General features: G+C 49.8%; 1 protein-coding gene across 4 annotated transcripts; it reads left to right on the top strand.

The window, feature by feature from the left end:
• The first annotated feature begins 61522 nt into the window (after positions 1-61522).
• On the top strand, positions 61523-140206 carry CHST15 (carbohydrate sulfotransferase 15). Of its 4 annotated transcripts, none has more exons than XM_046654418.1 (8): positions 61526-61717; positions 105236-106301; positions 107017-107356; positions 109161-109307; positions 112262-112418; positions 127917-128073; positions 135988-136135; positions 137906-140206. In XM_046654418.1, exons 2-8 carry the CDS (start codon positions 105756-105758, stop codon positions 138094-138096), a joined length of 1686 nt encoding a protein of 561 aa, XP_046510374.1. In that variant the 5' UTR covers positions 61526-61717; positions 105236-105755; the 3' UTR covers positions 138097-140206. The 4 variants fall into 4 exon arrangements, with proteins under 4 accessions (XP_046510377.1, XP_046510374.1, XP_046510376.1 ...); XM_046654420.1 differs by lacking the exon at positions 61526-61717 and adding an exon at positions 62270-62362; XM_046654419.1 differs by lacking the exon at positions 61526-61717 and adding an exon at positions 62760-62819.
• Positions 140207-142584: the final 2378 nt, after the last annotated feature.

The following is a 142584-nucleotide window of genomic DNA, read 5'->3' as shown; positions in this document are numbered from 1 at the left end:
AGCCCCCGCCAGATCTGAGCTCTGTGAGGGCAGGGCTGCGCCTGTCTTGCTGCCCTTGTGACCCCAGAACCTGCTATGTGGTGGAGACTCGTGCAATGAGCGAATAAATGAAGGTCCTTGTTTTGTTCAAATGCCACGCTTTTAGCAAAGAAAGTTTTGGTTCTGTTTCAAGAGGATTCCCTAGCTATTCATCTTTTAAATGATAAACTTTAAAAAAATAATGGACACTTTGTTTTTGGTTCTTGGTTCAACATAAAATTTGACTTGTGGAGGGCCTGGCCCAGGGGCGTAGTGGTTAAGTTTGCACGCTCTGCTTCGGCGGCCTGGGATTTGCTGGGTCAGATCCCAGGCATGGACCTAGCACCACTTGTTGAGCCACACTGTGGCGGAGTCCCACATAAAATAGAGGAGGATCAGTACAGATATTAGCTCAGAGACAATCTTCCTCAAGCAAAAAGAGAAGGGTTGGCAACAGATGTTAGCTCAGGGCCAATCTTCCTCAACAACAAAAAAAATTATATATATATATATATCATTATCATATATCAAATACATCATATATTAAACATCATATCAAATATATCATACATCAAATATATCTATATATATGATTTGTTGAGTTTCTGGAATCTGAATTTGGTTTAGTTTCTGTAAAAAGTAAAACTTCTCAGTCAAATCAATTATTTGTTCATGAAAAAAATAAGTCCACACCCAGCAGTTTGGTTAAATTAACCCCCCCACCACATCCCCCACCCCTGCCCTGGCCCCGGATCTGGGGCCCCCCCAACATGATGTTCCTACAGAGCCTGACATCAGCCAGCCCTGGAGCACGAGAGCTGCCTGGGCCCCTAACGTTCCGTCTGCATTTTCAAATGATTTAATGCTCTGGAGGAAAATGCTTTGAAAAGAACGCCTCGCCCCAGCTCTTGTGCAGGTTAGTTTAGCTTAGTAATTAGCAATCACAATATAAGCTGGGATAATTATCCCCAAAAGTCAAAAGAAAAACACAGATGTTTTTAAAGCTGCACAGTCGAGATTTTGCCTTTCGGTTGTAATAAGTGAGCATGCGAAATGAACGAGATGCTGGCTTTTCCTGGGACTTAATTTCCAAGGTAGGCTAAGGATAGCCCTGCTGCTTTTGAGAAGAACCATTTTCCCTGGGGGGCAGTTGGGGGGGGGCGGTGCCCATACACACATGACAATGTTCAAAATCTAGCAAGAAGCAAAAGGGGCCAGACTGAATACAGGAAGGAGATTCCCCTCCTGGGACTGGGTGAGAGCGTCCCCATAGCTGGAAACTGTGGGATGCTCCTCTGTGCTGGAACACAAAACGAGAGGGGTGTGCTTGCGGCTTGGCGTGGCTGGGACATGCCACACAGTGGTCAAGAGTGAGGTGGGTCTGGGGGCTGGCCCGGTGGCGCAGCGGTTCAGTTTGCACGTTCGGCTTCAGTGGCCTGGGGTTCTCCGGTTCCGATCCTGGGCACAGACCTACGGGCTGCTATCAAGCCATGCTGTGGTAGGCGTCCCACATATAATGTAGAGGAAGATGGGCACAGATGTTAGCTCAGGGCCAGTCTTCCTCAGCAAAAAGGAGGAGGATTGGTGGCAGATATTAGCTCAGGGCTAATCTTCCTAAAAAAAAAAAAAAAGAGTGAGGTAGGTCTGGACAGAGGCATCAACACCCCCAGCCAGCAATGACAAGGCTCTGGGCTGCTTTCTCTGGGTTCCAGACCTCTCCCAGGGTTGCCGTTCTCATTTACTCATCATGATTTTTCCCTAAATGTGGGAAACTGTTTACCAGAAAGGCCTTCAGCAAAATAAACAGGCAACCTTGTTTCTGGAAATGAGTAAAAAGATCAGATCATTGGGGAGATAGAGAAGGTGTCATTGAGTGGGGCCCCTGGTTGGATTGGGTCCCTCTCTTTTTGCACTGGGTCCTTCCTGCAGGCTCCATCCTTGGGAAGAAACAGAGCCAGGCCCTGGCCCTGGGTCAGCTCACGTGGGTTTGAGTTTCAGATTTGCTACTGGCTCACTTGGGTTTGTGGGTAGACCCCTTTCAGGGCCTTAGTTCCCTCAACTGTAAAAGGGAAGCTGGTTTTGATGGATGTTTTCCATACTGTGTTCCACGGAGTTCTAGTTCCAAGAGACTTTAAAAAACAAAACGGAGGGAAAAAACAAAAGGACCTAGTGGACGACACCTTTTCCCTATGGCCCCCAGGGGACATCTGGTGATGTCTGGAGGCATCTTTCGGCTGCCATGAATTGGGGTGGGGGTGCTACTGGCATCTAGTAGTAGAGGCCAGGGGTGCTGCTAACATCCTACATGCCCAGAACAGCCCCACAAAAAAGATTTATCCAGCCCCAACTGTCAGTCGTGCTGAGGTTGAGAAACACTGCCTGAAGGTCCCAGAACCTGTCTGAATACTACAGGCTACGAGCGGTCAAGAGAGCCTCTTAACTTTGAAGACAGAATTCCTTAAATTTATGTGCAGGCAGAATCCCTGTCGTTTCCCCCACTAGTGATGGGATTAGCGTTCCTTAGAACACACTCTAGGAAATACTGAACCAGACATTGACTGATGCCCTCGGATGCTGTCCTCAGTGAACAGAAATTCCAGGAACGTTGTGGGGCTCCTGACCACCCGCACCTGTGCGAGCATCGCTCAGAGGAAGGGTCCAGGAATTGCCAGGGGAGTTGAATCAAAGCTGGTCTTAGTGTATGTTCTCTGAAGCAGAGCCTGAAAGAGAGAAGCTTGCTGGAGAGGTTTATTGGAAAAGAGCTGTGGGGAGCAGAGTGAGGGAGGCGGATGGGTAGGGTAGGAGCTCAGCGAGGGTGTGGTCTCTGCTTCCGTCTGATCCCACAGCTCCGGAGCACGGATTGTATCACAGTGTCAGAGTGACCTTGAAGCAGAGGCCAGTCTACCAGTCTACTGTTCCCGCCTCAGAGTCCATCCAGCATTGGCCTTGGTCTTGGGGAGGGCATGGCCTCCCTGGCCAAGGTCAGTTCTCCGGAGAAGCGGGAGACTCTGACGTGTTATCCGCCACCCCTCACAGCTTCTGGGGGCTGACTGATGCGCAGGGAGAGGGCACCTGGGTGGGGTACCAACAGCGTCCGCTGCTATGCAGCATAGCGTGAAAGTGCTCAGGACTCTCAACGCAGGGAGCCCCCCAGGCTGGAGGAAAAGCATATCTGTGCTTGAGTGACCTGCCTTTGGCACTCGGCTAGAACTGGGCGAGATGTGGGGGTCAGCCACACTGCGCACTCCAGCGCATTCGCAGCCGTAGGGAGGAGGAAGCGCGTCAGGGGCAGACTTGAGAGGCCACTTCCCCTAGTGGGAGGACACCGGACTTGAAGGCAAAGATTCTGCCATCAGGGAATTTCTAATAGTGGCCTTATATCCCTCCATATGGATTTACTCTAATTTTCACGAGCAGTAATTTATTCTTGGACATTTGGGGTATTTTTTTCCAGATATTTTAATAGTAAAGGTAACAACACAATGAATATCTTTGTGTATTCAGCTCTGCCTACATCTTGAATAATCCCCTTGGGATAAAGTCTTAAAATAATTGCTGGGTCGAATTTACCCACGTCTTAAAGGTCTCTCCTACACGCTGCCAGATCGCCCTTCGGAAAGACCGTGCCGATGGAGCGCCCAGTGTCAGGGTAGCGAGGACCCATTTCTCTGACCCCTCATCTGTGCTAGGTGTTCTCCTTGCCAACCTGTTAAGAGAAAAATAACATCCTGGTGTTTTAATTTGCTGTTACTGTTTACCGGTAAGACAGCATTTTCCCCTACGCTTTTTGACTGCTTGTGTCTCTTCTTTTCTGACTTGCCCACCGTGCTCCTGCGTATTAAGCACTTTGATGTTAGGGTATCAGCTTTTGGGGTGAATGTCGTCCCCACGTTTCCCAGTTTGTTGTTTGCCTAGTTTTCCTTTTGTTGGAATCCAGCTCTGAAATGTCGACCGTCCAGGGAGAGATGGTTTCCCGGGAAGCGTCCACTGATTGAACTTTCCAGTTAAGGAATTGTTTCCCACCCCATCCGAAAAAAAAAAAAAAAAGAAAAAAGGAAGCTCAGCTAGAACCAGAGAGTTCGATGGGGAAGAAGTTCAAGGGGTCAGAGTGTTTCCGGTTCCTCATTTCACAAATCGTGCTGCTAGTTGCCCAATGTAGACTGATTTGGTGGTAACTCTCGGCACAGTCTGTGCGTCACCCCACGCACAGGATGGCTGAGGATGTTTTCATTTCGTTGGGTGATGTGTCCAGAAGCCCCACGGTGGCCTCTGGGGCCAGTGACGAGAACCCTGGTCTTGGAGTTGGGCAGCCCTGATGAGCTCCTGGTGCCATTTAGCCCCGCTGAGCTTCCTGTTTAAAAGATGGGCTTTTACGCTTAGCCTGTAGTGTGGCTGCGGCCATCCAGCGGTGGCCCATCTGGACATTGTCCTGCCTGTGAGGCATTTGAAAGGACTCGCCTTACCCCCGAGAGTGATGAAACACGGTCTGAGAGATCTTTATTGATGCCCGTGCTCTGTGTGTGGTGATTCAATGTCCTCTCTCTGTCTATAAAATATAATCGTTTATTACGGTGCTGAACGTGGCCACCACGTCCCCCTCTCTGAGCAGAACCCTGGGTCGCACAGTCCACAGGAGTCCCTGCCAGCTGCAAAGTGGCAGGAAAGGGACCACCTCAGTCCGTTCGTGTTGCTGTAACAAAATACCACCAACCGGGGGGCTTATAAGCAACAGAAATTTACTGTTCACAGTGCTGGAGGCTGGAGGTCTGGGATCAGGGGCCAGGGGTCCTTGAGGGCCTTCTTCCTGATTCACAGCCTCACCTGCTCACTGTGTCCTCCCCTGGGGGAGTGGCCGGGAACTCCATGGGGTCTCTTTCACAAGAGCGCTAACCCCATCAAGAGGGCTGCACCCTCACAAACTTAGCACCTCCCAGAGGCCCTACTAGGAGCATCGCATGTGGCGGTTAAAATTTCTACATATGTATGTGGGGGGACACAAACGTTCAACCCAGAGCGGAGGCCCTCTAAGTCCCCACTTTGCAATCTCCTTTCCTACAGGAAATGGATAATTCAACAGGAGGACCTTTGTCCCCAAGTCACCACAAACCTCCAGCTGGCCTGTAATAACAGTAGGCTGAGTACAGCTGAGCACCCCTGGGCACCAGGCGCCGTGCTCGGTGCTGCTGAGGCAGCGTCTCTACACGCCTGCGACTGTCGCTGCGGAGCCACACCCAGCTCTCCCTTTGAGGACGTCCGGCAGAGGACTCGGAGACCCACACACAGACACGTGTGTGCACACAATGTGTACACACACACTTATGCACTCTCACTCAGACACACACATATGCACACAGTCACTCGCATTCTCTCACACACTCAGACACATTCACTCACAGTCTCACACACTTACACAGACACACATACACACACTCACAACACACACGCTGATACTCTCACAGACACACCCACACTATGGCGTCAGAGCCCATTCTGTGCCCATGGACACACCCAGAGTGCTGGGCTGGTTCCTGACCGTCACATTGAGGCCCCTCCGGAAGAAGGTGGGCAGATGGGCGCCCTGCGCCTGTGAAGGAACCATGAGGAAACTAGAGGCGTTCGGCTGGGAGAAGAGAAGACTCAGAGAGGCCCGTGAGCGCTCTTCACATAGTGCATGAGCTTCCCCGGGGAACACAGTTGTTCCCATTGCCTTGGCCAAAGACAAAGGACGACTATGCTTCAGCAGAGGATTGTTTCAAGTTGGGAGGGCCAAGGGGGCAGAGCGGCGAAAGAGAAAGAGCAAAGAGCATGGAATGGGAGGTGGGAAGCCTGGGTTCAGTCCTCTGCTCTGCAACTTACTTGCTGTGTGCCTTTAGGCGAATCACTTGCCCTCTCTGGGCCTCTCCTGTAATTTGAGGGAGTTGCACTGGTTGATTTTACAGTCACTCCAGCCCTTAAGGGCTACAAATAACCCTTTGCTTACTGATCCCACTACAGTCACCCACAAAGCGGATGGGGAGGGGGCCGGCCCGCCTTCAGCAGCTGCCAGGCCCAGATCAAACCTCCAAGCAGGGGGTTTGGAGGGATGCTATTTATGCCTTTCTGGGTTTCAGAACAAAACCCCAGAAGCAGAAACCACTTACTTCTCAGCCCCCAGAAGTTTCTTTCCAAGGATGATGTGTTAACCAAAGACGGCTGCATCAGAACTGAGATTTTTTTTTTAAACTCTCCTCTGTAAACCTCCATGCCGGATATGGCGCTTGTCTGCTGCAACTCTGAGACTGCAGCTTTAAACAGACATCCTCAGGGCCTCAGATTTCAGCGGAGGCAAAATCCACCAACAGCCACAAGCAAATGGGAAAATTTAAAGTTTCAGAAACTTACATTTTAAAACTTACAGTGAGCGTGCAGCAAGTTTATGAAAACACTCCACGGTCTGACTGGTCCACCCCCCTGATCCTTGGACTAAATTGATGCTGGTAATGCGCCTGCCATCCGGCACGACCTCTGAACAGTTTCTCCAAAGGTCATGATGTGGGTTACAACCTGCCCCTACCCCAGGTGACCCAGAGGGCTGGCTTCGGGGATGGGCACACGCCCTGTGCTCAGAAGGGCCGCAGGCTTGGTTTAATGTTCGACGGTCACTGTCTTAAAAGTATTAATAATTTTTGCACAAGGGGCTCTGCGTTTTCCTGTTGCACTGGGCCCTGCAAATTATGCAGCCTGCCTGAACACCAGCACACACACCCCAGGCCGGCACTGAACTGACGGCAGAGTGCTAATTTCTGGTCTACAGCCATTCAGAAGAACTAAATGTTGAATTTTGGTTTTATGACCACAAGACTCAGCCACCTGCCCTGTCCTGACCAGGTGTTCAGCACAAAGGAAAGATGGATTTTTTTGCCCAGAGAAATAAAATCAGGTCTATTTCAGATACAATTGTTCTCATATGAAATTTCAAATACAATTGCCAAAACACGTACAAACTTAGTGGGGCACCTGTAAAGACCATAGGGAATTCTCAAATCCCCAACACTTGAACTCGATGACATAGATCAGGTGAGAACACTCTGGCCCGTGGGCTGAACCTGGCTTGCCGCCCCTTTTTGTAAATAGTGTTTTATTTCAGGGCCGGCCCAGGGGTGCAGTGGTTAAGTTTGCACGTTCCACTTCAGCATCCTGGGGTTCTCCAGTTTGGATGCCAGGCATGGACCTATGCACTGCTTGTCAAGCCATGCTGTGGCAGGCATCCCACATATAAAGTTAGAGGAAGATGGGCACGGATGTTAGCTCAGGGCTAATCTTCCTCAAAAATAAATAAATAAATAACATTTTATTGAAACACAGTCACCTCATTCATTGACCAATTGTCTATGGCTGCTTTCAGGCTACGATGGCAGAGTTGAAAAGTTGCAAGATACTGTAGGACCAGCAAAGCCTAAAATATTTACCATCTGATCCTGTACAGAAAAAGTTTGCCAATCTTGGTGTGGCTATCAGAATTGCTAAATTTCCAGAATACGCTAGCGAATTTCCGAAAGCATAGCTTTTAAGAACAATGTTGTACCGTTGGGATAAGGAATGATTACTTAGGCATAAAGATTTATAAATTTAATTATGTTAAAATAAAAATTTTGCATGGCAAAAACCACCATCAAAAAGGTTAAACCAAGCAGCTGTCTGGGAGAAAATGTTTTCAAAACACTAAACAGAATGTAATTCAGATTACGTGAAGAAATCCTGCAAATCTGAGAAGAGTAGGAAAAATTGGGCAAAGGATGTGTACAGAAAATTCACAGAAGAACTAAAAATGGCCAAAAGCATATTAAAAGATGCCCCCCCCATTTAATAATTGGGAATATGCAAATTAAAATGAGATGCTGTTTTTCACCCAGCAGATGGGCAAAAAATGTTAAAGTCTGATAGCTTCACATGAGCAGGGATGTAGGGAAAATAGCGGGCATACACACTGCTGGGGAAGAAAAAATTGTTACAACTGCTTTGGAAAGCCATCTAGCAGTGTCTAGAAACCTCTGTTTGCGTTCTGTGGGTCCTCTTCTGGATCCTCTTCTGGATACATAAATCCTTGAGAAACTTTCAAAGACATGCCAAGAAAGCATGTGTGACGATGTTCACTGCAGCAATGTTTATAGCAGGGGGAAATGAACCAAAGGGAGTACCCACAGAGAATGGACAAATTCAGCTACTTCATTTCTTCTCTTTGACATTTCTTTGCCAATTTCGTAACCAAAGAGGCAATATTTGGTAGATGTAACACCTTCCACTGGACATCCTTGCCTCTCTGTGGCTTCTTCACCAGAGTTGATTCACAGGTCATAGGGGACCTGGGCCTGTGGACTGTGCACACAGGGATGAGTGCAGAGGTTCACATATGGATGAAGACAGAGGACACCTCCACTAAGTGGTCAGAGTGGTCTGTTACTGTGTCTGGGGGGATGGTAGAGATCCAGAGTGCTCTCACCAGGCTCCATGGTGAATTTGGCCCTAACCAATCAAAGCAAGGTAGTTGACCAGAAGTGCACAGATTTTGTTACCCATGGTCTTGAGTTTGAACTCCTACCCCATCATTTACTGTGTGTATGGCCCTGAGCCCCAGAGCCTACCCATTGTAAGCTATATTTAGAAGCTCCAGTTTAAATTATAGGAGTTCCAGAAGAATATAACAGAGAAGAAATATTTGAATAGATAACAGCAGATAATTTTCCAAAAATGAACAAAGCTACAAATCCTCAGACCAAAGTGAAAACTGTGAGAACTAGGTGAAATAAAAATAAATCTCTATCAAAACACATTATAGAAAACAGTAGAATGTTAATGGTAAACAGAAAATTGAAAAATCTCCCAAAAAGCTAGGGCAAGTTAACTAAAAGGACCATCATTGGACTGACAGAAGAATTCTCAACAGTAACCATAGTTTTTGAGGACAGTGGAGTAATATCTTATAAGTGCTGAGAGAAAATAATTACAAACTTAGAATTCTATATCTAGCTAAAATGATAAGTTAAGAGGGAGGGGGAAATAATGACATTCAAAGACATAAAGACTAACACAAGCACAACAGACTCTCATAAAACACTTTCAAATGATGTAAATAGGCAAGAAGAAAAGTAAATACAAGAGAGAAGATATGCGAGACATGGTGTATAAGGAAAAAAAGTCAGTGGGAACAGAAATAGATTTAAATGTTTGTAAATTTGGTTAATTATTTGACTGATAAAAATAACACAAAATCCTACTTTTGTGCTTAAAAGATAAGGTAAAACTAAAGCTTTAATAAACAAAAGTGAAGTAGAGTGGTTTTCAGGAATAGTTAAAGCATCTTAATATTTGTGATGTGCTTTGAGCAAGAGTGGAAATCTACACGTATTTTTACTTTAAGAAAATTTGTAGTTCAACATGTTTGTTTAAGATTTAAAAGTAGGCACCAAAAATGTTAATAATTTAAGCAGAGCAAAAAGAAGGAACTACAGAATACTTTATCAGAAGGCAGAGAGGATGGGGAAAAAAAGAGAAAAATAAACATACAAAAATACTAGAAATTAGTCTAACTGTATTCATAATCAGTATAAATTAAATGGACTAAGATCACTTATTAAAAGAAATATTGTCATATTGGATAAGAATACAAAATCTAGCTAATATATTGTTCACTAGGGAAGAAAAGCAAAATAATTGCAAACTTAGAAAAATCAAAAGTAAAAAAAGTGGGAAAGAGTATGCCCTAAAAATGCCAACACAAGGAAAGCTGATCAGCAGTAGAGATGTCTGATCAAAGAGAATTGAAGGCAAAAAAATGATCAGGAATAATGTGAGAGTTACATAATAAAAAGTAACAATGCCTCAGGAAGATGCTACAATATGATATATATTGAACTTTAGAGCCAAAAAACGTCTTGAGATATATAAGATAAAAGCTGAAACACAAAGACAACTTGAGAAATCCACATTCACAATCTATTAATCAAGAAGGTAAAAAAATTAGCACAGATATTGAATAAAGTTTGATTTTATGAAAGAATATATAAACAACCCTGCAGCCAAAATATATTTATAACTTATTTTAAGGATGTATGAATGGTTGTAGAAATTTATCATGTGGTAAGTCTTGTATAAAATCCCAAAAAATACCAAAGAACTAACATCATACTAACTCTGTCTCTGAACACAAGCAATTAAATTAAAAGTCAACAGTAAAAAGACAAAAGTATGCTTGGGAGGTTTAAGATGTTCTGCCAAGTAACTCATGTATTAAGGAGGAAATCTTCTTTGAATTACAAAATATTTAGAACTGAACAAGAATAAAAGGATGATATATAGAGATGGTGTCAAGATGGTGGTGTAGGCAACTCTGAACTCACCTCCTCCCATGGACACAATGAATTTACAGCTACTCTCGGAACAATTCCCTCTGAGAGAGAACTGAAAACTGGATAAAAAGAACCCCCACAACAGAGGACAGTGCTGACTGAAGTGGAAGAGGCAGAAACTCCTTTCTGGAGAGAAAAAAGCCACCTTCTAGCCAAGATGCTTCACAGCTAGCTGGGAGCAACATTAAGGTATGAAGCCTTCCCTGGAGGAGCAGGGGATCTGAGTGGGGGAGTATAACCACAATAAGCATCTTTTGCACTCAGCACAACTGAGACAAGTATCATAATACCTGGCTTTGCTGGCTATTAACAACAATGGGGAATACCTCCAGAAAAGCTATCGGACATAAGCGGGGGAAGGCTGCTCTTAAAGAGCCCAGGCACAAATTCACCCATTTCAGAAAGCAACCTAAAATCACCAGAAAGAAAGGTACAAAGTCCTTTGGTGAAAAGAGATTCACCTGATAGGCTCTGGGTGCATCTCAGTGAGAGGTGAGACCTCTGGTCTCTGAGACCACTCCCCCAGGGACTGAGACATTGGTGGCAGCCATTATTGTGACCTGTTCCATTGTGCTGACACAGACACTGGCAGATGTCACTGGAGTTCTTCCCCTGGCCTGTTAGCCCAAGGGTCTGCCCCACCTGCTAGAGCACTGATTTAATCCAGCTCAGCCAGGGCAGGCAGCCTGCCCTAGGGACTGGCCCCACCCAACAACAAGCCCTTAGGCAACTTGTGGGCCCACCTAGATGGGGTGCCTGGAACCTCTGCAACCATGTGAGTGGGTCTGCCTCCATGGGGCAGAATGCGCACGAAGGGCAGGCCTGTGTGGGTGGAGTCTGTGGAGCCTCTGCAGTGGGGCAACTTCAGTGAATTGGGGCACATGCATTGGGCAGGAGTGTGTTGACAGGGTGTATGACCCTGTAGGTGGTGTGGCCTGTCAGCTGCAGCAGACTTGTGCTTCTCTAACAGCCACATAGGAGATCAGCTCAATCTTCCAAAGCCTGAAACAATTAGGTGCTCCTATGCCTGGGGCCAGTCCCACTCAACTACAACCCTGAGAGAGCTGACAACAGCCTTGCAGGCCAGAGGCCTACAGCAACCATAAGCCCCTGAGCCTAGCAACCAGCCATGCGGGGGTCTACTCACTAACAGAAAAACTACAATAGGAATGTGCTGTTAGATCTTGCAGCCAACTGTGCTGGGGCTCCCCACACCCAATAAAGTAACTGAAAGGACCATAGCAGCCACATGCAACTGAGCATTACAACCAGCTGGCCAGGGGGACAGCCTAGCTTCTCTGGGCACCTGCGGCAAGAACAACTCTGCTGTAACAGAAGAACATCCATAGAGCACACAGGATACATTCCTGGAACATTTGGAACTGGTGATGAGAGGGAAGCACACTGCTGGGCCTCATAAGACATCTCTTAGATAACGCCACATCACCAAGATTGGGAGACATAGCTGACCTGCCTAATACAAAGATATAAGCACAAAGAGGCAAAAATGAGGAGATAAAAGAATATATTCCAAGTAAGGGAACAGGACAAAACCCCAGAAAAACAACTAAATGAGAAAGAAATAAACAATCTACCTGACAGAGCATTCAAACAAAGAGTCATAAGGACACTCACTGATCTTGGAAGAATGGAGGAACTTAGTGAGAACATCAATAAAGTATTGGAATATATAAAAAAGAACCAACCATAAATGAAGACTACAATATTGGAAATGAAAAATTCACTAGAGGGACTCAATAGCAGAATAGATGATACAGAATAATGGATCAGCGAGCTGGATGAAAAACTAGAGGAAATCACCCAAGCTGAACAGACAAAAGTAAAAAGAATTAAAAAGAATAAGGACTGTCTAAGACACCCGTAGGACAATATCAAGGGCACTGACATCCATATTATAGGTGTCTCAGAAGGAGAAGAGAGAGACAAAGGGGCAGAGAATCTATCTGAAGAAATAATAGCTGAAAACTTTACTAACCTAGGGAAGGAAAAACAGACATCCAGGTACAGGAAGCACAGAGTGCACCAAATAAGATAAACCCAAAGAAGCCCACACTAAGACACATTATAATAAAAATGTCAAGAATTAAAGATAAAGAGAGAATCCTAAAAGCCAGAAGAGAAAGGCAACAAGTTACATACAAAAGAAACCCCATAAGGCTATCAGCTCACTTCTCAGCAGAAACTTTACAAGCTAGAAGGGAGTGGCATGACATGTTTAAAGTGCTGAAAGGAAAAACCCTACAGCCAAGAATACTCTACTCAGCAAGGTTATCATTCAGAATGGAAGGAGAGATAAAGAGTTTCCCAGACAAGCAACAACTAAAGGAGTTTATCACCAAGAAACCAGCTTTACAAGAAATACTAAAGGGATTTATTTAAGTGGAAAAGAGAAGACCACAACTAGGAATAAGAAAATTATCAAAAAAAAAAAAAGCTATAAAATCACTAGTAAAGGCAAATATTCAGTAAAGGTAGCAGATCAACCATCTATGAAGCTAATATGAAAGTCAAAAAACAAAAGTACCAAAATTATCTATTTCGATGATAAGAGGGTAACAGACACACACACACACAAAAGAGGTTAGATAGGATATCAAAAAACATAAAATGTTGGAGGAGGGGAGAAAAAGAGTAGAGCTTTTAGCAAGAGGTCAAACTGAAGAGTTCCTCAACTTAATATTGATTACTATATAGGTAGGTTATTATATATGAACCTCATGGTAATTACAAGCCAGAAACATATAATAAATTCACAAAAAATTAAGAGAAAGGAACCCAAATATAATACTTAAGAAAGCCATCAAACCACAAGGGAAGAGAGCAAGAGAAGAAGAAAGGAACAACTGTTACAACACCCAGAAAAAAGTTTAAAAAATGGCAATAAGGATATTTTTATCAATAGCTACTTTAAATGTCAATGTACTAAATGCTCCAATCAAAAAGCATAGGGTGGCCAATTGGATAAAATAACAAGACCTGTATGTATGCTGCATGCAAAAGACATGCTTCAGACCTAAGGACACTCACAAACTGAAAGTGAAGGGATGGAAAAAGATACTCCATACAAATGGCAATGAAAAGAAACCTGAGGTAGCAATACTTATATCAGACAAAATAGACCTTAAAACAAAAACCATAATAAGAGATAAAGAAGGGCTCTCCATAATGATAAAGGGAATGACCCAACAAGAGGATGTAACACTTGTAAATACACACAAAACATAGGAGCACCTAAATGTGTAAAGCAGTTATTAACAGACATAATGGGAGAAATTGACAATAACACAATAATAGTATGGGACTTTAACACTCCACTTACACCAATGGATAGATCATCCATGCAGAAGATCAATAAGGAAAACATTGGCCTTAAATGACACATTAGACCAGTTAGACTTAGTAGACATATACAGAATGTTCCAACCCAAAACCACAGAATACACATTCTTTCCAAATGCACAAGGAACATTCTCCAGGGTAAATCACATTTTAGGCCACAAAACAAGTCTCAATAAATTTAAGAAGATTGAAATAATACCAAGCATCTTTTTTGACCACAATGGTATGAAACTAGAAATCAACCACAGGAAGAAAATTGTAAAAGCCACAAATATGTGGAGATTAAAGGAAATGCTACTGAACAATGATTGGGTCAATGAAGAAATCAAAGAGAAATAAAAAAATATCTGTAGACAAATGAAAATGAAAATACAACACGCCAAAATTTATGGGATACAGCAAAAGCAGTTCTAAGAGGGAAGTTGCTAGCAACGCAAGCCTACCTCAACAGAGAAGAAAAATCCCAAATAAGCAATCTAACAGTACACCTAAAGGAACCGGAAAAAGAAGAACAAAGCCAAAAATCATTAGAAGGAAGGAAATAATAAAAATAAGAGCAGAAATAAATGAAATAGAGACTTAAAAAAACAATAGAAAAAATCAACAAAACTAAGAGCTGATTCTTTGAAAAGATGAACAAAAGTAACAAGCCGTTAGCTAGACTCACCAAGAAAAAAATAGAGGAGGCTCAAATAAATGAAATCAGAAATGAAAGAGGAGAAATTACAATGGACACCTCAGAAATACAAAAGATTATAAGAGAATACTATGAAAAGCTATATGCCAACAAATTGGATAATCTAGAAGAAGTGGATAAATTCTTAGAATTACACAATCTTCCAAAACTGAATCAAGAAGAAATAGACAATTTGAGTAGACCAATCACCAGTAAGGAGACCGAAACAGTAATAAAAAATCTCCCCAAAAATAAAAGTCCAGGACCAGATGGCTTCCCTGGTGAATCCTGCCAAACATTCAAAGAAGACTTAATACCTATCCTTCTCAAACTCTTGCAAAAAATTGAAGAGGAAGGGAAGCTTCCTAACTCATTCTGTGAAGCCAACATTACCCTGATATTGAAACCAGAAAAGGACAAACCAAAAAAAGAAAATTACAGGCCAATATCACTGAAGAACAACAATGCAAAAATCCTCAACAAAATACTAGCAAATCGAATACAACAATACATTAAAAAGATCATACACCATGATCAAGTGAGATTTATACCAGGGATGCAGGGATGGTTCAACATTCACAAATCAATCAATGTGATACACCACATTAACAAAATGAAGAATAAAAATCACATGATCATCTCAATAGATGCAGAGAAAGCATTCTACAAGATACAGCATCCATTTATGATAAAAACCCTGAATAAAATGGGTAGAGAAGAAAACTACCTAAACATAATAAAGGCCATATATGAAAAACCCACAGCTGATATTCTCAATGGAGAAAAACTAAAGGCTATCCCTTTTAGAACAGGAACCAGACAAGGATACCCATTTTCACCACTCTTATTTAACATAGTATTGGAAGCCCTAGCCAGAGCAATCAGGCAATAAAAAGAAGTAAAAGGTAGCCAAATTGGAAAGGAAGAAGTTAAACTGTCACTATTCGCAGATCACATGATTTTATATATAGAAAACCCTAAAGAATCCACCAAAAAACTTTTAGAAATAATAAATGAATATGGTAAAATTGCAGGATACAAAATCAACATACGAAAATTAGTTGTTTCTATACACTAACAACAAAGTAGCAGAAAGAGACATTAAGAATACAATATCACCTACACTTGCAACAAAAAGAATAAAATACCTCAGGAATAAACTTAACCAAAGAGGTGAAAGACCTGTACACTGAAAACTATAAAACATTGTTGAAAGAAATAGAAGACACAAAGAAATGGAAAACTGTTCTCTTGGATTGAAAGAATTAACATAGTTAAAATGTTCATGCTGTCTAAAGCAATCTGCAGCTTCAGTGCAATCCCTATCAAAGTACCAATGACACTTTTCACAGAAATAGAAGAAAGAATCCTAAAATTTACATGGAAGAATGAAAGACCCACCAATAACAAAAGGAATCTTGAGAGAAAAGAACAAAATTGGAGGCATCACAATCCCTGACTTCAAAATATGCTACAAAACTATAGTAATCAAAACAGCATGGTACTGGCACAGAAACAGACACACAGATCAATGGAACAGAAACCAGAGCCGAGAAATAAACCCACACATCTACGGACAGCTAATTTTTGACAAGGAAGCCAAGAACATACAATGGAGAAAGGAAAGTCTCTTCAATAAATGATGTTGGGAAAACTGGACAGCCACATGTAAAAGAATGAAAATAGACCATTATCTTACACCATACACAAAAATTAACTCAAAATGGGTTAAAGACTTGAATGTAAGACCTGGAACCATGACACTTCTAGAAGAAAACATAGGCAGTATGGTCTTCAACGTTGGTCTTAGCAGCATATTTTCAAGTACCATGTCTGGGCAAGAGAAACAAAAGAAAAAATAAACAAATGGTACTACAGCAAACTAAAAAGCTTCTGCACAGCAAAGCAAACCATCAACAAAATGAAAAGAGAACCTAACAATTTGGAGAAGATATTTGCAAACTATATATCTGATAAGGGGTTAATATCCAAAATATATAAAGAACTCATACATCTCAACAACAAAAAACCTCAAAACCCAATTAAAAAATGGGCAAAAGATCTGAACAGATATTTATCCAAAGAAGATATACAGATGGCCAACAGGCACATGAAAAGACGTTAAACATCACTAATTATCAGGGCAATGTAAATCAAAACTACAAGGAGATGTCACCTCACACTCATCAGAATAGCTATAATTAACAAGACAGGCAATCAGAAGGGTTGGAAAGGATGTGGAGAGAAGGGAACCCTCATACACTGCTGGTGGGAGTACAAACTGGTGCAGCCACTACGGAAAACAGTATGGAGATTCCTCAAAAAATTGAGAATAGAACTACCATACGACCCAGCTATTCCACCACTGGGTATTTATCCAGAGAATGTGAAAACACGAATGCATAAAGATATATGCACCTCTATGTTCATTGCAGCATTATTCACAGTAGCCAAGACTTGGAAGCAACCTAGGTGCCCATCAAGGGATGAATGGATAAAGATGTGGAATGGAGTACTACTAAATGAAATCTGGCATGGATTGTGACAACATGGATGGAACTTGAAGGTGTTATGCTAAGCAAAATAAGTCAGAGGAAGAAAGTCAAATACCACATGATCTCACTCATAAATAGAAGATAAAAACAACAACAAACAAACACATAGTAACAGAGATTGGATTGGTGCTTACCAGAGGGGCAAGGGGGAGGGAGGAGGGTGAAAGAGGCAACTAGGCTCATGTGTGTGGTGATGGATTATAATTAGTCTTTGGATGGTGAACATGATGTAATCCACACAGAAATTGAAATATAATGATGTACATCCAAAATTTATATAATGTTATAAACCAGTGTTACCACAATAAAATATATAAATTAATAAATAAAGAAAAAACATTAAAAAAAAAGAATGATATATCACAACTTGCAGGGTGTAGGAAAAGCAGCACTCAGAGGAAAATTTATAGCCTTAGCTATGAACGAGTTCAGTGTTCAACTCAAGTGTCTAGAAAAAACTTTGAAATGACTAAAAATATAAAGAAGAAAATGACAAATATAAGAGCAGAAATTCATAAAATAGAAAACAAAAGAATCAATTGTTATAGTTGAGAAACATATGAGCAGAGTTCTAGACTTTATTATGCTTTTTTATCGACATAAATAATTTCTTCAGTAAATGTAAGTACTGTCTTCCCTATCACACAATATATTCTATGCTTGTTTTGTTCACCATTTTATGTGCCTTTGACCAAGTTACTTAACTAATCTGAGCCTCTCCTTTCTCATCTGTCAAAGGAGGGAAAAAAAAACCCTCACAGGGCTGTTGCAAGAAACAAAAGATGTAATGTACTTGGAGTTCTTGCACAGTTCCTGGCACAGGGTGAATAGTCCATAAACACAGGGAGGTGTAATTATGAGTCATGGACTTGGCTCTGACACTGGAATGTAACCTGCCTGCCCAGCAGCCCCCACCTCCATCACATCCCCCCAGCTCTCTGAAGGGTAGCACTTCACTCTGCTGGAAGGCACCAAAGAGCCAAGCTTGAGTGGGAAGGGGAAATCTGGCAAATGAGAATGTTAAGGAGGATCAACCAGATGATCAGTGCCAGGAATGAGCCTGGACTCTGACGAGGAGGCCAGTGCACCCATCCCTGCCCCGCCCGCTTTGTATTCCTTTGGCTGGAATTCTCTTCCCCCAGATCTTTGCACGACTCCCTTCTTTGAACATATGGGTCTTGACACAACGTTACCTCCTGTTCTGGCCATATTTGCCTGTTTGCCCCAGATCCACACCCCTCCTCCTCCTTCCTCTGCCCTGCTGTATATCACAGGGCCCTGGGGGAAAATGCGTTTTCCAGCCTTGCCTGCCCATTGGCTCTCGGTGAGGTTCAGCTGTTGGGAGGTATTGGCAGCAGACTGAAGGCAGGAGGAAGGGAGAAGCCAGGGTATTTCTAGTCCCTTCTCCCCCTCTGCCTCAGGGACCATCTCCAGCAGCTGTTCCATCTCCCTGTAGTCCAAATTCTCCTGGGCAGTCCTTCCCTCTGTGGTGCCCCTTCCTGTGCTCTGGGACACTACTCCTTCCTTTGGTCTCTCCACTAGGGTTGGCAGCCGCTGCCTGCCACTGCTAATCTCTCGTTGACTCACCATCCCGTTCGTCCTTTCTGCCCTTCTCTGTGTTTGTAACCAGTTCTCTATATTAAAATCCTTCTCTTAAACTACCTGGTATGAGATCTGCTTTCTCGGTGGGCTCGATGTTAAATATCTAGTGTCAAATATCTGGGCTTCTGTAACTTTGCAATTACTATTACAATTCAGCCAATTTGGAATAACTCAAAGTTTTGAATTTCGTTGCCCAGAGCCCTGTTAATAAAAGTCAGAAATCATTGATCCCTTAGAGTGCTTTGTTCCGCTGGAAGGCTATTTGTCCTGGGGAGCCGCTGTCCCATTAGGTGCTCCAGCCTGTGCACTCATTAGGAAGAAATGGAACAGAGAGACCATCACTCAGATCCAGCAGTGACCTGACAATGTGGGCAGCTCCCACAATCCGTTCCAAATACCGACGAACACATAATTACAGCGTCAGAGGCCAGCAGACCTCAGCCAAGTTCATGGGAACCTGCCATTCCAAGCTGTCTCCAGCAGCACAGGGCAAGGCTGGAGCCTTCGCATTTTGAACTTTAAGGCAGCTACATACCAAGTGGTCGTTTGCCTGCGGGTGCTCCACAAGCGTTAGAATTCTTTTGAAATATGCATTGGACACAGCATTTAGACAGCGTGTCTCACCCCATTGCCACTGCCTGCAGCTCAGAGCCCCCTCACTTCTGGTCCAGACCACTCCCCAGCTTCCTACCAGGGCTCCTGCAGCCAGAATGCACCCCCCCACTCTTCCCCCTCCCACCCACCCTCCCCACCGCCATGAGCATGGCCTTTCCAAAGTGCTTGGAGGGCTGAATCACTCACCCGCTTGATACCCCTCAATAACTCCCGGGTGCTTTCAGGATCATTTCCTGGCTCCTTCGCTTGGCACTCAAGATCACCGCCTGGTCTGCCCCTGCCAGCATCTCTGGCCTTGACTTGAGCCATCCCATCTTTACGTGTGCCTTACACACCGCAGTTCTCGAGGTTTCCCCACTTTCCTGCTGGACTATCCCTGCTCTTGCTGTTCCTCCCGCCTAGAATATGCTTTCCTTCCTTCTTTGTCTGACACGAACTCATTCTTCTTTTTCTTCAGTTTTCAAATAAAATATTTGGTGTCTGAGAGATATAAAGAATATCCTACCAAGCTTAAGAAATAAAGTATATCAACTCAGTCAAAGCTTTCTGTAGCCCGTCCTAATCCCATCTCTCTTACTCCTTTCCCCCAGGGAACCACATTCTGAATTTGCTGTTCTATCAATCCTGTAAGACCTTCATATGTTTACAATGAAGGTATGTCTGCATCCCGAAGCGAGAGGCACTGTTGCTTAGAATATTTTAAAACTGTATATAAATGGCATCGTACTCTATGTGTGGTCCTATGACTTACACTTTTTGCCTAATATCACGTTTTTGAGATGTTCCATGTTTCTGCATGTGGCCTTAGTTCACTCATTTTCAGCATTGTATAATATTCTATCATGTGTGCGTGCCACCATCTGTGTGTCCACATCTGTTCTCTTGTTGAGGGACATTTTGCTTGTTTTCTTTCTTTTTTTGCTATTACAAACCTTACTGCTATGAACACTATACACACGTCTACTTGTACAAGTAGACCCCAAGGGCATCGTGCAGAAGCGGGATGACGTTACAGGGCAAGCACATCTCCAGTTTTACTAGGTATTGTTGTCAAGCAATTTGCCAACATGTTTGGAGCACTTTATATGCTCACCAGTGGCACATGAAGAAAATCCCTTCAGTCTACATGGTGGCCTAAACTTTTTAATGGCACATTTTAAAGATTTTTGACAACAAATGGGTATGAAATGGAATCCCATCGTAGTTAGGATTTGGTGTTTCCCTGACAGAAAGTGGATGGCCCTGTTTCCCCTTGTGTGAAATGCCTGTTGGTAACTTTTTTTTAATGATCTTTTTTGGTGAGAAAGATTGGCCCTGAGCAAACATCTGTTGCCAATCTTCCTCTTTTTGCTTGAGGAAGATTGTCACTGAGCTAATATCCATGTCCATCTTCCTCTGTTTCACATGGGATGCTGCCACAGCACGGCTCAACAAATGGTGCTAGGTCTGCGCCTGGGATCCAACCCTGCAAACTCCGGGCTGCCAAAGCAGAGTGCGTGAACTTAAAACACTTCACCACTGGGCCTGGCCCCATTATGTAGATTTTTAATTTATTCTCTTCATTGGGTTAGGTAAATTACTATCTTTTTCTAGATTGCTAAGAATTTTTATCATGAATGAGTGTCAAATTTTATCTAATGCCTTTTTCTGCTGTTAATGAGATGTTAATATACTTTTCTTTAATTCTCTTAATCTAGTGAAATTAACAATAATTTGCTAATAAACTTCTTCACATTCTTAGGATAAACCCAACTTGACGATTATGCATTATTATTTTATAGGCATTGGTAGATTTGGATTGCTAATATCCTGTTAGGACCTTGCATGTAAACTTGTGAAAAATGTCAGCCAAGTGATTTTCCTTCTCATACTGTCCTTCCCTGGTTTTATTATCAAGGTTATACCAGCCTCACAAAATGGTCTCTCCTTTACTGTTCTCCAGAAGAGCTCTTGTAAGGTTGGAAGTAGAAGTTTGGTACAATTCTCTTATAAAACCATCTGGGCCTAGCAGGTGGGTTTTCAGCGGGTCCTAATCCAGCTCATTTAGGGATCATAGAACTACTCAGGTTTTCTATGTCCTCTTGGGTCAGTTTTGGTGAGTGAATTCATTAGGACTTAAGACTAAGCTCAGGTGTCATATCCTGCAGGAAGCCTTCTGTGACCTCCCCCTGCCCATATGTACCAAATTATCCTCCATTTAACTCTTGCATAGCATTGACATTCATTCACTCAAAAAATATTTATGGAGTGTGTACCATATGTATGTTTCTAGATGTTTGGGAAACAACAGTGAATAAAACAGGCAAAAATCCCTGTTCTTACAGAATGTATATCCTAGCAGGGGCAGGTAGGCAACAACAAAAAGAAATGAATGAATTATATGATATACTGTAGAGAAAAACCCAAAGCATCAAAGAAGGGGTCCCAGGGGCACCGAGGCAGGAAGGGCTGCGAGTTGTAACCCAGCAGTCAGAGAGGCCACTGTGTACATTCTTTCTATCGACTGAGTATCTACTAGGTCTTAGGTACTAGCACTATGTTGGAGAACTAAACAGATGATGTTCTTGCTTTTGTATTTATATCTTAGTGGGGAGACAAGTGAAAATTAAAAATCAAATAAATAAAAATTATAGCTGTTGATGAAGGAAGTCAAGGGGCGCTTTGATAAAGAGAATAGGGGGATCCTGCACTGAGTGGGATGTTTATGGGAGACCTTTGAAAGGATGGCCTTGAAGTTGGGACTTAAAGAATGAGAAGGAGGTGGTTGTGCAGAGAGCCATATTGACGTGATTGGTGCCGTCTTTTCCACTAGGCTATGAGCTCCTTGAGGGAAGATACCATGAATTATTTATTTGGGGGTCCCCGACCTGGCACAAGGCCTGGCACATTGTAGGTGCCTGACAAGTGTGTGACTGGGCACACCACACATTTTGACAAGGAATCAAATGTAAGAGTTGAAAGACATTTGAAAGCCTATATGGGCCAGCTGGAAGGATCAGAGTTCATAAAGCAAATAGCTGACATCCATTCAACAAGTACGGACAGTGCTCGGCGCTGTGTGACAGGTTGTGAGGGAGACTGCCCCCTGAGGTGTCACAATCTAGAAAGGGAGGTATACTGGGTTTTTTCTCATTCAAGACAGAGTCTAGGCCTCAAGCAGCCCCAGTACAGAGAGGCTGGTGTGTGGGATGGCAGCAGGCCAGGAGCTGTGCCCCCAAACAGTCAGCGTTGCACAGCCCGGGTGTGCGTGGCCCATGGGATGGAAAAATGGATGTGATGTGAGAGCTGCCCTGGATCCTCTTCGGCCCAGGCCTTGGAGACAGATTTGAGCAGCAACCAGACTCCACTGGAGGATGAGCCCACAGGGCACATCGGCTGGGTTCCTTGCCGACGGCAGGACATGAGCCGACTATGTTGAGAAGACAGCCTCTGCAGGCATTGCCCTAGCATCTAGACCCTGCTTCCAACATATTCAAAACCACTGGGGATGTTCTCCGGGCCATCCAGCCATTTCAACTGTGTAAGCATTTCTGCCCTGTCTCGGGGAGTTTGATAGGATTAATGGGTTGATTTGCACTCTGAGAGGGAGAAAAATGTCCTTCTCTGGGATGTGTCATCAAAACAGTGACAGCATTTGGAATTAATTGGGCAGGTCCATGTTTCTTCATTTCCTAGCAGTGCCCAAGTGGCATTTTCTGCTAGTTTGCTACATGCAACCCTTCTCAGAGGGGTCAGAAATGTTTTTATGTGCTTGGGTGTCTGTATCATTCGGCTAATGCTTCACGAGGGAAGCTGACATTTGGAGGAATCAGGAAAACAAGCTTTAAAAATACTTAAATAATAACAACGCTTTGCTTCAATATTTACCTACACTTTGTAAGCGTGGATTTCTGAGACCTTAGAACCTGCTAATTTCTTCCAGATGCTGTTCGGTAGGTAAAATATATATTGAAAATAACATAAGTCTTCTGAAACAAAAATTGAAAAGGAATCTCCAGCTGCTATAAACAAACTAAGTAATTGACAACCTAGGACAGAATCTAAAGAATTACAGATGTACGGGGTCAAGCAGGTAGCTTCTCAAATACTCTAGTTATTAACTGTCATTGCTCAGTCAAAACCTCTTCTTTGCCCACAAACCACCTCCTAATTGCTACCGGAAGCATTCGGGGCCACACGAATGCCCTGGAAGGCTGGGAGAAAATCCATCTGGATCCTCTCTCAGGAGGGACCTTTACTGCCCACCTCATGCTGGGCGCTGTAGCCCCCCACCCCCGTGCCGGTTCTCAGAGGCTCTGGGCTCTGGCACTTTCCTGGCTTGACTGGTAGAGCAGCAAGTGAACAGCAATGCCATAATAAGGGACAGTCTTCAGACAAACCTTCAAAAGAGAGTCTATGATGCTTTTCTTACTTTTTCCAAGTTTTCTCCGTTTTACCTTGCAACCGCTAACAACTGATCTCCTTAGGAAGCTCATCTGCCTTTTCTTCTACCTCAACTTAGTGGGAGCTTTTGACTCCTTAAAGAGTTTTATAAAATAGTCTTTATAAATGAAAATTAAACCAACAAAACTCTGTCCCTCTGTGCAGAGTCAGGATCTTGGCTTCCCTTCTTCCCTGGGCTCGCCGTTGCTATGCCCTTGCTATTTTTCAAATCGGTCTTCAACTTCACCGTTCTTCAGCCGCTTGTCTTGGTCAGGGTTTGTCAAACAGTGTTACCCCTTTCCTCTGATGGGGAAACTAAGGCCTCAAGAATTCGGTTCCTCATCTATCCTTGCTCCTATTTTCTCCTCTTTGTCCATCCCCACTGCCATTGCTGTAGATCAGACGTCACCATCTTGTCATCTTGCACTTGGAGTCCACAGTAGTCCCATCCCTGGCCTCTGTGCCTCCAGCATTATCTGTCTCCGTTCCTCTGTGAAGGACAGCCAAGGAGCTGTCCTCACTGCGGCCACCGCAGCCCACGTTTCTTCCACAGTAGCAGATGGAACTCCGTGTAGTAATCAACCCAGGACAGGAGGGCAGGAGTGGGTCTCAGTCAGAGCTGTCGCCTCGTTTGTCTGCACCAGCTAGACATCCAGAAAGGGCCTCAGTGAATGGTTTGAACTTACATGTAAGCAAATGCAGAAGAAAAATCTAAAGATGGAATGAGGTTCTCAAGTTTCCTTGGCTAGTTGGGGGCGGTGCTGAGGGGAGAGACCAGGGCCCCGACTCCTGGTTTAGGACCCTCCAGTCCCATTGTGACTCCTCTTCCGTTCCCTTGGAGCTGTGTGTTCCATTATCTTGCTTTACTTTTCATGAAGCGGTATTTGTCAAACATGTGCTTTCTTTATTTTGCTGTTAAAATCCGGGGATAGAATTAAAATGTTTTTTGCACCCATCAATTTATAAAAGGGCATTTAAAAAGTGATTGGTGGTGAGATCATGATGCTCTGGGTGAAGGGAAACCCCACCAAGTGCCTGCCTCAGAACTTGCCTTTACCTGCGACTGGGCCTAGGAGACGCCCGGCGGGGGCAAGGCCTCTCTCCTCTCGCTTCTGAGAGTGTAACTCACTCAGCACCCCTACCCCAGAAGCCAGATGCTCCGTGGGACACCTGGCACCATGGCCCTGAGCCGGCATGACTCTGGCAGTTTCGGCAGGCCTGCAGTGTTGCTTGCTGTGGGATCACCAGCTGGCCCTCCTGCCATGCTAGCCCCTGCCCCATGGCCCAGGATCCAGCATTGCTCCCGCAGGTAACCACAGCCCCATCCTCTCCCTCCTCCCCAAGCTGGCTCTGTCTAGGTATTTCATATTGGAACAATGCTTTTCTTTTTCCTTCCAAGATGACAGATCGGGGGATTAAACTGACTGGTGGTTTGGAAAGTCTACCAATGTTCAAAATATGTAAAAATACTCCAGCAGGTTTCAATGGTGCCGTTTCCTTCAAAACCAAGCCGGGAAGGCGGTGGGCGCTACATAAACATTTGTGCAGTGCATAACGAAAACGTCAAACCCTTGAACCACGGGCAGGAAAAATGATCACATGGTAGCTGAATTCTGAATTCTCTATTTTAGCTTGTTCTGGCTTTAAGAAAAGTGCATGTGCCAATGTTAATGTTTAATATCTAGGAGCTTCCAAGTTTCAGCCTGAGGCTAACTAGAAATATCAGTGGCTCTGGAGAGATTTGACAAAGTGACAGCAGAAAAGGGGAGGAATGTCTTCCGCCCGCGGGTCTGCAGGGAAATCCCAGGATGCTGAGTGAAATGCTGTCAGTGATGGTGTTTCAAAAGCCTTTTTCCTTATTTAATTTTTTGTGCTATTTGCTTTCCTCCATTATCTTCTGATTTCACTCTCATGACTTCCAGGCTCCCATCATTCCTCCTTATTTCCTATTTTCTGGGTTCATTTCAGTCCCCCAGAGACTGAACTGCACAGTCCATTTCTGGCTGTGGTCCAGGGAGCATGGAGGGGCTGGGAGAGGAGTAAAAGAGAAAGCAGAAAGCCACAGAGAGGAAGGGGGACAGGAAGAAGAGCTTTCTACCTGCTCCCCCGACGTCCGAAGCGGGGGTCACTGGGGCCTCCCCCTGCAGCAGCTTCAGCCCCACACGCAGTGGGGCCACAGTTGGGAGAATGTTACTGGCCTGGCATTTGATGTTCTGGCCATGAGCTCCCAGTAACTGTGCACAGACTCAAACCCTTTCCACACCCTAAGGCCTTGGTATGCTCCGCATTCCTGGGTGGCTGCCTCAGTTTCCCCGCTCAGCACTCCAGGTCTTAGCCTCCTCCTGAAACCTGTCCTGAGCTGCAGGCTTCTTGGCTGGAACCTAACCAGTGTCTTGGCGCCCCTTTGGTTCTTCTCCACTCCCCGGCCTGGGCCTCCTTCACAGCAGAGTTACTTTCCAAAGTCCCTTTAAATGTTCTTCTGACCCCAGGAGACTAGTTTAGGGCTCTGAGGTCCCTGTGCATCTCACACTCAGGCCCATATTGTGTGTGTGTGTGTGCATACTGTGTGCGTGTGTTTGAGGCTGCCAAGTCCTCCTTTTCTCCATCCTTCCACTTCCAGGGAAGAAGCAGTGTCCCCAGCATGAAAGGAGAGAGCTGCCACCTCTCTCAAGTGTCCTAGAGATAAGGGGGTGCTTGGCACGGGATGGCTTCTCTCCCAGCGCTCTGGGGCAGGGGCAGAGACCAGCATCTGCAGCACTTGAGTCCTGGTCCTGCTACTCCTGTGTGCGTGTGACCCTGTGCAAGGTTCCTAACCTCTCGGGCTCAGATAGCACACCTGTAAAGCACCACACTGCTGACAACCTGCTTCTCAAGGCCTCTGTGAGACGAGAGGCCCTGGCTGTGGACGGCACCGGGTCACTGTCTGCCTTCCAGGCTGAGCTCCTGGACAGCCACACAGAAGCTTCAGCTCCTCCAGCCTTGGAATCAGGCAGGTTAGTCACAAACAGCTTCCCCTTTGGAGACTAGGAATGGCTGTTTGTAAACAGAGAGCTGAGAAACGGTGGCCCAGCGCTCTCAGAGCCGAGGCAAGGCCCTCAAGAGGAGTCTGCTGGGCCTGGCTGTCTCCCTCACTCCCTGCGCCCCGGCACAAAGGCCTGGATCCCGGTGGCGTGGGCCTCTTTCTTTAACAGTAAAAGGGACCAGTGCAAGTGGGTGGAACTCCTTTGAAGAAACACATCCTAAAGTCCTCGGTGCTTCTGGAACCATCCCGGGAGGATTTGTGGGGTGACTCAAAGTTGCAGCAAGAGTCATAATTGGAAACTCTTTTATTACATTAATTATCCTCTTGGAGATGAGAGCAGCGGCTTCCCAGGAAGCTTTTAACGTCCTGCATTGCGGCCTGGATAGCTCAGGGCTCCACACGGAGGGAAGGAGGCTCGTCAATCATACAGGGCCCGAGGGTGGTGGAGGCGGCTCTGGTGGGAGCCTGGGGACTGACGGTGGAGGCTCAGACCATAATGCACCGGGAGAGGGAGGAATATGGCTCGTCTCCAGGCCACCCCTCCTGGCTTTGCACCACCTAGGCTGTGCCTCCCCTGGGGAGTGAAAAATAATCATTTGAGTAGTGAAGGTTGAAAGCAAACATAATTGTTGGGAAGCTGTGCAAAATGGGGCTAGTTAATGTGTGAAACGGAGAAGGAAGGCCTTGTTTCCCCTGGCTTGCCAGGCCTCCAGCTCACACGTGCTGATGCTGGAGTTTGGGTGGTTCGTGCTGGAAAAGCCGTGGAGAGTGTCTAATCCATGCCTTCAATTTATGGATTAGGATGCACAGAAGGAGAATACGACCCTCCCAAGGTCACACAGCAAGTAGGGAGAGAGTAAGATGTCGTGGAATAGAGGGGCACACAGAGGGGCTGCCTGGGGGGAGCCTGGGAGGTTGGGTGGGGAGAGAACTCGGTTTACCCCTTCTAGGTTTTGTGGCATCACAAACCTGGGGCACTGAATGCCTGCTGCTCCTCCTCCCAGGCAGCCCTTTAAGGGCAGCCGAGACCCCCAGGGCTTGCCTCCTGCTTCCACTGAGCCTGCCTTGAGCGTTTGGGAGGACCGATGAGACAGGAAGAGTGAGGAAGGAGGTGGGCGGGGTGGGTACAGCAGGGAGAGGAGACAGACAAAGGATGTGATGGGCAGGCCTGGGCAGAGGAGGGGGCCCACCTGCGCCCACTGCAAGGGGCGGGTGCCGCATAAGCATCTCTGGCATTCACTGAGCACTTTGCCCTCTCTGGGCTGTGCCACCCTGTCTGGGTAACAAAGGGCATTGGACCTCCTGGCACCCAGACTCTCCTGGGCAGGCATTCACCAATTCCATTCTCTGGGGGTTCCAGATGGTTCTCAGCCCCTCCAATCCCACCCCTGCCCCCAGGAAGTAGAGAGCTCACTCTTGACCCCCATCTCCCCATCAACACCCCCATCCCCACGAGGAGGGGAGGGAACCCTGCATCAGCCCTGGGTGTCAGAGTCAGAAGCGTTGATGCGCTTTCTGTCCACCGTGGGGATTGGCCTCAGTTTTAAACACACACTGTTTAGAAATTTTCTGGGTGTGTTTTTAATCGTCTTCAAGCGGTGGTAAAAGCTGAGCATCCTGCCCTGTGGGAAACACTCCGGGGCTGGCGGCCTGGGCAGAGCCTGCTGGTGCTGCTTGGGCCTCCTCAGCCACCTTGAGGCTTGCTTTGTCATCTCTTTCCCCAGAAGAGGAAACCGAGGCCCGGAAATGGCAGCAACTGGCCACAGTCACAGGGTAGTGGGTGGCAGGGCTGGGACTGCAGCCCAGGTCCTTGGGTCCCAAGCCTTTCCCTACACCTGAGAAACATGGGGCTGGTAGGCCCTCCCAGAGCCTCTGACAGCAGTCTGCAGACACTGTCCTCGGCCTTGTCACCACAAATGACTCTCAGTCCTGCTGGCTGCCTCCTACTACTCTAGGACCAGGGCTTCTGCAGCCCCACTGGTCTCGTGGGGTGGGCGAGGCTGGCCATCCTACTGCCTGGCCACGGAGGCCCCATGATGGAGCTTGGGAGGCTGGAGGCTGGGCTTGGCTCTGTCCTGGGAGGGGAAGATGGCGGCAGAGGGAGTGCACATGAGAGCTGCTTCTGGACAAAGGACTCGGGCCTTCCTGAAGAAATGTAGCCACTTGGTCCTACTGACTATCTGAAAAAATCACTGTCTTGCCTAAAACCCCCAGAGGCCTTTCTTTCTCCATTGTCCTTGGATCCTGGACTGAGTCCTCAGCATGGCCTGGGGGCTGCACTTAGGGCTGGAGCCTCCTCTGTGCCCGCACTCACCTGGCCCCACCGGGCCCTGAGTACCCAGCCCCACCACTCCTTTCTGTGCCTCTGCTGACCCCTCCTCTCCTTTGCAGCCCAGCCGTCTGCACCTTACTGAGAGGGACAGAGCCAGCAAAGCAGCATGCAGCTCAGAGGAGGAGACCGAGGGCCTCCAGCCCGCCCTGCTGCCATGGTCCTGAGGGTGGCTCTGCTGGGGTTTCCTCCCGGCCCTTGGTAAGGCCAATGTCCAGCCAGGCATCCTGATGTCAGGGAGCCCGTGAGCGCCCCAAACCACAGCTGGCCGAGGCCATGGCTAAATCCCCAGACACGAGAGCCTGTCAGGTGAGGGAACAGGAGTGGTGACCGGGACCTTACAGGGAAGAGGACAAGATGAGGGCCTGGGGAGGGCTGACAGCTGGCCAGTGCTACAAGGAAGGGCGGCTGGAGGGCTTGGCGTCTGGGAATCTTCCAGGGGGTCATGCAGGGGCTGGGGATATTGAGGCGGATGATCATTTCAGGGCTGGAGCAGCTGCGGGGGAAGCGCCCTTTGGGGTCTGCCGAATGCACGCTGTGCAGATTGGATGAATCACCCGGCATTTATTTCTGCAAGTGGTTCTGCTGCTGGATGGGCCTCCTGGGGTGAACTCAGGGTACGGTGAGGCTAGCCCAGCCCTGACTCACTGGCTCACTTCAGGCCCTTGGCACTTACTTAAGAGAACGTCCTGAGGGCCCGGCCTGTCCAAGGAGACAGAGTTCCCCAGGGCCAGGGTGCCTTGGGCTTCTCCATCAGGGTCCCAGGACTTGCTCTGAAGGGGACGCCTTGGGAGACATCACGGATGGCAGGGCTGGGAGATCTGTCTGGTTGCTGCGCAGTGAGAACCTGTGCCACACTGTATGGCCTTCAGCGATCTCTGAACCTCTCTGAATCTTAGGCAACCTATTTTAGAGAGAAAAATACATTGATGTTTGGGTCTGCTCAGAAGAGAACATCGCACCCCATTCCTCTTGGGGAAACTTCTCTCCAGTTACTGGCTCTGGGGGTACTGCTGAAGAGAAATTCCGGTCTTTGATGGCATCTGAAAACACTTGGCACAGTGTCGGCCATGAAGGACTTGGTGAACACAGCAAATGCAGGCAGAGCTGTCCTTTTCTCTCCACTGGCCCCTCCTCTGTCCACATGGGGTCTGGGGAGAGGAGGCAGAGCTTGACCCTGCACCCACTGAGGCCGGGGGCCACAGCGCCCAGCAAGCACCGCATGGAGGAAAGTGTGATGGAGGGGCGGAGTTCTGACGTCCAGTATGGATTTTGCATCCAGCTCACCCTGCAAGGCTGCCTCTGGGCTTCCTGTGCTTTATCCTGCCCCACAGGGTGAGCATGGAGGTCTCAGGTCATGTCTGGTGTCTTCGCCGTAAGCATCTTTGCTGTAGACATCTTTGCTGAGGGCATTTTCCCCGCAAACAATTTCGCCGCTAATTGGCTGCCAGGCAATTTTGCCGTAAAAGAGAAAATTACAGTTGACAGATTGGTTTTGTTTCTCCATCGGCTGCAGTACTCCCATTTCTCTATTACAAAAGTCTTAGCTCCACAGTCCTGTAGAACTTTGGAACGTCCATGAGCGGACGTGTGACAATACGCCAAGAACAAACAGCAGTGGAGAAGACTTTTCACAGTGCAATAGTGTTAGAAATATGCATCCTAGTATTTGACACTCTTCCTTCTCTTAATGGAGGAAGAAATTTTAGCGAAAAAGAAAAAGTGTGATGGATGCCAAATGAGGAGACAATCAACAAGCAAAAAGAAAATGTACAATACTATGAAAGAGACCTGGAAGACAATTACTTAGGGACAAACCACAAAAGGAGATCAGTTGCTTACACAGTGCTGCCGTGACTCTACACACATTTTAAATGTATTCAAATATTGTGCATTTATTTCACAATAAAGTCTTTTTAATTTTAGCATTAATTTTTCATGTTTCATTATTTTTTTTAATGTTGCTCTTTTGTTTTTCGTTATTTTATCTTTTAGGGCAAAATGACCTTACAAGCTAATTAGTTACACAGGGAAAAGGTTTGGGGCAAAGATGTCTACAGCAAAGACGCTGATGGCAAAGGTGCCCAGGACTCTCTCAAGCACCTTCCCGAGGCTCTACCCCGACAGCTGGCATCTGCTGCTGTCCCAGAGTGTGGACTGGATGCGCGTAGGGGTGACGGGGCAGGCAGCCTCAGGGCCTTTCTCGGGAAGGCTGGGGCACAGACGTTGCCCATCAGCTCGCTCTGGGGAAGAGGCTTTCGTGAGTGTGCTCAGCTCAGAGACCAAAGGCAGACCAGGGCTCTGTAGCTAAGAGGCCACACAGCCAAACTCAAAATGGGAAATAAATTTGGTGCCTGGCAAGAATACCACATTAAAGGGTAATTTTTCTCCTGTTATAAATCCATTAGGAAATTAAAAATCTGGGCTGTGACTTTAAAATATGGAATAGAATTTTCTCCAGTGTCCCCTAGGTCATTTTTTTCCTGAGTAAATGCTGAAATCTAATGAATCTAAATCCCCTCATTGAGGGTAATGGGCCCAGGGGTGGTGGCTGCTCCTTCGCTGTTCACTGACTTGCAGCTAGGATCTTATTTTCAGAAACGTTAATGTCAAATCTGACAGTTTGCCCTGGGCTGGAACTGAGAGCTGTGCTCACAAGTGTTAAGAAACACCTACTGCGTGCCAGGACCCTCTGGGCACCGAGCCGGGGAGCGGAGGGGGAGGGCAGAGAGCCAGGCGGCTCAGAGATGGGTGAGGTCCGCTCGGATGCTCCAGCCCACAGCGGGTTTGGGAGACAGACAGGAGAGAGACAGTGCAGAGAGAGTGTGACAAAGGTGCATGGCAACAGGGCAAGTTAGGGTTCACCCAGGTCTAGTTAGTCTCCAACTAGGGATGTTAGTATACAACCAGGACTAGTTAGTGTACAGCCAGAAAAATTACTGTATATCCAGGGAAGTGAGTGTACAACCAGGTCAAGTTAGTGTACAAGGACAAGCTGGTGGATAACCAGGATAAATTAGTGTCTCCGGAGTGTGCAACGGAGACAAGTTAGCGTATAATCAGGGAAGTCAGCACATAACCAGAGAAATTAGCGTACAACCAGGTCAAGTTAGCGTCCAACCGAGGAAGTTAGTGTACAACAGGAGAAGTTAGTGTACCACAAAGACAAGTTAGTGTACCACACGCAAAGCCTCTAGCACGCCACCAATGCAGAAATCAGGCTTTCAGCAAAGCAGGGTCTGGAGGGTCGTGAGCTCAGGGGCTGGAGCTGGAGGTAGTGAGAGGCTCTGCAGGTCCGCACTGCGCTCCACGGCTCTTCCCTCAGCGTCTGCGCTTCCAGTGCGGCCGGGTCAGGGAGCAGGAGCCGCTCTGCCCCAGGGGCTATGCCGTGGAGAGCGGCGGGGAGAGCAGAGCAAAGGCCCGCCGGAGGCCTGCAGCCGGGGCTCAGAGCCCGCAGACGGCCACAGAGCTGCGTGAGCTCAGGCTCAGTGACAATCTTAGAGCCAGGAAACTGCAGTCTTCTACTGATGGCAGAACCCAAGAGGCACACGCAAATGTATCCAGGTTTTTGACCAAAGTGATTGAAATTTTAAAACTCACGTCCTCAGGGTGAACATCACTGACCTGAGGTATTTGATTGAATTTGACACACATTCTCCAACCGTGCTGATGAGTGTGAGTGTGCGTGTGGGGTGTGCATGTGTGTGCGGTGTGATATGTGTATGTGTGTTCAGTGTGTGGGGGGGTGTGATATATGAGTGTTGTAGTGTGTATGTGTGATGTGTATGTTAGGTGTTGTAGTATGTACTGTGTGTGGTAGTGTGTATGTGTGTGTGTTGTATGTGTGCATATGTGTGGGGTGTGTGTGGGGTGTGTGGTATGTGTGTGTGGTATGGAGGGGGTGTGTGTGATGCGTGAGTGTGTGGTGTGGGCTGTGTGTTGTAGTGTGTACATGTAAGTGTGTGTGTGGTGTGTGTTCTGCATGTATGTGTGTATTGTAGTGTGTTGTGGTGTGTGTGTTGTGGTGGTGTGTGTAGTGTGTATTGCAGTGTGTGGTGTGTGTGTGTGGTTGCTGAGTTTTGAATAAGTGTAAAGAGGATGCCAAGCAGTGAGGGTTTTAAGGAGAAGGGGAGCCTGAGCTGACTCCAAAGATGGGCGAGGGCACTGGAAGCGGGAAAGCCAGAGCAAAAGGACATCCTGTTTTGACTCCCAAATCATATAAGTCCTCTCAAACTATTTTACACAACTTGGTTATATTTAAGCCCTATCAACAAGGAGACATCGCCTTGGCAAGTGTCCCACCAGTGGCATCAGAGGCTTAAGAATGTTACGAGGAACTTGCAGATGTGGTTCCTGAACAGGGAACCACACAATCAAATAGCCGTTAGGAGACCAAAATTGTGGTCCCAGCTCCACCCCTGACTGGCAGTGTGATCAGGCATAATGAGCTCTTGGGTCTCATTTTCTGTAGAACCTGTAAAATGAGGAAGTTTGTCTAGACACCAGTGAATTGTAACCAGAGTTTAAATCAGAGTCACCTAGGATGCTTTGTCACAATGTGGACGCCCGGATCACACACCAGATCTACCGAATCAGAACATCCATCGTGGAGCCCGAGGAGCTGGATGTCAAATAAGCTCCACACGTGACTTTAGTCACAAGACCGAGCTGGGAACCGGTTATGTTAGACTCGCCCCACTCCTGTACAAACAACCGCCCACATTTCACTGGATCAACACGACCACAGTTTGTTCTCTGCCACATCACAATCCACGCAAATGCACCAGCAGCAATGCTCCAAGTGATGATCCGGTCACCCTGACTCATTCTATCCTATGACTCTGTCATCTTCAATGTTCTCTTAACTGCGTCTGTGGTCTCGTTGGGGGTCATCTCCAGCCAGTGAGCTGGAAGGGGAAAGAGCATGGAGGATCCACGGAGCGTGGAAGGCTTTGATGGGCTAGGCCTGGAGTAGTGCACATCACTTCTGCTCACATCCTTCTGATGGGAACCTGTCACAGCAGCCACATGGACCACCAGTGCAGGGCAGCCTGAGAAATGTAGTCTGCAGGAAGATGAGAAACTGGGTTTGGGAAACAGTGCAGTCTTGGCCACAGCACGGGTAGGAATAATTGCTAAGATTCTTTTTAGCAGCAAAGTTCCTGAATGTTTGTCCCTTTTGCAGCCACAGCCCTCGGAACAGAACCTCTCTTTCTAGTTCAGAGCTCATTTCATTCTGCCTCTGGTTTCATTTGTGTCAGTATCCACCCCAGATGGTACGCTCCCTGAAGCAAAGACCGTGCCTTATTCATCATTCTTTCTGTTCCGCAAAGCACCCGGCACACTATTTTGTACAGATTATGCACTCAATGTTAATAGGCAGATGACTTAAATGTATTATTTTTAACAAACTTGTTAGCCCCAGAGGGAGGGCAGGGGCCCCAGCATCTGCACACCCAGGTTCTCTCCTGGCTCTGACTTTTACTGAACTGCGGGGCCCTCCCCAAAGCTTAGTTTCAGTAAAATTGGGCAACCACAGGACCAACCTCACAGAGCCGTTGGGAAGATTAATGAGATAAAGGTTATGAGGTGCTGAGCACAACATCGGGGTCAACAGTGGTACCTCCTTTCGTCTTCACATGGGTTCGTGCCATCCTGAGAGAGGCTTAGCAGAGGTCGCATCCACAAGCAGCAGGACCCAGAGAGATCAGCTCCATCTTGTATTTGCAAATGGCCTGGAAGTTTAGCACCATGGAAAGTAATATCTAGAATGTTCTATATTTTATCCAGAGAGTTCAGCTGACTCTTGAAGTCCTGGCAGGATGAGAGACAACACAATTGTCACTATAATTCCTTACATTTATACAGTACTTTGTGGTAGTCGAGGTCTTTCACGCGTAGGTCAGGGTTCAGCTAACCTTTTCTGTAAAGCGCCAGATGTAAGTATTCTAGGCTTTGCAGGCCACGTAGTCTCTCTCACAACTACTCTACTCTGCCAGTCTGGTGTGAAAGCAGCCACACACAACATGTGGACGAATGGGTCTGGCTGCGTCCTGATAAAACTTTATTTCCGAGGACAGGCCGCAGGCTGGCTTTGGTCTGCTCATAGCTACAGCAAAGGTTCAAGCTTAGTCATTGGGGTATCATGTGACTCTTCTTGTTGTAGTTGTTTGGACCAGGGATGACAGTGACCCAAGGCCAGCCAGTCCTTTGATTGGCCAAATTCTTTTCCTAGAGAACAGGAACGATAATGTAAGCCCCTGAGGGTCAGTCCGCCTCGCTCATCCTCTGCCCCAGCGCTCACAGTGCCTCGCAGATGGCGGGCACCTTACGGCTATTTATTAAGCAAAGGGCTAGACCGAGCAGCCCAGAGCCGAGTCAGTGTGTGGTGGACAATAAAACTGTGGGACCATATATACTTGTCGCAGATCAAAAAAGAGAAAAAAGAGAGAACTGGAGAGGAGAGAGACCAGTGGTCTAAGGAAGAGACGGGCAGACAGACAGAGACAGAGGGAGATAGACACAGAGAGATTTTGAATCCTAGTGACCTCCCAGCTCCACCTGAATTCTGCTGATGCTGAAAATGAACTCCCCCCCTCTGAGCCCCCTGAGAGGGTTTCTGTCCCTGACCAAGGCAATGGTGTGGCAAGGAGGAGGCTTCATCCTTCTGAGCTCTGTCCCAGGACTTTCTCTACTAATCGACAGTTCTCAACCCTTTGTATCTCTTTTTCCATCAGAGAGCAGATCAAAAAGCTGGGGCTTCTCCGTCGTGGAAATGGACACCAGCTTTTCTGAGAGAGCGTTAAGTCGGGAGCATTCTGTGTCTTCTACAGAATTCCTGACACCTGGTATCTCACCTGGATTCCATCTTCCCAGCCTTGGGGGTTGCCTTTTCTGCCTGCAGAACTCCTGGGGGTCAGAAAGCACCTCAGGCTGCAATGGCCTCGGCTCCATCCACATCCGTGAATGGAGCTCATTCCACAGCTGTACACACACACACCCCCTTTCCTGTTTCCCATCACTGTCAAGCCTACCCCTCCTGGGTCTCCTCCTCTCTATACCATCAGCATCTTAAACGTGAGGCTTCTGAACAATTCTGCAACATTCAGGCAGTGTTCCCAGTTCCCCCTCATTTCCTCCTATTGTTTGAAAGGAATGTGTTTGATGCCATGTGTGCGTGTGTGTGTGTGTGTGTGTGTGTGTTTGTAAATGAGGAAATGGCTGCAAGATGGTCTGTCAGGTTTACAAGTGAGGGGAAGGCAGTTTTAAATTCTAATTCCTGAGGAAGAAACCAGGAGGGGAGGCAATCCCACGTCCTCTCCTTCTGGGTATTTTTAATGCATTGGAAACATATTTGCAGAATGTTCACTATACTCAGCCCTTTGCCAGGTGCTGAGAAATGCATGGGGGAAGACAAGGAAAATAAGACCTGGACCCAAGTCTGGGGGAAGCTGACACTTGGCAGGTGATGAGGGCCGGTAGGGAGAAGAGCTGACATTTGTCGAACACTTGCAGGATGCCTGGGACCGTGCTAACCAAGCCCTTCCGTCCCTGCCACCCTGGGAGGTGGGATCCATTTCATTGATGAAGAAGTTGAAGCTCAGAGAGGACGTGACACAGCTCCTAAGTGGGGAAGCCATGATCTGAGACCAGGTCTGCCGTGGCTAGCTCCCCAGGCCAGGCTGACTTTGAGAATAAACAAACCTAGCAAAAGAAACATTTGCTGCCCACCAGACAGGAGCTGGGCATGAGGCAGCTGCCAGACCTGCAGGTGCAGAGGAGGATTCAGGGAGTAACCGGGGCTCCTGGGATGAGGAAGCCCTGACCGAGATGGACAAGTGGCCGGTTCTGTGTTCCAGAAGGAAGCCTGGGATCTGAGTTGGCTGAGAATGGCCATCCCAAACAAGTGGCTCCCAGGAAGGAGCCCCTGCCCAGGGGTCTGGGAGGCTGAGCAGAACCAGTCCTGCTCTGGGGACCTTCCTTATGGCCTGAAGGGGAACTTGACCCAGCACACTGGGCTCCCCCTCCACTGCCCTCCCCTTACCTTCTCCTCACCTCCGCGCCCTAGCCTCACCTTCCTTCCTCCTTTCAGGCAAAGCTGACGGGATGCTGTGTGATGCTGGGTCTCCCTGTGTCTGGGATGAGCTTATATGTGAATCTGTTTCCTTAGGACCAGAGAATTGTGCATTTTACAATGTGACAAGAAGAGCGTTATCTTTCTCAGATTTACGGGGCCCAGTCTTGTTAATACACCCGAATGGGAAAGGAGATTGCTTGATGCCACCTTCAGAGTGTCAGTGTGCACCAGTGGGCTCACCCTGATGCTGGGAAGTTAAAAAGACGTGGGTAGATGGAATCCCAGAGTGGGCCACAGCTCACTTACCGGGAGGAGTGAGGAGGTAGGCCTTCCCCACGGCGCTGCTCGCTCGCCCCGTGTCCCACCAGCCCTGCATAAAGCCAGCCTGGCCTGGGCAGTTTGGGGAGCTGGGGCCCAGCTCAGGCTCTGAGACAAAGTACCTGTGTGAGCTGGACAAACTACTCTCTTCTCTTGGCCTCAGTTTCCCCATCAGTTCAGCGGGGCCGTTTGACAAGATAGTGGCTGCACATTAGAATCACAGGGGAACTTTAAAAACATGACGCCACCCAGCTCCAGGCCCGGAGATGCTGACTTAATTTGTTTGAGGTAGGAGCTGGTTATTGGCGCTTTTAAAAATCCCCCCCAGCAGATCCTGACGTGCGGCCAGCGTGGAGAACCGCGGGGCTGGATGACGGCCAGGATGCTCTCCCCCGGCTCACCAGGGGTGTGGGTTCTACGCCTTTAGAAGGAGGAACCAACCTATTTGAAAATCAGAACTGTTTTCACTTCTGACTGTCTTGTCTTTTTATTTTGCTGATCAAGTCAGAGAATTTGTAGGTACCCTTATCGAGATATTGGCTAGAGCGTGCACGTAATTATAGAGTATCTGAGAGGGGGGCCCAGGGCAGCTGGCGCTGTGGTGCCCCGTACGGTAGTCACTAGCCACGTGGGCCAATTTAAATTTAAACTGATAAAGATTAAAGTTAAAAACTCAGTTCCTCAAGTGTTCAATAACCCCCATTGACTAGTGACAGCTCAATTGAACAACACAGGTAGAGGACATGTCCGTTATCACAGAAAATTCTACTGGGCAGGGCTGAAACAGAGGCTAGATCGTAGTCCAACCTTGTCATTTTATAGATGGGGAAACTGAGGCCCAATGAGGCTAAGAATCTTCCTCATGGTCTCAGTGCCGAGTGAGGCTGCGAGCCTGGGCTCCCAACAGTCACCCTGGCTCCTCCACGCGAGGAGAACTGGGGAAAGAGTTTGGACTTTTGAGACTGGAGGTGTCCTGATCCACACATTTTCCTTCCTCCTATCCGCCTCCCCCCACTGAAATGTCAGGTTCCATGTCTGCTCGCCTCTGTCAGCGCCTGGCACATGCTGGGAGCTCAAATGGTTGCTGACTGGATAAACGAAGACCAGGAAGGTGGATGGAGTCATGCAGGGAGCAAGCAGAGAAGGGGCCACAGCAGGAATCTTTCCAAAGGCGGGTGGAGGAGAAGCAGGATGAAAAGGAGCGGACGGAGCTGCAGGAGGCAACCTGAGACAGAGAGAGAAAAGAGAGTTCCAGAAGGAAGGTAACCATCAGTGCCTAATGCTGCCAAGAGACCAAAACGGGGACCCAAAGTGTAGGGGGCATTGAAGGACAGTCAGGGGCGCTGAGGCTGAGGGCTCGTGGGGCTGAGGCTATGGCTGCGTTTGGGCGGTCTGTGTTTGCTGACTCTGGGTCGGTGCCTGGCCGCGTCCTGTCCTTCAGGACCTTCTGTGCCAGGTTGTGTCCCAAAGGACATCCACACCCTTGCCCTGGGCCCCTGTTCACAGAGGTCACACAGTGGCTGGGCCCTGTGGGAACCTTGCCCATGCTGGTCACCCACACAGGTGCTCCTCCCACCTTCTTTCCCTGCTGAGCCTGGAGTCTTCCCCAGGGGAGGGAGCGGCCTCCTTCTCGAGCCTGGGCCTCTCCAGGCAGCACCTTGGACCGACGTTCTGGGGTCTGTTTCTGAAGCTGCCACAGCCAGGCGTGGAGGTAAATGGATTTTCCTCTGTGGTCCCCCAGCTCTCAGCCACAGAACGTTGGAGCTCTGAAGCATCTTTACAAAAGGGTGTTGATTTTATCAAGTGTGGCTCAGAGCCAAGTCTGTTATCTGAAGAGATGCCTGTGCTGGGCTGCTCAGAAGCAAAATGCCCCTCTCTCTCAGCATCCTCCTTCTCCGGGCCCAGCCCAGCCCCCGTCCCGGAGCCCCATGTGCTCATCTTCAGGCTGAAGGGAAATTTCAAATGGAAGGTGTTTTTAGGATAACCTTGAGTGGTTTTTAAAAAGTGCTATTTCATTTTCTTTTCTCTTTTCAAATTCTCTGTGGAACATATGACTGTGAGGGTTTTTTTAGTATTCAGGGGGCTGAGCTAGGGGCAATTAGAACAGTCACTTAAAATATTCCACCCCAGTGTTCTGAAAGCGGTGTGCTAATGGTGATCGAATTGTCAGTGCTGGCAGGGTTCCCACCAAAGGGAGAAAGAAGGGTGCAGCTTTGCCGTGCTGAGCTCCAGTCTGCAAGTTGGGACAGAAGAAATAATGATGGCAGGAAGGTGCCCTCGCCCCTGCAACACGGTCAAGACGTTATAAAACACGACAGCATCCTTTGCATCCCTAGGGGTAGGTGGGAAGGGAGTCATGATCGCTCTCTGAGAGGCAAGCCCTCTGCATCCTTAGGAAAACTGCCCGAAGTGCTCCGCACGTGGACTGAGGGTCAGATGGCCACCCCGTCTCCTCTCTCTGCTGATGGCCTTGCACCTGCTTCCGTGAGAAAATTAGAGCAACCTCGGAGATGCCCACAAGCTCCCCCACCTCCCACCTGCCCACCTGTGTGCTTTCACCATCAGTCTTCTCTCCTGGCACTGCGGATGGAGCCTGTCAGTGCCCAGCTAAGGCCAAGACCCCGCACCAGACCCCATCTTATCTGGCCTGCTCTAGAGACACTGCAGGAGGAATGTCCCCCTCTGCTCCTGCATCAGTCTCCTTTCTCTCCGGGCTCACTCCCATAGCATCCAGACATGCTGCACTTTCTGCCCATAAACCAAACTCCTCTCGTGATCCGGTCCCCCTCCCTCTGCTGCCCTCTCTGGTCCTTCCCTTCACAGCTACACTCCTGGACAACAAGGTCTCTCCTCGCTGTCTCCAGTTTCTCTCTGCACAAACTTTGACTTTGCCCTGCCCGGATTTAGTTTCTCTGTTCGCATCTGTCGCTACCGAGCTATGCATCTTCCATGTTTCTCTCTTTGTCAAATGCCCTCCTGCCCCAGGAATTGATGTCCCCGAGGACAGGGATTCAGTCTGCTTTATTCACAGCTGCCAGCTTAGTGCCCAGAACAGTGCTGGTATAGAATAGGGGCTAAACGAATATTTTTTAAATGAACGAATGGATGAATTCATAGATGACAAACGCTTCCACACACATCAGTGAGTTATTTCACTGGATTTTCACAAAACCTCCTGAGTTTGGTCCAGGTTGGTCTCATTTTGCAGAAGAGGAGACAGAAACAGAGAGGTTGAGTAACCTCCCCATGGTGACTGGGTCAGGATGGTGGCGGGTCCAGTTCGTGTCTCTGACTCCTACTTCATTGCTCCATCCTTTACCCCACAGCTGCTTCCAGCAAAGGACCCCCACTTCTCTTTCTTTAGGGCCCTGATGGGAGGGGCGTCCTGTCCTCCAGCTTTGCAGATGGGCCCAGAACTAATGAGAATGAAGCCAGGACTCAAGTAGCCCCTGACCTGCATCAACCCCACAGCCTAATGCCTTAGAGCTCCCCTCCCCATCCAGGGCTGACCCTCCATTGCCTCCCGAACTTTCCTGATTCAGCAAAACATGGATTTGTGTGATGCATTGGTTAAGATATTACATTTGGGGGTGTAATTATTTCAAAGGCAATTAGGTATTCAATATCTCTTATTCTGCCTGCCAGTAGGAATTAACAGGAAACCTTTCAATCAGGGACAACTGCAAAACAATTTATGGCCCCAAAGATAATCAATATTACCCAGCAGAGCTTTCTTCTGTCTTCAGGAGGCTATTCATTTCTGGCACTTTCAAAACCAGAGGGAAATGCTCTCTTTCCATTTTCATCAGAAGCCCCTGCCTGCAGTCCTTACGTGCAGTCTTTAAAAAGACATAGCAATCTGTATGGCTTTTTCTGACTGTGCATCTCCATGTCACATTCCAGGGTGCTGGGAGTAGGTCTAGATAAACCTGCCCTGTGGACAGTGAGACACCATCATGTTATTAGGAACAGTAGTATCAGGAACATTAGTATTAGGAACACTGCTTTGCCCTGAGCCTAGCGACCAGGTTTTCTGGGGCCTGCAATGGGAACATGATGCCACTAGGTGTGTCCTAGAATTCCCCAGAGGCCATGGACCTGGCATCTCCGAGGAGAACCCCTGGAGCAGCTGGTGCCATGTTCTCTCCCCTCTGCCGTGCAGGCCCAGTCCCAGGGCTGGCCCCTGCCTCAGTTTCCCTGCCCTCTCAAGGACGGGTGACCTTCCTGCTTGGCAAGGTCCCTGACATCCTGTCTAGCTCCTGCCAGGCCCCTCCCCAGGGTGAGAACTATGTGTGTGGGGGAGAGGGGACACAAGGAACAAAGGCTTATTGTTGGGTCTTGCTCTTTCTGTCCTCCTGCCATTTTTCTGTGTTCACACCATGTTCTGTTCTTAAGTCCACAGGAATTATGCGAAGGGAGTCTGGAATAATCACAATCAATGGAATGGGAATATTTTTCATATGCTAATAGGGACGGGGATCTCAGACCACAATTTACATATAAGAGGGTAAGGGAGACTATAGGTCAATAGGTCAGAGGTGGAATGCAGAGAATGTTCTAGAACAAAGGGCCTTTTGCGTTGGCTTCTTGGATATGAGGATCTGGTTTCCACTGGAACCAATGTAATTTCTGCACTTCCAGTCTTCACCATCTGCAGAAGTGCAAACGTCCCACACCTTGGTTTATCTGTAATGCCGGCCGCATAGGCTGCTGTCTTGGAGACACCGTGGGAGTTTTGACAGCTGATGGAAAAATTACCGCACAAACCCCTCTCCGGAAGGGAGAAGAGGGACCGATGAGCCTCAAGATTTGAAGTCAGAGGTAAATGGCAAGGGTGTCTCTATGGTCAGCTGAGCTCGAGGGTGCAGGAGAAATCGGAGGAGCCTTGGGCCTCCATTGGAGCCCCCCATTTCAGTTTGTGACAACGTGGACTCAGGAGAGTGCAGCTCAGCTGGGCCAGTGCAGAAAGCATTTGTGAAACAACCTATTTAAACAGAACACAAAGGTGTAATAGTTAATCTATGGAGGAGAATAAAATTTTAAGAGGCTAAAAACCACAGTGAGAAAAGACTCATTTCTAACTACAGACCAGGGAGCCCATCCCTCCAGCCCTTCTCTTCCCCTCACATCCCCCTCCCTCCATCCCACCTGAATTCTCTGCTTTCAAGCCCTCCGAAGAGCCACGCTCCTCCCCTCTACCTGACACGGATCTAACTCTTACAAGAAAGAGCCCTCCATGTTACAATTGGGGAAACTGAGGGAGAGTGACTGCCTCAAGGTCACCAGTCAGGCAACGGCAGAAGCACCACATAAACCCGGGGATGTGGGATTCCACGTGCCTCGCCCAGCCAAGGCTCCTGAGAGGTTCTGGGTAAACGCCACACGAATGTCCCACGAGTGCCCTGAGCATCCGGTGGTCCATCGACTCAATGTTGAATGAGCATTTAGGACACTGTAGGCACTGCCCCAGTCTGAGTGGCTCATCTGAATAGCACACATGAGACCAAATGCCCTAATTCTGTGACCCGCTCTGTTCTTCAAAGACCTCACACTGGCACTTCCTGGGCTCTGGTCTGAGATGTCCCCCTTGGTTTACCGTAAAGGAATAAGGAGGTGGCGACTGTGGTTATGTGGTTGTGTTTTGAATTAAACACGCTCTCCTGTGACCGTATGTTGACAAGTCAGGCACAGCGCTGTCTTTGTGGGCTGAGAGACGATGGGCATTGTGCCCCTGCTGGGAGCCCTATTGCGTTGGCTGTCTGATGTCTTCTAGGCCGTGGCACACTCTCAGTGGCTGGATGGGCAGACCGCTCCATGTGTGCCCCCCAACCCTGGTGAAGTTTCTTTGCAAGGGTGGAGAGTGGCATGGATTGGTGGGCCCCCAGTTCCTACCAGATTCCAGTCTTTCCTGCTGCTGACTCCTGAAGCCCCATTTTGAGGAGTCCTTTACAGTAGCCCATGCTTTTTGCCCAGGCAGCGGCTATCTGTCTACCTGTCCACACATCTATCCACCCATCCACCAGACATTTTCCACCTGTTCTCCATTGCCTCCAGGATAAGGCCCAGACTCCTGATGCAGCAATTTAGGATGATTTTGCTTGAAGTAGTAGAAGGCCTCAACTTAAACTGGCTTAAACCATAAAGACATTTGTCGTCTCACAACCCAAAAGTCCAGAGTGGGGTGTGTTCTTTACAGGATGTCAAGGTTCTGGGCTCATTTCTCCCTGATCCCATTGGCTCTGCCCAATCCCATGTGTTGGCTTTGTCCTCAGACTGGAGGTGAGATGGCCACAGCCACTCTGGGCATCATGACCATACATAGACACGACACTGTCCCAAGGAAGAAGAGGAGCCCTCTCTTCTTCTGTCTCTTTTGATGGCCTTTGCTTGTGGATTTTCTCATCCCTAGGAGAAGCCATGAGCCAACCATGAAGACGGAATTCGAACCCAGCTGGCTGTCTCAGTGGTTCTCACACCAGGCCAGACTGGTGGAAAAAGACCGGCACCTTCAGCCGGTTCCTGGAGGCCAAGTGACGGTCAGCTGACACAGTCGTTGCAACAAGCCCCTGCCTGAGGACAGCCCGGTCCTCTGAGTCCCTCTCCCCCCCACTCCTCCCCAGTGCCTGGCATCACCCAGTCAGTCGTTAAAGGACAAAATCCAAACTGTCTGTCCACTGGCAGCTCTCCTCCCTGCACCCCGCCCCCTCCCGGCACTGGCCTCCCTGGGGTCTTTCCAACAGTCTTCTCGCTGTTAACCTTGAGTTCGATTTTCTTTTTGCTCAGGAAGGAAGACAATCAGCATAACGGTTCCCTTGTGCTAAATGTGACACCCGAGACAAGGCTACCAGCTACCAGCGCTGCCTGCACGCTCCCTGCCCTATCCTGGTTTCCAGCAACGATGACGAACAGCCTCAGGCCCCAGCCCAGCATGCCTCCTCTGCCCCCAGAACAGAAGCAACGTGGGGTGGGGGAGATCCCTTGGGCCCTGATGCTGGAGGACCTGGACTCAAGCCTTGGCTTGGCCTCTTATGAGTTGGCTGAGCAGGGGTAATCTCTGGGCCTCAGTGTTCTCACCTAGGAAATGGGGACGATAATCTCATATCTCAGACTCAAATGAGAAAGTGCTTTGCACACAGGGGAGGGCTGTGCAAATTTGGGAGTGGGGGCCAGGGGGCTATTCTAGGACTGGAGGGGCCAAAGCCTTTGACTCTGTGTCAAGGAAGAAGCAGGTGCTGAGGACCGTGCCCACTCCATCCTTCTTTAGTTTTCTGTAAAAATAAAAGGGGGGGTGGTGGTTTCATCACAAAAGTCTTCTGCAAATAGAGTTGAGAGGAAACGTCAAGAGTCAGCTGCCCTGGAGGGAGAGGGCAGAATGGGAATCTTTCTGTGGGTGGCTTACCACTTGCCCCCAGCACCCAGTAGGCAGCCCCACCTCCCGCCCTGAGACTCTACTGCATAAAAGGAAGGTCTGAAAGCAAGCATCATTTATGTATTCATTCAACAAACTTCACAGAGCACCTGTGGTGTGCGAGAACCTGTGTTAAGTGCTGGAAGCAGATAGGGAGGAGTCCAGTGCTGGTGAGGCATGTTGGCTGTGGGTTTGCACAGACAGACTGCCCCTCGGCACATGGGTGACCAAACAAGGCACAGAACCTCTCTGAGCCTCAGTTTCCTGGTTTAAAAATGGGATCAATAAATAGTGCGTACCTCAGAGGACGGACGTGCAGAAAGCATTTAGACAGTAGTCAAAAAATGATAGACGGAGGGCCAGCCCCATGGCCGAGTGGTTGAGTTCTCGCGCTCCGCTTGGGCAGCCCAGGGTTTCGCTGGTTCGGATCCTGGGCGCGGACATGGCACTGCTCATCAGGCCACGCCAAGGTGGCATCCCACATACCACAACTAGAAGGACCCACAACTAAAAAATATACAACTATGTACTGGGGGAATTTGGGGAGGAAAAAAGCAGGGAAAAAAAAGAAGAAGATTGGCAACAGTTGTTAGCTCAGGGCCAATCTTAAAAAAAAAAAGAAATGATAGACAAAAATAATGGGTAGGAAGGAGATGACAAAGCTCCCCCCGTGGGGAACTCACAGCACAGTACAGAAGTGCAGGCTGGGAACATGAGTTTCACAGGGGGCCTGGGTGGGGGGCTTCTGGAGGGGGTGACTCTTGAGTCGTGTGAAAGAGGGAAGGGAGACCACCAAACCTGGATGGACGAGGCCTCTGCCGCCGTCACCACAGCCCTCCAGTCTCAGGGGTTTGACGCGTACGATTCATTTCATGTTCCTGCACAGCCAGGTACGTTGACAGACTCGACATCCAGGTGATGGAGGCTGCCTTGACCGGGGATCCACCATCTCTCCAGACAGCACGTGGAGAGCTCTCACCTGCTCTTCTATGCTTCAGCCGGAAATGACGCCCGTCAGCCTACTGTCAGTGCATTGGCCAGAGCTCTTCACATGGCCCCCCTAACTGCAAGGAGGCCCAGGCTGTCGGGGGCACAGGGACACTCGGCCAACAACAGATGTTCATGCAGAGGGTGGGGGGGGAGTGCCTCCCAGGCTGAGGGAGCAACAGACTGCAAGGCCCAGGGATGAGGGAGAAGTGCGTTTGGGAAACCGCAAGCAACTCGGGGTCCCTGCAGTAATGAGAACATGGAAGGGGGTTGAGGGCTGGAGTGGGCATGCGCTGGGGAGCACTGGCTATGGTGGGTTTGAGGGCACGGCTGGAAGCAAGGAGATCCCTCAGGAGGCTCTTGACGGAATCGGGCAAGAGGACTGGAGGCCTGAGTTGGGGCCATGGCAATGGGGCAAGAGAGGAGGGGACAGTTCTTTGAACGGTCAACAAGTGGAATCAAGTGACCAGCTGGAAGTCGGGGAGAGGGGAGGTGTTCAGGGCAATTCCCAGCCTTCTCAGCTGCACCGTTCCCTGAGATGGGGATCAGGGGGGCTGGGGCAGTTTTGGGGGGCAGTGAGGAGCTCAGGGGTGCATCTGCCCAGGACACCACATTCCAGGGCTTGGGAGACCTGCGCTAAAGAGTTGTCAACCCACCTCCGGGGGCGCCATACCGAGTACCACCCTCCAGGCTGCACCGCCCTCCTTCCGCAGACCCCCACTGGGCACCACTCGGAGAGGCAGGGAAAGCAGCCGGGGCCTGGAAGAACAAAGGGGAGGCTGACCGAGGAAACAGCACACTGTCAGCCCAGCAACTGGAGTTCTGAGCTGGGGATCAATTCCTAATCAGGACACACCCCATCCCGGGGCAGGGGACACAAATCGAGGTGCCAATGACGGCACGTGGAAATATACTTTTAACACAGAGCCCGGTCGGGCACATCACACCAATAGCATGCTCTGCAACTGTTGAGGTCATTGAAACATGATTACGCCCCTGGGCTTCGGCCTTTGGGCTCTGGAATCCAATACGCTGAAAAACTCTCCCTCCTGAAGCTGCCATCGGCCGGCCTCCAACAACAGGAGCTCTTCACAGGAGCGTCCGAAAAGCATCCTGCGTAGCTGAACAGCGGAGGTCGTTTTCAGCGCCCGAAGCCCTTTGCCGTCTTCTCTGCTGCGCTCTGGCTCTTCAAAGGCTCCTTTCAAGTCACCAGAGACCCATGGTTCAGCCTCCCGGGAGGAGACCTGTGGCCCTGAGCCTCGAGTTACTTGAAGAGGAATCAGAGGCGGGCTCTTTGCAAATCAATCAATACTTGCATTTTATTCTGGCCATTTCGCAGATGGTTAAATAGAGGTGCTGAGGCGTTAAGTCTTTCGCCTGGCTCACCCAGTAAAACCGTATTAGGGGGAGAATAGGACCCAGAAGCCCTGCTCTGGCTTATGAAGTCATGGCTGCACCGGCCTCTGCAGAGAGAAGGCACAGCCCCGCTAGGAAAATAGGGGAAGAAGCTCCACCTGAATGATCTGGCCGGAAGCGGCAGGCCTGGGAAACACAGCCACGCTTGTCCGAGCCTCTCCACCCCGTAGAAAAGGCCCGAGAGCCTTTCATTTAAACAGAGGACTATTCAACAATAAATATGTCTCACACACGGCCAGGGAAGTTACCACAACTGGCTCTTGCCCAGCCTGCCTGAGTCAGCAGGAAATTAGCCAAGGGGCAGAAAACCTCGTGTTCTGTGGGTTTGGTGTGTTGATATTTTTTAAATACCGGGCTGGGAAACAACGAGCACTGAAAACACAGCAATGAGGACTGAACGCCACCACCCTTGTGGGTCCCCGATCCTGGGAAAAAAGGGGTCAGGATCCTAGGGAGCCGGGAGCCTCCTGCGGGTGGAAGGATGGGGGGAGTGTCAGTCACATGGGATTTGGGAAGGGTCCCAGGCAGAGCTCCCTCCACGGCTGTTTCCTTATCTGTGAAATGGGTTGAGTAACGTCCACTCCTGCGGTGACGTCGTGATGTTCTGCTAAGCAAAGAGGGTTTTATAGGGAGAGCATACGCCTTGGGTGAAGTCCTCCCCATAAGAGGTAGGACTTCTTAGCTGAATCCTCAGGCAAGACCCTTTCTCTCTCTGAGCCTGCTGCTCCGGTTTATAAGGTGGTGCATTTCTATCTCACGTGTGGCTCTTTGAGAGACAGATATGGGGGCCCAAAGGACTGATCAACTCGGAAAGTGTCTGTAAATCATGAGGCCCTAGATGGCCGCGAAGGATGCTGTTTCGGTGCTGTTGTCCTGCGGCGCTTTACCTGGGGCCGGTTCTGATAGAGGTCTTTCGGCCACACGTGTGACCTTGTTCATTTGTGTTTGGCTTTCCACCGAGACTGGGGACAGTTCCTTCATTGGAGCTCAGCAGAAAAGGACTGGTTCTGTCCGTCCCTTCACATAATTAATATTCCAAATAAGGATTACGCACTTGCTCCTATGAATACTTAATTCTTTAACTCTTCAAATATCAGCTCAGCTCTCCAGCTGAACTGAAAGAAGAAATAATTGTTTTTACAACATCCCCCCTGGAGAGGCCTCTGTAGGCCCTCACCACAGCCCGAGAAGTCATGACTTAGTTTGTTGACAAGATGTGTGATGCAAATGTCGGTGGTTCCTGAAGGGAGAGAGAAGTGCAGCTCAGCTCCTTCTGAGGCACATATCGAAGGAATTGAAGTCCTCCCTGGGGCCCCTGTGAGGCAGGAAGGAAGCCCTGCATCAAGGCGGGTTTCAGATGCGCTCCCGACAGGAAGAATAGTGCTCAACGCCCAGGAGTCAGAGGCCCAGTGGTGGGGACGTCGTTGGCAGAGGGTTGAGAAAGAGACTTGGTTTCATCTGCAGTGTGGACCCCGGGGGAGCGCCTGTGGGAGGCAGGCAAGGACCAGGACTCAGGGTGAATAGGTCCCCTCTCACCTTGGTGTGAAGACCATGGGCAGCCCTAACTCTAAAGAGGGACACCAGTCCTGCATGCACTGCAGAGTCCAGAGGCCTCTTGGTCCGGGAGACGATCTCTCACTTCTTGGCTTCTTGGGTCCCGTCCAACTCCTCCCTCCCAGAATTCTCCCTCTCCTGGGACCCACCAGAGGCCAGATGCATGACATCTACTGTGATACAGTCTGGCCTGGGCCAGGAGTAAACAAGAAATGACAAATGGTCCTGAGGATTGTCATATAACATTGCCATCTGAATATGCTCACAGTCCTTGCTGGCATGTGCATAACTATGCAAATCAGGGGCCAGGTGACTGCTGACCTCTTAGCCTTACCCCAGCCCGCACAGGAACAGCTTAGCTGAAGCATCTGGAAGCCATTGGTACAGAGCTACAGAAGGGCTAGCCCATGGACATCTCTCCTGCAATCTTACGAGGTTGGCTCTCACTGTATTTACAATTTTTTTTCTGATTTAGTTGCCAATTAAAGATTTTTTAAAAAAAATTTGGGCTATTTCACACTAAAACTCAGGTTTCTGGCTCCCATGCCCCATCTAGCAGGAGCTGAGACCCAGCCGCTTCCTTGAACGGGTGTGTATGTTCACAGTACCTCAGACCCCACCGTTTCCCACTGGCCACCTCTGGTCCCCTTCATAGCGCCTGAGCCTGAGGGATGGGCATAGCACCAGCACAGTGACTGGCATAAGGCTGGTGTGGGACAAACACCCTCTTCCCTGGTCTCTACGCAGCGGCAAGGCTGGGAGAGCACCCTGTACTCCTTGGGGGAGACTGGTCCTTCTTCCTTCCCTCCCCTCACTTGTGACCTCACTACAGCCAGGCGGTTGGCTGATCTCCTTGCTCCACCCATGTCCTTAGGAGGCTGGGGCAGGTTGGAGACCAGGCCTCTGGAAGGTGCCAGGAGGACAGGAGGCCTGGCCTCACCATTGACCAAGAGGGCCCATACCTCGGTTCTGGATGGATGGACCAGCCGTGAAGCCAGCCTCTTCCTGGTTCCACTGATGTGGCCCATGGGTTTAGGCCCCCAAGTGATGTCTTAGCTGAGCACCCTCCATCTCAACCTCCTCAAATGCTCAGGAGGCCTGAGACTAAGGAGGTGACAAAGCCACCTGCAGTCTCCTCTTAGACCTGGGGAGGGGAGGTGGAGGGACAGGAGGAGAAGGGCCTTCACTGGCCATTGAGTTACAGTGTGCAGGGCTGCCATGCTCTTTCCCGGGGCCAGCCTGGGCCGAGGGTGGGGGTGTGAGCAGTGCTTCGGGGTCTGAGTCTTGGGGGGAGGGGTGGGAGTGGGATTTAGAGAAGCAGGTCAGGGGCCCAGGTAGGGTGAGGAGCAGAAGAGGAGCCCAGACTTTCCTTCCCGGGAGCCTCTCCCGGCTGCTCCAGCTGTTCCTCTCCACCCTCGGGCCCCTCCCCTAATCCACACCCCCTCTTAGCCCCCAGACTCACATACAGTATACCCACAGTCACAGACTGGGACACTGCAGGGTGGGAAGGGCCTCAGAGCTCCTCCAGACCACAGGGGTCGTTAGGGATGCTGGACGGGGCATTAAATACAAGGGAGCTGCTTACTGGGAAAGTTTTCAGAAGGATTTAAAGAAAACTGATGTCTTCTTAAAAACTCTCCCAGCAAGGAAGCCCTCTGGGGCCCAGCCCTTCCATGCTGCCACTTGCTAATCTCCCTGTGAACAGGAGAAAGCACCCATCAGGGCCTGGCTGGAGTTTAATCACTTTGTTTTAATTATATTTACTTTTTGATAATTTTTTATGGCAAATGACAGTGGTTTTTCTATTTATGATGAAAATGAAAAATCTTTTAAAAATGCATTTTAAAAACTCTTTTTATCGTGGACACTTCCAAATTCAAATGAGAAACAGAGATGGGGGCTGACATCTCACACTCCAGCTTCAGCCATCAACACCATCATTGACCCACAGTCGGAGTCATTTCTCTATAAGCCCTACTCTTCCCACACTCCGTTACTGAAGCAACTCGCAGCCACCTTACAACTTCGTCTGTCTACATCTCAGAGTGTAAATTGCTTTTATATGAGTGTATTGAAAGAATGTAGTAAGTAAATCATTGTACAGGGAGTTCCAGATAAAACAAAAATCCAAGGGAGGCCTGGCTGACTGGGGGTTGGAGACCCTCACCAGGCCAGTTTCTTATTGGGTGCACGAGATGCCTGCACCCCAAGAGGAGGCAATGACTTGCCCCAGCCAGGCCTCCGCCCCAGGCCTGGCACAGGCACGGCACTTTGTCCTTCCTACCTGTGTCCTTGCAGACTGTGGGGCTCCAGAGGGCAGGGCTACAGTCCTGGAGGCTCGAGTGTGGTGTCCGTCAGCCCTCGCAGGAAATGTTTGCTGAAGACGCGATGGCAGGCGGGAGGAGCTAGCCTGGTGGACTTCCTAACACAGGTGTATGGTAGGCTGAATTTTAAAAGACCCGCATCACCTGTGGCCCCAGTGTCATGCCTATGAATATGCAGGTTACATGGCAAAAGGGACCTAGCAGATGTAATTAAGGTTAAATAATCAGTCGACCTTAAGATAGGGAGATTATCCTGGATTATTGATGTCCTGGGTGCTCCTTGCTGGGCTCGATGTAACCACAGGAGCCCTTAAAAGCAGGCAGAAGAGAAAGGCATGGGGGGTCCAAGAGCGAGCAGGACTTGAAATGCAGTTGCTGCTTTGAAGGTAGAGGAGGCCACGTGAGAAGAAATGTGGGTGGCCTCTACGAGCAGAGACAGAACCTAAGCTGACACCCACCGAGGAAACGGGACCTCAGAAACCAGGGAGAAGTGAGTTCTCCAACAACCTGAATGAGTGTGGAAGCGATTTCTTCCGCAGGACTCACGGGTAAGAGGCCAGCCTGGCTGACACCTTGATTTTATTCTGGTGAGACCTGGAGCAGAGAACCCACCAGACTTCTGGGCTACAGAACCGGGAGGTAATGAATGGATGTTGTTTTAAGTCACTAAATTTGAGACAATTTGTTACACAGCAATAGAAGACTGATACAGATAGTGAGCAAGTCACTTTCTGTCACCTCCCATGATGGGTAATAAAGATTCTAATGACACTTTGGGGAGGTCACAGTCCTAAGAGATAAGCCAGTCTGTCCTTCATGTCACGAGCAGGGCTGTGAGGCCCAGAGAGGGGAAGGGGTCCACCCAGGGTCACAGTAAACAAGGAGTGGAGCCGAGGTCAGAACCAGAGCCCGGGGACTTGCATCCCATTCACCAAGGGCCCTAGTAGCTGAGCAAGGCTCTGCCGGGTAGGGGAGGCCCCTGAGCAGGGTGCTCACACCCTCCTCGCACCACCACAGACACAGCCACAGCCACAAACACACTCACGCTGGATTTTGGTTTTTGTCTGTTTGGTTTTTGTTTTGGCTTAAACAACAGAAGTTTCTTTTCTCACAGTTTTGGAGGCTGGGAAATCCGAGATCAAGGTGCCAGCAAGGTAGGTTTCATTCTGAGGCCTCTCCTCTTGGCTTACAGGCGGCTGCCTTCTCGCTGTGGGCTCACAGGACCCTTTTTTGTGCATGCTTGTAGAGAGCGATCTCTCTCTTTTCTGGTCACCGATCCTGTAGGATTGAAGCCCCACCCCAACAACAACAAAAACAAATCTAATTGGTCACCATTGGGGGGTCCTGGGGAGCCAAGGCATTATTTTGAAAACTGTCAATAAAAGGAAAGAATTAAGCACTTGTCCTGCCTCTTCTTTACTAACTGTACCACAAGCCAAGAGAAAGTGGACGAGGAAAAGTTTACTTTTATTGGAGACTTCCAGCTAATAAAGGAGGAGAGAGCAGTGGGTTTTGGATCTAGGAGCATTGTTAGCTATTAATATCCCCCAAAGAAAGACAACCAGACATTATGTGCTCCTGGTGGAAGCACACATCACCATCCAGCAAGGATTCTTGCCCAAAATATCTAGCCTGAAACCGAGCAAGCCATACAGATCTAACGACCAAGACAGAAATGGAGGAGCGTGTTGAACAACACCATGGGAGGCAAGCAGCAAAATCCAGACTCGGGAAACTAGAGGACAAACGGTCTGTTTTCTTCAACACATGAATTGTAAGGAAAAAAGTTAAAAGATGGAAGGGAAACCTATAGACTAAAAGATTGTAAACACGTATCAACCAATGGCAAGGTGCGCACTTTATTTGGATTCCAATTCAAAGAAGCTGTAGAAAAAAGGAAAAATTAATGACATGTATGAGACAAATGGAATTCTGGATATTCACTGGATATTTGATGATGTTATTAAGTGATTCTTAGATGTGATACTGACATTATAGTTATGTACAAAAAAGGGGTCCTTATACCTTTTTGAAATAGATATTGAAAAGTTTATAGGTGAAATAATATGATATCTGGGATATGCTTCAAAATAATATGGGAACAGTGAGTGAATGGGGATAGAGATGAAACAAGATTGGCCGTGAGCTGGTACATACTCCTCACGTTAAGCCACTGCGGTGTACAGAGGAATTCATTCCGCTCTTTGCTCAACTCTGTTGGTATTGAAATTCTCCATAATGAACATTTTTAAACGGGGCAATGGGACAAAATTTAGATAACAATATCACCCTGTTTGAGTATGGATGTTATGGATGCTGGCTAATTCTCAACAATGATAGAAAAAAATATTTTTAAATCTCTTTGTCAAAATGTAGTATACCATCAGATAAATAGAAATAAAATATATAATTTTTAAATGACAAGGGGAAAGAAAAGGTATAAGATCCTTAAAAGTCCAGTAAAAGGCAGAAGGGAAATACAAGAACAACACAATGAGAAAGCTTTCCTGTGCTTAGGTAGTTCCAGGTGATTCTGTTTGTGTAACGATCCTGTATGTTTGTAAATACAAGAAAAATGGAAGCCCAGACACTTGACTGCAAGGAGAAGGCGAGATTTCAGTGGGAATAAAGACTGACTTTCATCTTATAAAAAGTCCCATCTTTATGACCTCATTTAACTCTTCTTTTAAATTACAAAGTATAATTGGCATATAATGTTATATTAGTTTCAGGTATACAAGATAATGACTTGATATCTGCATACACTGCAAAATGACCACCACAATGAGTCTAGTTAACATCCATCACCAAACACAGTGGAAAATTTTTTTCTTGTGATGAGGAATTTTAAGATCTACTCTTAGCAACTTTCAAATATGCAATATAGTATTATTAGCTATAGTCACCATACTGTGCATCACATCCCCAGGACTTATTTATTTTATAGCTGGAAGTTTGTACCTTTCGACTCTCTTCACCCATTTCACTGCGCCCCCCCGACTCCCCGCCCCCGGCAACCACCAATCTGTTCTCTGCATCTATGAGCTTGGGTTTTTGTTTGTTTGTTTGTTTCCTTTTTTAGATTCCACATGTAAGTGAGATCATACAGTGTTAGTCTTTCTCTGTCTGACTTATTTTACGTAGCACCATGCCCTCATGGTCTATCCATGTTGTCGCAAGTGGCAAGATTTCATTGTTTTTTATGGCTGAATAATATTCTATTACATATATACATATATATATTTACATATACACACACACATATATATATATCACAATTTCTTTATCCATTCATCCATCAATGGACACCTAGGTAGTTTCCATGTCTTGGCTATTATAAATAATGCTGCAATGAACATAGGGGTGAATACACCTTTTTGAACTAGTGTTTTCGTTTCCTTTGAATAAATATGCAGAAGTGGAATTGCTGGACCATATGGTAGTTCTATTTTTAGTTTTGTGAGGAAGCTTCATATTGTTTTCCATAGTGGCTGCACCAATTTACATTCCCACCAACAGTGCACAAGGGTTCCCTTTTCTCCACATCCTCGTCAACACTTGTTAGCTCTTGTTTTTTTGATAACAGCCATTCTAACAGGTGAGAAGTGAAACCTCATTTGGTTTTTTGTTTTTAATTTTTTTAAAGATTGGCCCTGAGCTAACGTCTATTGCCAATTGTTTTTTTTTCCTTGTCCTTCTCCCCAAAGCCCCCCAGTACATAGTTGTATGTTTTAGTTGTAGGTCCTTCTAGTTCTGCTGTGTGGGACGCCACCTCAGCATGGCTTGGTGAGCGCTGCTAGGTCCACGCCTAGGATCCTAACTGGGGAAACTCTGGGCCGCCAAAGCCAAGCAGCAAATTTAACCACTCGGCCACCGGACTGGCTCTCTCATTTGGTTATGATTTGCATTTCCCTGATGACTAGTAATGTAGAACATCTTTTCACGTGCCTGTTGGCCACCTGTACAACTTCTTTGGAAAAATGTCTATTCAAATCTTCTGCCCACTTTTTAATCAGATTGTTTGTTTTTTTTGCTATTGAGTCCTTTATATATTTTGGATATTAACCCCTTATCAGATATATGATTTGCAAATATTTCTCCCATTCAGCAGATTGCCTTTTCATTTTGTTGATGGTTTTCTTTGCTGTGCAGAAGCTTTTTAGTTTGATGTAGTCCCACTTGTTTATTTTTGGTTTTGTTGCCTTTGCTTTTGAAGTCAGATTCAAAAAATCATCACCAAGACTGCTGTCAAGGATCTTGCCACCTAGGTTTTATTCTAGGAGTTTTATGGTATCAGGTCTTACACTCAAATTTTTAATCCATTTTGAGTTAATTTTTGTGTACTGTAAGATAGCAGTCTAGTTTTATTCTTTTGCACATGGCTGTACAGTTTTCCAACATCATTTATTGAAGAGACACATTGGGTTTTAGTGTCATCAAAGCCACTTCTAAGGAGCTGACTTTTCTCTCGTTACCCTCCATCCACGAGATAGTCCTTGCAAATGGACACCAAGTTTTCATGATGTTATTGTCGCAGAACTCACTCATCTTTTCAGAACCACCATGTGTGTTGTCCCTGAGCCACTTTGGGAAGCAGTGTGAAGGGAGCAGATGACCGTCCAAGAGCTGAGGAGGGAGACAGGCCTGGAGAGGAGGCAGGACCGCATCTGCAGGGCCTTGGACCCTGCCCGACTCTCTTGTAGGTGCAATGGAGGCATCCTGGGTGTTTAATTATGGGGCTGACCCAATCAGATCTCCATGTTGGACAGATCCTGCCTGTGTGTGTAGAAAGAACCAGTTAGTGGAGGTCAAGGAGAGGAGGCAGGGAGAGTAACTGGAGGCACTGCAGGTCCCAAGGGAGAGAGGAGACAGGTCTGAACTAGCACTTCTCAAACTTCAAAGGGCATCAGAGGAGCTTGTTAAATATACAGAGTCTCAGGCACCAACCTAGAGATTCAGATTCCTAGGCCCTCCCCTACCCCAGACCTACTGAAATGGAATCTCTGGTATTGAGGCCCAGGAATGTGCATTTTTATGAGGAAGCTTCACCCTGAGCTAACATCTGTTCCAATCTTTCTCTATTCTGTATGTGGGTTACTGTCACAGCATGGCCACCAACGAGTAGTAGGTCCTTACCCAGGAACCAAGCCTAGGCTGCTGAAGCAGAACGCACCAAACCCAACTACTAGGCCACGGGGCTGGCCCCAAATGTGCATTTTTTAAACCTCCCAGGCTTCTAAGATGAGCCAGGATTGGGAAGAGGACGGTGGCTAACTGGAGGTAAAAGAGCCAGGAGCTAAGGATGACACTAGGGCTTCAGCCTCAGGCACCTGGGCAGGTGCGTGGTGGGGACACTCACAGAACTGGGGGTTGCAGGGGGTGAAGCAGGTCTGGGTTGGACCCAGCAGCAAAGCCAGGCAGAGAAGGAGTGCAAATCACCAACAGCCGCTCGGAGCCTCCGCGTGTGGGTGTGTCATCCCATTATCCTGCCAGGCATCGCTTTGTAACATTTGACTGCATGAAACGCTCAACCAGGAAAATGAAATTTATTTAGAAGGCTCAGGTATTTCACATCCAGTGCGGGCGATGCTGCTCTAAATTTACCAAGTCAACAGCTCATTTTTGCTGTCGGGCGGGTTGTAGATCTTACGACAGAAGCAAGTGAAAACACTATCGGCCGTAAAGTTCATCTTATTGGCGAAGTGTCTATTATGCAGCTAAAAACATCCAGTTAATAGGTGCTGCCCTTCAACAATTGGTAGTAACAGAGTCTTAGCCAGTGACAACAATGACATTATGGCTCTTCCATCACCCATAGGTTCTTTGTATTGCCAATTACTGGCCATACGTTCACTCTTGGCCTCACATGCTGCAGAACGAAGAGGTGCATCATTCCGACAATACTGTCACTACTAAAATCACTCAGGGTCCTCATGTGATTTCCCTTCAGAGGTGTCTGCCTGTGCTGTTAGGATCCCCAATCTTCATTGGTGGGGAGGACATCTGATGTTAGGATATAGTGAAAATCATATGAAGTTAAGTCTGGCAGACAAGTCACTAATCAAGCCAGGAGATTCCAACTGGGTCATTCACCGGACATGTACTGGGCGTGTCCACTGTGCCAGGCTCTGAGCCAAAGGCTGGGAATGCAGAGACACCCAACTCCGTTCCCCGCCAAGGGCTTCTGGTCCCTCAGACTTCTCAGGAGGGAACTCCGAAATAGAGTTCTAAAACCTTCAAGCTGGGGCAGCATCTTTGGAGTAAGTGAACTGCCCCACAGAAGGATCAAATTAGAGTAGACAGCTCTCATGTGAACATTCAAGCCTGGATGTTTGTTTAAAACTGGCCCCGCTCCTTTCTTCACTGAAGTTTAGATGGAGAGCTGAAATCTGCAGCTTTAAGGAATTTGTTATTATCCTAAATCCGGTTGAGGTTTTGGATCAGGTATAGGAAATATTCACAAGAACCTAAATTTCACGTTGATTTGTGATGGATTAGCATACCAAAATTGGCTTAAAGTGCACTTAATGGATGCATTACTGCAGAATAGATCTGTCTAACCAGAGTATTTCTAAATTTATGAAATTGAAATGCACTTTAGGTTACCGAGCAGTCTAAATTTGTCAGTCCCAGGACTGCAGGCAGGTCGTTGCCGGAGGCAGAGGTGGCAGAGATTTTAAGCTAGGTTCACTGAAACAAAATTTGAGAGCCTGTACACTGATCCCCAAGGGCCCCCTTGTACCTAGGGGCAGCCCTTCCCAGCATAGGAAACTCTGACTTGAGCCCCCGTCCCTCATGTTGTCCCCTTGGGCACCACCTCAATAAGGTGAAGGTGAATTGAAACCTCATTCCAGTCTCTGCTAAAGTGTTAACTGAAATTAAAGCATTAGCCGAGAACTAAGGCCTTTGGGATCCAAAATGGTTTTCCTTCAGGGCATTGCATCCTGATAGAAGGCTCTTGGAAGACCCCTAATGTTCTAATGTCCGGTCTCAACCAAGGGCAAGGGTGTTGCTATTGAGCTGGGCCCGAAATGAGTAATGCCCGAGGCCTGGCCTTGTCTCCTTTTCCCCTAAGTGGTCTGGGGGCCCCACTTTCAAATTATTGGCCCAGTTCCTAGAACCATGATTCCTATCCCTTCACCCCCTAAAACGGACTTCCTACAGCAATTCCTCTTGAATTCACAGCTTTACAAAATGCCCAAGCTGCAGCTTTCGAGGTCCCTTCCCTCTCTGCTTGGGGGAAACTGAGGGCCAGAGAGGGGCTCAAGGTCTCAGACACAGATGGTGGCAGAAGCAGAACCTGGGTCTTCTGAGCCTCAATATTCCCACGCATCTACCATGTATGCAGCATGGAGAGCAAGGCAAGCTGTGTTGGCCCCTCTACTCTGGTCTCCCTGTTCTTACATAACAGGTGTGCCCTTGAACCATTGACTTGAATTCATTGGCACCAGCACACCAATGGTATAGGAGTGGCCTTTGGTCTTTTCCCCTGTTGGTTGGTTTCCGAGCCTTGGTCTCCTTGCCTGAAAAACGCAGACAAATAACATTGGCTCACAAGGTTGTTGTGAGGGTCAAATGATGTAGCACCTGAATGTGCTTAGCCGAGTGCTTGTCACGTGGTGGGGCTCTGCAGGTCCCCATCCTTAGGGAGGTACAGAGATTTAATCATCTTAGTGGCTCCAACATTCACTCCAGTGTGTGGCACAGAGCAGGTGTTCAGGGAATGTCTGCTGAAGGAATGAATGAAGGAATGAATGAGTGAATGAGTGAGTGAGTGAATGAATGAGTGAATGAATGTGATTTAGGGATCATGGCAGGTCCTTGTTCTTCTGGTTTTCTGATGTCCTTGCACTGTCTCTATAGAATCTTTAAGTAATACTTGTTTCCTCATTCAATTAACCAGTTAAGAAAGTTATTCTGTCACTGTTATGTGCAAAATTATTTTCAGTAAGTTGATTACCAATAATAGATAATATTTCTGAGTTCTTACTGTGTCCCAAGAATTGTGCTTAGTGTTTTGCAAACATTTTGTCATTAATCACCAGCCCACTGAGGGAATGTGTCTGTCAGCTACTGCCACAATAATGCTGTGTAACAAAACTCTGGTGTTTAGCGGCTTACAACCAGCATTTCCCCCCTTGCTCATGTGTCTGCAGTTCAGCCGAGGCAGCTCTGAGTTCAGCTGTAGATGGGATGACTTGGTTCCAGTCCACAAGTCAAGGTCAGGTCTGCTGTGTGTTCATTCTAGAGCCTCACTGAAGGAGGCAGCAGCTGCTCGGGACACGTTCCTCTCATGGGGGACCATCAGAACACAAGAGAGCAGGCCCAGCTCTGACTCAGGCCTCTGATTCTGTCACATTCTCTAATATCTCATTGTCCAAAGCAAGTCACACGGTCAAGTCCAAAGTCAAGGAAGGGGGAAGTACATTTCATGCACTATGAGGCTGAGACAAGGGTGAGACATGTAATACCCCATGGGATCAATAATTTAGTCTACTGCTAAGTAGGTGTATTTTAAGCCCCAAACTGAGGTACAGAAAGGAGAAGTGATGTACCCAAGGTCACAGCTGGTAGGCGTCAGAAGTAGTATTTGAACCCAGGCAATTTAACTCCAGAATTATGGAGGCCTAAGAGCATACACCTGGGGAGGGGATATTTGTTTTCCTAAATTATCTGCATTTTTTTCACCCATCAGTTGCCATTGTCATGTTGGCACCGACATCTCTCACAGTTACACATCCATCTGTCCATCCATCCACTCTTCCACACGTCTGGCACTGGGTGTTCTCTCGACTCTCTAGAATCAGAGGCTCAAGTGCAATTCTTGGGTAATTTTTTGAAATTGATGTTAAGGGGAAACATCGCCCTCCAATTCCTCTCAGGCACGTGTATAAATACCTTTGGAAAGTCCCTGGTGGAATTCGTATCAAAGCGGCACCATGATTTTACTTAAAAATAATTTGCTCCACGTCAACTGTGATTTCTGACACCTGAAGTTGAAAGTGATCTGGGTGGGCCCAGCGCCATCTCCACAGCGAGTCGTGTTTACTTGGAGAGGGTAGAGGAAAGACGGCGGTATGTGTGGCCGTGGAATAATGTTCCACACACCCTTACAGGAGGGGATTTCCTCCTCTGTGTTTCCACAGAACCTTCCCCGTGTTTGTTTAAACCCGCTGCACACTCTGGTCTGACAGCTGCCTGGCCCAGGGCCTTCCCTGCAGACGCGTGTACAACCAAGTCTCTTTAACAGCACCCTGCACTGTGTCCCTCATGCAATTACTTGAATCTATAAACCTCGCTGAAAGGCACGCTTTTCTTGGGAGCTAATAAATAAGCCCCAAAGCCACAACATGTGTAAGACCTTGGAAAATGGCATCATCATCTATTGGGAATTGTGAACCCTGCAAAAAGCAGCTCATTGTATTTTCAGAAAAAGGTTTTTGTTTAAAAAAAATAATAATGAACGAAAATCACCAAGTGGAGTCTATATGGAAAAAGCAATCTAGTCTGCGATTCTAAGGCTGGTCTCTTTGCTGCATTAATCTTTCTTCACAGATTTCATGTAAGAGGCATTATTTGCAGGAAAATAAGATACAGTTTTGAAGAATTCCCCTCTCATCCCAGCTTCGCATCTGTAGTTATAAGCCTCTGATTGTGACCTCTGCGTTAGTTGCCATGGATGCTGAGCAGAAGTTTCCTGGACCTTAGGGTGGGTTATAGTTTCTGGGGGGTGAGATGAAACCTCAAGCCATAAAGAACACGGTTTTCAGAAAAAGAGGACGGGGGAACGCCACTGTCAGAAAGCCAGCACTGTCTTTTAGGAAGCACTTTCAGCTCCACTTCTGGTTGCTTTGAGGACAATGATGCTCGACAGTGGCCACGGGGTCTGGGCAGGCAAAAGGTTGTGTGACTGAAGACAAGGAATTTTTTCTGTCCCTTGGACCTGTTTCCTGAGAGGCTGGGCATGGCGCTCCTTGAGTCGAAGCTTTCCCAGCTCAGTGTCTTTTCTTTAACTGATGGCATCTTCAATCCAGAGTCCGGGGAGTCGACCACTGGTACGGCTTCCCTGACCTCGGGCAGCCTGGAGATTTCCTGAGCAGCCGCCTCCGGGTCACTGCGGCAGGGCTCCGGGTCCCGCCAAGCCTGCCCTCCCGGTCGAAGCAAACAGGCTGGCCGAAGAGCCCGGGAGAGCCTTCGCGGGATGCAAAAGCACTACAGAGGGCGCAGAACGCACCAGCGCCGTGGCCTTGAATATCAATGTATGGGCTGGCTCCAGACCGCCAAGTTCCTTAAAAATGTCTCTGGCAGACTTTGGGGTTTCGGTTTGCTTTCTATTCCGAATCACCGCATCACACAAACCGTGTTTACTTGGAAGGGGAGGGGGCGGGGTCCAAACCCACCGCTCGGCGCACACGTCTTGATCTCACATTCCAGACTCGAGCTGATGTGTGTCAGCGCGACATGGGGCGGGGGGAGGGTTCTGTTCGGATGTTTCATTCGCCATCGGCACGTCACTCCCAAACTTTTCCTCCCTGTGCTCGAGGAGTCAGGTTGACGCGCCCTGGATGCAGGGCTCCAGGCGCGGAGCTGGGCGCGCTCCCGCGGAGCCGGGGCCGCAGAGGCTCCCGGGCTGGACTCGAGCTTCTCAGGTACAAGTTGGGTGCCAGGCGCGGGAGTAGGGCCGGCGAGGAGCGGTGGGTGGGGGTCTGGCTCCGGGCCCCGGCGTCCCTCCGCGCGTTCTGGCCGAGCAGCGCCGGCGGCGGCCGGGGCTGGGCGTAGGGAGTCCGGGCCGGCGGAGGCTGCGCGCAGCCTCACTCCCCGCGGCGTTCCCGGCGCGGTGGCGGCGGCGGCGGCGGCCCAGGCAGACAATGAACTTGCGAGCGCGCCGAGCCGAGGCAGGTTTGGGCCCTGCGCCCCTCGGCCCAGTCTCCCCGAGGCTGCCGCGGCCCCCAGCGGGGGAGCGTCTCCTCGCCGCCGGTCCTGGCCGCGCTCCGGGCTCCCTGCGCGCCGGGGATCCCGCGGGAAGGGCTGCCAGGCGGCGGCGCCGGGGCTCGCACGCCCCTTCCCTGCCTCGAGAGACTGCCACCGGAGCTGGGGGACAGGGGACCGGGTGATGGGGTGGTGGCGCTGCGGACAGCCGGAGGCCGGCGGGGGGCGCACACCGCGGGGCACGTGCGGGCCGGCTGTCCATAAGAACGGCCCCAGGAGTCGGAATCCCGGCGCCTCGCGCCGCCCCGCTCTGGAAGCTTCAGGCGGAGGACGGACGGACCGACCGACAGACCAGTGCTTTCACGGTGTGAGCGCGCGCTGAGGGGGAGGGCGGGAATTCCCCTGCTATGCGCTCTGGTCCCCCGCGCACTTAGGGGAAGTTTCCAGACGCGGCCCGGGGCAGGTAGGTGGGCATCTGCTACTCTCTCCTCGACTCTGGCTCCCGAACCCCGGCTGCAGTCCCGCGGCCGCTCTGGGCGGAGGAGGCGTGGGGAGGGGGGTCCCAGGCGCCAACGCCTGTGGGACCGGATTCCGGGATGGGGGACCGCGGGGGCGGGCCTGGGAGGAAACGGGGGCGCGGCCCGGCCCGGAGCGACCTCAACTTTTGCTCTCCGCTCCCTCCTCCATCCTCCCCGCCTTCCGCCCCCTGCCCCCTCCCGACGCCCGGCCGCGGCTCCGGAGGCGGCTCGACTCGAGAGTTGCCGGCGCTTTCCGGCAGCGGCGTCCCCGGCCTGCCCGGGCGCGGCGAGCCGAGCGCGGCAGGTCTGAGCGGCGCCGCGGTGGGGAGCGGGGGCTGCGGGGCGGCGAAGCTGTGAGGAGCCGGGGTGGCAGCCCCTGCGCGGGGGCGACGCTGGGGATCCTGACGGAGCGCGAGGCTGTTGGGTTGTGTGTGCGGGTGGAGACGACGTGGTGCCTGTGGGCGGATTGGGGGCGGGTCGTGGCGCACTTGGCCCCCTTGCAGCCCCCTGGGATCGCGGGATGGAGGCTCCCGGGCAAAGGGAACCTCGCCTTTGGAGGAATGAATGAAGAGCTGTGGAAGCGCCTTCCGACTCCTCTGCCGAACGGATTTGCCGGCGTGCGCGCGTGTGTTTAGGATTCGGAGCCGCCTGGGTCCTGGGCGCGGCTGCTTGACCGCCCCGTCCGGTCCTGGTGCCCACGTTGCCCACCCGCCCTGGGCCCCGGGTGTGCCCGCGAGGCTGGAGTGGCCGGTGTAGACACTGAAGACTGGGGCTCGGCTGCTGGCTGCTGGCGGCTGGACGTCGGCGCCTGGCGTAGGGAGTTTCGAGAAGGAGGCGGCAAGGCTGGGGCTGAGTCCCGCTCCTCTGGCCTCCATTTTTCCTTCCCCCGGGGCCCTTCGCCGTATTCACTTTGGGTGAGTTAATGGCACGGAATTTTCAGGATGAAGTTGTATCTCCGGGAAGCCCCGGGACGCCCAACGAAGGGAGGTGGCGCGCCGCTCGCTCGGTGAGCGAGAGGAGGGGCACGCTCTGGTTCTGGGTTCCCTCTCAGTGGCCCAGCCGCTCTTCATCAGCTGTGGTTCCTATGAGGGCAGCCGCTGGTCTTGGAGCAGAAAGGCAGCCTGAGGGCATCTGCCCCCCCTGAGGGGCCCAGGAGGAAACCGAGGGCTGCAGATTTGTCCAGAGTTCCTCTAGGACCCTCTCACACCATTCTCCATCCCTAACTCCCCCCACAACCCCCCTCCTCGCCAGCGTTGCAAGATCAGGAACCCTCCCTTCCAGAGCATGGCACTTAGTAATTTCACGAACTGTATGTTGAATCAAGATGTCTTCACTGGTACATAAATACATGCAGATCCTGTATGATTTTGTTTAAAATAGCATGGGAATAAAAATGCCTTTTAATTAGGTGGTTTTTATCAAATAAGTTTTTCTCTCCAATACTCCTGAAAGATTGGCAGGAAAATGTTCTTCTTGCCTCCTCCTGGATGGGGAAACTGAGCCAGCGAGGTGGGGCGGCTTGCCATGGTCTCTCTCTCAGTGCATAGTTGAGCCAGCAGTGGAGCTGCCCGCCTAGCCTTCCCTCCCGGGTCTAGCTCCCCAGGAGAACCCTCTCAGGGGCCCCCTGAAGGAAATTGAACATGTCTTTGTGTCTTTTCTCTTTCCACATTGCATGACTGCAGCGAGCTGGCTTGTGGCTGAAGCAAGCAGGGTTTCTTCGTCCAAGATATTGTGTGGGGGCGGTGAGGTGGGTCTGCCCACAGGGGATCACACCTGGGCTTTGGTTTTCTTTGATGGTTAGAGCTTGTGATGCCTGAACCAGTGTGTGGCCCGGGATCCCAGCACGGTCACTGGCTGCTGTGAGGGCTGCTGTTTCCCCACCTTTCTCATCCTCTGTTGCTGCTGCTCCTGGCCAGGAGAGGTGAGGCATTTGGTTTTCCACATGCCTGAAAGAGAGAAGATTAATCCCTACATCTGGAAGAGGCAATGTTTGCAGGACAGGTTGGGAAGTGGACTCTGCTTATTTGATGTCTGGAGCAGAGCAGAAAAGTAACTCTGGGTTAACCAGCTGGGCCACAGGAGCCCCAGGCCCTTTGAACATGCACTAGCAGAAGCTTTAGATCAGTGCTGGGCCATGATTAGATTGTGGTTGTCCAAGGCCTGGCTGAAAGTTGCACTTCCTGGCTCAGGGGGATCGGGAGGGGAGGGAGACTCTGGGGCTGCCCTGAACAGGTGAGGGCATGCCCTACCTGAAGGGGGCAGCTTTGACTCAGCTGCAGCCAGTTGGGGAAAAAACAGACTTGACAGGTCTTATTAATTTTCAGGAGAATTCTCAAGCCTGGATGTTTAAGCATGGACTCAAATTCTAGAAGGAGAGTAGAGGGTTAGAGGTCAGTGTGCTGCTAGGAGCTCTGAAGCTGGGCATCTGGCCCTGTGTTTGTATACCAGGAAGGGTGTCCCACTTTCAGAGATGTGACACATGATAGGATGTGGGGAACCACCTGCTTCCCCCAGGGCTGAGGGTCGAAGAATTGATGGGTGCCCATTGTGTCTGTGGCCATGTGCCAGGCTCCTTCACATGCTCGTGTGTTATGCATTCATTCAATAGCTATTTGATAAATTCCCAGGATGTGGAAAGTGACACTCTGAATAGAGCTTTTCATATAATTTCATTTACCAAATAGATTACGCAGTTGAACGTCTGAGGATGATGCAGTGATAAGACAGACATAGTCCCAGCCGTCGTGGGAGAGGACAGATAAAAAATGCCTATACCGAATGGACAGATGAAAGTAAGCTGCATCAAGAGCTGGGGAGGGGGCTGGCCCTGTGGCTAAGTGGTTAATTTTGTGAGCTCTGCTTTGACAGCCTGGGGTTTGCCGGTTCTGATCCTGGGTGCAGACCTATGCACTGCTCATCAAGCCATGTTGTGGCAGCATCCCATGTAGAAGAACTAGAAGGACTTACAACTAGGATATACAACTATGTGCTGGGGCTTTGGGGAGGAAAAAAAAAAGAGGAAGATTGGCAACAGATGTTAGCTCAGGGCCAAGCTTCCTCACCAAAAAAAAAAAAAAAAAAAGCATACCTTTAAAAAAAAAAAAAAGAGCCAGGAAATACAATAAGTGATAAGGCAAGGAAAAATGCTGGAGGCAGGTGACTGTGAGAAAGGAGTCTCCTTTTACAGATGTGGAAATTGAGGCTTAGGGTAGTGGGGTGACTTGCTCAAGGTCACACAGCCAGTAAGTGGAAGTTCAGCCCAGGTTTCCCATCTCCAGCTCCTGGGCCTGCTCTTTCATCCCACCGTATTGGGCTGGAGCCTCTTGGAAACTCCCAGATGAATAGACACACTGTGGTTAACAGCTCTCGCTTTTCCTTCCCTGTGTCCAGACCCCGTCCCCTTCCCCATGCCTCAGCAGGCGCAGGATTGCAGAGATGCCATTTGGCACCCATTTATAGGAGAGAGGAGTTTCCTTAAATTCTAAAAGCAGAAACTGCTTTTAAAAGTAGTAGCTGGCACGGGGGTGTCATTTATGTGAGCAGTCATTCAGTGGCATCTCTAGGCGTGTGTGTTGAGAAGTGACGCTTTCAGTCCTGGTGAGAAGAGTGCTGTCTCCCCTCCCCTCCGGTCTGTGCCTTGGGATGCTCAGGAAGGCGTTAACTGAGTTCAGCAGCTGACTTTGTCCCTGTCCGGTGAATAAAGAGACGTGTGCTCCCTTAGCCGACAGGTTTGGGGAGACGAGCGTTTTGGCTTGCGCAGTGTATCTCTTCATTGTTCTTAAGTGCTGGGTCTGCCTTCCTTCCTGAGACACTCCTCTTTTCAAGTAAAGCATGGGGACAAGAGGACTTATGCGTAGACGTGTGTTTTCACAGCATGAGATGGAGCATAAAGGTGGCAGTTATCTGGTTAGTGTATCCGGTCTAGATAGCCGGGAAGAAAACGAAAGGTTTTGTGTTGATTTGGGCCAGTATAGAGTTTTGCTTTTTTTAAGTCCTAGGGTTGGGGAGGAAGACATTTGGCTATCACAGCCATCATTTGCTGGGTCCCTACTGGTTTCCAACCAGCCCGGTGCCAGCAGGTCAGACAGGTGTCCCCCTTAGTCTCAGTTAGAGGGCAGAGAGGCTGACTGAGTTCACACAGACCAAACTTAGCCGTCTGGTTGGATGTACGGGAGCAGGGATCAAGGATGACAGAGGAGGCAGGAGGGAAATGGGGGGCGGGGTGGAGAATGACAATCTTGGCTCCGGAAGGGGAAGGCGGGCGTGAATCAGCAAGTGGTAAATTGGGGGGAGGTGGCCATAGAAAGCAGGTTCTCAGTCTGCTGATTTCGAAAGGGTTGTGCAGGAAACTCCAGCAGCATCTCTTTCGTGAGCAGCAGCTATGCGCAGTCTTTATGTGTTCCCCCAGGTGCAGGCCCGGGCCAGGTGCGTGGGGGCAGGGAGACGGCGCTCGGAGCCCGGGGCAGCACTCAGATTAGTGGGCGAGGCAGAACTTGGAGGAGTCAGAGTTACATAATGCTGCTGAGCGCGCTCTCAGCAGGAGCCCCGGTTAGCGGTTCTGAGACTGGAGCAGTCTGGGCCGACTTCACTCCTGGCCTGAGAGCTGCTGTCCTCTTCATGAGCTGATACCTGCCAGGTGCTTGGAGCCGTGCCTGGTGTACAGTGAGTACCCAGTAAACCCCAGCTCTGTGGTCTTCTTTAGCTCTAGAGCTTATAACCAGGGCCAGGAGATATCTCTGAACGCCCAGAAATTGCATGGACAATTTTTTGTGTAGATGTGTATATTTCTCGGGGGGCGTGACTTCTAGCATATTGTTCCTCAGAGGGCTTTCAGATGCCCAGAAGGCCAGGAGCCCCGAGACACCTTTGATTCTTGTCAGGTGTCCTTAGGCTGGTTGCTTCCCCTCTCTGGTCTGTGTGTTCATCTGTGCAAAGAGAGGCCGCTCTCCGAGACCCTCTCAGCTGACGTTGTGGACAGGCTGTGGGTCAGTTTGGCTGTGCTCCTGCTTGACGTGATTAAGCAGAGACAGACCAGGCAGCTCTCGCTGGAAACGTGTTGGGGTCACTTGCTTTTGAATGTTACATTTTGAGCCCCACTCTAAGCTTCAAATAGTTCTGAGTAGGTGTACGGGGGTCTCCTTGCTGGAGCAGGCTCTCCCTGACACCTATTTTGATTTCTAGAACTCATCCTGGTCCAGGCCTTTTGGGTCTCTGAAGAAAGCGAGGCTGGCAGATCCTCAAAAGCAGAGAGTGTCATTATAATGGAAACCTGGACACTTTCCAGAATTGTGTTTGTGATGAAAATATTGAAACAGGGAGCCTAGTCACTCAGGTGCCTGGAAAGTACCCTAACATGGGCAAATAATTAGATACAGGCCAGGCACAATTATTTTTCTCTACAATATGCTGGAACCTGGTGGTTACACATTTTCTCTTGAAATGGAATATGCGCCTGCTGGTCCATTTTGCTCCCTGTGGTCAAAAAGATAGTGTTGTGGCCTCTACGCGGGAGGAAAGGCCATGAGAAGTGAGTGCCCAGTAAACACCAGCTCTGCGGTCTTCTTAAGCTCTAGAGCTCATAACCTCCCAGGGCAGCCCCTGGATCTCAGGGGAAGTTCTGTCCTGCTCTTGCTGTGCCCAAGGGCCTGGGCCCGTGGCACCTTTGCTGAGGTTGGAAGCTGCATTTCAGAATCTGAGAGGTCTGTGAAGGTGCATTAGTGTCTTGTGGCTTGTTGAAAGGGGTCTGGGCGTCTCTGCTTGCCTTTCGTGACACCTGCTAACTCACTCATGCTGATGGAAGTAAGTTCAGCCAGCACTTCATACTTCCAGTCAAGTGTTTGGTGCCAGCCACGCCGATGTTCTTGTCACCTGGGTGTTGAGTCCCGTAGACCCTGGGAGGGGCAGCGTAGGTGGTGGACTGAGCCTGGGTACCACGCTGACCAGACTTTGAGTGCCTCCTGTGTTTCTTGTTCCGTTACCATGACCTTGGGCAAGTGGCTTAATTTCCCTGTGCCTCGGTTTCCTCATCTGTAAAATGGGTTAATAATCTCTACCTTGTAGTGTGGTTTGCATATTAGAAATAGAAAATTTAGGGTTCACAGGAGCTCCCCACACTGAACTCCTCTTTCCTGGCCAAGTTCTGAACCTATGGAGAGAGACAGGAGGAGGAAGATGGGTGGAGATAAAAATGTGACATTTGTTCCCAACTGAAGCTGATGTTAGCAAACGTGGCTGACCCGTGGGCACTATAATCCTGAATTGAGAACTGGGCAGTTAGACTGACTGACCTCCCCACCAAGTCACAGGCAGAATGGGAAAGCCGCAGCCTCTCCTGGGCGCAGCCCCTCCCTCCCTCGGCAGCCAGCAGGGTGAAATGCCTACGCTGTAGGGAAAAGGGTGGGCTGGGCTGCACATGTCCAGGTCCTCCTACACTCCTGGGTGGTGTAGACGCCAGCAGAGTTACACAGGTGGAGCTCCCTCCGTGTGGAAGGAAACATCAGGAGTGGGCTAGAAGGGTACACGACTGACAGCGAATACTAAGCATTGAGTCCAGGGCCTGGCCCGCAGTAGGGGGTTGACAAGTGGCACCTATCAGGTATGCAGCTGATAGGGACAGCAGGGCGTTGAGGTTAGGCAGTGAGGCCTTCCAGCTCTGTGGTATTCTCTGCAGAGCATGGGGGTGATTAGCCAGACTGAGATAATGATTACTGGGGGACCTCAGGCTGCCTTCTAACTGTAACGGAATTGCAATTCACAAGGAGCGGAGGTACTGGGTGACTAATGGCCTGAGCTGGGAGAAGCTTCTCTGCCTCCTTTTGGTTCCCCAATACGGCCTGAACCTTTGTCAGCCCCTTGTCCCCCCTTCCCCTCACCACCTTCAGGAAGCCTTTGCCAGGAACTCTTAGCATCTCTCCGTGTCACCTGCCCCCATCCAAGTGTTGCCTTCTCTTCTGCAGGTCTGCAGTCGACCTGGAACCCATCCCATTTTATACCACATTCCAGGTTCCTGGGTGTGGTCTGCTCGTCCTGGCCTGGATGGGGAGGGCGTCTGGGGGCCCATTCATAGCTGGATCCACTCACAGCTGGACCCACACATGGTTGCGAGAGACTGCCATTTGTTAAATGAATGCACTGATTAAACATTATTCTTTCAAAAACCTGTTTCTCCTGGAGAAAGGACTGCTAGAGATTTCAAGTGGGGCTCTGGGTATGCACCCGGAGGACAGAAAAGCATCCCCAATTTGGTAGCACAGTACAGGAGAGTTAAAGATGGTCACCAAATTTCTGAAGGAGTCAAGAGCCTAATGCGGTAACCTTGGATTTCCCAGTCTCAGGTCTCTGGGCTATTTAAAGGTAGTAACCACAGTTTTTTGTATCTTGAGAGTCTCAGGGAAAAATGTTACGGACATTTGGTTAGTGTTTCAGGAATATAAGCGGGAGCCGTCTACGCTGGCAAGAACTGTGGGGGCGCGAGTGCTTCTTATAGCTGGTATAAATAGCTTGTCTTTAAGTTCCGTGCTGCTTTGTTTGGAATGTAAATATTTGCATTAAAAATATAAAGTATGTCCTGGCGTGTATTTATAGGGACCATAATTTCCAAACCAAAACTCAGACTATTGGTCTACAGAGGATTGCTTCCTCTGATTTGTGGACCTGTTTATACAAGGAGTCTTCCAAATGTACACACACAGAAAGGTATGTGCTTTGTGCACCTCAGGGATCTCAGGATTACAAGAAAGCGGGGTAGCCCTGGGGAATCCCGGCCAAGCGGTTTGGTTTCCTAACATACACTTCTGATCGTGGCAGCTGTTAAGTTGCAGCCATGCTGGGAGGGAACAGTTTTGGCCAAGGTCCCCGGGGATCATCTGGCTCCTCTGTCCTCAGTTTCCTGGACATCCAGGTTGGGGGTTGGCCGCAGCTGGCTCATCTCTGGGTCATGTAACCAGACGCTTGATTTCAGAATTGCTGTTGCTCTAGGAAGATGTTGAGAAGAATGGGGGATCCCTGTCCTTTCCGTGGTCTGGTGGCGGGAGCAGGAAGTTCTCGTTTCTGGTTCAAGGTTGAACCCTGAGGGCCTCTGTGGGATGTCTTCCTCCATCAGATTCTTGGGGGCAGTTTAGCTCTTTAATTTTCCTGTGAAGAACAGCGCAGGTTTGTCAGAGAGTTGCCAGAGGCAGAATATCACCTCTTGTCTGGTCTCTGCCCTCTTCTCTGGAGTGAGAGGCTGGGGGCTGTGTCAGACTGGGCCAGGGCCTCTGCTCCTGACATTGTGTGTGTGTGTGGCGGGGATACGGGCTTGTTCTGGAGACTCTCTGGCAGTTCCCGATGGAAACCCTCTCTCCCAGGGTCTCAACAAATGCAGAGTGGAGATCATCTGGTCTATTGGAGATGGCCAACCTGGTTGAACAGCCAGCCCCAAATCCAGGCTCGTCCTCCACCTGGCGATCCTCTGTGTCATCACCGGGTGAAGGGCAAATGAGAGGGAGAAGGTTGGGTTCTGGCTGCACCTGGGACCCCCAGCTCTGGCCTCTGCTTGGCTGGTACCAGGGCCTCCGTTTTCCCCGCTTCCCAGCCAGTCCAGGGCCCTTCCCTTGGGTGGGGCCAACTCCTCCTCTGCCCACTGCACACTGTTGCCTCGGGACTGGGACTCGGGAGGTAGCAGGAATCCTTCCTTCTCGCCTCCCCCGTCTCCATCTTGCAGAGCACGTGGCGTCCTGGCTCTGGGAGTGTCGGGCATCTCTCTGCTTGGATGCCTTTCCTTCCGTGGGGTGGGCATGCTGAGTCCCACCCGGAAGAGGAAGTGAAGGCAGCCGAGGGGAGAGGTGTAGAGAGCCAGGTTCTGACTCCCATGCTGCCCCTGAGGCACCATCCAGCATTAAGTATGGAGCTTCCCATCAGTGAACATTCCTTATCTGAAAGAAACATTGTCTGGGCTTAAAAATGAGTCCTTAAGAAGGACCATCTTCCTGTGTGCCTCGGTGCTCTTGAACTGTGGGAAACACGATTGCCTTTTCTGTGGTCATCTTTAGCCTGACCCACTAGGATGTGACCCTCCCTTATTCTCTGTAACAGTTCTTAATAAAGATAATATGTTCCAGAAAGGCCCCGTCCAGCCCTACATCAGGCCAGTAATCCAAGTGCACTGTTTTGAAAGTCAGAGGAAGTGGCTGCTTTTAGGACATGCTGAACTTACTGAGAAAATTTGTCAGTAGGAATAAATGAGAGGATGAAAGGACGCTCCCATTAATGAGAGCGGGATCGGCCTATTTGTGTCCTAACTTTGAAAAGCTATTTATATGCACTCTATAGCAGTTTCTGTGAGAAATTAGATATGGAAAGATGTACAAAAGAGAAGAATCGGAGCTTGGCAAATGTGACCTCCTCATCAGAAATATCTTCTAGGCAAAAAAAAAAAAAAAAAAAAATCACATGCCCAGAGGTCAACAGTTGAAAATCCAGGCATCCTTTGCATTGTACACAATTTGGCTCAGGGAATAAAAATAATCTATTAAAAAGTAGGTGATCACTCAGTTGCCATTTGAGTGGTAAAAAATAAATTTGCTTTTGACTGTTAAAGCTGAAACGAATCAATAGAAAAATGCAGGCCTGCCCACTTTTGAGTGGGCAGTTTTTTTGGTTTATGGAAGAAAGAGATTTGCCCACTTGAAAATCAGCTTTGTTCCTTTGGACCAGTTATGAAGCTGCACAACTGTTTAGGGAGATATGCATGTATGAGTGTATATATTTATTTATTTTACAAAGTTCTCATCTGAATTATTAAAAAATGATGCGACATTCTTTTTGCCCATTCAATGTATTCTTTTTTAAAGTAGCTCTATAGAGATATAAATCACGTCACCATACAATTCACCCATTTAAAGTATATGATTCAGTAGTTTTTGGTACATTTACAGATATGTGCAACCAGCACCACATTCAATTTTAGAACATTTCATCATATCAGAAGGAAACCCTGTACCCTTTAGCTATCAGCCCCCTATCAGGGCCCCCTCCCCCAGCCCTAAGCAACCAGGAGTCTACTTTGTTGCTTTATTCTGGACTTTCATATGAATGGAATGGTATAATGTGTAGTTTTGTGTCACTGGCTTCTTTCACTCAATGTGATGTTTTCAGGGTTCATCCATGTTGTTGTAGCAGGTGTGAGTACTTCGTTGCTTTTTATGGCTGAATAACATTGTATTGTATGGATGGACCACATTTCATTTAGCCGTTTGTCTGATGATGGACATTTAGATTGTATCCATCTTTTGGCTCTTAGGAATAATGCTGCTATAAGCATTCGTGTACAAGTTTTTGTGTGGACGTATGGTTCCATTTCTAGGATTATATTTTATAAGATTTTGTGTGTGTGTGAGGAAGATTGGCCCTGAGCTATCATCTGTTGCCAATCTTCCTCTTTTTGCTTGAGGAAGATTGTCCCTGAGCTAATATCTGTGCCAATCTTCCTCTATTTTGTATGTAGGATGCCACCACAGCATGGCCTAATGAGCAGTGCATAGGTCCGTGCCCAAGATCCGAGCCTGCGAACCCCGGACCGCTGAAGCGGATCGTGCAAACTTAACCACTATGCCACTGGGCCAGCCTCAATTTTATATTTTACTTGCTCTTAATAATAAGATTCATTTATTTTTTTACATGCTCTTTTCTTGGCCTTGGAGAAAGCTTGACTCTCAGATGGGGTTATGATCCCCCTCTGAATTGTCTGAATTTTAGAGCTTGGAAAGGCCTTCAGGGAAACATAGTCCAGCCCCATTTTGCAGATGAGGACACTGAGGCCCAGAAAGGCCACACAGAGTCAGGATTGAATCCTGGTTTTTGGAGTCAGTCTAATTATCCTGAACGTTTTTTCTAAGCTCTTAGTAAAACCCCAGGCCACCCTCTTGACTGGCTTGGGGCAGTAAATAAAGGCTGGTTGGGTGGACAGATGGCGACCGCCTTGGCCGAGCCCACTGTTCTGTCCCCTTTGACCTGACACAGGCCGGAGAATGTCTCATCCTCCAGCAGCTGCCAAACAAGAATTGCAACTTGTGGCGCCAGTGCCTTTCTAGCTCTTTCTCCCTGCGGCAACGGGAGGCCAACGCTTATCCGGGGAATAATTAAATTAGGAACCAATTTAGAGAGTGAAATTTTATCTGATCTGGCTGAGCCCATAAACAAGGGGCTGTGATTGTGACTCCAGGATACATTATGAAGTTGTTTTTTAAAGAATGATGCTTGGCTAAAGCATTGGAGGAAACATGCGGGCCGGCTGGGAGATCTCCTGGGGGGGTGTTCTGCATGGGCTGAGGGTGCATCCCAGAGTGTTCAGCTGTGTCCCCAGACTAGCTTCTTAACCACTTTGTTTCAAGGTATCATTTGAATTCTGATAGAAGACTTTTGTACTTGGGATGTTCTCGATGCTTAGGAAAGCTCATCTGTTGAGATCCTCGTGGGTCAATTTCATGTTGTTGTCATCGACATCACAATGTACCTCTACAACTGTAATAAGAAGTCAACTTTGCCAGAAACTCCTTGACTATGAATCCAGGCTGCTGCACCGGAACCCCCGTGGAGCTCTTTGAAAGAAATGCGCACACTCCAGTCCTACATCCAGTTCTTTGGGGTGGGCTCTGGGCGTGTGCGCGCGTGCGTGGGCACAAGTGTGTTAAACTCTTTAGCTAAGAACCACTGATGGAACTTAGCGGTGATTATAATCCTCTTCTGAGGGCAATTCCCAGTTGTTCTGTGGCAAAGATGAGGGACAGACAATCTCACAGTGATCTCAGCAATGAGCCTCTTTTGTCCTCGATTTGTGTTGGGACTTCGAGTGACTCTGGGTTTCTTGACCCGTTTCCCTGGATGTAACTAACATACATTTTCTATCACTTTGCAGCATCTGTGGGGATTTAGGTCTCTTTTCTGTCTCTGCATGAATGGCCCCACCTTCATCTCCACCGCGGCCCAGCCAGAGGCCCAGGAGTTACCTTTGGCACTTAGCTGGTCAGTGCAGGAATTATCTCCTTTCTGACTCTGCCACTAGAAGGTTATTTGTCCCTTTAGGAAAGGGAGTGTCTTATTCAAGGTTATATCCCCAGGGCCTGGCCCGCAGGAAAGAATGATTGGGTGGATGGATGGATGGATGGACGGACAGATGGATGGGCAGGTGGACAAATGGGTGAAGGGAAGAAGGACAGGAGTGGACAAGTGTACATTGGGTAATTGAAAACCTCGACCCATAGTGCAGTTATAGCAAGGGTCTTACTGGGAGGCTGGTTCATTTTCCTGTCCTGCCCTGCTCCGCTTTCAGAGCTGGGGAGACTGCAACCTGCACAGGTAGACTGACTTGCCCCCGATCCTTTAGTTTCATTAATAAAGAACCCGTGAGAGCCTGACCCTTCGACTTCTCCAGCTCCTCTTACTTAGGCTCTGCACCTCCCTTACGAGTCACCCTCCAGTGTTTGAGGACCTGCCATGAGCTGACACTGTCCTAGGAGCTGGGAATCTAGGACAGAGTCCCTGCACTCAGGGTGTGTGTGCTTACGGGGAGAGACAGACAGTGGACAAGTTCACAAATATCAGAGAACAGATAGTACTAAGAGCCATGCAATGAGGAGTGACTGGCTGGGTGATCCAGGAAGGCTTTTCAAAGGAGGTGACATCAAAGCTGATCCTTGACTGACAGGTAGGCACCGCTGCCTGAAGCTCAGGAAGAGCATCCCAGGCAGGGAGGACAGCCAGTGCCAAGGTCCCGAGAGGGGACCAGTTGATGGGATGGGACCAGTCATGCTTGGGAGAGCTGGGCAGAGGACCTGGTTCATAGCGCACTTGGGTTGACGTCCATTCTTTTCTGTTCCACATCCTCCAGATGATCATTTCCAGCTCCACCTTCTCCTTGTCTTGTCTGTGAGTGAAAACACTTGTCCAGTGCAGGCTGGCCCACAGCTGCTGCAGTTTCAGAAAACATGGCTGGAGGGAAACAAAAACCCCATCCTCCTTGTCCGCTCACTTAGGGTTTGGCTTGTGAGCAGGAATTATTTTTACATAAGCACGTGCTTGAGGGGAGACATCTTGGAGTGGGTAGCTGAAACCCCACTCATAAAAACAAGACTGAAATAGTGCTGTGAAATCCCAAAGGTGAGCACACGGCTGATACCTTGAACTTGGTGACAATTCCAGGGAGCTGAGTTCAGGGAAAGGGGACCTTTTGGAGAAGGACTAGGGCATTGCAAACTCCTATGCTGCTCTGGCCCCTTCCTTGAGCTTTGCTCTCCTGCCCTGGTCTTGACCGAGTCACAGCCCTTCCCCAGGACCCGACTTCCTCCTGAGCCCTCTCGGGTAGAGATTCTTCCTCTCTCCCCATTGCTACCCCCAGGTGTTTCTCCCTCACCGTCTGTGAGAACCTCAGCTCCTTGAGGGCCCTGCTGTTCACTGTCCCTTTTTTGCAACCACCTTCCTACTGCCTATGTAGTGGACCCCCAGGTTGCCTCCCCACCCCAGGTCCTGCCATCACACAGGTACCTGTGGTCTCCATGGGAATGGCCTAGTTGGTGCTCTCACTTCCTGGGTCCTCTGCCTCCTCTCTCCTTCAGGATACTCTGGACCATGTCTGCACTCTGACGCTCCATACAGCATATAGTCAGTCCATGCTAATGACATGGTAATGACCGCCTTTCTTTCATGGGAACCATGCCCAGGGACCAACTGGCCAACCTGACACATAGTAGGGCCTCAATAGCTCACTTCCATGAATTATTTTCATAAACTTTAAGTCTCTTTCTGTTCCTCCCTGGACATCCTTAATGGAGTAACATTACAAAGTTTTCCTAATAAATGTTTATCAGTCTTGGTAGCAATGTCCATCTCCTTTTCATGATGGTTATGATTGGTTTTTAAACTATGGACAAAATATAAATTTCTCTGTGTTTTAGTAAATGGAGAAATAAAAGAGAAACAATGTTTTTTCTGAATAGCTGGATTTCGAATCACTCCAGATGTTCTCTCAGCATCTCTTCCCAAGTCCATGCGGGGCCACCCTGCCTGGAGGCTGTAACTGCACTGACGTGTTGAAAACTTGCCGAGAGTCCCCTCAGTCTTTCGGCACTCCTGGATGCTGCCTCGTAATTTTATTTTGAAATAATTTTAGATTCACAAGAAGTTGCAAAAATAGTACAGAGTTTCTGTGTACTCTTTAACCAGCTTCCCCAAACGGTAACCTCGTACCAAACCGTAGAACATTATCCAAACCAGGGAACGCACACTGGCACCATACCGTTCACTAAGCTACAGACCTTATTCTGCTTGATTTCATTAAACCGAGGGATCCGCAGCACTTTGGAACTATTTTAGAATTTCATTAACTTCAGTGTTGTGATTTGTCTTTAGATTGTTTTTGGATCGCTTCCAATTGGCCATCAATTAAAATTAGTTTCCATCGCATCAGGGAATGCTGGAAGACCCATGATTCATGTATTTCTCATCTTCCATGTGCCCACGTGGTGCTTAGTGGGTGTGTCATCCCTGGGGTGTCCCCACAGATAGCCTTCTTCCCCAGATCTGAGAGATCCCTGGAGATAAGACGCCACAGAGAACAGTTTGGTGTAACAGAACAGAGGACAGGAAATTGGGAAATCTGAATTCTGATGATAGTAAGCAACATTTGAGTACTTGCACTAGCTTTTATCTACATTATTTCATTTACTCTCAGCAACCTGATTAACATCCCTATTTTACAGATGTGAAAACTGAGGCTAGAGAGGGTCGCCCTGCCCACTCTAGCAGCTTGTGAGTGGTGGAGTTGGACTTGAACCTAGGGAGGCTGACTTCAGCCTTTGGAGGGCTCCCCTCCTTGGTTCAGGCCTGTACACTTCCGGTCCCAGTTCTCACTCACTGCTCTGTGTCCTGAGGCTGCTCACTTGACTTCTCTGAGCCTCTTTCCTCACCTCAACACGAGGGGCTTGGGTGAGGAGGTCTGTCATATCCCTCCCATTTCTGAGTGCCATTTCTTTTACTGGTGAAAATAATTAGACCACTAGACATAGAAACACTCAAAGAGCCAAGTGAAATTTCTACCCTGTCCCTTGAAGGTGCTTTTAAGGTTGGGAAAATTTCTGCTGCCTAATTTGGTTTGATGGGAGCCTCAATTCCAATTGAATTATGCTCTGGTGTATTTTAATTAAACCATCTGCAAACTGATTTCTTTAAGATAAAAATCCCCACGCAGCGGGCTGTGTCTGAACCGCCACGCTCAGCTCTGGTTGGAACGCTGCTCCTAATAACCAGACGGCGGTGTAAACCTGCTCGCCGTCAGCCTCATGGGCAGCATTAATTGTGAGATGCCACCAGAACAAGATGCAAGGGCGTTATCAGCAGATCCTTAATTGATTTTGCATTCTCCGCAAAGGAAGGTTAAAATTAAGCTTGTTTGTAAGTGGTGTTTAAACTGCGACGTCCTGGGGGCGGGTTGTAAAAACCAAGCAGGGCACTGTGGAAGGGCTGAATTTTCTTTTCACGTTGTGGAATGAGCCCATCGCTCAACTCAGGCAAAGATTTTCCCGTTTAAAGGGGCCGGGAGAGCGTGAGCTTCAGGTCATAAATTCCACTGAAGGGGCCTCCTCTCCTGGACGCTGGATGAATGGGTAGTCACATTAGTGTGATAAATTAAAGGGCCCCATGATTTTTAAATCATCAGGCAGAACTGCCTTAGAGAAGATACTCTTGGGGATCAGAGTTCTGACAAATGGGCTCGTGGAAGCTGCCTTTGATACCTTCACTCCTGGTCTAGAGTGGGAGATGCTGATTCTGAAATGCTCCTGGAAAGGTCCCTCCTCAAACCTGTGATGAGCTTAAACTCGAGATGTAATGCTGTTTTCTGAGTATGTGTTCTTCCGCTGTGACATATACCGGGAAGAAGAGAAGCTCTCAGAATGTGATTTCTCTCCTTTTAATCCTGTTTATGTAAATATTTAGGTATTTCCAGAATTGGCTATATAATTTGCAACATGAAAATGTGAGCCGCTTATTAAAAAATTATTAAGAATTTTAAAACAGGACAGCAGAGCATTAAAGCAAGTGCGAGGCCCTTCTGAGTGCTGGGCAGCTGTGTAAGTGCACAGGTCGCATCCCCTGGAGCCTGCCCTGGGTATCTTGTATGATGTTCATCCTGGACCAACTTGACCGATGGCAACTTGTGTGAACAGCAGATTGTGGGCACCCAGAGGGCAAGGCTGCAGCTACAACCCCGTAGTGTGCTCTGAGGGGTCTGGCAGGGTGCCTGATCCTGTGCACACTTAGGAGAGACTTGCTGAACTGAACTGGCTCATGGAGTGACTGTCCTGGTCTGTTGATGGGATTTTCTGTAGCTTTCTCAGGTTCCAAGCATCAAGAATCTGGAAAAATCTACATCTGTGCCCTTCAGAATGGACAGGCACAAGGACCAAAATTCTCTGATGAAACCCACTGTCTGATAGCTCAGCTTAGAGAAGAGGAGAAAACCTGAATACAGAACCCTTCTAGATTTTGTGTGTGTGTGTGTGTGTGTGTGTGTGTCTAAACCTAAAGTCCCGGTGATTTTTCACTGCAAAATGAACACAGCTGACATAGAGTGATTATCCAGCACCTCTCAATTGTTGGCGTGTATTTCTATTTGTGGCCCCGTGTCTCAGTCCTGAGAGGGGCTGCCCATCCTCTCTCAGCTTTTCATCTCTGATGTCCACTGCCTGTCCACTGCTCTGCCCTCCCAGCTGAGTGGAAGGCCCCTGGAGAGAGTCCAGGATTTCAGGGCCACTGTAGGTCACCCTAGTCATTTCCCAATCCTGGAGAAACCCTGTGTGCAAAGTGAGAGGGGTGGCACGGTGCATCTTGGCGAGGAAGCCGACTCCAGCGCCTGGAGCATCCCTCCTCTGGAGCAAGTGGCTGCGGGGCTTGGAAGGGCCGGTTCTCCTTTGTGTTAAGTCTTTGTTCTCTCCCAGTGTGGGCAGCAGGACTTGTACGGGCTCAGTGGGTGCCTTTTTCTCTTAGAAGCCAGCAGAGAAGCAGAAAGTAGCATCTGAGACTGGCCGCCAAAGAGATGGGAGGTTCCAGCGAAAGAGGGCCCGGCCTTTTCAGGTTTTAAATTGGCACTGGGGATCTTGAATGAGGATTGAAGTTACTTTTTATTGAGGGGGAGTATGGGGATTGCTGCTCTGCTCAGAATACATAAGGGAAGCAGCCCAAGTCGGATCTCTTCAGAGCCGTGTCTCTGGGGGGTTCCTGTGTACTGCCACTGGACTTTCCTCCTTTTGTCCTCAGTTTGGACAGAGGTCATTGGAGATGTGAGCTCAAAGGGAGTCAGAACGCCGTGCTCTCCTTTCATTGTCACAAGTTGATGGGTCTGAATGGGGCTGTGAGCTCGAAGAGAAAGAAACCTTCTTTATGCCTCCTGGCTGCTGAGAGGGAGCAAGTCAGGAATCCCGCAGTCCTGGAGCCCACAGCTGCCCCGGTGGAGCCGAGACCATGAAGGGAAGTCTGTGTTGTACCTGGTTGTCTGGAATTAGATCCTCCCCTTGAAGGGCGTGCTCAGCCAGTCATTAACTCATTCAGTAAATAATGAGTGTAGCACCTTCTTGTGCAAGCAAAAGCTTGTTTTATGTACTTTCCCTGTTAAGACACCCACAGTCATTGTTTTTATTTTGGAAAGAAAAATAATAGGAAAAAAGCCCACAGTATTTTTATTCCCTGGTGTGGGAGTCTGAGATAACTTAAATAATATATCTGGTTTAAAGCTGTGGGGGGAAAAATGTCAATACACAAACAAAAAAAGATAGGGAGAAAAAGAAACAGACAAGATGAATGCACCAAGACAATCTTGCCTTCTGCGAAACCTCATCAGCTCCGAAGGGGCAGGGGTCTTAGCTGTCTTGTCCACCCACTGTGCCCTGTGCCGAGCACAGCCACACTTAGTGGGATCTATTAATGGATGAGTCAGTCAGGTCCTAGCGTCCTATTATGGCCTGTGAGTTGGTATTCTTGGACAATGGCCTCAAATGGAAGAAAACTATAAAGATATAAGAAAATAATACCATCACATTTGAGCTATCATGTCCAGGACTTAACTCAGCTAATCTCTCCTCTGGCCCTGAGAGGTACGTGACTTGATACTTGTTTATAGAGGGGCAGATCAAGCACAGAGAGGTTCAGTAACTTGCCCAGGGTCAACCAGCTCGAAGTGGCTGGGCTGAGATTTGATTCTAGGACTTGCCCCATGGCTGTACTCTACTCTTTCTATGCTATAGGGGATGTCAAGGAGGGAGAGGAATGACATTTATGGATAACCAGGTATTTGAGATGCCCTGGTGTCCCCACTCAGTGAGCCCTGACCCACAGAGGACACAGACAAGGACATAAACACTGGTTGCTGGGGAGTCGGTGGTGACTGAGACATGCCGAGGCCCTGCCTTCGTGGAGCTTAGAGTCTAGTGGGTGGACTGGGTATAAATGCGTCGTCGAATGGTCATTTGATTTCCATTGTGATGAGTGTGATGAAGGGAGACATGGGGTGGCGATGGTGTGTGAGTGTGCTTGTTGATGCAGTGAGCCAGTCTGGCCCAGGGCAGAGTGGTGTTGGTGAGTTCCAGGTGGTGATGGAGGAAGCTTGGGGAAGAGGAGGGCACCAAGGAAGCTCTGGGCCCAGAGGGGAGGGAGGGAAGGTCCTAGAAAAGCTCCTGGAGGGGCACTCTTGCAGATAGATGTTGGGGAAGTGACTGTGGTGATCGTGGTGAGCATGAAGGTGGGGCTGCCCCAACCCCAGGGAGGGTTCAGAATGTCTGGAATCCTTGTTGCTGGGGACTGGATTGATTTCACAGCCACCCCCTCCCACCACCCTGGCCCCCAGCATTGCGCCCTGGTGGTCAAGGTGGCCCAAACTGTTAAGTGCCACCTGCCCGCCACCTGGATGTGAGTTGGACTTCCTCAGGGGACACTTAGGATTCCTGAGATCTATTTATTTTCTTTCTCTGTTGGGAGAGTTGAGAAACTGAGGAGACTTTGTCGGGCTGCAGGGTGGGTAGTCAGTGTCTTTCCCTCCCTGGGGGTCCTGGCCCTCTCAGACTGCAGTGGGAAGACCCTGGGATCCAGTAGCAAGTTACCTGTCATGGGGTGGGGGGCGCAGCAGCAGAAACGCTTGGACTTGCTGTTGACCCAGCAGCTTCTGCCCCAGAAAGTCTTCTATGGGAAAGAGGCTAAAAGAATGCATGACCCAGCCCTGTTAAAGCCCCCGCCGCAGACCGCTGCTCGCCCAGTGTGCCTGGCCTTTAGGTGGCTGCCAAGCTGAGCAGGCCCCGTGATGTGGCCGGGGCTTGCAGCTTCGTGGCCAGGTCCACCTCTGGAGGAGCCATTTAAGACCCTAGAAACCCATCGAACCTGGCAACTGGAGGTCATTAGCCGTCTGACTGCGGGCTGGGTGGTAAAATAAGCTCTAAGTGGTTACGAGCCCTGTTAACCATTCTAGAATGCACGAACAGAGGCGGCTTTGGTTTGGCACCTCTGAAAGGAGACGGGCGTGGATCTGATGGGAGAACAGTCGCCTTCATGGTCCAGGCGAGAGGGCTGGATTGCACTGGCACAGTCATGCCGTATCAAATAGCCCGCGTGCTCTCTGCTTCTCTCTGGTTTCTTACAGGGCAGAAACTTAGCACCACCCGTCCTAGCTTTCTTTTATTAGGACCTTTGTTTTTTCTTGGAGTATAACGTACATTAGAGAGCCCATACCATACACGTACAGCTCACTGGATTTGCACAAACAGAACTCACTCGTGCAACCAGCACCCAGATCAAGTATCCGAACAGCACCCCAGAAACCCCCGGTTCCGTTCTGCTCATTGATGAGCCCCCAACCCCAGGCAGGGGAACCAACATCGGGACCTCCACAACCGCGGCTGGTTTCGCCTGTTCTTTGTGCTTTACAGAAGTGGAACCACATTCTCTTTGTGTCTGGTTTCTTGTGCTCAGTGCTGTGTTTGCATGGTTCTTCCCTGTGTTGCTTGTAGCTGTCATTTATTCATTTTCATAGCTGCATTGTAGTCAGCCATTTGACTGTGGAGGGACGCCGTGCAGCTCTCGGGTTTCAGCTTTACAGTTAGTGCTCTGAGCAGCCTAGTGCATGACGAGCCTGGGGATGCATTTCTGTCGGGCACAAACTTGGGAGCAGAATGGCCGGTCTAGGGGAATGAGCGTGCTCCACTTGCTTCACCAGGTGCTGCCAGTTCTCCAAGTGATCGCACCAAATACAGTTCCCACCAGCAGTAGATGAGTCTCCTGGAAGATGAAATAAGAGCTGGGAAAAACCATACCGTGGGGCTGGCTCCTCTTTGCCCCCTGCCCAAAAAAGAAAGGCCCCGGAGAGTAACAGCTGACCCTTCTGCAGGTTCCTGTTGAGTGGATGACCTGGGAACCGAGCAGAGAGAAGGTCCCTATGATGCACTGGGAAGATGCCCCTGTCCCTACTGGGGTTCTGCACCCCACTGTTCATGTTTCACTGGAAACCAGTCCTTGTGCCTGATCTTGGAGATGGGGATTTGTTGGTCTCTGGGAAGAGCCCAGAATCTAGCCCTTTGAGTGTCTACTTGCATTGAAGTAAAGCCTCGGGGCTGGCCAGTGAGATGAAAGGGGCTGCCCGGGTTCCTCTCTCCTGGGGGTGGGGGTGGGGGCAGGGAAGTGGGGTGCCACTGTTGTGGCTCAGTCTAGAAAGATTTTATTTGCAAATCACTCCAGTCTCAGGACCATCCGGTTCCGTAGACTCCCTTCTCTGTGCAGCCTGACGAGCGGTCCTTTCCACCCTGTGTTCAAGGTGGGGAAAGAGCTTTCCTTCCTCCGAGGCTGACGTTCTGTGTCACGGGGCTCAAGGTGGCGGGAAGAGGCAGCTGCATTTCCTGAGCGTCCCTGTGTGTTGACAAGAACTCTGTGCGCAGGTGTGCTGGCCTCCCTGTGACAGACAGGAAACCCAGGGGAGAGGACGCCAGCCCTGAGTGCAGAGCCCCCTGGGGCCGGTGCTGGCTGAGTTTCAAGGCCTGTGCTCTGCCCTGGCTCTGTCAGATTCCTAACTCACAGCAGTGGTGATGACTGGATAAGGGTGAGGTGGAAGGAAGGAAAAGCTGTGGCCATTAGCCTGAGACTTAAAAGTCACCTGGAGGATTGCCAGACTGCCTCCCGGGCCCCCAGAAGATCCAGCAGATCTGGAGCAGGGCTTGGAAGCTGTGTTTTATCTAGTGCCGACAGAGTCTTACATCAATTTGGGGCAACAGTGACTTCCCAGGGCCTTTCATTGGGAGGCCGGGCAAGGAGAGGAATGAAGGAAATAAGAAACAGATCTTGCCCGCAAGGAGCTCGTGGCCCCAAGCAACCCTGTGCAGTGGACCCTTCTGCCACGATGGAGATGCTCTGTGTCTGTGCTGCCCGTAGGGTAACACGAGCCACACGTCGCCAGGGAGCACTTGAAATGGGACCAGTATGACTGAGAAACGGAAGTTTTAAATTGCATTTGATTTTAATTAATTTAATTTAGGACAGATAGTTCAGTGGTTGGAAAACTTTTAAGAATGTTTGGAGCAACTTGGCATATAACCTTCCTCGTTCAACTGTACAGTTTATGAAATCTAAATACAGATCAGGTACTTGTGATGAAAATTTAGCATCCAAATTGAGATGCACTGTAAGTCTAAAATACACACTGGGTTTTAAGACTGTATGAAAAAAACAACGCAAACTATTTCATTAATAACTTTGATCCTAGATACGTATTGAAATGATAATATCTTGGCTGTGTCAGGTTGAATAGAATATATAAAATGAACTTCATCTGGAACACGTGAACTTGGGTATGTGATTCACACCCTCTTCTGTTGGACACTGCTGCTCTGAGGGGTCTCCCTTTCTTGCTGGAATTGGACCCAGAGTGCCAGAGACTTGGAGGAAATGAGAGACGATGGCCCTACCGCCTGGCACTGTTTCTCTCACCTGGGAACAGGGTTTCCAGCTGATTACACACCTGGTTCTGCGCGTGACCTCGAGGGTACCTTGTGCAATGAGGGGAAGCTCTGTCTTTCCTGCAGCTTCTCTCCAGGTTGTGCCTTTAGACATGAGCATCTGCTCTGATACTCCAGGCTAGGAAGAAAGCACTAGAACATGCACGAGCGTGTCTCACTCCGGACTGCACTGCAGGCACACAGGAGTGGGACGTGACCAGCCACCGGGCAGAGTGAGAACTCACCTTGAAACTGAAATTTAAATCTCTACCCCGATGGTTGGAGAGCCTCTCCAATCACTAACTTGCAGAAATGTGGCCCAGGAAGTGAAATGGTTCCGTTTCTGCTAGACGTTGGCCCCCCGTTTCTGGAGGGCAGTGGGAGTCGGGGGAGGCCCGTGGAGGGGTGGCGGGCGGTGACTCAGGTGAGCACATTCGTCTGTCAGCAGATACTCTGGTTCAACAGCTCGCCAGGTGTCACCTGCAGCGGTTAGCCCGTGTGATGCGTCGTCTCCTCCGCCTGGGACTCTGGATGCGTCCCCCACTGGTCCCCGAGCTCTGCCAGACACGGGCCTTGTTTAGTTCACCGCATGTACTGACTCCGCACTCGGGCCCGGCACACGGTAGGGGTTTCGTGAACTTGTTGAATGTTGGAGCAGGCCGTCTTAATCTGAGGGTCAAATGTGGCCCTTCGGGGTGGGGGTCAAATATTGGCCTCCCTGAAATTGTACCCGCAGCGGGTGGGCAATGAGGGCCCTGGCAGGCAGTTAGGAGCCTCCTGTTCACATTGTGCTTGATTCTAAAGCCCTGAGAGCAGGTTTCTCTTTTTCTTCTAAAAACTGTTTCTAGGACGACACTATAACTGTTATACGTTGAAAACGAGAAACCTTGCATCCATGCAGAGCATTTCTCTCTCCCAGGCTCTCCCTTGACCGTCCTCTGTCATTTGCTCCTGATAGCACCCCAGGCGACGTCAACCCCGGGAACAGGTTGGGCCACATGTCCAGAGTTGGAACAGCTGACGGGCACAGCAAGAACTTAGATTTGGGGGAACTCCCATCTTGGGTGACTCCTCCACGCTTATTATATCCCACATTTAATGCACCCTACTGTATAGATCCTGGTTGGTCGGCCTGGGGAAGAAGGAGCTGTCAAAGTGGAGGCTGGGAGAGAGGTCTGTGCCCCTCATGGAGGAGGATTGGGGTCTGGCGGGCAGGACGAGCCTCCGTGCTCAGGGGTCCTCAGCAGGAGCTCGTGGATGGGCCCTGGACCTGGTGTATCCGTCCTTTGCTCTGCCTCGTCTGTTTAAAGTCAGTGGCTCAAATTGCTACAGTTAGAAACCACAAACTCACGAGTCCTATGGACCCACCGTCTTTGGTTTTTGGGGAAATGCCTGACTTTCTACAGCCTTCCCCAGGCCGTAGGCCCTGCCCACCACTTGTTCATGTTTCTCCTTCCATACTCCCTGACCTTGATGTCAACATCACAGCATGGGTGGGGGGCACTCGGTGACTTGCCAGAGACCCTGGACTCCACTGCCCCAAATCCCGCAGGACCAGCCTGACTGCTCCTGCGCTGTTACACTGTTCACATTGCCTCCGCCCATTTTCATCCCTTCCATGTGGCTTATGGCGTCCGAAAGCAGCTAGGATTGACTTGAACTTCACAAGAGTCATGTTTCCAAGCTCTGTATGGTCTCTGTGGCCTTGGTTTGTACTAGAACTGAACCTGCAAAATTCAGCTGCACCTACTTCTCCTTTCATTTAGGATGCCATGGGCTGTGGGAGCTCAGATGGGATGTTGGTTTGTGGGAGTTTGCACCTTCGCCCAGCGGAGCCAGAAGCTCAGACTTGCCGCCTCCTCGGGAGGGGCCCCTGGGGCACGATGCTGCGTGGGATGTCTCTGCAGCGACACAGGATGGCTCCCCACCTCTGAGGCAGAGTCCCGCCCTGATGGGTCGTGTCCCAGTCACGTCTGACTGCAGCTTAGCACAGAGAGGGACGCGCTCAGACCCGTTCACATGCTTTCTTCCCAGCTGGGATTATCTCCTTGCTGTGTCTTCTTTGTGTGCTTGGGGCCCAAAAAATCAGACCTAACATTCTAGAAGAAAAGTGATCCTGTTCTTATCATTTGCATTTGTGTCTCTTATTAAAATGGAACTCTTTGCAGTTGTTCGCAAGACAGGGTCTTATTTTAGAAATAACTGTTTCCTCTTTCCGATTCTTTTTTTTTTTTCTTTTTTTGATATTTAAGAGTAGAGATATCCAGGCAGGTGATAGGAAAGCAGAATTTTTTATAAGAGCCTAGCGATTCTTTTCACAACAGGCTTAGAAGACATTAAAATGTATGTGTTTTGATCTTCTTTTTCTGGAGTAGAATATGAAAGATCAGTTGTTGCAACAGACAGCAAAGTAATTCATTTCTGATGCATTTCAGCGAGCCAGCCTTCTACCAGAGGCCAGATAGAGACATGGAACCCGTGACACAGACCAGACCAGAGACAGACCCGACATGTTTTCTAAACACAAACCCCGAGACGGGTGGTCGTAGGAATATGGTAATGATGGTGATAAACATAATGAGGACAGCTACCGGCTGTTCCAGCACTTACAGGGCCAAGCTCCTTGCTCAGCACTTCCCGTGGATTATCCCAGTCTTCTCAGCAGCTCCAGTAGACTAGACGTTTTTATCCTCATCCCATTTTTCAGAGGAGGAACTGAGGTGGGCTTGGGGTCAGGCCAGGGAGCCAGGACGAGAACCCTGACCGTCTAGATGACCATGTGCCCGGAGCCACCACCCTATGCCCTGAGGGTCGGCACGAGGACCCCCTTGCGACAGGAGACTGGTGTCCAGCGCCCCTGGGCTCTGCCTATGACCCAGAGAAGGTGAGAACTGGAGGCAGCACTTCCTGGAATGAGCCATATGCTCATTTTTTGCTTCAGTTATTTCACTAATTGAGGCAGAGGTTCTGGGAGTTGTGACATTAAGTATCTGGATAATTGCCTCAATATATCATTTTCATTTTCCTTGTTTAGACACAACCTTTAATGAAATTTGAAAACCCAGCTCTACTTGGGGAAATGATATTATATTTCTAACTTTGCCCAAAGTGCTTGATGGCTTAGGCTCCCGGTTATAAGCTTAACTGCCCAACACAGCATCCTCCAGCCGCCCTGCTGAAGCTGTGAAGAACTTGAATGTGAGCCTTGATTTGGGGCGGATCGACTGACCTGTCCTCACCTGGGAAATGAGGGCTGTAGACAAGATGGGCTCTCAGGGGCCTGGTTTTGGGTCTGAGGTTGTGTTCTGGTGCCTTCCATACACATCTGGAGGGCAGGACAGAAATTTGCCCCCTTCTGCCTCCCTGAAGGGCTAGCACTGATGACTGATGGATCGGTCTCAACAAGTAGGGAGGGTGCCAGCGGTTTCATCGAGTGATGTGAATGTGAATTACCGGCCAGAAAATATCCATAGAAGATAAATATCTAAGAGCTTCATGCTCCCTTTGAAAAATGTTTCTAATTTCTTCTTTGAGATCCTCAGAGAGTTTTAAAGAGGCTTGAACTATGCTGCTTGCAAGTGTCCGGGCGCGTCATCGGGTGCTCCAGCACAAGTGCAGGATGTGGCGTCTGGGGTGCTGTTGTCCTGTCACTCGTATCAAGGCCTGTATGCCTAGCGGTGCTCTGGGAAGCCCAGCCGGTTACTCTGGGATGTACAGACAGCTCCTCTGTTCCCCTGCAAAGCCCCCTTGCGTGGGTCAGATCCTGGCTGGGCAGGGGGATGAATGGAGCAAAAGCAGGAGGTTGACCCGTGATGTCTGCTCACACAAGCCCTGCTGTCACCTAAAGGCCCTGCGTGTCTCAGAAAGCTGTGAGGGGAGCAGGAAGGGGACAGGGAGAGCAGCCCAGAGAAGGAGCTGCCCCCCCTCCCTCCGCCACCTTGCTGACCCACCCCTCAGGGGCGGAGGTGACTAGCAGTCCAGGTAGGAGTGCCCCTCCCCCAGGCTAAAATGACTGACTCCATCTCTTTTAGACTATAAAGTGAACGCTTTTGGCTATTTCTGGGGGAAAGCATCTTTGGAATTTGTTCGTAACCATTTATTTTTGCTCAGGGTTTTAACAACTGCAAAAACGAGGTGAAAAATCTTAGAAAAACTGAGTCAACCAAGGACGGGCCAGTGATGTCGTAAACTGTTCTGTCCTCAGAAGGTGAAAATCATCCCTGCGTGTGAACGTTTAGAAGAAAGATCAGTCCAGATTGCTCTGTGACAGGGTAAACTTGGTTCTTTCAGCCAATTTCGTAAGAGGAGGAGGAGTGGGCGAGGCCTGGAAATAGATGCAGAAGCAGTGACTGGACGTGTCCTGGCCGTGGTGGTTCGAGTCCCAGGCCGTGTGCGTGTCAGCTAAAGAGGCTTGGGAAGCATCAGTCTCTTCCTTCCCATTTCTGCCCTTCCTCTGCCTCTGCTGGAACAGAGCTGGTTGACGCTCAAAACTCTTCCAGCCCCAGGACTCTACAATGCCATGAATAACTTTCTTAACCCCCAAATTTAGTTTCCCCCACCCATAAAAACCAGTAAGTCCCTCAGATTTATTAAATGGCGGTGCTCATTAAATTACACACGTGATTGGCATTTTATCTCTTCTGACATATAGAAGAGGGGAAGGTCGCTGAGGGGACCGAAAAAGAAAAAGGGAAAGAAACAGAGAGAAAGGTAATTTGAATTTTTAGTTGACTCTGAATACTTGATGTTTTTGAAACATTTCCAAATTTCCTTTACAGGAAAGGAATGGAAATGATCCAAAGGGACGAGGGATTTCTTTTTTCTTTTCTTTTGTCCCGAACTCAGTCCTGGGATTTTGTGGCATGTGCTGAAAAGTTGTGTTGTCCAAGGGCATTCCAAAATTTGCCTGAAAGGATGTAAGAACTGAAAATGGGTAAAAACAAAACGAAACAGAAATAACACAACTTCTGGCCCCAGATAAGAATCATATAATTTACTAAGACATATCATTTTGGTGTTTTCTCAAGTAGGAAGCTAATTTAGAAAGGCGGGGAGGTGCGCTTGAGGTTGGTGGGAGCAACAGCAGTCGGGGGCCCTCGGAGCCCCTTGTTTCTGCCCCAGCAGAACTGGGGGGCGGGTGGCTCTGTGGGCGTCAGGAAGCTCCAGCCAGTGAAACTCTGGCCAGCCCACCTCTGCCCCACGGGGGAAGCCAGGGCCAGCGCAGCCCCAAGAGACCCCAGGAAGTAGGTTTTCGGTGACAGAAGGGAAAAATCCTAGAGAGGCCGAATTTAAAACCCGGCAGAATTTTAAATTCTATTTTTAAGTACCCAAACCCCTCCCGTTTTGGGGGACTTCTCTATTTATGACTGTGCTATATTTTTATATGGTTTGCCTGCTTCCTGCCTGCCTTTCTGATTTTCTTCCTTTGGGAAATGTTTGTAAAAGGGGATAGAAGACACTCTTCCTTCCTGGGGCTTCTAGTCCAGTGGTCAAGGCAGATGCCAGCCCAGTAAGCACACGCAATTGATGAGGAAGGGAAGGGGTTTGACATCTCGGGTTCCGGGGGGCCTTTGGCTGACGTCTGAAGGGCGACTGGAGCTCATGGGTCAAGCAGGCTGGTGGTGTTTGGGGGAGGCGGATGGAGACAGAGACAGAAACAGGTGGTGGGACAAAGACAGCGAGAGGCACAGGCAGGCACTGGGTCCTCCCTGCGGTACTGTGAGGGGGTGGCGGATGTCCCCAGTTACAGCCAGCGGCTGATGGGGGCCTTGGAGGTTAGGTGGCCTTCCCAGTCTCATTGTGAGTGTGGTTGTTTCAGGATCTTGTCATGTCCCCGGGGCTGTGAGTGCCACCAATTCAGGCACGTTCCTGTCCTGCTCATCATGCGTCCCGTGGACTCTGAGTCCAGGGCTCACGTTGCAGCTCCACGGCCTCTGCTGGCCCTTCGGGAGGATGGGGAAGACATCACGTAGGCATTCCCGTCGAGAGAAATCCTCACTGACTCTGAGCTGACTTTAGGTCTGAACAACTGTGCGCTTCGGCCAAATATTTATTTTTCTGAAACAGACCAGAGCAGTTCTTGATAGGAAGTCAGCTACAGGGACTGTCTTTTTTAATCAATTTTTTTTTTTAATTTGAGATCTTTTATGGCCATGGGGATGTCTGTGCTCTATGAACGAGCCCGGAACTCCGTAATGAGGCCTGAGCGCTTTCCAGATCTTTCTGAAAAGGATTCCACTCTTCCTTGGTTAATTGGAAGAGGTTTCTTGTTTACTTGTTTCCAAGAACCGAGGACAGAGAGCAGCTCTTGCAGCTCTGCTGTCTGGTTTCATACCCTCTAGCGTGTCCTCTCCTGGCCCTACTCTGCTTTAGCTCTGTGCGGGAGGGGGCTGGCCGTCGTCCCCGTGCGCTGAGGAGATGGGCATCCGTGGGGGCAGTGTCATCGCCTCTTAGCCGGGCCGCAGAGAAACGGAGGCCATGTTGGAGAACATACCTTTGTTATAGTATTTATTGAATGTTCACCTCTCCGGCTTCAAGTATTGAAACTCAGAGAGACTTTTTGAAACAAAATCATGCCACCAAACACTTTCAGAGTGTGTCTACTTGAGGGAGAGGAGAAAAGAAGAACTTTTGGATAGCGTGGGCATATCCATGTTCAGCGTCTTGGGTAATAGGTCTTTAAATAACCACTTGCTTGACCTATTTCTTTTACAGAGGTTGGGACTCTGGAGTCCAGGTTTGAGCGGGGCTATCAGACTCTGGGTCTGTTTTGTAAAAGTCAAAAGGAAGTGGAAGGAGGGTTTGAAACTACTGTTTTCTAAATTCATTTCTTCTCTGGATCTCTGCCTCCATTTGAAAAACAGCTCTTGGCTCCGGGTGTCCTGGTGGGACCAGCATCCTCATCGCCACGTCGCCATGGGGAAGGGCTCCCTCCAGGCCTGTTTCAGTCAGTCTCGTTCAGATGTTGCTGATCCGCAGCCTTTGCAACTTCCCTTCTTCCTGCCTTACACCCAGACGTGGCTGGCTCTTCCTACACCTGCCCGAGGTCCCTACTACTGAGCTGAGATCCTGGTGGCAGAGACGGGAAGGAGAGAAAAAAGAGAATGAGGATGGTGGTGGCGGTGGCTGTGGGTGCTGCTGATCAAGCACTGGGGATTGGCGGGGGCACCCTACAAGCATTTTGCATGTATTATCCCATTTAATCCTCACAGCTCTTTACACGGCAGGTACTGCCATTGTCTCCATTCCACAGACGAGCAAACTGAGGCACAAAAGTGTCAAGCAGTTTGCCCAAGGACACACAGCAACCAAATGTGTGTGTATATACATTTACATACTTTTGGGATTTGATTTCTCATCTTCATCCTCCACCACATTTCTTTGTCTGTGAGGGCGATGTCACCATTCGCTCGTGTGTGTATCAGTAGGAACCACATCCTGGGCCATTGCTGTCCAAGGCTCATTTGGTGCCGATGAGCAGTCGCGAGACATTGTCTCCAGGGTCCCACTGTCCCTTATGCTCCTTGTCCCTCTGTGCTCTTTAGGATTCTGCGGTTTATAAATGGGTATGTCCACCCCAGGAATTCTGTGCCTGCTGCGGGATTTCCACGGTGGTGGCAAAGACGACGAGCGCTCTCCCCAGGCATGTCGTTCTTAGTTAAATGGGGACTGGATTCTTTTGGTGACAGTTGAGCATTATAGTATGTCTGGTGGGAACATGTTATTAATTCAAGGTAACCAGAGGAACGAGGGGATGGAGCGGGCTTAGGCGTGACTCCTGTTTGGCACGTTGCATGAAGCCGTTTCGCAGGGTCCTCTCTTGCCTGTACGTCCCACAGCCTCAGGCTTCTCCCACTCCCCCGTGCCGCCTGACTGGGGAGGAGGCGAGAGTGCACGTGCACTTCCGGCAGGTGAAGCTGAGGCTCAGAGATGGGGACTCGTGTCCTGGGGGCCTGTTTGCCACGCCTTTTGTATTCAACATTTATTATGATTATTTCACGTTTATTGTCTTTGTGGTTACAAAAGTCATACTTGCTCCGTGTAAGTAAATTGGAAGCAAGGTGGCCATCTGTAAGTGGAGAGCAGATCTCTCTTGCTCACCGCACAGGTGATGAGTGGAGACAGTGCCGTGTGAAGGTGTGCGTGCGGGTCCCCACCCTCCCTGCAGGGGGCAGGGGGGCTTCAGCTTGTGTTCGATCCAGCTGTGCCACTTCCTTGCTGTGTGATTTACCACAAGCCACTTGGCTGCCCAGAGCCTCGGTTTTCTTACTTGCGAAATGGAGCAATTCCATCGACTTCAGCCTTGTCTCGGAGTCGGGGGTGGATTGGCTGTGGCACAGCGCCCACATAGAACAGGCGTTCAGCTCCTGTTCTCCCCTCTGCCCTCTGCCAGTGCCTCTCCAGCTTGCCTCCCGAGTACCTTGAAGGCACAAGAGGAGAGATTCTCCCTGGAGTGCCCAGGGCCGGCCCCAAGCAGCGTGCAGACAGCAGAGCAAGTTGGAACTCTGCGGGTTTTGGATTGCTTGGTAATGCATCTAAGAATAACTTAATTTAAAAACAATGTTTTCAACGTTTGAAATGTTTAAATATTTTACACGTGGAAGCTTCAAATTGTCTTGTAGCTTCCTGAAGCCTCTGGCACACCTCTTCAAACCCCTGGTGGGGAATGGCACACCTCCGCACACCCTTGTTGGGGCTGGCACATCCCCTCACACCTCTGGCAGGGGCTGGTGCAACTCTGCACACCCCTGGAGGGCTGGCATAGTGCCCCATACCCTTGAGGGGGCTGGCACACCTCCACACACCCTTGGGGGGGCCGGTACATCCCTCGGGGGGCTGGCCCCCCCCCCCCCCCCCCCGGGGGGGGCTGGCATACCTCCACACACCCTTGGGGGGCTGGCACACTTCCCCACACCCCTGGAGGGGCTGGCACACCTCCACACACCCTTGTGAGGGCTGGCACATCCCTGGAGGAGCTGGCACACCTCTGCACAACCTTGTGAGGTGGTACATCCCTGGGGGGGCTGGCACACCTTCACACACCCCTGGGGGGGCTGGCATGCCTCCACACACCCTTGGGGGGCTGGCACACTTCCCCACACCCCTGGGGGGCTGGCACACCTCCACATACCCCTCGGGGGCCTGGCACACCTCCACACACCCCTGGCGTCTACACACCCAGGCTGGGGTCGGTGCTGGAGGTGTTGGTCCTCCCTCCTGGCACACCTAGTAAGAGCTAGGCAGACAGTGAACGTTCAGTGACTGCAGGTGACACCCTGGAGAAATCCCATTTCACCTTGTTCTAAAACCCTCCAGAGGACATTGTAATTCAGTCAGAGTGCTCACTCTGTCCATCAAAAAGAAACTCCAAAGAAGCGTTTTCAGGCGGTTCTTGTTCAAGGGTTAACCAGATTCTTATTTTGCTTATCTTTGGAAATAAAACAATGTTTAAAACCATTCAGACCAGCAAGGCCATCTGGTGGGGAGTGCGCAGCTGCTCCCCATTCACTGGGCCACCTCTAATTTATTCCTTGTAGGGTGCTGCTGTCCATCTGCAGAATCATTGTTCGCAGTGGGTTTGAACACGTGAGCTCTATGTCTGTGCAAGGCCTCTCTTCTCCGCCCATCCTGAAGGACATCTGGATCGGGCATCTTCTGAAGTCACGTAGGAGCAGGCGGGAGGGTTCTGGGGACCCCAGGGGCCAGAGCCACCCTGCTCCTTTTGGCCCTGACATGTAGTCTCTGCGTTATACTCGGAGCCACTTCTTTGTGGAAGAATTGTTGGAAGGCAACTGGAATCTACCTTTCATCTTTGTGGTCTAGCTGTGCAAGGGCCAAAATGGCCTCGAGTCTGAAAATGTACCACTTTTTCCTGGTGGTTAAGTTTGTTGTTGCCCATGTTTGAACCCTTGAAAGAGCACAAAAAGAATAAGCACAGAATTTGTCACCCGCCCGCGTTCCTGAGATCATTGGACCACGTGACGATGTGTCTTCTTTGAGAATACAATGAGGGTGTAAGTGGTGACGGAGTTTGTCTGCAGTCACACAGCTGATTCAGGGATGTCGCAGGTGCTCCACCCAGGCCTTTGACCCCAGGCCTGCTCTCTCCTGTACTCTAAGTCCCAGGGAGGAGGCAGTGTGTAGCATTCAGTTCTCTGGGTCACCGTTTCCCCATCTGTGGAATGGGAAAACTAACTGTGCTTTCCTCTTAGATTATTGTGATGTGTAAACAGGATAACCCACATAAAACCCTAGCCTGGTGTCTGGACACAAGGAAGCCCTCAGTAAGTGTTACTCATGTCACTTTTCTTGTTGTCGCTAAGTGACGAGAGCCTGTTCTGGATGTCTGCTGGGAGCTGGCTTCCCCGCTTGCTATTTTGAAAACTATTTGGTGAGCGCCCACCTTGTGCCACGCACAGTAGCCACACAAGCTTGTGTGGGAAATCTAGTGTCTACACTGATTTGAATTCCTGATTGAGCATCACTGACCCTGCCCTTGGAGAGCTTACCATCAATGGGTGAGTCACCAAACTCCAGCCATACCTGCTTGCCTGGGGGACAGGGTGGCCAGTGGCTGGTGAAGGCTGCCTGTGCTGCTCTTTGAGCCTCAAGTTCTGAGCAGGTGTCTCCCAGAGCCGCATCTTACATGACGGTGTGGCATGGGAGGAAGGTCCCAGCTTTGCAGCCATACAGACCTGCCGTTGGGTTCTGGCCCTGCCTCTGCGCAGCCACGGGGCTCTGGTATGGTTTTAACCCTGCTGGGCCTCAGTTTCTCCCATAAAACTTGGGGATCCCAGTGCTGACCTCAGAGTCCTGCCATCAAGAAGGGCCCTTGCGTGGCGCTCTGCATATGGCAGGTGGCGGACAGTCATCTGTTCCTTTCTTGTACCGTCTTTGGGGTCACTTAAACCCTAAACTGGGTCCGTGTTTTGACATCTACATCCCAGCCTGCACCAAGAGTGATAGTTAATTTTTAATTTCGAATGTCTTAAAGCCGGTTGAACATTGCCTCCTTGAAGTGCTTTACGTTACATAACTGTCACCGCTGTCTTGCTGCGAGCCGTTTAGGTGGGCGGGTGCCACAGCAAACTGCAAGCTTGTCTTGAGTGGGCTCTACCCTAATGGAAAACCACCGTCAGTGGATAAACAGGCTTGAGTGGAAAGCGTAGTACCTCAATCTGGGACAGATTTGAATTACTTCTGGAAATAATAAAATGAGTGTTCAGAAATAGATTTTCCCCCTAATTGACTTAAAATTGTTGGTTGTGTCACAAAGACCTGGAGAGTCTTGTGTGCATTGGAATCATTGGGTAACAGCTGCAGCGTGAGCGTGTTTGAAGTCTCTTGTTGCCACTGCCCCTTTGCAGAGAAAACCTGATCATTCCGTGCGTTTCAGAGAGCCGGGGCCTCTGGCTGCGTTTCGTCTGTATGTTGGGCAGGTTACCCTGTTGGAGTGCGACATCATAGAGGAGGTTAGAAAGATCCCGTTCGCTCTCCCGCCTTCAGCTGTCGGAGATCCTGGGGGTCAGGGGGCAGCGCTGTGGTCAGGATACGTTTCACCTCCGAGATCCAGCGCGGGTTCTTCCGGGGCCTGCAGATTCTTGGAGGCTGGTCCTCGAAATGGGATATGTAATTCTGAGTGTGGGTGTTTTTCTGGAGCCTCTGGGGACTTTGTTCTGGAGTTTGATGGGATGTCCCAGAGGGCCTGGGCTGTAGCCTCAGCACGTGCAGTGCCTTGTGCACAATGGGCGCCTGATGAACGTGTGCTGAAGGGTGAGGGCGGCTAACAAGGGGAAAGCACTTGGTGTGTCTTTGGGGTTAACTGTCTGGCTTTTCTGCTGCCATAAAGCAAGTACCACACTAGCTTTTCAACGCTCACTGCAAAACCACCGGCTTCTCAGCGGCCCTGGAAGACATGACAGACGATGCTAATGGGTTTTTATTAGGGAGAAGTTAACTTCAAATCGTACACCCGTGAGTGTTAAGGCTGAAAGAAGTAGTCCCAAATTCATATTTTACATGCAAGAAACAAGCCCAGAGTTGCGGTGATTTGCCCGGGGTTACCTGCCCAGTGAGTGATCAAGTCTGGACTGAGACCGTGCTGGGGAATCTTGGCTCAGGGGCCGCACGCAGCAGCTCATTCCCTTGTTGGGAAGGTGCCACCTTTGTGGCTCTGAAGTCTCAAAGCGCAGATGGTCGTGGAAGCCACCACCTCAGTCATTCAGAGCCCAGGCTTGTCCCTTTGATGTGCAAGAACAAAAGGGGGGCTGGGGGCTGTGCTCTGGGCCTGCCCCTCCATCCCTCCGTCCCTCCATGGGTTCTGCCCTCCTCCTGCCCCACACTTGGTGCCAGGCCAGCCTCTGCGAACCTTGTCCCTGTCCTGGTGCTGTCCCTGTCACCCATCATACTTCACAGCTGGAGGAGACACCTGAGTGATAAATAGAGTCTGAATTAGACAGTTTAAGATGCAGTGCCCCAGGCCGACAAGGGGACTGAAGGAGGCCCCTGCATTTCCTCCCGCGTCTGCCTTCCATATGTTGCCCAGGGCTCCCAGTCCCGTGTCTCTGTGTAGGACAGCAAATCTGGTCTTTAGGAAGGGATTTGTGAAGGGATGGGAAAGGGCTGGGATGAGCAGCTGACTGTCTGAGGCCAGGCCAGGGTGATGGCGCAGAGGTTAGGATGGGCTCCCCCTGTGGATGAGGTGCCGGGGAGACTGGGATCAGGACCCAGTTGTCTTGCCCCACCCTCTCAAAATGAGCTGTGCATCCTTGGGGAAGTGTAGACCGCACTGGCCTCAGTTTCCTCTTCTGTAAAATGCAGGCCTAGGTGAGCAGGTACCCGCAGGTTTAATTCTCTGGGGCCTGCCCACCACCATTTTCACGGTATTCCAGGGTTTTCATAGTGTGACTCCCCAGGGATCCCCCATGAGTTTCTTTCTGCTGTCTCTCACCTCCCAGCTGTAAAGAAGTGGCTCTGTTAGTCAAGACCTTCAGACCTTTGGGATTGGGCACGTTTCTGGAAACTTAACCCCCCTGTAGAACTGAAACAAGTTACAGATGGACGAATGTTCTGAAGGGGCTGAGCTTTTCCCAAGTTGCTCCTTGAGCTGAGCGAGGCTGCTAGGGCTCCTGCCTTGGTTGTTGAGGCCCCAGAATGATCCCGGGTCGCTCTCCTTTTTAATATCTTGTTTTTACTGTAAAACTTGGCTGTTACTTCCTGTGTCTGTGTGTCTGCCTCTAGCTGCCACCTGCCTCTTCTCAGTCATTACTTCAGATTCGTTGCTGACAGGAAAATTGGACGCCTATGCCTAGAATTATACATACATTGAAAGCAAGTCAGCATGGAGTGAGGGCCCCAGGGCATCTCCTGTAAGAATGCAGAGAATACCCATCATTTATTGAGGCTTGCGATGTGCCAGATGCCGGGTTAAGCATTTTATAGATGGTATCTCATTTCCTCTTCACATCCACACTGGGAGACGAAGATAGTTTTATTCCTTTTTTCACAGATGAGGAAACAAAGTCACGGAATGGTTCAGTTAGTTGCCTGAGATCATAAAGCTGGCACAGAATTGAGTCCGATTGAAATGCAGATCTGCTTGATTCCAAATGTGTGAGGCTTTATTTTCACTGCTCAGAAAACACTTTTTCCTACTTCCCAACTTTCTACCAAGTTTCAAATCATTTGGTTCCCTAGGCCAGATGCAGAGGAGGGGCTGGCTGTGTGTCGTGGAGATTTGATCTTAGTGAAAATGCCTGTGTTTTATGGAATGAAATAATAGTTTAAAATACGCTTTCTATGCTGTAAAGCATGTAAAGTAGTCATTAATAAATATAATGTTGATGATGAACTTACTGCAGAGTCGAGTATGCTTTAAAGATAACTTTAAACTGCCGGCCACATTTTGGGCCAGCCAGGAAGATCCTGCAGGTCACAGTTTGTGAATCCCTGTTTTAGACAAAGCACGGATGAGGTGTTGCAGCCACCAGGAAAGGTGAAATCTGGCAAGGAAACCATAAGGATCAGGTTACAGGAAGGGCTTGTTCAAGGAGAGGAAGCAAGGAAGAAATTATAGTAACTCCAACAGGAGGCAATGAGGAAGGTGTCTTCATCAGGAAGTGGGGAGAATGGGGTCACTTGTCCACATAACTAAGACGTAACAGCCGTGGTTGTCATAAACACTCATTTTGCCAGAAAATAACCTGGTGTGTGATATTTGGGCAGTTATGTCTTGATTTGGGAACAGCTGCCATCTGGGTTTCCAGCATTGTTTTGGCATATCTGCTTCTGGTGTTAGCAAGGGGTTTTTTAAGGCAAAGCATTAATTCTTTTGATTCACTGGGTGTTTGGCTGAATTGCTCTGGCCTGAATTGCTCCTGATTCACTTTACTCATATAAACACACTTTTTGGAACTCATAAACATACAGTTATACTGGTTTAATTTGGTAACGTCTATTGTTTATAACCTGTAGAAGAGTGTATCAGTTAGCTTTTACCACATGACAAAACACTTCAAAACTCAGTGACTTCAAACAGCAACCGTTTATTATTTCTCGTGCGTCTCTGGGGATTGGCTGGGGTCAGCAGGTGTCAGCTGCTGCAGGTGGGGCTCAGCCAGGTGGCTCTGCTCCACGTGTCTCTCCTGCACCTGGCCGAGCCTCTGTGTTCCTCCATGGCCATGGCAGAGGCGCAGAGGGCAAGCAGACACACACGACCCGCCTTAAGGCCTGGCCTTGGGACTGACACGTTGTCACTTCTGCCTCAGTCTCTTGGCCAAAGCAAGTCTCCAAGCTCAAACTGAAGGGTAGAGAAGTGCATTCCACTCCTTTAGCTGGAGGAAGTGCGAAGTCGTTCATGTGGCGAAGGATGTGAATACAGGGAGGATAATAATTTGGAACCAATGATGCAATCTACCTTAAGTAGTAATAAACTGCTAACTTATCAGACACTTACTGTGGCCAGGACTATGTATATATGATAATAGCTAGCATTTATCTAGCACTTACTATGGCCAGGCAGGCTTCTACGCACTGCACCTGAACGGTCCACTTAGTGCTCACAGCAGTGCTATGGTGGAGGTCCTGTGATTATTCCCAGTTTATATCCGAGGAAACAGGAGGAAAGAGGTTTAGTGACTTGCTCAAAGTCAAAGCCGGGTAGCGCGACTGTGGCACCCAGGCTCCATTGCTGTACGTGATCTGTCACCAAAAGGACTTCTGTTAGAATTCAGAGGCCCAGATCACTTAAGTGACTCGTCTGATGTCACTAGGTGGGCCTGACTTGAGCCTTCTGGCCTGCATACTGCAGGCTGTGTTCTTTCTACTCTGCTCTAGGCCAGGGGGTGCTAACCAAGGGGTGCAGCTTTATTCTGTTTGTTGACTGCACTGTGATCAAAAGCATAAAACTCCAGATGTGAGACTGAAACTGATAATCTGTTGTCTGTACAGAACTGTCCAGTCTTGTTAGCATTCTTCTCAGTCTCAGCGACAATCTTGTGATATCTTTGAGCTAAATGTGAAAAATCTTCCTTCTTCCACTTGTTGATTAATATCCCTTGAAAAAATGTATTTCCATATACATAGCCCAAAGAGAAATGTCAGCAGTTAGACATACTAATCAGAAGAAGGCCTCGTGTTTTAGTAAAGGTTAATTAAGACCCATTGAATTTTTTTCCTTAAAACATAAAAGTAAAATAACGTAATTAGCTATTTTTTCCTCTCTCCTCCCAGAGGGCAGATGTAAATGTTCTACCTAAATGAAGCTATTTATTTAAATCCATCCAGATTTCTTTTGAAGTTTCATACATCTTTCTTCTGCTATATCAGCTTATAGCTACAATAATTTAATAAGTTTTTCCTAGGGTGAAATTGGATGCCCTTTATCGATCTTACACCGAGGGGGCATTCAATTACTTAACCTAAAGTGGTGTTTCTGGGTCTCTCGATTACAATTTTGTTATAAATGGCTTGCTAATGATGCTTGGGATACATAGGTTAATAGGGGGCATCCCAGCCAGGGCTGGGTAATTGAATGCTTTCTGTTTTGGGACCAGCTATCTGATTCCTCACAGGGGTACCGGCTTCCCACAATTACAGTCTGCCTCCACGGGGCACAGCACTGAGCCCAGGCTGGGAACCAATCTCGCTGAAATGTAACCCTGAGCGCTCTGCTTTAATACCTGAATGGGAGCGCCGAGGGTCCTGTTTAATCCGAGTCCACTGGCACCACCACAGGGACATTCCAGACAGGTGAAGTGCAAGGGACATGCATTGCTTGCTTTTTAAGGAAGAACAACCTGAGTGTTAGGTTTCTGAATGAGTGTTCTGGATACAGTTTGTGGCATATGAAAAAGGCCAATTCAGGAACAGAGCTGCAATCCATTTTCCTTTCAATGCAGTCAGATTAATTTGATTCCTCCTCACTGAGCTGTGTTAGTTAATAGTTATATGTATTGTAAAGATCCTTTTGAAAGAATAGGTAGTGTGCATCCATTTTTGCACGTGGACAAATCCCAGCTGTGACTCTGGCTTTCTAGGCCCTGCAGAGTGGTCCCCCACTCTTCTCCCATCGATCCTGCCCCCCACCTGTCCCCCACCTGCCCCCTCAGCCCAGATGTCTGTCCTCCCGGGTCCCCATGGGCTTTGATCCTCAGCTTCTCTCCTTCCCAGGGCTTTTACTTCCCTTGATCCCCGCATGGCTGCTTCCGTCTTGTCATCCAGATGTCCCCTTCTAAACCGGGTCTTCCCTGGCCATCCTGTCTCCTGGACCTCCCCTTCTCCTCAGGTGACTGTTCTCACCAGGGGTGGGGGTCAGGGATGCTGCTAAACAACCCACAGTGCGCAGAACAACCCCTGACAACAAAGAATTATCTGGCCCTTTGCTGATGGTTTTGTTGTATTCTCCCTCTTTATTTGCTTCATAGCCTTTCTTGATGTCTGCGATGATGACTTTACTCATTTGTGACTTTTTCATTGTCTGTTGCCCTGTGGCCCCCTCAACTCCTGGTGGAACCTAAGCTCCAGTTGGGGAAAAGGCCTCCATGTTGTGGTCACCCCTGCAACACTCCCATCTAGTTGGACAAGGACTGGTCCCAGAAGCCTTCAAGCTCCAGGTCCTGTACTTCCAAGGGCGCCTGGCCATGTATTCACTTGGTCATGTGACTGTTTTTTGTTTTATTTTGTTTTGTTTTTTTGCTGAGGAAGATTAGCCCTGAGCTAACATCTGTGCCAATCTTCCTCCACTTCAGATGTGGGATGCCGCCACAGCATGGCTGATGAGTAGTGTAGGTCTGCATCCGGGATCTGAACCCATGAACCCGGGCCACTGAAGTGGAGCACACAGAACTTAACCACTACGCCACAGGTCTGACCTCCCATGACTGTTATTTTTAATCAACATTATCAAGGTGTATTTTACATATGTACACTGGCCATATGTTTTGGTAAAACTTGTAAACGTAAAATAGTTTTATATTTTCTCTCAGAGAGGGTTCCCCCTGGTGTTTCCCCACACCAGCAAATTCTCCAAGTCTCCAGATACCAGCTGGGTGTCCTACAATTCGATTCGATTCTGACAGTACCTACCCAGAGTTAAGATCAGACCCCACAGGTTAAGGGCTCGGTCCCCCAGGACTGCTCCCACTTCAGAAGCCATTCACACATATTGGGGCCTCCAGCTACCCGCATTCTGTCCGATTTGGCTACAAATTCAGAGGTTCCCACCATCTCTTCTCAGCTTCACTAATTCACTAGAACGATGCTCAGAATTCAGGAAAGCGCCTTATTTACTATGACCAGTTTGTTATAAAGGATACGACTCAGGAACAGCCAAATGGAAGAGACGCTGAGGGCCAGACAAGGGGAGAGGGCCCAGAACTTCTATGCCGGCTCTGGGTGAGCCACCCTCCCAGTACCTCCATATGTTCACCAACTAGACAGCTCTCCTGTGATTTAGGGGTTTTGATGGAGGTTCCATTACATAGGTGTTGTTGATTAAATCATTGGCCCTTGGTGATTCACTCCCTGGAGGCTGGGGAGACGGGGCTGAAATTCCAGCCCTCTGATCAAAGCTTGGTCTTTCTGGTGAGCAGCCCCAACCTGAAACTACCTGGTAGCTCGTCAAAAGTCACCTCATTAGCGTGAACTCAGGTGTGGTCATAAGGGACTTGTCAAGAATAACAAAAGTGATGCTGTTACCCCTATCACTCAGGAAATTCCAAGGGTTTTAGAAGCTGTGTTCCAGGAACTGGGGACAAAAGCAAATATTTTTTATTATATCACGTCCTCCTCTTGTATTGGCTTCAGGCCCCCACACCTGACTTGCGTCTTCAGCTGTGCCCAGTAAACTGTCACCCTCCAGTAGGGATCTGCTGAAAGAAGGAGCTAATGAATGAATGAATTATAGGGGATGATAACACCGTATCTGACTTTTTTTAGGGCCCTTAACATAGCTGGAATTGTCTCCCCAGTTCTCTGCTCCCCATTTTCTGTTTAAAAAGTGAGACATGGAGTGGGAGCTCTGGCTGGGGGGTACAGCCTGCCCAGGAGACAAATGCTCTGGCCGCCACGGCTGCGAGACTCTCTGTTGAGACTGTCAGCTTCTCCATCTACCCAGGTCCATTTATTTACTTTGCTTGTAATAAGAAACCTTTGTTCTTGTTTAGGAATATTTTGCCCATTCTGTTGGGTCCAGATTTTGTACATTCTTGTCTTGGAGCTTCAAACACCATGTTTTAAAAAAAGTCTAATTAGACCTCCTGCAGCCAGAGAGACGGAAGAGTGTGAACTCACTCCCGCTGAGATCCTGGTTGGAGTCTCATTTGACCCTGTATGGCCTTGTCTTTGACATGTAAACAATGTTTTCTTGGCTTAGTGATGGGGTTTCCAAGTAGAGGATCTTGCCCTTTTGTTTCTTTGGTTTGGAAGAATTGTTTGTACCAAGTGATGGGTCAGGGGTGGTTTAGCAAGTGGGAGGCAGAGATGTGAGCCTTGAGGTTCCTGACATATCTGCAACTGCCCTCAGGAATGAGGGGGCCGTGGAGCCTGGGATGTTGGCCTGGTTCCTGAGCAGTTTGCTCCCACAGCCCCGACTCCTCTGCTCTTCTCAGAACGTCCCTGTCCCGTATCCCAGCCTTTACTGACTAGCATTTCTCAAACTGGTTCCTTGGGACATTAGTGAGAATTCCATGGCCAATTATGGTTTGGAAATTTTGTGTATTATGTTCCTGTCCTGTGGATTCACAGGGCTTATTAGCATTTTAAAGGCCCTGAAAAGTCCTGCTGTAAAGAAATGTGTGATTTCGTTCATCTTTTCTCCAAGTCATTTAAGCACAGAACACGTTGACAACATGCAGAACAGTGTGTGAAGGACATTTTACGAAACGCTGCTTGGCTGTTTCTTGGTCATCATATTTTGATAAAACGTGGGCCTTTTGGTCCAAGGGAAGGGAATGTTTCTGCTGATGAGTTCTGATTGCTCAGCCCATCAGCCAATACGGTGAGGGTTTAACGCAGGGTTAGTTAATACACTTTCTCTGGGGACAGCAAGGATTATTTGACAAGCGTGTCCCTACAGAGTCTGAGGTGAGTCTGCCGCCCTTGGGTAATTCTCAGGCGCTAAGGAAAAATAATGTGGTATAGGATCTCCCATCTTTGATTCCACTTCACATGTTCTTGGCATTCACTGGCAATTAAAAATCATCATAGTAGGAGTTGTTGATGATGCTAGTATTATTAATATTATCTATCTTTTATGGGATGCTAAATATGTGTAGGCTGTTTGCAAACTCTTCATATGCATTAACTAAGTTAGTACTTGTTGCAAACTGCGAAGGGAGCTACTCCTAACCTAATTTTACTCATGGGGAAACACAGCTAGTTAGCAGTGGTCTGCCACTGTTAGAAACTAAGTAGGTCTCGTTTTTTGCTCTTTTTACAACATCTACAAAGAAGTGTCATTTGGGCAACAATACATTTTATAACCACAGGATTCTATTAATGGAGTTTTAAGAATCATGTTTTCCCCAAAATGATGAAAGTGAAAAATTATTTCAGGGTCTGAAGTGTTGTGCTACTCGGGAATATTGTACATCGGATTGAATTGCTTAATAACTTCAAGTCAAATGATTTTTTCTATGATACGCTCCATTGAAGGAGAGAATCATTTCAGTGCTTCTAAATTTTCATTAACTTTTGCTTGCTAACCTGATAATCAAGGTTAGCTCTAGGTAAGAGACTATTGGTGCTATTGGGAGAGAAAACAGATTTTTCTGCCTGCTCTCATCCTAACCATCCTCCTTCTTGGAACTTTGTTGACTTAAAAACACTGATATTTCAATTCATCCCTCAAATTTGTAGACACTGACTGCATGAATCTGAAAATGCTTGCCAAGTCCTGGCTTTGGGGATCCACTAACTTAGATGTGTCCAGGCGGAGGCATTAGAGGGGACACGGGTTGTGCAAAATATGAGATGTTTGATGTGGTGCTGGTGGTGCTGATGTTGGGGCCATGTTTGGTGGCAGAGAGTGAACCCCAAAAGTAAGCACCAAGGACCTGAAACCTCTCCCTTTACCCTATAGGACTTTCTGTGACCCGCTTGTGACCCAGCAGGCTCTGCTGAAATGTAGAAGTAGAAAAGAGATGTTCACTTCTCTCCTTGGAAGATGACCCCTGGGTTATTACTGTCATCACGTAACAGAATAAAACCTCTTTTCTTTGTTGTTTAGGTAATCTGACATTTTAAAAGATTTTGCTCCCCGTGAAGAGGAAACCTTTCAAAGGAACTCAGGATGTAAAAGAAGAAACCTCCGTGGGCATCTCCATGGATGGCATGCCAGTCCATCCCACACTGAGAAGACCATGATATCTTCTAAGCTCTTGGGTGTTTCTATGTTCTCCAGCAAGAATTTTTCCATTTCGTTGTGTGCCATGGGAAAAACCTGAACGACAGGCAGAATTGCTCCTGAACTCTTGGCTTTTTCCACAGTTGCAGTGGCTCTTAGAGAACATGACAGTTGGAGATCATTTTCTTTTGTTGTCATTCAGGGTCGAACCAAAGAATGAGCTTCCTCATTCTCTAGTGCTTTGGCGCCTGCTCGTTTTTGTATTTATTTCTGTTGCTTGTGCCTTCCAACCACCTTATGTAACCACAAGAAATCCTTAAAGGTTCCAGCGTGGCGTGCATGCATCTGGACTCCTCAGGGGCTCGCCCATGGCTCGGTGGGCCAGCAGTCCAAGGGCATTACCATGAGGCACTGCATTAATTGCTGCTTACAGTTGTCACCTGACGACACACAAGAACAGCGGGTTAGCTGCCGAGGAGGCCCCCATCACAGTCGCCACGAGTGTCCTGTGTGCAAAGGAGAAAACAAAATTGTGTTTCGCGTGGACGGTAAGCAGATGAACTTGCTTGCTGTTCTCGAAGTGAGGGCTGACGGGAATGAGAGCTGGGGCGGGTTTTTTCGCTTCAAGAAGGGGAAGCGATGTAGCCTCGTTTTTGGATTGATAATAATGACTTTGGTGATGGCGTCTTACATCCTTTCTGGGGCCCACCAAGAGCTTCTGATCTCATCGCCTTTCCACTACGGTGCCTTCCCCAGCAATCCTAGCTTGATGGACAGTGAAAATCCGAGTGACACGAAAGAGCAACATCACCAACCCTCTGTAAATAATATTTCATACATGAAGGACTATCCAAGCATTAAATTAATTATCAACAGCATCACGGCCAGGATAGAGTTCACAACCAGACAGCTTCCAGCCATAGAAGATCTCAAGAAGCAGGAACTGCACGTGAGTGGCCTTGTACTAATCTCTGTTGATTGATTTTAAAAATGGATGCTTCCTCTCCTGTCACCATCTTTGGGAAGACAGAAAGAAAATGACAGAAAAAGTTCTCAAGTGTAACAAGGATAATTTGACAGCCTTATGGATCAGAGTGCACGGGGAGAGTGCTATCTGTTTACACCAAGAAGGGAATTCACGGTGCTGAATGGCAGAGCTAGAAATGTCGGGGGACCGCACCTTCTCCTAATTCCATCCCAGGACTTCTGCCTGAAATGTGGTGGTGGCTGTAAACGTTCCTTTTAGATCACCATCATCTTGTTTCTGTTCTTTTCAAATTAGTATTTTTGTCTCTAGTGGCCATTTAAATATACAAGTAGTAAAGAGATTCCAACTGTTAACTTAATTAGACTGCCCTGTGTGTGTGTGTGTGTGTGTGTGTGTGAAGGATAAGTCACGGTAGAATGGGTTTTGATTAAACTTCCATCTTCATTCTCTCCAAATTTTATTTTTATTTTGGGATAAGGAAAAACATGGTCACTGGCTATTTACCAAGTTTGGCTTTGTTTTAGTATTTAGTCATTGTCAAGTAATACTTCAGATTTGAGCATCGTAATAAGTATGGCGGGGGGATCATATTGTGGTTAGAATGGGTTTTTGGTAATTCCCGCCCCCCCCCCCAACCCCGCCGTGTGTCTCTCCCTTTTGTTCTTTTTCTTCGCAGATGTTCTCAGTAATCCCCAGTAAATTCCTTCCGAATAGTAAGAGCCCCTGTTGGTATGAGGAGTTCACGGGGAGGAACACCACCGACCCCTACCTCACCAACTCCTACGTGCTCTACTCCAAGCGCTTCCGCTCCACCTTCGACGCCCTGCGCAAGGCCTTCTGGGGCCACCTGTCGCACGCGCACGGGAAGCACTTCCGCCTGCGCTGCCTGCCGCGCTTCTACATCATCGGGCAGCCCAAGTGCGGCACCACTGACCTCTACGACCGCCTGCGGCTGCACCCCGAGGTCAAGTTCTCCGCCATCAAGGAGCCGCACTGGTGGACGCGGAAGCGGTTTGGTGAGTGAGCGCGCGGCCCCGGCTGCAGGGGCGCCCAGCGCGGGTGGCCCTCTCCTGGGTCCCGGGGCCGTGATCGTTCGTTCGCTCACCCCTTCCGCGGGGTCTGGCTCCAGGGAGAGGGCGTGATGTGAGCCGGCGCTGCGCTGCTCCGGGAGGGCGGCGGGGCGGGGAGGTGGGAGAACGCTCTGGGATGCAGGGACTGCACGGTTCGCTTGTCTGAGGTCCCACAGGCCAACATCCAGCGGGGAATGGAACCCAGCTCCCAGCCGCCCAGTGAGCATGTATCGAGTGCCAGCTGTGTGCAGGGCAAGGGGAAGGGGGCAGAGTCGCCACTCATCTGACCCTGAAGAGCCTTGGCTTGCCTGCCAGCCAGATGCCGGGTGGACATTCGGTTGGGACCCTGCAACCCAGCTCTGTGCCCTTCCCGCGGGAGCCCCCACACCTGGAGGAGACGGCGGAAGAAAGGCTGCTGCACACGGGGTGCCGGCTCCCTGCTCGCTCAGCCCAGGGCCCTGAGCACAGCACTGGGCTGCAGCGGCCGCGTTTTCTCCACCCTGCCTTGTCTGCCCCATGCGGTCGGAGTGAAAAGGACGTGGAGAGAGTTCTGGGCGGCCCTGCTGCAGCACCAGTTTCCCAAGGGCTTGCCCTGGACGCCACCCACCCATCCCTCCCACAGGCTGCTTTCTGTTCCGCCCAACCTGCGCCACCCTGCCGCCCTGGGTCACTGCTTCCTCTCCTTGATCTTTCCTCCTCTGCCAGGAGACGTTTGGTCACTGGAGCTCAGGGGTGACACATGCCACAGTCTGGGCGGGCCTCGAGGGTGTTTTCCATGTAAAGGACCCAGGTTGGTTAGAAGGGAATTTAAAAAGTTTTCCTTAGTAGATCCTAAGTTTAGACCAACACTTAATGTGTTTGCTGACGAATGTATGACCTCATCCTTCTGCTGTTCCTCCTGGAGTGAAGGAGAGGATGTCAGTGTGTCTTTATGGTTTGGCGGTGGCAGCCGTGGGAGCCAGGGTTTCGCGTTCCTCATTTGTCAGCGTTCTTCCTACACGGCTCACGGTTTTCCCTAATGAAAACCAGGTTCCCACCAGTGGGGAGAAGGGCAGCTGGGGTGTGCCTCTGGAATCTGGTGTCCAGGGCCACCTTGAACCTCTGGCAGTTTGGCCCATTGATGTTCTTGGTCCGCTTTCCACTTTAAGTTTGGTAGCTGTGGTTTGGGAAAGTGTTGTTGGTACGTTTACAAGGGAAATGTACCTACTTTTAAGGCAAGGGGCAAATTTTAGGCCGCGTGTGGCCGATGCCAGAGCAACTAGTAAGTTCAACTCAAGTGCCTGTCCAGCATCAGTTACCCTTGATTGGACAGATGGACAGGCTGCTTGATCGAATAGGCTGGGAGACAGAACCTCAGCTAAGACCTCTCTTTGCTGTTTAATACAATGTTTACATCCTGGATGCCATTGCTGCCTGGCCACTTCAGGGTCTCACCTGGTGCACATGTTAACCAGCCCCAAACTCTCTGGCCTTCATGCAGATGCGTTTATAGTTCTTGAATGGGTGTGCCATCCATAAGCTGCCATTGTACAGCTTAATGGTGGTGTCTTCCACCCTTTGAAGCGCACATGGGTTAAAAGAAGGCAGCCAGTTCGCAGATGCCCCTCCCGCTGTTGCCCCCTCCTGCAGCTTACTGGGGGCAGCCTTGACTGCTGCAGGTGGGCCCTTGGGCCATTCCATCCCTCTCTGCTCATTCCCCGGGGTGGTGGCAGCTTTATCTGCAGTAACTCCTGCTTCTTGGTTCTTGTAGGCATCGTCCGCCTGAGAGATGGGCTGAGGGACCGCTACCCTGTGGAAGATTATCTGGACCTCTTTGACCTGGCCGCCCACCAGATTCATCAAGGCCTGCAGGCCAGCTCTGCAAAGGAGCAGAGCAAGATGAATCGAATCATTATCGGTACGGCTTCTGTGTAGCTCCTGAGGGGGCCCCGCTCCTGCCCTGAGTCAGTTCTGGCTTCACTCTAGCTGTGGAACATTTGTGTGATGCCTGCTGACATCTGTTGAGAGCGTACTTTCCTACTGGCTGTCACTCTTACCCCTACTTAAAACGTTCATATCGCTTGTACAATTTCTATAAAGCAGAAATGTTTAGTAGGCTTAGTTCCATGGAGACTCCAGCACAGTTGAAATGGCCTTTTAAAAAAGTTGCCGTTTCTCTGTTTTTATTTAAAGTAAGTTGGCATGCTTGACTTCTTTTCGGGGTATACCTATCTAAGTTTGGATGGGGGATCATAAATGCAATTAACTTGACTAGTCTTTGATTTAACACTTGTGGCTTTTGGAATCCTTGCCCACTGGGACCCTGTGGAGACAGAGTCAGCCTCTCCTGAAATAGATGCCTTGACACATCCTTGGTGACTAATTGCTATTGAAAAAGCCCAGCCCTTGTCAACCGAATGCCTTTAGACATTCAAAATGAAATGGTTTGATTAATAATCACTTTTTTAAAATTCACCAGAATGTTTTATAAAAAACATATCTGTTCGCTCTTTGTATTGGAGTCAGCTTAGGAGAAGGTGTTCATCCACCTACACCTTCTGAAAGAGAGAAATCTAATCATGTGTTTTACTTAAATCGGTTACCTGAGGCAGATTTATTTTCCTGAATCTATTATATTTTGATTCTCCAAATTCAATGAATTTATTAGCGACTAAGAGCAGTTGTAATCAAGGGGACAGGCTTTCATGCCTAAGCCCTGATTTATTTCTTCTTTTTTTTTAAACTCAAATAAATCAAGTCCTGGGAGCCAGATGAGATCATATCCCACTTCCAGTGTGAATTGACTACTAGCTATTTTCTTGCAGCCTTGGGCCCAAACACCTCAAAGTGGGAATCTAATTAATATTTGACTGTGATTCCTACCCTGTATGCCTCTGGGAAAATCTCATGTTCTTGTGAAAGAGCTAAAAATATGCATCCTAGGTTAGGAAATGGAGCCTAAGATAATGAGTGAAAAAGGGAAGCCTGAGTTCGGCTTTCTAATTTTACTTACTTGTAGATTTTAAAAGGAAAAATAAAGAATACTTCTACTGCTCTGCTATTTATCTAAAGCAGAGTTTGCTGAGTTTTGTGGAAGTGGAGAGGCAGATGGAGAGCTGGCATCTAGCCCTGCTCGTGCCTACAGCCGGCTCTGTGCCAAGTGACAAGGCAGCCTTCGTGATCCTGAACTCAGTCTGCACATCTGTAGAATGAGCTTGTTAAACCGCATCAGTTCCAGACTCCTCTCAGCCCTGATGTGTGAGTCAGCTCCGCTTTGGCTTCTTCCAGTTAGGTCCATGGGAGAAGCATAAGAATCTTTCTTCCTCTCAGCCCACAGGTCAGAGAGTGCCTTTCCTCAATGAGCGGCTAGAGTCACGCAGGACTTGAGTGGCTGAGTTCTCTGGGGCCAGGGCTTGAGACATGCCACAGGTCCCTGCCTCTACTCTCATGGCCCCCTGCTCTGCCCTGTCAGAGTGCTCATGTGGGGCTCTGACTGTTTATTGAATTGTCAGTCTTCCGCTAGATTGTAAGGTCTGAGAGGGGAAGGGATAGTCTGTCTGGATTCCCTCATCTATCCCCAATGCCAAGACAATGCCAGACACATATTAGACACCAAATGAATGCTTTCTGAATGGATGGATGATGGAGGAACGATGAGTGAAGGAAGGATGGATGGATTGATGGATGGATGGATGGACAGATCCTTCTATTTTTTAGAACCAGTTCATTTATGAGATTTGACAGAATTTGTGCTAGTTCAGTTTTGGATACTTCCCTGTCCTAATATTCCCTTATTCACTGTGAGTAGAATTTTCAAAGGATTTCTGATTGACTTGTTTTTTCTGTATTCTATGGTATTATCTCTTTAAAAAAAAAAAAAAAAAGAAAGACCAGCACAAAAATGCTCACCTGGGCATGATCGCACATTCACCAGAGTAGGTAGGGCCCTGCCACCTCCTGCGTTAGTGTACTGCACCCATCCCTCAGCAAAGAGACTTAGTCTTGGCTCATATTTTCTCTGAATAAGTGCCTGTGAGATGTATTATATAGTCCCATGTAAAATGTCGAGAAATCGATTGTATAATTGATTTGCCTTTCTTTTGAAATCTCTGAAGATTGTATTAGAAAAAAGAAAGTCAGGGAATTGGTTCAATTATCTGAGAAAGCGGTGTTGAAATGTCTGTGTCTTGGCCCCACCCCTGTCCTAGATGTATGTGTAACGGTTTCATCCTTCATTCATGCAGACCATGATGAAACCAGGGCTGGAACCAGCATCCTGGTCCCCAGTCCGTACTGAGTGGATGCTGGCCGTGTGCAGGGCGGTGGGGTGGGTGGGTGTGCAGGACATAGAACCTGAGAAAACTGTCCTCTCATTCGGACTAACCTGTGTGATTTCAAGGAAAGACTGATGCAGACTGTATTCAATTTCCTAATGAGGATGAGCTTCCCCAAACTATTTCTTTATCACTGTTTCTTTTTGAAGGAAACCATCTAGTACATTCTTAATGGGCCCTTAAAATGCCACAGAGCTGTGTGTCATGAACAAAGTTAAGTATCATGAAATTGGGAGGCTGGATGCTGGTAGAGGTTTTTTGCACGCCCTGGAGAGAGGAGATGGGAGGAAGAGGGATGCTGTGTTGCATGGACCACCTTAATTTCCAGGTGGAGGTCCTTTGGCGCCAGTGTCAGTGCAGCAGAGGGTGGTCGGCAGCCTCCTCTCTCTGGAGTCCCGTCTGCTAGTGTGGTGGACCAGCTCGCTCACTGACAGCTATTTAAGGGGAAGGCATCAGAGCCAAGTGTGGCCCTAACACGGGCTTCTCTGTGGGAGCCCGGAACTTGGCTCTGCTCATTTGCAGTGTTTTCTGCTTCCAGGGGAGGCCAGCGCCTCCACCATGTGGGATAACAATGCCTGGATGTTCTTCTACGACAACAGTACGGATGGTGAGCCGCCCTTTCTGACCCAGGACTTCATCCACGCCTTTCAGCCAGACGCAAAACTGATTGTCATGCTCAGGGACCCCGTGGAGAGGTGAGCAGTTTAGAGTTTTTGTTTCGGGGGGTGGGGGGGGAGAAAAGGCAGTTTTGAAGGACAGTCTTCGTGTCACAAACAAGATTTTGCCTCTTCTTTTTTTTTTTTTTAAATAAACAAGCTTAACTTGCAGTGTTACTGCTGTTTCTTACGTAAATGTTATTCTTGGGGTGATCTTCACTGTGTCTAAACAAATTGTGGATTGTTTTCTTTGCCATTCTGACCCTGTTCTCTGGGCCTTCAGCCTCTGGCCAGTTTGACCTGGGGACATGGGACTGCTCCTCGGGGTCTGTCAGGGCACGAGAGACGCCCCTGGAATGAGGGGTGTTGAGTTTCTCTGCAGGGTTTTAGTCCTAGAATTCCATATCTCCTGACTTGTCCGATGCCGTTATGTTGTCAGCTCCGGCTTTCCTTAAGAGACCAAAAGAAAGAAAAATGACAACTGAGCTGCCTTGTTGTAAAGAACAGGGGTTGCCCAGTGTGGATGAGACAGAGCTAGCGTGATAGTGAATGGTGTGGGGTGGCTGGGCCAGCGCTGGGCAATGCTTCTGGCATTGATGAGTTCTGTGTGGATGGCAGAATCTCGGGGCTGCCGAGACCTTAAAATCATTTAGTCCCATGTGCCCCTGACTGATACCACCACATCAGAGATAAGAGGGCTCCAGTCTGGTCCAGGACCCTTAGGTGGGAGTACCCCACTCAGGATGGCCAGTCCAGCTCAGGACAGCTCTCTGACAGCATTCTTCCTATTTTGAGACCAAATCTGTCTTTTGGGAGTGTCTACACTTTGGACTCATTTCTTCCCCATAGAGCTATGCAGGCCAAGTCTAATCCTTCTGAAATGGGAGAGCCTGCCAGATAGTGAAGACAGCAACCATAGCCCTCTCTGTCTTGTTTTCCTTTGGGCTGACTACCTCTTGTTTGGATTGAATCATGCCCCCCTCAAAAGATATGTTGAAGTTCTAACACCCCCACTGTATGTGTGAATGTGACCTTGTTTGGATATGGGGTCTTTGCAGATGGACTGAAGTTAAGATGAGGTCATATTGGAGTAGGGTGGGCCTTGGTCCAGTGGCTGGTGTCCTTATGAGAAGAGGAAACTTGGACACAGAGGCGCAGGGAGAACACCATGTGATGATGGAGGCAGAGGGTGGAGTGACGCTGCCAAAAACCAAGAAGCTGTGCCTGGGATTGCCAGCAACTGCTAGCGGCTGGGAGGGAGGCAGGGAGCAGATCTCCCTCAGAACCCCCAGAAGGAACCAACCTCACTGACACCTGGGTTGCTGGTGTCCAGCTCTCAGAACTGCGAGAGAGTAAATTCTTATTGGTGTAAGCTGCCAGTTCGTGGTGGTTCCTTACAGCAGCCCCTGAAACCTCGTGCACCCCTTCTTCCTTCTCGGAGGGCATACCTTCCTGGCCCCATATCCTTGCCAGTGATAGCAATAAGACATGGTTATTGTGGAAATTTTAGAAGATACATTGGAAAACTGTTTTGAAGAATACCTATAACCTCCACCCAGATAACTATTATTTCTCTTTTGGTGTATTTTCTTCCAGACTGTTTACGCAGATAAGTGTGGCGTGTGTATGTGTGTGTGTGTGTGTGTACACAGCTGTGTGAATACACCTTGCTTCTTTTGTTGTGCATTGCTGCCCTGGAAGGTCATGCGTCAGAGTTCTTCCCTGCGTGTGTCGCTGCGTCCCTCTAGAGTTCTCGGAGTGGCCCCTGCTGCTCTCACCATGATCTGGCTGGAGGAGAGCTGGATGGTGCTGCTCCGTTTCCACCCCTGGCATCACCATCCGGCACGTCTCTGTGCCATGGGTGGTTTTATTCCGCCCTCTGCATCCTGCAGGCTCAAAGATCCATCCACTCCGGTATCAAGGCAGCCACTGACCTTGGAGCAGCTCTCCATGTCCTACCTGCTCGTTCCCACACTCTGGAGGCAGGAACTTGGCCCTCCCGCTCATGAAGTGAGCTGGTCCCCTGGGTTCGAGAATAGTTGACACAAACCAGTGGTTCTCTCGTGTGGACATGATTGCATAACCGCCAGCCTTGGAAGGAAAGGCCTGGTGACCAAGTGGCCCCTTGCCGCCCTCTGAGGTGTTTTCACAGCTGCTCCGCCTCCCTCCCCAGGCGCCCCAGCTGCAGCTCACAAAGTTGGAACACTCTCAGGGGCGCTTTCTGCTTGCTGACTGTCTTCCTGTCACATCGCCCTAGTTCCTCATTCTGAGGAAGGTCATGCTGCGCCTCAACTTCAGAGGGTCCAGAGAGTCAAAACCGCCACCTTTTGTCGCTCCCTGGGCACGGAGGGGTGGGACCAGTCTGTATCTGGCCTCGTCTGCACCGGCCTTGTCCTGAGCCCTGGGGGCGCGGGAGCTCTCGGCTGGTCTGGGAGACGGGCTTGGCTGTGGTTGTTCTGGTCTGTGGATTCCGCCATAGCAGAGAGGGCGGACGAGATGTGGCATAGAAGAGGGAGTGAGCTCCTGGGGGGAGGTCCAGAAAGGCTGCTCTGGAGGAGCCAAGGCCAGGCTGGGTTTTGAAGGATGAGTAAGAGTTGGCCAACTAAACAAAGAAGGAACATGGTCAAGGGGAAGAAGCTATCTGAGCAGGGAGAACAGAGAGTGCACAGGTAAAGGCCACGTGTTCTCTTGTTGGAGAGTGGAGCCAGCTTTCCTGGCTGTATCCCTTTCTTCCTGCGGCTCTGATTCCACCCCTGAGGACATGAGCTCCATAAAGGTGAGCCTTTGAACAGGGAGTGTTGTCGTGCTGCCCAGGGTCAGCCAGCTGAGCCAGAAGCAGGACCTGCCCAACTCATCTCAGACCTCAGCCTGAAGCCCGCCTTCCTTAAGAAGGCACCCAGGCCACAAGATGGCCACGCCGAGTAGTCATCATGTTTTCTTCTTTTCTTTTAAGAACAAATGCTCTATTTATACTAGGAACTGAAAGTGAAGCTTTCTTACCTTCCTGGTCCTGACTTGGCAGAAATAGTTCATGAATTGAAATGTTTATTGAGCCCCGACCACATGCTGGGCACTGTGCTGGCTGCTGAGCACACGCACATCAGTGGACAGTGAAGGGGACCCGGTGCCTGCCCTCGGGAGCTGGCACTTTATCCGAGGAGCGAGGCATTGACTCTGTCCTGATGAGTGTAATGGTGCCAAGGAGGAGAAGGGCAGGTGCCATGGCCCGGCCTGCATCAGGACGCTAGCCCGGGGTGGGGTTGCCTGCTGCGTTAGTGCTCTGGTGCTGTGTAACAAATCACCCGGAAACTTAGCAGCTTAGAACAACACACGCTGTCTCACAGTTTCTGTGGGTCGGAACCTGGCACAGCTTCCAGGGTCTTCTACTTCAAGGTTTCTCCCAAGGCTGCAGTCAGGGTGTCACCAGGGTGGGGTCTCATCCAAAAGCTTGACTGGGGAAGGAGCTGCATCCAAACTCATGTGGTCGTTGGCAGAATTTACTTCCTCAAGGGCTGTTGGAAAGAGGGCCTCTGTTCTTTGCTGGCCATTGACTAGAGGCTGCCCTCAATACCGTGCTGCTGGGCCTTGCCCACAAGGCTGCTTACTTCATCAAAACCAGTAAAGGAGAGGGGCTGGCCCAGTGGCACAGTGGTTAAGTTCACACGTTCCGCTTTGGTAGCCTGGGGTTTGCTGGTTCAGATCCCGAATATGGACCTATGCACCACTTGTCAAGCCATGCTGTGGCAGGTGTCCTACATATAAAGTAGAGGAAGATGGGCACGGATGTTAGCTCAAGGCCAGTCTTCCTCAGCAAAAAGAAGAGGATTGTTGGTGAATGTTAGGGCTAATCTTCCTCAGGAAAAAAAAAAACAGTAAAGGAGAGAGTCTGCTACTGAGTTGGAAGTCTCCATCTTTTGTAATCTGATCATGAAAGTGACAGCCCATCACCTTTGCCATATTTTATTGGTTAGAAGCAAGTCATGAGGTCCAGGCCACTCTCAAGGGGAGGAGATTACAGGGTATGAATACCAAGCAGTGGGGATCATGGGGCCGTCTTAGAAGTCACCTACAGCACCTGCTCTCTGTCCCACTCTGCGGTCCTCCAGGAAACGGGGGCCTTACAGTCAGCACAAGAACTGCCAGTGTGGTACCATGCCTAGTGGCAGAGCATCCGCACTCACAAGGAGAGTGTATTCATGTGTGTGTTCTCTGTGTGGGTTGCTGACAGCAGCAGCTGTTTCATCGCTTTTTAAACATTTATAAAAATATGTAACAATAGGAATTTCTTTTTTGAAACCCATGACTCATGGCCTATCTGAAATGGCTGGCTCGTTTCCTATCCCAGCCGGAACGGATGATAAATACTGGGTGTTTAGGTCACTGTTGAAGAAACAAACACTCAGAGCCCAACTGGGCCCTGGCCGTTAGCCCACTGCAGTCGTTTCATGACCTTGCACTTCTGCGCGTGGGAGAGTCCCAGGGTCGCTTGCTGCCAAGGGGATTGGACCAAATCGGTCTTTTCCCTCTACAGGTAGTCTTGCAGAAGGGTGGGGAGAAACTTTCATTTCTAGTTTTAGATTCATATTTAGCCTTTACTTGTATGGTTGACCAAAGGTAGAGCATTTGAAAATGCTGCAGTTGTAAGCAAAACCAAAGCAAACACTTAAGTTTCTGGAGAAAGATGTGAAGGTGTCCATTTATTTTTCTGGAGCAGAGAGGAACTGTGGAAAGTGGATGGAATGGTTCTTATGGCCACACGGGCCAGCCAAGAATTCTTGTTGCAAGTTTCCCTGTGTAAGAGAGAACGACAATTTAAAACTCCAGTGAAGCATTCTTAGGCTGAATTGGCCCAGTTAATTAAAAAGAACCCACCAATTACAAGCAGAATTTTTCTTCATTTAATTAGATTCTTAAGCGGACAAGACTGTTCTTTTCAACACATCTCGCATTGGCCTCCTGCCTCTGCGTTTGTGAGAGGGTTGATAGAGTTTGACTGTTAATTCAGAGACATGAAATGTGAACAGTGGCTGGAAGGAGCTGAGCCCGCCATCGTGGATCTTTCGGGGGACGTTCGGAGAGGGGTCACGCACCTGCTGTTAAGGGTTTGCCTGTCTCTGTCTTTTGGTTTCCAGTCTGCATGTGGTCTTAATGCAGTGTGCAGAAACTGCCACCACAGGCATGAGTGCCCGGTTTCACGTTTATAGTGATGAGTCAAAAGGGAAGGAGAACTCAGTTCAGTTAAGAGTGAGAACTTGATTTTGACCCAAACGCCTTGAGCCTGGGGGGTTTTCTTTATCTGCTTAAATAAAGTGATGTTTTAACAACCCACTGGGCTGGTTAAATAATTAAGCTACTTATGATGATGAACAGCAATGACAGGAATGAGGCTGTCAGGAAAATGCTTCTCCTTATGTGCATGGTCAATCAGACGGAGAGGAATCAGCAGGCTAAACCCTTACAGGAGTCCAGTTTCCTGGATTTCAGTCTATCTGTAGAGTGAGCGGTGGGCCGTGTGGCTGGTGAGCATCGAGCCAGGATCAGGGTGATAGAGACACAACCTTGGGGACCAGGTGGTCTGCATTTGAACACCAACTCTGCCACTCACTGGCTGTGTGACCTTGGGCAAGTTACTTAACGTGTCTGTGCCTCATTTCGTCATTGATGAAGTGGGGGAAAATAGTCCGACATCTAGGGTTGTGAGAGTTAAGTGACTTAGTGTATGTAACAGACTTCAGCAGTGCTGGACAAGTGGAAAATGTTAGGTAATTAGCCACTATTATTAGGCCTCAGTAAGAGCAAACAATAGTAGCAATAACCAAACGGAGCCCTCATCTGCTCACTCACTAGATGCTTATTGAACACCGTTGATGTGCCAGAGGTGGTACAGACTTGGGAGAGCAAAATCCTTCCTGTCCGCCGTCCGTCCCGGAGTCTTCTTCTAGTCGAGGGGTGGGGACAGCCCTCAATGAAGTGACATAGCATTAACGGAGCACGTCCTCAGCCTGGTCTGTGCCAAGCCCTTTTGGGCCATGCCTCCTTTGAGCTTTGCAAACAGGAGAGGCTGTGGTGATGTGTGCTCAAGTGAGGCCTGTGGGCTCACTGGGGCTCAGTCAGTTTCCACAGTCACCTGGTTCGTAAGTGGCAGCCTGGGATTCAGTCCCTGTTGGTCTGACTGAGGAGCCGAGCTTTCCAGCCCTGTCATGGCTCAGTTGTCAGCCTGTGCCAGACCCTGAGGTGGCAGGTTGTGTGCAGGATTTGTAGGGGCTGCTTACGGGACATCCCTGTGAGGGGCCCAGGCAGGACCGGCAGGGGGCGTGTTGAGCTGTGAGGCAGTCGAAACAGAGGTCTCCGCTGACCCCCGAGGGGCTCTGGAGCTGGGACAGCCCATCCGGGAGACATCTCCCACCCACCGGGCCATTGGCTGTGGTCTGCCCTGGGGCGGCTTAACTTGAGTATGGCTGGTCTTTTCAGCGGAGGGCAGCTCCTGGGAGAGACTGGACTGTGAGCCATCAGCAGGATGACTCCCCACTTTGGCAAAGCTGTAAGCAGGTGGGACCCCAGTCTTTGTGAGCTCCCTGGGCCTCAATTCAGCTCATTCACTTATCTCCACATCAGCAGGAGCAAGGTGCTTTTGAATTGCTGTGGACCTCTGACCGGAGGTGAGAATCTCTTGCTGCTCAGCCTGCCCCGAAACCTTCTCCAAACAGGCCGACTCCTCCAGGCCGCTGGCAGTGCAGATTCTGTGCCATAGATGCCTTCTCAGGCAGAAGAGGAGAGCTGGCACTCCATCGTGCACTGTGTTCTCTATAGGAGATTTGCACTAGGATTAAAAATCAGGCTGTTCTTCAGCACGGATGCATTAATTATTAATATAAATATCTCGAGGGGAAGTTAGGACAACTCCCCTGTGGGCAGGAGATGGAGTGGGGAGAAAGGCCGTCGGAGTGTAAAGGTCGTGACAACAGCCGCAGACCGATTCTGAATCCACCCACCCTCCCCCCAGCTCTCACGCTCCTTTTCTCCCTGTAAGACTGTGGAGGGTTGAGAGTCATAAGCAGTAGTCTTGAGGAAGACTATAGTGGAGTGTCTCTAAGCTGCCTATTAATTTCCAGGTGAATTCAGGCATTTTACTTCTTTACTTACTTTGTCTAAGTGTCATTGACACACCATTTTATGGGCCCTAAAAGTGGCAGGAGGTGCCTCATGGGGCTGAACTGCGAGCTGCTCAAGGGCAAGGGTTTGCCCTCAGACCTTCCAGCAGCCGGGCGAGCTGTTGGTGCCCAGGCCGGGACAGCTCGGGCCTTGTGAGGGGTCCTCTGAAGGCCCTTCAGGAGCAGCCACCCAGTGAGGGAGCACGTCTTGTTATTGGTGGGAGGAAACCACCCTGCTGAAAATTCCCAGGTGTTTCCCACTGTTTGTTTTTTGGGAAATGTCTACAAAGCCGTGGGCAGTGCTGAGTATCCCCACACAGGTTGTTTGCCAAGGGCGGTTCTGGGTGGCGAGGCTCTCTGGGGAGAAGAGCCCATTGTTCTGGGTCTGCAGACGTTATAAGGGGAGATGTGGGCACTTGGAGTCGACTGTGGGCCACCAGGGCCAGCGCAGGGACCTCTCCTACCAAGGGTGCGGGGCTGGTGAGTGGGGTCAGCAGGTTGAAAGGAGGGGTGGCACGTGTCACATAGTGGCCGGCCCTGGTGGGCAGTGGCCGTCACTCTGCGGTGAGGTGCCACACCCTGGGGCCTGGGCCTGGCTCTACTGCTGCCTTAACCAGGGTGGCCGCCCGGCCCCCGCGCACCTTCCTTTCTCGCCTGTGGGGACCCCTGCTAGTGAGGTCAAAGGCGAATTGTGGGCAAGTGCTGTGCAGACGTGCGGGCTCGAAGATGGAAGTGGTGCTCGGGATTGCCTCTGAGGGCTCTGCCTTCTGTCCTGTGAACACTAACCAAGACCCACGATTGGGTGCTCGGGAAGAAACAGGCAGACCCGGAACCCTACTTGCACTCGAGGGGAAGAGAAGACCCCCCGCAGTGACCTGTGCGTCCAAGTGGCGTTTTTATGCCCAGACCTGGATGCTCTCATCTGGCAGCACATGCGCATCTTCACTGTCACCCACGTATATGGCCTAAGGTGACTTCAGGTGTCTCCTCCCAGGAGGTGGCTGGGCCAGTCCTGCCTCCTTGCTCCTCGTGATGAGATAGCCCAAGGAGTTCAGGGATTCCTTGAGACAAAGGGCCTCCTTCCCAGTGACATTAAATGGCCTTTGTTTCCTTGTAAGAAATATGTATATAATCATTATTGACAACACCATATCAGAAGTCGGGGAGTTATCATTGCTCAGTGATCTATATCTGGATGCCAGCAAATGGAGAGAAACGAGGGGCTCTCTGGCTTCCATGTTTGTAATCACATGTATTACAACCCTCCAGGTGGCCACAGAACCATGTGATGTCGTGGGAGGGGGTGACTTGAAAGACATGGGTGTGCCTACCTCCTGGGGTCTCCTGGTTGAGGAAATGTCACCGTTCACATGTGTGTCATTGAGAAGCCAGCTGGTGGGCGCTGTAGGATCACAGGGAAGTCGAGGCCGCCCTGCCAGGGAGCCAGCCCAGGAGCGGTCAGCTGCTCCCAGCCGTCCACCACTTCAGCATCCACCCTGGATCTCTTCTCAGAGCACGGCTATGCCACATGCAGCCATAACTGGGAGAGGCGGCACGGCTCTCGGCTTCCCAGATGGAGTCAACTGGGTTGAACCTGACCCTGAAGCTTGTGCTCTCATGTGCCTTTTGGGCTCAGGGATCTTAGTGACTTCTGACGTGCATCCCTCTGGGAACTGACAAGTTAAAACCAGTAATCACTTTTGCAGTGATGAAAATGTTCTGGAATTAGATAGTGGTGGTAGTTGCACAACTTTGTGCATATACTAAAAACTACTGAGTTGTTCACTTTAAAAGAGTGATTTTTATGGTATGTGGATTATATCTCCGTTAAAAATGGTATGAACAAAAATATTACAAAGGAGGAGAAAATAGTTACAGGAAGAGGTCTTATGGAACTACTGACGTCTGAGCTAGAATTGCAGGGGCTCGACCTAGAGGGAAGGCCAGTCAACAAGCCGATCCTCATTTAAGAACTGAAACCATTAAAATCAAATGAGCTACTGCAAAAACCAATGAATCTTAGTGCATCCCAGTGGCAGACGACCACGCAGGGGGTGCTGGCGTTACGACAGACACCTGGACACCCATTAGTGTGGCTGTAGTTTTCTACATGCGCAGTGGGATGCTCCATAGACATGTTTGCTTTTCCTGGTGGTGGCGGTGAAGTTCTTCGTGCTTGTCCTGAATGTTGGCTTACGGCTCCATTGCACGTCGTCGTTGCTGTTTAGTCTTCTGTAATTTGTTAAGTAGTTCTGTCACGAAATTGACTTTTGCTTACAAATCATGCTGCACCTAAAACAATAAAAACTTCACAACAAAGAAAACCCAGAAACCATCCACTCAGGTGACTCGCACCCCACTCTAGTCAGACATTGGTTTGGCTCCATCTCTAAACTATGAGGTCAGGGGCCACGGGGTCAGGCTGACCTGAGTTTGTGTGGGTCCCAGCCCTGAGGCCTCCTGGGCTGCATGACCTTGGGAAGCTCTGTAAGATGGGGTGCTGACCTTCCATGTGGACCCCGTAGGCTGGTTGTGAGCACGAAAGGAGGATATTCGCACAATAGCCATTACAAGGCCTGGTGAGGGGCAGCTCTCCGTGACCATGAGTGGTCTCGACAGGGATGGAGACCAAGAGGATTCTGGGAGCTAGGCTCCTACCACACTTCCTGGAGCCTGGCCGGGAGGAGGGGCCCCTGGGTTCAGGGCTGCCCCTGTTTCCATAGTGATCAGTACTCCCCTCCTCCACTCACATAGGTGCAGAGTTTACCCCATCAGTGTCATTGAATGAAGTCAGCAGTGGCCCTGGGGTTAACTGTCCAGCTTTTACATGGTGGCGCCTTTAAGCTGACTGCTGGCCTCTCCTCTGTCCCCGTGGGGAGAGATGTGGTCCCTTCCAGAGGCACCAGGTTGAGGGAGCCCCCCTCAGCACACACATCCGGTCCTCCCCTCCCAGCAGTGCTGGGGTCTCAGGACCCGAGAGCTGAGGAACTGAGGAGCCCCTCCGCGGGTGCAGGCCCGCCGTCACGGGGCCGCCCCAGCAGCCTTCTAAAATAACCGTAGCACAGAAGGCCCACAACGTTTTGGGACCTATTTTTGGAAATGCTGTTGGAAACGGTCCTGGCCAAATGGAGCAGCCGTCTGTTCGGGAGGGTTTACAATAATGACATGAGGTGGTGCAGCAGGAGGGGGCTTGGCAGCTTCAAAGCACAGGGCTGGCTGGGTGTCAGGGTCAGCTGGCCCTCGCTCAGCCTGGAAGTCCTCATCCCTTCCAGCCTCGCCTGCTCCTGCTGCTGGGGCCGCTCACGTCATGCTGGACTGCCCCAGCTGGAGACGTTTTCCCTCGTTTCAAGCCAGTCTTTCGTTCTGAACCTTCTGCCTACTGGTCAGTCCTTCAGGAGTGTGGGACAGGTCTCCTCCCGGCTCTGGAGGGCCTTTTAGCCATTGAAGCTGGTGTTCTTCCTGCTGAGTTTTGCTTCTTCCGATGGAGCAGCTCCTTCTCTCACATCATTTGCCTCCCAACACCGAAGGCAAACATCCTTTTGGGCCCTCACCTACCTGGGTAGAGCAGAGCAACATCCTCCCACATTCTGAATGCCATACCTCTATTAATGCATCCTGAGGTTGCGTTAGTGTCCCTACAGATCTGTGATGATTCATTATGGGCTGATGTCAACTAAACCCCTGTGTATCTTCCATGTTGGTGTCTTTCCCCTACTTCATTGTTGTACAATTGACATTAAAGACTAATATGTGGATGTTTAGGTTTCTCTCTTTACTTTTCACCTTGTTACATGAGTTTGCCTGCTCCAGCTTTTTGAGGTCCATTTGGATATGTATTCTTAATACATTTTCTTTCCTTCTCAACCTTTTCTGAATGGTTTTAGCTCATCCAAGTTGTTCCCACTCCTTCAAGATCCTTACCTCACCCTCTTTCCTTCGCGAATAGTTGTGGGAAATCATAGCATGCTTATGAAGATGTTCTTAGGAGGCACTAGCCCAGTTCTTCGGGGAACCAAACAGTCCCCCAGGAAGCAAGAGTCCTGTTTGCCTCTTCTCATTTCCCCGTGGGAAGGCTGCCCACGCGGCTGTCGTCCTCCTGCACACTCAGGCCCCTCTGCCAGGGTCTCCGGTAGGGGAGAAGTAACTCCTCCGTCTTCCCAGGAATTTGGGTTTAGAATCTTTAGCAGTTTCCTAGGGCTGTTGTAACAAGTTACCACAGACTTGGTTAAAAGAGCAGTTTACTCTCTGGCAGTTCTGGAGGCCAGGACGCCCAAATCAGGGTGTCAGCAGGGTCGGTTCCTCCTGGAGGCTCCAAGGGAGAAGCTGATCTGTGCGTCTCTCCCGCTCCTGGTGGCTCCTGCGACCCTTGGCGCTCCTCCCGTCTCCGCCTCTGTCTCTTTTTCCCTGTGTCCTCCCCTCTTCCTAGAAGGACAGCAGTCACTGGATTCTCCCAAATCCAAGATCTTCAACATAATTCCATCTGCAAAGCCCCTATTTCCAAATCAGACCCCTTCTCAGGCTCCAGCTGGGGAGGGCATGGACAGGCCTCGTTGGGCATCTGCGGCCTCCACACAGGAGGGGTGACCGCTCGTTCCTGATGAGTGAAGTCCCTGCTCACGTGTTGGCCGGCACAGTGGGGCGCGAAGGACTTGTTCCAGACCCACATCCCAGCATGCACATGGACTGTAGAGAGGCCTAAAGCCCCCTGCCCCTCGGGTGGCAGATCCAGGGTCCCTGGGGGACTGAGGGGCGGGGACATTTCCCCTCACCCTGCTGAGGAGGTGGGCCTGGCCTGGCTCTACAAGGCTGTGACCTGCCTCAGAAGGTGGGGTCCTGGGCTCGTTTCACCATGCCCCAAACAGGTGAGAGTCAGTATTCTCACCCGAGCAGGGCTGGGCTGGCTGGACCACTGGACATGTCCCCGTTTTTCCCCAGGATCGCTTCTTGATTTCTAAAAAATTGTGTGGAATCGGCACAAACTTCGAGAAGTTTGGATTTAAACAGACAGGCTTAGAGGCTCTTGTTTGTTCATGAGCCAGATGTCAACAGGAGATGTTATTACACAAAATGAACTCTCAGAATGGAAAGCTTGGGCCGATGGCTGGGTTTATAGGCAGTAATTTATGTGCTGGAATCTCACCTCCACTGAAGAATTTGGATCGTTCTGTGGGAGTCCTTGGTAAGGACTCTGGATTTGGACTTCTATTAAATACAGATTTTGATGACAGTTTCAGAGGCCTCAGTGACTTCTCAGGGACAGCGTTTCTTGGGCGGAGCCATAACATGGACAGGGCTGGTAGGAAATGTGTGAACTAGAGGGGCGCCCCATCAGGCCCATGGCCACGTGGTTCCCCTTGGACACATGCGGCTCAACTGCCCTTTGAGGCATTTATCAATCAGCGGCTGACCTGCAATGACAGGTGCTGGCTTTCACTCCTGATGGATGTCCTATTCTGGAAGAGGGAAAATAGCACAGCTGACGTTAGGGGACACTGGTAAGAGGTGGATGTAGTGTCATCCCAGGTACTGTACTGAGGTGAGCCCGGATCTGGGGGCGCATCTACTCCCCAGTCACTGAGCATCTTTAATGACTAGCCTCGGAGCAAGTCCTTTTGGGGCGTTTGGCTGAGCGGGTGAGATGTACCAAACACTCCCCTTGCAGTGTGTGTTTGGATTTGAGGCCATGTGTGAGCAGATCCAAACATCTCAGGACTCAGGGGTGTCCTCTGTTGACATTGGCTGTGGGTGAATTCTAAAGGGCTGTGTTGAAGACGCGTGCCAAGTGCCAGAGGTGAAGAAGAACTGTCGCCAAGAAGCCATGCTCATGTTATTTGTGTAAATCTTCGTATCCTGCTGTGACTGCAAGGAGAGGAGGCGCTGGAGAAGGACCGTTTGCAGCTGACCTGTGTGACAGGGGCTCTGCGGCTTCGCAGGAGTGTGTGTGGCCGAGTGCTGGGGACGGGTGGAGCTGCTGGCTGCAGTTGGCGGTACAGATCTGAGTCCCCAGAGCTGTGGGCACCTAATAACATTGGCAGAGTTGTCTTCACTGGAAGGAGGGAGGCCAAGTTGGAGAAGCTGTGGGAACAGAAAGTATGAAGCCGAGAGGGGAAATGTGACGCATGGAGCCAGCGGCCCAGCCCGCAGCACCCCCGTTTCCCCGCGGCAGGTGGCCATTGTATGTGAGTGGAGGGTGTTGGGCACAGCAATGGGGTCAATGGAGGTGTGTGTTGAAAAGGCACAAGACAGAAACAAAGGTGGGACTTTTGAAAACCAGAAAAAGGATACAGACTTCCCTTCTTTGCAAGCAGAAACAGGAGAAAGAGATGCAGGAAGCTCATAATTCAGAAATTCTGTTAAAGAAAACATTAGCATTAGGGTGCAGTGGAATGTTTATGCCAGGCCACAGTGTACCATCTTATACTTTTATGGGTGTTCAGAATGCCTCCAAATTAAATCACTATAAAAGTGCCATGATAATAGATGTGTTATCTGATCCCATCTGATATAATCTGATAGATCTATGTTTTAAAAAATATAAAATATACCGGTATGTGCTTGAGGATGCACAGGAAATTTCTGGAAGGATATGTAAGAAACTGATAACAAAGGTCACCTGTGGCGAGTCAGACTGTATTTAGGACCATTGGGGAAATGAAGGACAGAGACATTAAATGAAAGATGTGCTTAGTTAGTATGTTGTAACTAGTTTTGTTTTACTTTTTGTTTATCTGGTACAAGAAAAGGAATATTCCATGGTTAAAAAAAAAATCTATCTGCAGTGTTGAAAGTCCAATAAAATATATTTGCTGAGGATTTCCAAAAAGAAGAAAGAAGGAAAAACTTAGTCTGCCACTTGTTAAAGGACTGTAACAGGCTTTATTCGGGGCTGCCGCAGTGGGCGAAGGGCCCACGGCAATGGGGTCTTGGAGTAGGGGAGAGAGATTGGGGGTTGTCAGTGGGGGGAAAATTACTAAGAGGACGACACATCAGGGGTGAGGGGTGATTCTGGCTAAACCGACCTCACGAGATTCTTGCAGAAGGAAGGCCGGGTGGTCAGACGTGGAACTTAGCGGGGATGGTGGGGGATTATGGCTAAAATTGGGCAATGCACAGACAGACACTGAAGTCCAAAAATTGAGGCCTAGTTGAATTCTGAAGGAGCCTGAGTAAAGTTTGATCAAGGAGAGACGCTGTCAGTTCCTGTATGAAAACATTTCTGCTCACATGTGGTGGCGTCCATATGAACAGATCCGTGTGTCTGGAAAAACGTGGGTCTACAGGTATCTACATGTGTATGTGGGGTGTTTTTACATTACGTTAAAAAATAGGTCTTGATAAATAAATGAAAAGCAGTGGTATGTATTGGAATATATGAGGAAGCCATTTGGCTTAAAACTAATTCGACCTGACCTTATTTTTCCAAAAGGGCCTCATTTGGCCTGTTGAGCACGCATTGTACATCTGCTTTAAACACTTACTGTATACCATAGACAAGAATGATGCCCTTAAAGTTAGGGATGTAGCTTGCCCCCATATCGGCATTTCCTTAAGGAGAAGCATCTCTTCCTGGGAACTAAGGATTGATTACCAACCTGCTGTGCTCACCTTGTGACCACTGACCTGCTGTGCCAGCTAGGCATCTTGTGACAATTTTGCAAAAGAGACATTTCTGTCATATGTGATGGATGCTCTTTGTTCCATGACAGTATGTAACCACTCTGTACACCCCACTTCTTTGGTGCCCTTCCTTCCTTGGGGAAAGAAGGCCTCGGGCTATAGTCCTTAAACATGGCTTGTAAGAAATTCACCCCAATTTTGCTTTGTAGATTGATTATGGATTATTTGCATTGATAGTCCCTCCCTATCTAGAAAGACATATTTCACATGTATATAATTTTAACATTTGGGGTGTCTGTGGAAAGGGCCAGGAATTTCGTGCAGAAGTGTGATATTGCGAGAGTGACAGATGTTCTTGTTATTGTTGCCTCCAAGAGAGGAGAGAGGAACCGGAAGTTGCATAAAATTTTGATGGCCTCTCTTTGCTGTTGTACACTTTCTGTAAGCTGATGTTGTTTCGAAGCTCACTGTTACTGTGAACACAGCCGCAGCCTGAGGTGGCTAGAAAGAACAACAAAACAACTGCCAGTGGTTTGTCTGGGGCTGGTGTAGACACGTCTGAGTCCAGGAGAGTGTGGGTGGCCCTGTGAAGGGTGAGGGGCATGAAGGGAAGGAGGGAAGTGGCTCACCTTCCAGGTAATGAAGAGAAATGGCAGTGTTTTAATGAACAAAGCTAGGTAATGTAATTGCACGTTGATTTCCATTGTCACCCAAATGGCGTGATTTCACATTCACGGGTGGTAAAAATATCCATTTATTTTATTCACAGGTTGTATTCAGACTATCTCTACTTTGCAAGTTCGAATAAATCTGCAGATGACTTCCATGAAAAAGTGACAGAAGCTCTGCAGCTGTTTGAAAATTGCATGCTCGATTATTCGTTGCGTGCCTGTGTCTACAACAACACCCTCAATAATGCCATGCCTGTGCGTATCCGGACGCCTGCCCCTCCCTGAATGGGCTACTTTGTGGTTATTATGCAAGTGGCACTGTGCATTGGGATCTTAGCATATAAACAGAGAAGCGTTTTAATGTGCAAACGCCTCTCCCCTGCCTTTGAGCAGTGGCTAATGCAAAAACAAATATTCACGGATGTAAAAACTCTAAAACTGATGGGCCTTTCAGCTGGCACCCTGCTTTCTTCCCCGCTGATGCTCTCGCCTCCCTCTGCAGAGAATGAGGCCCCATTTAGGAAGATTACCATTTCATGAGGCTCCCAGAACACACCCGGCAATTAGGATTGGCAGACAGGAGGACACCCAGCTCTCAAAGTGTCTTAGAGCCGGCTCCCCAACGGTGGATTGCTTTGTTGGTTTCAAGAATTACCCACCAGGGTGACTCTCAGTGTTTCTTTGTAGGAGCTCAGTGGAAAAATGTTTTCCCTGGAGCCCTCTTTCCTCTTGTCTGCCTTCAGGAATATAGCTATACGTTTCTTTCCTTTTTCATGCAGAAGAAGCTGTTAGTAGTGAATTCAGCACCTTTTAGCTAAGGGACAGTTTTCCGCAAGGCAGCACCCAAGGGTGTCCTCAGAGCCTTTTCAGCAGGGTTCCACAGAGAAGCAGTGCTGTCACTTGTGGCCCACAAGCCTTGCACTGCTGAGCATGTCCTGTGGTACGGCAGACAGATCTGCTTGAAGTGGAGGTCTGAAACACGCCAGGGTGGTGGGGTTCCAGGTCAACGGTCTCCCTCCCTTTTCCTTGTTATCAAGGCCGTCTTATCTGGAAGGCAGGGCTCCGGCTCTGGCAGGACACGCGGAGGTGGCAGGTAGGATTCTAGGCTGTCCTGCCGGGGGTTGTAGTTTGGTAGGGAAGATGCAGCAAGGGCACAGGGAACCGCAGGGTCCGGCTGGTGGTGTGGGGTAGAAGGAATGGCCTTTGGAGCCCGACCTTGGTGTGGCTTCAGTTCTCGGCTTGGGCATTCACTAGCTGTGTGACTCTGGGCAGTTGTCTTAGCTTCTCTGAGACTCAGTTGCTTCATCATAGAATGGAGTAATAATACTGCTTTATCAGGCTGTCGGATGGCGTAGAGAGTGGTAGTTCATTCGTGTGTAGGGGAGGAAAAAATTCATTCTTTTCCTCCACCCACTTTAGGTTCTTTGGCTGGGGCCCTGTAAATTAGACTGACAAAAGACAGATTAACAGAGAAAAACAAACCCAACTTTATTAACATGTGCGTTGCACGCACACCTGGGAGCACTCAGTGATGAGTAACTCAGAGGGGTGGTTAGAACTCTAGAACTCGGGCTTGTGTAGCATCTTAACAAGAGAACAGTAAATGTGTAGAGAGGTGAGAAGACAAAGCGAAAGGACTTTGAGTTTCTAGGGTGGCAAATTATGGGAAGGCAAACACGTGGGGAACCGGTGGAAGATAAGGGCTGGTTTCAGGAAGGTTTGTTCCGTCAGGGCCTGTGCTGTTGTCTCCAGGCTGATAACGGTCTAGAGTTGTCTCCAGTGATGAACTCCTGTCCTTCCTGGTAGAGAGAGGAGGGGAGATGCCCTTACAAATTTGTGTCCTACTTTTAGGCAAATGGGGGAGAACAGAGAGCTTTTCTTGAATCAGTTTTTCTCAATTTCCTTTAACTCAAAATAATCCTGATGCCAAACTGGCGTATTTTGGGGCAGCATATTCTGCCGCCCTTCACATGCATTCCTGCATTGTGTCCGTGCATGGTGCTGTCTCCTGGGCTACAGTGGTAGCTGGACAGGCGTGGGTCTTGCACCCCAGTGCAGCCCCAGCCCTGTGGGGAGAGTGGGATGGAGGGCAGGAACCCTGGCCCCCAGCAGAGGCCACCTGAGAATAGGGTGTGAGGGGTGCTTCCTAGGAGCGGTGATGTCTGTGCTGAGGCCTAAAGGGTGAGTTGACCAGAGACATGGAAGTAGGGACGTGTCCAGGTGCAGAGAGCAGCATGTGCAGAGGCTGAGAGGTAAGCCCCGAGAGCATTCGCTATAGCCGGGCACAGTGCGCATGCTTGTGTGGGTGGTGTGGGGACGGTGGGAGGGAGGTGCTTAGGGCTCCATCACCAGGCACTTGGGAGCCTCAGAAGGAGTCTGGACTTCATCCTGGGGGAGATGGGACCCCCACCTGGAGTGGGAGCGTTTAAGCAGAGGGTAGTTAGGGCAGCTGTGCATTTTAGAAAGATGCCTGGTGCTGTGGGACACTTGACTGAGTTGGGATGGGGCCCGGGGTGGGGGTTGTCTCCCAGAGATGGGCAGGTGGGAGGGTGCTGTGAGAGAGGGGGTGTCTGAGTCAAAGTAGGAGAACCATTGAGGTTTTTAGAAACAGGAGGAAGAGTGGCAAGGGTGCACAGATGGATTGGATCAGGGATGGTGGGATAAAAGGAGGAAAGCAGATCCGTGTGCATAGCTCTGGCTTATTTCTGTTGTTTATGACTGTGATTGAGGGTCATCCATGCCGGGCCTGTAGGAGAGAAGAGCCACTGCCAGGAGATGTTTCCTGAATAATCGCAGGTGTGTCATGAAATGGGGACTGGCCCCTTCACAGTTGAGACTTAATTTGTTTCTGTGGGCATATGCTGGGTGCCCACTCTGTGCAGCACCGTGCTCCGGGCTGGGAGAAACACAAGCCTGCCTCGAGACGCTATGCCCGGGGTTCCTCTCCACCCCCTGACCACTCACCAGCCCCCAACCCAGATCAACGTGTTAGGGAGGGAATGTGGGGACAGAAGTCAGTGTGACCACTGGCCCCTGAGGACTGGGAGGCGAGGTAATGTGTCTAGCTCATGTGGCTCAGAGAAGGAGCTGGAACCATCCTCTCCCAGGCCTGTTACTACTGAGTTCTCTCTTCAGGAGATTATCTGACAGAGACTCAGAAAAGGAGGGCAGGCCTGGGCTTTTACTTTGGGGGCCTCCTACAAGGAAGTGGCTTGAACTGGTGGGTTTGGGTGGTCAGGGTGAGGCAGGGCTGGGTGGAATTCCTGACTGGAGGTGCAGTAGCTTTAAGCTGTGTTTCTCTCCATGGGAGAGTGACTGTCTGATGTAAATGCACAGTCGGTGTGCCATGGGGCACTTTGCATCACCCTGAGCGTGCCAGGCCCTCCAGCACATTCTCTTGTCACAGTCAGTACCACAGGGAGAAAGCAAGCTAGAGGTGTATCTTGTCTGTCTTTAAACAAGTTTCCAGGAGGCAGGATGTCCACAGCCACTTCCCTGCACAGGGAAGAAGGGTGCCCGCCCCTCGGCTGCCCTGTTGGCACTCCAGCTGCCAACATAAACCCTGTTGAGATGGGGTGGTGAGTTGATGGGCATCATCATGTGTCTCTGCTTTGGTGTGTCCTGGAAATGTTTCCTGATCAAATGTTTTTGAAAGCTCCATCAGTGAGAGAGGGGAAGGGCTCTGTTCAATACCAAAAGTTCAACTGAGTAGATTTAAAGATCTAGTTGGCTTTATTGAGTGATTCAAAAATCGGGCAGCATCCCATCCAGCAAATAGATAGGTGCTCCGAGGAGCTGTACAGAATGGAAGGTTTTTATAGGCAGAAAGAGGTTATAGGACAAAGAAGTTAAGAGTGGAGTATTTCAGGCAAGATCATCTTCCCCAGGGGAAGGCAGGGGTCTTATCAGTGTTGATCAGGAAATTCCAGCCTGGTGGGTTTAGAATTCCACTCCTGGGAGAGGCTGAAAAGGCAGTTGGCTAGGTATGAAGTCTTGCAGGGCTTAGCACAAGTGACTCCATTTTGGGCCTGTTGTTTCTTTTTAACATCTCTAATCTTTGTTCATCACTGACTCTGAGCCAGGCACTGTCTTAAGCTCTTTCAGTGCATCATCTCGTCCCATCCTCCCAGTTTCCCTGAAATCCGTGCCCATTTTACATATGAGGACCCTGAGGCTCAGAGGTTAACTCTCCCCCCGAGAGCCACGTGGCTAGTAACAGGCAGGCTCAGGGTTCAGTTTCTGGTCCCAGGCCTTTGAAACTCATGGCGTTTCCTCCCCCTTTAGCTGGCTCCTGAAAGCAGAGGTTTGAACTGGCAGGGGGCATGTGCTGTTTAAACTCAAGTCCGTGTTTTGCTGAGGATGACGAGGCAGTGGCAGAGCAGGTGCCCCTGGTCAGAGTGAGATGTCCAGGCAGGGTCGGGGGACAGAAGGGAGGGGGCGGCACAGATTGGGGATTGCTTGCAGCCCTTCAGTCCCTGGAGAGCTCAGGCACAGGGCTAAGAGCCAGGAGGTGAGGAGCACTCGGAAACCCTCCTCTTAGGGGTGAGTCTTCCATTCTGGGATGAGAGAAGCAAATGTCCCTCGAGCTGTGAATCCCAGCCCCGCCACAGTGCAGGGAGGGCAGTCTTTTCTGAACAGAGGAGGATTCTGGCGCTACCCTGCTTAAGACACTCACTGCCTTCCTGTGGCAGCTGAGTGCCCGAGCCGGCCCAGCCTGCCTCTCCGCCTCCTCCCAGCCGCCTCCCTCTGCATCACTGCTGTGCCCCACACTCTCCTGTCAGAGCCTCGGACAGGCCAACTTCCTGCTGCAGAGCAGGGGTTTGCGAAGTGTGGTCCCTGGACCAGCATCTTCTGGGAACTTGTCAGAAATGCAAACTCTCAGGCCGAGCCCCAGACCCCAGAATCCGGAACTTTGGGAGTGGGCCCATCAGTCTATGTGACAAGCCCTCCAGGTGGGCGTGTTGTGGGCTCAGGTTGGGGAAGCTGGTTCTAGGGCCTTTTCCCACTCCCTCTGCGTCACGTGCTTCTCCTGGTTGCTGTCGGCTTCTCAGCCTGTGGGTCTGGCTTAATCTGACCTCCTGTTCTCTCTCCACCTTGTTTGTGTCCCCAGGGCATGTGTCACAGTGGGCAGTTACAGACATTTGTTTCTTTACCAGCTCCGCTCTGCCTCCGACTAGATTACAAGCTGCTCCATGAGGCCAGGGGCCGTGTCTGTTGCATAGCAGCATGTCTCCATTGCCTCGCGGGGCAAGTTGCATGCACGAGATTATTTACAGGATGAATGGATGAATAAGTGAATGAATGAGTGGGGAGTTTGTGAGGCCAGTGGGGAGTTCCACCTAAATCCTTCATGGGGAACAGAGAGGCTCAGCGTGGTGCCCGTCTGGGAAGCGCCCTGCACTGGCCCCTTCTCAGGTCTTTCCCAGTGTGGGGGTACAAGCCCCGAATGCGGGGCCGTGACTTCAGGTCCAGCCTCTGGTGGGTGCCTCCACTTGACCTTGAGCAGGCCCCTCCCCTCCCCTCGGCCTCTGTTTCCATCAAGAGCCGGCTGGAGCAGACAACCTCAAAGGCTTGTCTCGGCTCTGATGTTTTCTAATTTTAAATATATTGGCACTTCCCCTAAACACTTTTTTCTTCATTCCATTTTGATTCTCTGGCCTATGCTGGGGAAAGGGAGGAAGAAACGTCCTGAGTGGGCCTGTCTTAGGTTTGTCTTCATGGTGCACATCTAGTAGTAATGCTGCATGCACCAGAAACTGTCACTCCAGGTGGTAATGGGGCTGGGGGTGGGGTAGGAGCTGACTGGGCCCGAAGAGGGCTGGCCTTTGCCCGCCCCATGGCAGTGGAGGGGGCTCTCCGCACGATGGGCACAAACAGGCTTTATGCTTTTTTTTTTATGGTAGGGGCTGAAGCTAATTTAAAACACCCCCATTCTGCCACGAACACCCAGCTTTTTTCCTTCTAGAAAGTTCTTGAGTAGCAAAGGCAGGTTCTCTGGAAGAGAGAAAGCTCGTCAGGCTGGTTCTGCCTGTGAGGGGCCGGCCTGTGAGCCTGACAGACGGAGGGAGAATTGGAGAGCTCTGTGCGGCCCACGACTTAACAAGATGATGTTCTCATAATGGTTCATCTGTGTCGGAGGCGACGCAGGTATTTATTTCTGAGGCTGGCACATACTCATTTTCTCCCGAGCTCTGGCCCAGCTTGAGGTCTCCTCTACGAGCGGTGTACAAGGCAGCGGCAACCTGGGGGCTGGAGGCAGCTAATGACTGTTGCAGACAGCTTATCCCCTCTAATTGTGGTTCTCCCTCCATGTCCTCCTGCATGATGAGAAAAATAATGAAATGGAAAAAGAATAGCGAGCAATGAAACCACTTAGTATCTGTACGTATTTTGTCAAACGTTTCATCATCTTGTTGTTCCCACCGTGTTCAGCAATTCTGCCAGGGTGCACGGCCGTGTGCAGCCAGGGATGATGGAAGAGCTGTGGTCCCTGTCCTTGAGGAACTCAGGGTCGAGCTGGGAAGGAAAGGAAAGACAATGCGGGAATGTCTGCTTGGAGAAAGGAGACTCGGAGGAGGAACCTGGGGAGCTGGGGGCTCTCCACCTGGTGCGGGGGCTGGCAGTTCAAGCAGACTGGGATCTTTCCACACACACAGAGCCAGTGGGGCTTGGAGGGGGCTAGCTGTGGCCAGGCCATTGGTTTGGAACGCTCACGCTGGTGGCCGGGCGTTCGGAGACGGGAGACGGGAGCCCCACTTAGGAGGCTGGGATAGAGTCCAGGCAGATGCTGACGGGGCCCGAACGCAGGGAGTGGCGCTGAACTGGGGAGAGGTGGGAGATGAGAAACATTTGGGAAGACCACAGAGAGGCAGAGCGGGAGATGGGAAATGGAGCAGGGTCCTTGGAGGAGGGGTGGCGGGCCCGGGGGAGGAGAGCTGGAGAAGGGGCCTCAGAGTGGAAGGGGAAAGGGCCCATTCTATTTTGGAGATTTGCCAACAGTTTGGGGCCAACTGTGAAGTTAGGGGGAACAGTCCCCAAGACTGCCTCACTTCTGGCACCATTCGCAAGTTGGCAGGGGCCCCTAGACCACCCTCAGGTTGAGTAATTTGCTGGAAAGGATGGCAGAACACACTGAAGACTATTATTTTCATGGTTACGATTTAAAAGAGGGAAAGGACACGTGAAAATCAGCCAGGGGAAGAAGCACATGGAGACCCAGGAGGTCTCCTGTCAGCCTGTCCCCAAGGGGCATGTGCAGTGTCAACACCTCCACCCACCGTGTGTGCCAGTACGCACAGAGCATTGCCCACCGGGGAAGCCGTCCTCAGCCATGGGTGTTGAGAGTATTTACTGGGGCTCCATCACATGCTACCCATGTGGCTGACCTTTAGTCTCTAGTCCCTCGTGGAGGTCAAGTGATACTGTGTGGCCCCAAACCCCCGTCATAACCCGCTGGCTGTAGGACTGTCCAGTGGCCAGATCTCCCAGGCAAGCAAAGACACTCTTATCAGGCAGGACATCCCAAGTGGCCTAGAGGTGATCTCCCAGGACCGAGGACAAAGGGCAGACCTCTGGGTGAGGGTAATTCTTCACTACAAGGCTGGCAGTCTGGCATGAGAGAAAGTGCCAGGGAAGGCCGAGGACCCCCGACAGCTGTGGGTAGGAGGGAACAGCTTCGTATCACGCTGCTCGTATTCAGGTGTGCACACCCCCATGGTCATGGGCGTCCGTGGGGCCCAGGCATGTAGCGGTTCGCTCACCTCGCTTCTCTCTGAGGTATTTTTCACGGCTGTCTCGTGCTGGGCATAGGAGCAGAGATGTCTAGCCAGGATATTGTGCAAAGAAAATTCGCACCGTTGGTGGGTGTGCCCTTGGCCTCTCCCTCACCTCAGTCCTCACTGTGAAATGTGCTGTGGGGCCACCTGCAGGGATGTCTTGGGGATTAAATGTGGCCCTAAGTGTGGGAATCCTTTGTGTGTGTAGCGCAGAACCCTTCACGAAGAAGCAAGAACACATGGTGTTTAAAATCCAGCTTCTGAAGGCAACTGTTTGCAAGGATGACCCTTTGGCACTGGTTTATAATGCATGCTGTGATACTTTTGGGAAAGTGCCTTCTGGGGTTGGGGGGATTGCTCCTGAAATAACACCTGCCTCCTTCTTTGACCCCAGGTGAGGCTCCAGGTTGGGCTGTACGCTGTGTATCTTCTGGACTGGCTCACTGTTTTTAATAAAGAACAGTTCCTCATTCTCCGCCTGGAAGACCACGCATCCAACGTCAAGTACACCATGCACAGGGTCTTCCAGTTTCTCAATCTCGGTATGAACGTGGCGCTGGAGACCCGTGGGGCAGGAGCTCCAGGGACACTGGCTTTGAGGCACTCACTGAGTCACACGCAGCCTCGCTGAGCTGGGCGGGGACAGGCTGAGCTGGGAGGCCAGTTCAGTACCTGTTTATCAAGCACCAGCCGCACACGGGCCTTGTGCACGGTGTGGTGGCGGGGGGAGTCCCGGGGGGGGGAAGAGATGGCGTCTTGTCTGGGAGCTGATGGTCCAGCGGAGGGAGAGGAGGCAGCCATGGCTCAAATCACATGGGGGATGGTTAGCATGATCACGTAGGTTCGTACAGATGACCTGGGGTCCCAGCTGCTGAAGGGATCCTGGAAGACTTCATGGAGAGAAATGGTCTGGGAGCTGAGCCTTGAGGCTGGGCAGGATGTCAGTGGGTGGCTGGGACAGTCCTGCAGGGGACACAGGGCTTGGAGGAGGGAACAGAAAGGTCATCACATTGTTTCAGGTGGTTGGGGACTCCTGGAGTCAGACCTGTGTGGCTGGGTTTTGGCTGCTGGTCCCGGATCCTGGGCCTCTGGGGAGGGGGAGCCTGCCCCCAGCCTGAGGATGCCATTGCCCAGAGACCTGAGTGGCATATTGTGGAGCAGTCTCTGCCGGCCATGGTGACGGCTGGTAGAGGTGCGTACTGGGGTGTGGAGTGCTGTCCGTGTGGACGGGGCATCCAAGGCCTGCTTGAAAGGCTGGAGCAGAGCTCATGTTCCTTCCTAGGACACATCCTGTGGCCCTGTCTAATGATGTTGCCTGGGACTTTTGTTAATTGAGTATTTCTTGAAATCTCTTGGCCCACCACTGGGCCTTGGGACCCTGTTAGCACTTGATTTTCCTTCTCCTTTTCTTGGAGAGCTGGTGATGAGATGGAGTGTGATTACTTTTTCCTTTTAAGGCCTAGAACCGTTTTTCTTTGATTTGGCCGCCTGTAGACTCTGTCGCATTAATGAGCTTGTCTTTAGTCTCTAAGATGAATGGTAAGGCCAGTTCTGATCCTTCTATCTCATGTAACTCTAGGACACTGGGAGATGGTTTTTCCGTGTGTGGGCTCAGGACTCTGGCCAGATCCCAAGAGCCCAGGGCACAGAAGCCTGGGCAGTGATCCGGGGCTTAAGCCAGTGAGAGGCTTATGGTCCAGAGGGCTGGGGGTGGCGGTGGCAGCCTCAGGTGGCAGCACCTGCTGGCTCATTCCCGGGTCTCTCCCTGCTGATATCCTTGCTACAGGTGGAGGGTCAGCCGGTGGGGGTCTCTGGGCACAGGTGGCTCCTCTCCTCACCCTCCCTCTGGCTGCTTCGCAACACAACACACAGGGTGAAATATGGCGCAGCGATGGGGCCCTCTGCAACAGCCTGGAGTAGAAACGAGGGTGGCAGAATTCCAGCAGGCTGGTTAGCAGGAAAATCTAAGCACATGGACTGTGCCTGGCCCATCACACAGGCTGATGGCTGTGGGAGCCAGCCCTTTTCAGGCAGGTGGAAATGGAACCAGGTGAGGCTGGGGTGAGGCTTCATCCTGCAGATCCAGCTGCGCTTCCGAGGGCAGGCGTTAAGCCCTGGGCCTGGTATCTCTGCTGTTTCATAATGGCATCTCTGCTCCCACTCTCAGCTCCTTCCAAATGGATTCGGCCAAAGAATTTTAATCTCTGAACACATTCTTAAGGGAAAGTCCTGTCTCAACATGAAGCATGGCTGGGTTTTTGCGAAGTCCCTTTTGGCTCCCACCTCACAGGAGTCTTGTCTTTTTGTTCCAGGGCCCTTAAGTGAGAAGCAAGAGGCTTTGATGACAAAGAGCCCTGCGTCCAACGCGCGGCGTCCTGAGGACCGGAACCTGGGGCCCATGTGGCCAGTCACACAGAGGATCCTGCAGGACTTCTACGGGCCTTTCAACACCAGGCTGGTGCAGGTTCTTGCTGATGAGGCGTTCGCCTGGAGGAAGACCTGAGGGCTGCCGCCAGGCTGCGGTTCCAGGCGTACTGTGATTTCAGAGGCTGCTTTCTGTGGCGAAGCGTCGTGCTCAGAGCATGGAGAAAACCGGGATTCGAGTCTTCTTTCCCTCCCTAGGCACATGTTTATTAGAACCAACTCAGAATTCCCTTTGTGATGGTCAGTAGCCCAGCAGTGGACCCTTCTCAGTCTCTCTGGCACAGGCCCCTGGGGACTCCAGTGACAGAGTCCCCTTCTGCTCCAGGAGGCCTGGCGGAGGCCGGCGGGCGTGACTGCTTGCTGAGAGGGAGCATCGAGTCAGGGTGACAGTCCTGGGATCCGACTGAGCACACTAGAAGTCACCCCAGAACTTACCCTTCATGTCCAGTGTTGAAACACTCTGTTCAGATCATTCACCTCGTTTGGGCGGAGAATGGAGGCTCTTTCGGTTTTTTCCCTTTTACTGCAAAGTCAGCCCTTGGCTCTCTTCAGATACAAACTCCGTAACTTCACTCCTTAACAAGAGGAAAACTCAAGTCCGTTTTTGGCAGCACGTTCATCTCTCAGACCTCCCATCCTATCTTTGTGGACTTATGTTTAACATAGAGAATGACGCCGTTTAAAACAAACCGCTTTCTGTGTTTCACTAACCCAAGCTCTCTTTTCTGCCTCCTTAGATATTTCCTCAAGAGTTTATTCAGCTGATAATTGGACCAAATTCAGTTTAGAATGGGGGAGAAATTTTTGCTGTTAATGCCAGACTGAGCAACTTCAAGGAATTGAACACTTCATGGAAAGTCTAGGTACCTCGGGCTCTCCTCATGCACACAAGGTCATCAGAACTGGAGGGGGTTCAAAGTTCTAGTTCTGGCCACTGACAGGCTCCATTTTTCTGCCTTCCCCCTGGAATCACCCACGTTCTCCGCTGTGTGTGGCCAGAGGCCCTTACCCCGTTCACAGACTGTAAGATGCTGGTGTCCTGATTCAGAAACACAATGCATAAGCCCTCCTGGGGCCGAACATGGTATGCTGGGATTCTTAAAGGAACTTTCTGGGACACCTGGCAGCTTGATTCCCTGATGGGTGGGCTGAAGGTCTTGTTATTTCTTGGAGGTGCTGGGGAAAGAGTGCAGAGGACACTGGAGCCCGGTCAGCACCCAGCCCCAGGTGCGGCCCCGCTGCAGCTGTGCGCGCGAGTGTGGGCAAGGAAAGCATCCTGTGAACCAGAACCAAAGTCAGAAAGTGCAGATGACAACATAGCTGACCATCCGTCGCGGGCGTGAGGATTTCCCCGGCGGTCCAGCCCCAGCGCCGTCGTCTCTGCCGGCAGAACTGGGGGGCACCGTCCATTCAAAGGCCTGCAGAGGGCCCTCAGTACTGGCACGGCCGGGCGATTTCTGCTACTGAAAGAGCGGTGTGTCCTGAGCAGCCACTTTCAAAAGGGACAGTCCCCTCCCTTCCCCTCACAGCCGGCACTCGGAGCAGCAGCCAGCAGGGGCGTCTGGCCTGCGCCCAGGGGTGCTGTCGGGAGATGTCACTTCAGTGCGCGTGTGTATTTATTTGCAGTGCAGGGTGTGTGTGTGCGTGTGGGTGCATTTTCGGAGTGGGTTCCCTTCAGTTCTGTTGCTGATGCAGCTGCCCCTCCCCTGTGGACACAGCCCTTCCACGGATTCGTTTCTCTGCCAATTGGCTTGTCATTTTCAGTCCATATTTTGCCATTCCACCCCAACCGTAATTACAAGGGATTTTTCTTACGCACTCCTGTGCATGTGAATAACATGTAGTGTAATTCTGCTTCTTACAGAAGTATTCTGAAGGTATTGTTTCCAATATTACTTGGTTTATTATACAAGCCTTTTTGTATACACAGGCCCACCCTTCTGTGCCAATCCGTGCCATCTGGACACAGTTTCTCTCAAGGGGCCTTTCTCCAAAGGGCCTCTCTGCTGGCTTGGCTTTCTCTCGTTCAAGGCCGGGTCCTGTTGACAGCACAGGTGCCGTTTCGAGCGGTGGTCCTAGAGCCTGTCGTGCAAAACCAAAGCAAAGTGGAGCCTTTCTCGACCTGGTATTGAAGTGACTTTGTGCTCCCCAAAGCTGTGTATCTGATCGTATTAAATCCTACTCCCTTAGTCATGCAGGTATGTTAAGTGAACCGCAGTTATGCTGTCCTGTCATTAATATTTAACGTAATTCGATGTGGGCCCTGTGCCTGGGACCTGTGCTCTTCCCGCCATCCTGAGTGCTCGTGGCGGGTCCTCCCCGTGGGGGCCGCGGTGCGTGAAGGAGTCGTGGGAGTAGTTCAGTGTCTTCCTCACACATGTTGTGCACAGTCTGTGCAGGGGACCTACCGCATACAGTGACAGGTGAGAGAGAGCAGAGAGAGGGGTTCAGATGCTGTGTTACCGTGGACTCCCCACGTGGGGCCTGCTGGGGTGAGCCAGGGGGACGACAGCTGGCCCTGACCTCAGACAGGCCTAACGTTGTCTTCAGACATTGGGACTTGAAGGTTGCGTGACCACAGGCCCTGCTACTCCCAATAGGCTCCCCGGCGTGGCTGCTTCCCTCCTTTCTGTGGCCTGCCTGGGCCTGGGGGCTGCGAGTTTGAGACCCTTTGTGTCACTGGGTGCATGTCATTATCACTGGATACTCAGGGTCCCCCGGCCGCATTCGGGGTGGGGCAAGCCTGAGGGAGGAGATGGATTGTCTCAAGTTTGGGGTTCTGGAAGCCTGTGCCACCCTGAGGACAGCACGGACCCTGGGTTGGTCCCTGAGTTCTGGAAAGACCCACTCTGAGTGAACCTCTGCTCCCAGCACTGCCCCCCACAGTGGTGTGTTGGGGGAAGGGGAGCTGGTGAGTCCAGCCCTAGAACAAGGATGATGAAGCCAGAAACGGCTTTGCTCAGCAGAGAAAATACTGTGCCTGTAGGGAGATGGGGCGAGTGGGAGACCAGGCTCCGGGTGCCGCAGGACAGATGGGTGAGTCTTGAGGGTTGATTGCATACCCTTGCCCAGGGGCCTTTCCAGAACCCTCTGCTTCATGGCTACCTGCCCCCTACTGGGGAACCAGCTTGCAGGGAACATTCCAATGAGGGCCATCTGCATCTTAATGTAAACCTTCCTCTGGAACGATCTCTCTCCAAGTGACCCGATTTGGTAACCCATGCCAAGACCTGCTCCTGATGAAGGAATCTGAGGCTCGAGCGGCAGGGAGCACGGCATTGTGTGTGGGCGGTGTTTTCCTGTTGCTCCAGAAACCTCACCCTGTGGGCACCCGCTTTGCTTGTGGATGAAGCACATCCTGTGAGACTCATGGGAAGGCATCGCTCTCCCAGCCCCTCACCTGCAGGCCCCCTGCAGAGCAGCCCGGAGAATGGGTCCCTGTGGGCGTGGGCGGAGGCTGCAGCAACATGAGCACCAGCCGGCTCTGGGGAGCTGCGTTAGTGTCCCACGGCTGCTGTGGCAAATTACCCCAACCTGAGTGGCTAAAAACAACACAGCTGCGTTATGTTACAGTTTTGGAGGCCGGAAATTCAAAATCCTTCCCACTGAGCTAAAGTCAAGGGGTGGGCAGCGCCGTGTTCCTTCTGGAAGCTCTTGGGGAGAATCGTTTCTTAGCCTCTTCCAGCTTCTCGAGGCTACTTGCAGTCCTTGGCTTGTGGCCCCCTCCTCCCTCTTCAAAGTGTAGCATCTTCAAATCTCTTTCTGACTGTGCTTCCCTCTGCTTCTGTGGTCTCGTCACCTTCTGTGACCCCCACCCTTGGCCTCTTGTAAGGACGCTTGTGTTTATTCTGGGCTCACCGGATAATGCAGGATCATCTCCCCATCTCAAGGTCACATCTGCAAAACCCTTTTGCCATGTAAGGTGATGTATTTGTAGGCTCCGGGCATTGGGACGCAGACATCTTTGGGGGCCGTTATTCAACCAGCCATAGTAGGGTGGTCCAGTGAGCTGGTTGGGCCATCAAGGGATGGAGGCATGCTCACCGGCCTGTCCCTTGCAGCTGTGCCCTGTGGGGCTCAAGCAGGTCTGAGTGGGCGGCGGCTGCCTAGCAGAGGGCGGAGCTTCTGGGCATGTCTGTTCTGAGATGATGCGTCTTCCTGTGGGCAGGACTGTGACTAGGGTGGGCAGGACAGCTGGGCAGGGCCAGAAACCCACCTTCCTCCCAAAGTCAAATGCACTCATTCTTCTGTATGTTTCTCCCACATGAGCCCCTAGCCCCAGAGAGGACCATTTCTCCAGCTCCAGGTAGGAGTGATTTTTGAGTGCTTAGAAGTTTTGTGGGTTTTTTTATTTTCTCAGTTCCCCCAGGAGACCCACATGAGCCACACGGGCAGTTTTGAGTTTCCCAAGTTCAGCTATTTTCGCGTTAGTCATGCTTCAAAGGGAGCAGCTGGTGAAAGCCGCGAAAATAGAATGTTTTCTGGTCCCTGAGAGATCCTCAGGGGCCAGTGGCCACTGTGGCCCCAGCCGCCTGCTCCAGGGCTGGCTTTGGAAGGCTGACCGCCA

Source organism: Equus quagga, chromosome 2 (assembly GCF_021613505.1).
Source record: "Equus quagga isolate Etosha38 chromosome 2, UCLA_HA_Equagga_1.0, whole genome shotgun sequence".
NCBI lineage: Eukaryota > Metazoa > Chordata > Mammalia > Perissodactyla > Equidae > Equus > Equus quagga.
This window is presented reverse-complemented; position numbering and strand designations above follow the sequence as displayed.

What these genes read in the sequence shown, in the direction of transcription:
- CHST15 (XM_046654418.1), top strand. Translation starts at nt 105,756, where the DNA reads ATGAGGCACTGCATTAATTGCTGCTTACAGTTGTCACCTGACGACACA. An exon ending in GTGGACGCGGAAGCGGTTTG is followed by an intron (nt 107,357 to 109,160) that starts GTGAGTGAGCGC and finishes TGGTTCTTGTAG; the next exon opens with GCATCGTCCGCCTGAGAGAT. An exon ending in GATGAATCGAATCATTATCG is followed by an intron (nt 109,308 to 112,261) that starts GTACGGCTTCTG and finishes TTCTGCTTCCAG; the next exon opens with GGGAGGCCAGCGCCTCCACC.